Source organism: Colossoma macropomum, unplaced genomic scaffold, assembly GCF_904425465.1.
Source record: "Colossoma macropomum unplaced genomic scaffold, Colossoma_macropomum, whole genome shotgun sequence".
In the NCBI taxonomy this organism is placed as follows: Eukaryota; Metazoa; Chordata; class Actinopteri; order Characiformes; family Serrasalmidae; genus Colossoma; species Colossoma macropomum.
Window position 1 is genome coordinate 8490631 of NW_023494786.1, and position 140591 is coordinate 8631221.

Consider the following 140591-nt stretch of genomic DNA (forward strand, 5'->3'; position numbering starts at 1 on the left):
ACATTGCTACAAAAGCACATCAGCAAAAAGAACAGGTTTTAATTTCCCAGGAGGGGTTAAGGAAATGAAACTGCTTTGCATAATTCATTGTTCAGGCTGGTTTTACTAGCTGCTCTGTTCCTCACTATTCCATCATGTCAGATAGCTTATCAGACTGGTGTTGGCTCTGAAGTCAAAAGGCGACAACAGTCTATAGGCTGACTGAAATTTTGGATTAGTCATCTCACAGGATGTGAATATCTGCTTTGTTTTTCATAAGTTGGTTGACAGTAACTCATCAAACGGTTGAATAACTCCTTTTTTTCAGCATGTTCCAATATGTCTACACAGCTACGTTTGGACAGAACCCAAGAGGTTTCCCAAAATCATAGCAAGCTTTAAGATGATTTTAGCTTCTGAAGAAAAACCAGAATTACCATTCTGCAGATTTTATTTTCTTTTTTAGACAAACTACTAGCCTGCAATATTGGATGAAAATACATATGGGGCCAGTTGCCCAGACCTCGATTAGGTCTAATACTAAACTAAAAAGAATTTTCAGTAGTGAAGCACTATAGGCATTGCAATCTAGTCAAAGTCTAGACATAATCTGCATATAGAAAGCTGAGAGTTTAATTGACTGGAAATGTCAGGTTATTAGCCACCTATTCATAGATTGTATACATGTACTTGTATCATGAGACAACACCACCTCCTGTTAGCATTTTAAAATTGTATGTTGTCAGTATACAAATGAGTAATTGTCTGTGTATATTAGAAATAAAGCTGATTTGCAGTTCTAATTTGTAGAAAACAAGCCATTTCTTGAACACACATTTGTTTGGTTAAATGGAGGTGAACTTGCTTTGTAAACCACCAAATCCAAAAGACTGCATTCTTAGTGATTTAAAGATGAGCAGTACAGAATATGTGAGTATAAGTACTGGTGTATATACACATTTGTACACACTGACCAAACATGTTCCCTTCTGCCTTTTTTTCATTTTAAGGTATTTTTTAAAATGAAAATGTACACATATGTTAGAAAAGAATATTATTTTAATAGTATAAATTACTTCACCAAAATTTCACAATTTACAGTAGAAAACTGATATTCATAGTTCCTAAACTGAAAAAAAATGAGACAATGAGGTAGATTCAAAGGTGTGTGTAGCTTGAAATGATCTGTTCCAACATGCTAAAGCTGTCAAGAAAATCTTCTTCCGAAATTCTGAATTTGGTATACTGATGAACGTAAGCCCTGTGAAGAAAAAAAAAAATACACAGTTAATAACCTGATAGCAAAATAAAAACATTGTACATATTACATATGCACCATTTGGTTGTATTCTTATCCTCACCTAGACACAAACATGTTCCAAGCCTTCCTAACGATATTATCCAGAGGCTTCAACAGGAACTGGCTATTGCTGACTAAAGTGGCAGACTTCTCATAGCCATTAAAAGGCACAGGTGAGGTCCATGAGCTGAAGGTGCCATCTGGTGGGACCCATGGGACATAAAGGGCAGGGTCCTTAAAACCATCTGTTGATCAAAACAATTCTTGTTTATTTAGGGTGCATTTACGTAGCACACATGAACCCTAATTTACACACTGGTCAAAAACTGAAATCTTTAAAACAGAATGAAAGCCAAATACAAGTAAGCCTACTTGCCTGTATCAGCACTGGAGACATCTTTACCCCGCAGTATCAGAAGATTGGATAGTGATCTGTTAAAACCCATCTGTCTATTTCGAGTGCTCTCCCCTCCAGATGACGGCACAGACACTTTCCAATCGATACCTGTAAGAGACAGCATTTAAACGTTCCAACCTAGAAATGCCCAATGATAGACAAATTTCAATGCATGTGTATTCAAGTAAACGTGACATCATTTTTACAGTTATATTTACTACTTACGATAACTGTCGTTACGGTCACGTCATTCCTAATGAGTAAAATTTTAAACACACACCTTCCTCCATCCTGGCACTGGCAATAAGCATTTGTCTTAAATGCTTAAGCAATCCAGGCCAAGTATAGGCACTGTAAGCCAGTGAGGTATGAGACATTTGAGGGATGTTGCACAGGCTTAGCAGTTTGTACTCAGGATGACACACCAGGGAGCTCAATAATTCACCTGGACAGAGGAGAGGCATCATAGTAAATCCTACTGAAACGTCCAAAAGACATTGCACTTCTTTATGGAATTAAAGACACAGCATGTACACTAGAGTACAACTGTACTACCTATAGGGTTTCTGCTGTAGTGGGTGGGTGAGTCTGCAGTGTACGCAGGCTGCAGCATGCTACCCAGCTGGTGAGCGATCACCTTATTAATATCATCGATAGAGATTTGCTTGATGTTCATTAGCTGGCTGCAGATTTTGTGAACAGTGTCATTCTCATGAACCACAATGGCATCGGACAGCTGGTAGAGACGCGACAGCGTGAGCACCGTATTATAGTTCTGCACGATCACCTTCAAAGAGAGCAGAAAGAAAATTTATACATGAGCGCATTGATGTCTCACTGACGTCTACTGCACTCTTATGAGAGAAACAATTACCTCTCCTGTTCCATAGGGCCACGTCAGGTGATTGAGAATAAAAGAATGGGGATACATGTCTCGCAGACACTGTGTGATGAAGGTCCCAACTCCGGAACCTGTACCCCCTGCAACACTCATCATGGCAAAGATTCCTGAAAGGCGATCACAGCGTTCCACCTCCCTCCGGACCAGATCCTCCACAGCTTCCTCATGGCGAGGGCCATGAACACAGTATCTACAGAGAAGCACATATAATAACATATCATACAATGAGTATTTTATCTCTAAGATAAAGATGGCATATTCAGTATCAGCAGAAAATGCTGGATGGGATATTAGAGGGGAGAAAAATAATAAATTTGATTCAATCCTGTGACAAATCTGGTCTGAAATAGCACTCATTCAAATTGTTAGCTGTAAGGTGGTAGTGTTTGAGTATGACAAACTACTTTTAGATGTTCATCTTAGTGCTTTACATAAAATAGCTCTTTTCAAAGCTTAGTAAAAAAAAACAAAAAACAGACCAACTTTTTGCCAATACTGAAAAGTTTCAATATTTGTACTGAAAAAGTAAAAAGTGATTTTGCGTCACCTCTAAGATAACTAGTGTTTTTCTGGTAGCTAACACAAGTTTATGCATTAGTTATAACATTTCATATATATAAAATGTATATATTTAATAAGTACTAAAGACAGCAGCACAGATCCGGTTAGGATGATTTCACTGTACTACATAATTGCTTAATGCCAATTTGTGAAGACACACATTTTATGAGTATTTAATTTGGTCTGGAATACACTGCAGTTTCACTGTTTGAGTTTATTTGTACTGAATTTCAAATAATGTGAAATGCATCCAGAGACAGTGTCTTCCTACCCATTTGCCCAGTTGTTTCCAGAGCCTTGTTTTTGGCAGAAGTGTGCTTTCTCCCAGTATCTCCACTTTCCAGATTTTGAAGCCTTTGTTATGGCTTGAGAAATAACTTTAGGCTCCATATCAACCAGAACAGACCGCGCCACCAGCACTAGAGGTGAATCACAACACTATGAACCACAACATACATACATACACACATATACATGTATATATATATACATATATTACACACACACTTATTTTTATTACTATTATATATTTTATTACTATTAAAGAGCCCCCTAAGGTAACATGGTAAATATTTTAATATTTTTAATAAGATGTGGCCCCAAAATACTATATTAAATTAACTTAAATTACTAAGTTTCTCGTAACTCGTGGCCTCAATATAGTGATGTGTGGCCACGCCTTATTAAATCATAATCGCAATGTCACGTTAGGGGCTCCGTATACTATTATATTGTAAGGTTATATTTATTTGACCTACTTCCTCCTGAATCCTCCCAGAAAAATCTCTCATGGCTGAACTCCTTGTATGTTTTCGGGCTGGCTCCGCTGGAATCATCGTACAGAGTGCTGAAGAGCTGTGGGCCGATCTGATTCCCGCACTGGCCCAGCTGTACTGTCACAACGGACATGTCTGGGTCCAGTTAGCTAGCTAGCAACCAGAAAACCTACATAGAGAGGCAGATTATTATGTTAATGAACAGACTACTGTAACTCTAGACACTCGTGAAAACGTGTTGAGCAAACGTCTCCACTATCAGAGCAGAGCTGGTTATATATCTGATTGGCTAATGTCAGATTCAACAGGTCTCACGGCTGTAGTGAGTGAACTAACGTTAGCTTAGCCTGCTGGTGTCGACGTTCAACGTCTCAAATTAACGCGCTGTTTTGTCGACCGTGTATGTTTCTCACAACTGAATGAAAAGGCTGAAGTGAGCACCGCAGAAAAAAGACTGTTTAAGCTTCTAAAACATCGCAAACAGCCACATTTAAACCCGATTTTCCACAGAATCGCAGCCGCAGTAAGAGCTGACTCTCTCAGTGGGCTTTTCAGTTTCCCTCCTCCGGATACGACGTGTCCTCATTCGCTGGCTGTGCAGTGAAGTCGGTGAGCCTGTGGTGTGATATAAAAGACACAGCATGACATTTTAATAAAATTAGATAGAAAATTGATTAAAAGTGCCTTTAAATCGACACAGCGGACTTCACATGTTGTGCTTATAAATGTGACAAAAAATCTTGGCTACCTTCATTTTTAGAGGTTGTGAATAGTAACTTTAAAAGGGGAAGTCCACCCATTAAAAAAACAATCTACATAATTTAAAATTATGTTAAAATGCGAACGAGGTCATTCAGAGTCGTTTGGTGTATAATGCTCCTTTCTAGAGAAAAGCACTGAATCAGAATTATAAACAGTGGTGGTTATAGGAACCAGACGTCCGAAGAGGTGAATGCCTCTAAAAGCTCCCTCACATAATTATTACACAAAATAGTTATAAATATGCTGTCTGATGTCTGAGACATTGTTTTATGATACTTTTGTGGTAGAGTTTTGACCTAAAATGTCTTGTTAATCCAATTTTAATCCATTCATGGTGGAGCTGTACATGCAGGTGTTGTAAGGCAAAATAGTCTCAAAAGAAAATAGTGGATTTTCCACTATTTTACCATCATCAAAATTACATATAAAACTCAGAGGGCGTGTGTAGGTTCACTGGTGGTTTTGGATAGTAAATAAAAAGGCTATATTTGTGTTGTAGATATTATCGATCAATACCACTGTAAAGAAATCAGTAAGTTTCTCTACAATGAAGCGTTTCACATCAAACCACTCTGAATAACTTTGTTTATATCGCAATGATGGAATTATGCAAAAAATTTGACACATGTCCCCTTTAACACGTCTGTACACCTAAAATAATGTATACTTTAAACCATGTCAATGTGCTAGAAGTAAAGTATACTTTACTTGTAGTCAATTAGTTCTTGAATATTCATTAAAAGAAGTACTAATTTTGAGTTTGATTATACTTTAACACAGTAAAATACACAATGCCACTTTTATTTATAGCATATTTATGAGTAATCTTTTACATGGTTAAATAAACTTTTTAATTTTAACATTTTTGATACTTTTAATCTAGTTCATCTAATCAAGCTCATTAGATGCACTATAAAGAGGAACTAAAACCACAAACACTGAAGTTTTTGCTAGAGCCTGAGTAGACTGATAAATCAATGTGGCAACTCAGTTGTTTATATCAGTGTTATTAAGCTCGTTTGAAGGCTGGTCAAACTAAACAGTCAGATAACAATCAGAAATTCTGATATCAGTATTAAAATAGGATATAAAACACTTCAACACAAGCCATTTCATATATATGTATTTCTTTTTCTTTCTTTCTTTCTTTCGTAAAAGTATTTGATGAACACAATTTACATATATCATGTTTGAGTGCCCTGCTGTATAAAACAGCCCAGACCAGCATGTATTCCATGCTGATCTAAGCTGGTTTGTGCTAGTCTATGCTGGTTTTTCTGGTAGGGTGATAATAGCTACTCTCTCCCTCCGTCTACAATATACTTTACATATATTTATTTTCCACATGGCTAGACATTTGGCAAACACAAAGGCCGTAAGTAAATAACTGCAGCAGTCAAGTTTTCTGTGGAAAACCGTTCACATTTAAAACGCAGAAAGGACTTAATATTACGACAGTTAAACTGCCAACCAGTAACAGTGAGGAACAGTGTGAATGAAGTAAAAACGACACCAGCAGTTTTTAAAATGTGCCTGATCGAGTCTGATTCAGGACGGTGTGTTGAACATTCAGTCACCGCCTCTCAGCTGTGTTCAGCCCTGTCTGCTCCACTCTGTGCATAATTATGTAACATGACAGATTTTTAGTTTTTGCCACTCTCACACATCCCCTCTCTTTTGTTTATCTTTTAATTTCGTATTCTCTCTCTGTTTTATTTTCGCTCTGCTGTATTGTCCACAAAACCCGATAATAATAAAATAATAGTGGTAATGTTCCTCGGGCCGCACTGCGCATGCTCCTGCCGTAGCCGGTCATGGCGACGGTGTGTTCATGTCCATGAGGCGGGAAGCTCAGCCTTCTCTCTCCGTCTCTCCCTTAGCGTGGATTAACGCAGCGAAATAAACGATGGCCGGAGTTTTCGATATCGATCTGGACCAGCCGGAGGAGAATGTCTCCGACGAAGAACTTGAGGAGGTGAGTAACTCTTATCTTTGTTCTTCTTCTCCACGCCCTGCCAGCAGGCCTCGCCGGAGTCCTCGGGCCTGGAGGAGCCAAACACACTGTGCATGTTATGCTAGCGAGCCCTCTGCAGGTCCTCACTCATTTTGCTTTCATTAGAGGCTACGTTTTCCCTTTTCTGTCACACATGTGCAGTTTGAATGTGGATAATTTCGAACAGTTGCCTTCGTCGGCAGTCCCTTTATTATTTTGGGAGAGAAGGTGGTGTTATGTCCATGCTAGCTAGTTGAAGCTATGCCGTGCTGTATCGTGCTGTATCTTGCCAGCTGCCTGTCTGCTCTCCCAGAACCTGATTCTGATCAGCTGCCTGGCTGTTTTATGCATTCTGCGAATTCTTCTGCGTAGTTGTTCTGCAGGAACCTGAAACCTTGTGTACAGTAACTAAGCAGCTCTGGGGCTGCGCTTTCCTGAAGTTGTCACATTTGACAAGCGGCTGAGGAGCCTTCTCCAACATTACCTGCCCTGCAAGACTCCAGTTAGATTACGACATACTATGTCTATATTACAGTTAGTTTTAGAGGCGCTGTAGTTTCGTATAGATTAGACGGATAAATTGCTGCTGCAAGCAAATTTACCTCCTTCATATTTAGCTAGCTGTCATCTTGCAGGGCTGCTATTGAAAGATCAGCTCTCAGGTTTCCCAACCATACTGGGAGAGCAGATCTGTTAATTGGCTGTGGTTGAATAATAAATCTGCTGTTTTATTTCTGTAGACTCAGATCACTGACTTTATGGACCAGTGCAGTGGCTTTGAATTGTGAGTATTCTTTTTTTTTTTTCGTTTATTTGTTTTTATTTTAATATTAAGCCTGTTTCAGTCTGATTAGTTTAGGTATGGCCCATAATGTTCAATTGCTATATGTGCAATTGTATGTACATACAACTAAGTGGATTGAGTTAGAAACAGAAGTAAAAAAAAGAAAAACAAGTGAAACTACAGTATAAAAAGAAGTAGCTTTATTTTGAAATGGAATATATCTAGAGTAAAATTAAAGGTGATGTGATCGCCTAAGATGAACTTCATATTTAATTTAGTTAGAAATTAAATATCTCTACATGTGTACACATCTCTGCTCCCCCAGTAATATGGACGACTGTGAGAAGATTGAGATATCTGAGGACAATGTAAACCAAGGCACAGAGAGCATACGTCCTGAATGCTTTGAGCTGTTGCGGGTTTTGGGCAAAGGCGGCTATGGAAAGGTAACTTATGCATTAACGAGACTTTTAAATAAATGAGGGCTTTTATTTGCTTGTAAATACATATACAAATTCTGCAGTATATACATCGGCAAGGAGCGTTGTTAAAACTTGACAGAACCTCTAATTTTTCCAGGTTTTCCAAGTTCGGAAGGTGACCGGTGCAGCATCGGGAAAAATATTTGCTATGAAAGTTTTGAAAAAGGTTTGAGCAAAAATATTTGATTTAAGTGGTTTTAATATTTGCAAATAAAATATTTTGGAATTTAATGAGTAGTTTTTTTGCTGATGTTTTAAATTATGTGGATTGTCTTAGCCATGTGTTTGTTTGTGTTTACTTATTTATTTATTTATTTATTTATTTGTCTGTCTGTTTATTTATTTTTCTAGGCTATGATTGTCCGCAATGCTAAGGATACAGCTCATACCAAGGCTGAGCGCAACATCTTGGAGGAAGTGAAGCATCCTTTCATTGTGGATCTTATCTATGCCTTTCAGACTGGCGGCAAGCTTTATCTCATCCTTGAATACCTAAGTGGTCAGTGAATCAAGCTCCACTTTTGTTGAAAAAGACAGTTAGTGCCTCATTTTTTGTCACTCTCTAGCCGTTGCCATAGAGTTGCTGGGAGATATATCCTGCCTCGTTAAAATGCTTTGAATTGCTGTGGTTCATGCAACATACAGTAGATTAGACTCCACAATGGTTTTATTGAGTCCACTGCTGTAGAATCCTACACTTGTGATTTACATTTGCCTTTGCTATTGGGGAACTTGTTTGGGTCCAATTTATTTTACCTGCACTGCACCACACTTATTTTGCTCAATAAAAAAAAAAATAAAAAACTTTATAAAACAAAAAGTAAAATGTTGAGGATCTGCTTCTAATTGTGTTTTGTCATTTATAGGAGGTGAACTCTTCATGCAACTGGAAAGGGAGGGCATTTTCATGGAAGATACAGCTTGGTAAGGATAGATATGTTCTTCATTGTCTTAGATATTGCTTTATATTCTTTATGAAGTTTAACCTGGATTTGAAACAGCATTCCAAAATTTTAGTTTTTAGATTGTTGGACTTTTTGTTGTTTTCTTTTTCACCAGTATGATATCAAATAGGAAAATGGCTGTTTTGGTTTTCGTCCAAAAGACAAAGGTGGTAGAAAATTTTGAGCAGGGGGAGAAATGCTCTGAAAGATTAAATAGGTGGATAAACAGTGAAAATGTTGACTGCATGGAACTATTTCACGATTTCTGCAACAAATGTTATTCAAATGTAATCATTGTTCATGCCAAGTATCAGGAGGGGCTATGATGCCCAAGAACTTCTCCTGTACAGATGTGATAGGACTTGCAAAGACAATACAGCAAAACAGAAGCAGAAAAAAAACAAAAATCAAAATCTGTTTTTGAAATGATGCAAAAAATGTACCATCAAACGATGGTGCCAAAATGCAAAGTATGACTAAAAGTAATGTAGTTTGTTGCCTTGGATAACAAACCGTTCTCAAGAGCATTGGATTTCGTGGCACATATTGTAGCCTGTGTACTGTGATAATGTGAATGTGTTTATTTTATGTAAACTTTTTATTTGTCAGCTTTTTTTTTTTTGGTTTTAGCCCAGTGTGTCCCATATTTCAGTTTGGGCCATTACTAATAACGAAAAACCTTTTCATAGAAAATGACCAGTAATGTGCAACGTTATACTAAAGACTTTGGTCATACATAAAAATAGAAAGATTAGAACAGATCAAGATCTTTTGATTGGGTAAAATGGAATAAGATTATCAGAATGATCCTGGAGGCTTTTTACTTGCAGCTTTTACTTGGCAGAAATTTCCATGGCTCTTGGCCACCTGCATCAGAAGGGCATCATCTACAGAGACCTCAAACCTGAAAACATCATGCTCAATAGCCAAGGTAAGGCTGGATTATGCATTAATTAGGACATGAAACACATGTTGGAACACTACCATGTAGACTTAGGATTAACTCTGAGTTTAGTAAAAGAGAGTGTAACAAATGCACCTGCTGTTTGTTTGTTTCAGTGCAGTTGATTAAGATAACGGTGTGTTTTTATGGTTGACTTTTCTTATCTCTTTCATGGACAGGCCATGTGAAGTTGACTGATTTTGGATTATGTAAGGAATCCATTCATGATGGGACTGTCACACACACTTTCTGTGGCACTATTGAGTACATGTAAGATATTTTATTATAAGTTTTTCATTTTTTGTGGCGTTCACATTTCTGAATCTTTTGTTCAGGTTCTTTTATCAGTATAATTGCCACCATTTTCTGTATTATAAATGAATTTTTTTTTTAGGGCTCCAGAGATTTTGATGAGAAGTGGACACAACCGGGCTGTTGATTGGTGGAGTCTTGGAGCCCTGATGTATGACATGCTAACGGGTGCAGTAAGTACAAATTCTTCAGTTTGACTTATTCAGTGAGATGGGTCACAATAGTTTTCATGGTCATTACCTAATGAGAGTATAGTACAAGTAGGAATTTATGGGTTAGCAAGCTAACTTGGGCATAGCGCAAGGTTAAATTGAGCTGAGAAGAGCAAAGATAACTGGTTCACCAACACTGTTTGTTTCTGAATATCTTTTTGAACTATTGCTACATAAGACACATACTGTTTTACCCTTGCAGCCACCTTTTACTGGAGAGAACCGGAAGAAAACCATTGACAAAATTCTTAAATGCAAACTGAACCTCCCACCCTACCTCACACAAGAAGCCAGGGACCTGCTCAAAAAGGTAGTTGATTACTCCTATATTTGTGTAGCAGTACAGCAGACCTCTTGCTAGATTTTCTAACTTTTATATGCATAAAAATATTTCAATTGCATCCAGCTGCTGAAAAGAAGTGCCTCATCTCGGCTTGGAGCTGGACCTGGAGATGCAACAGAGGTGCAGGTCAGTTCACATGAAATTTCTGTATGCGTACCCTACCTTTCAAAAATGTTGAAATCAATGCTTTTCATAATAAAAAGGCAAGTTAATAACAAGAATGCCTCACTTTTGAAAACCAGTGACCAAGTCACAATTATTTATACCATTTCTAATACAAATAGTAGTATTTACAAATAATAATTTGTCAAGAAATGTGTACACTATAAATAGTTACATTTTATTTTGTCATAACTTTATTGATTGTCACGTCTAAATTTCTTGTTCTCTAAATTCTATAAATTTTGAATAAATTATTGGTTTGTATTCTGGTGTCTAGTTACATTTCAGTCTGCATGGAACAAGTAATTTTTTAATAACAGTTATTTTCACCCTTGTTTTTCCTAGGCTCATCCCTTTTTCCGACATATTAACTGGGACGACCTGCTTGCGCGGAAAGTAGAGCCACCGTTCAAGCCTTTCCTTGTGAGTGTCTTCACACTTTTTCTTCTTTTTTTTTTTTTCCACTGCTGACAAACAGGGGATTAAGTAAGAAAGAGTTACACGTGATTTACATGAACTATGCTCTTGTTTCCTTAGCAATCTGCTGAGGATGTGAGCCAGTTTGATTCCAAGTTCACCAGCCAGACTCCTGTCGATAGTCCAGATGACTCTACACTCAGTGAAAGCGCCAATCAGGTCTTCCTGGTAAGTTGGTGTTCTCTTCATACGCATTTAGTCCAAAAGTTTTAATAAACACAATTCTATTTCCTATCCCCTTGATATATTCTTATTTTCAAATGTTTTAGGGCTTTACATATGTAGCTCCATCTGTGTTGGAAAATGTTAAGGAGAAGTTCTCATTTGAGCCAAAAATTCGTTCACCTCGCCGCTTTTTAGGAAGCCCAAGAACGCCTGTGAGGTAATCAGATTTTTACTATGCTGTACTCAATCGACTGTCTCAACCTAGTAATGTTGTCATCCAGAAATGGTTTAATACTCTTGACAAAATCTTATGAATTGCAGAAGTAAAATAAAAACTTGTGTACATGCTTGATTCCCCAAAGGTGTACATTATACACATTGAGATGTAAACAGAGTCATTCAGAGAGGTTTGATGTAAAATGTTTTCCCTTACAGCATTCCACATGTACCTGTCTGCAATGAATAGTGTGTGTTTTAATAGGTTTTAGACCAAAGTCTTGGAGTGTTTCAAATCAAGCCTCTCCAAATCCCATTTAAAGATGTGGACAATATCTTTTTTTCTGCCTCTTGTCTTCTAGTCCAGTAAAATTTGCTGGGGACTGCTGGCCACGAGGTCCGACCATGCCTGGAGCTTCTTCTCTTCAGTCTCCCACAGAACTGGCCATGGAGGTGTCCACCATGGATCAGATGGACATCGCAGCCAGTGCTGAAGTCACCGCTCCGCTGCCCATCAGGCAACCTGCAGGCTCCACGATGGGTCCGTTTAAACAACAGGCATATCCAGTCATGTCCAAAAGGCCAGAGCATCTACGTATGAACCTATGACCATTAGCTTGACCTAGAGATTTACTTTGCTTTCTCCATTTCTTTTATATGAATACTAGGGAAAAACGGAAATTCCCCACCACCACACAACCTCCTACTACTGTAGACTGTCCTTCACTCTCTGATGAGCATGTGTGCTTCACTGAGCTTGAGAAACTACTTCAGTTCCTCACGTCCCAAATCCTCAGACCACATTGTTCTCAGATGCTTCCTGTCATAACATATCAGATGGATGATCAGGATTGGGCCTTCTTTTGGATTAATGACTTTTTTTTTGTTTTTTTTTTTTACATGATTGTACCATAAAAGGAATATGAAACACATGAACAAAACAAATCAAATATGACTTGGCACTGTTTGCTAAATGTGCAGACTAGATGACGTGGTGCTCCCTGCAAGATGATCAAGTGCTGTTGAGGAATTGCGTCCGTTGGATGCTTTTGTGTTTTTACAGTATTGCTGGGGAAGCAGAATGGCTTTCCGTCTCTGAATGAAATCATTGTTAATTGAAAGGAGAGATGAATTTGTGGGGATTTCCACCACGCAGAGGTTAATAAGCTGGCATATGTCTTATTCTCTTTGAACATTAAGTACATCCCACAGTGATATATAGATGATGGGTCAGTACACAAGAGCCTCAATAAAAAAGAAAGACATTGACTTTTAAATCTTTTTTTTTATGTGCTGGAGGATCTAAACTGTTTTCAGGTGTGCTTGATAGTGGATTTTGTGTTTTGTGGGTAAAAGAATTTTGATGATTCAGACTGATTGGGTCTTGAAATGGACAGGGTTTTTGTTTTGTTTTTTAAGCTTACCTCAGTAAATTAGTAAATTGAATCAGTCATAGAGATCCTCTCTGTGTGCCGTTTGAGGAGGTGCTGGACGCTCTCAGTCGCTCTTGCAAAACAGAAATGAATGGAGTTTATGGAAGGATCAAAAGTAGACAAAAAAACAGATGGTCATGTAGTGTTTATCCTTATTGCGCTGCTATCCTTATCAAGTAGAACCTCGTCAGATTCCACTTTGCTGCTGCCCCTGTTATCAGAGAAGACTTGCACAGCTAAGCTCTTGGCTTAGTGGTGTGACATTTATTTGAATGCTATTCAGTACTGCATTGTTACTTTCACTTCAGATGTAAACACTAGGTAGATAAGAATAGAGTACATGCACATTTAAAGAAGTTGCATAGTTGGCCATGCATGTTTCTGCTCGTGTTAAGCTATGCAACTTTCAAACTGCACACAGACTGGAATAGATTATACTGAATTTAAAACGTTTTACCAAATTTTGAAGAATTGCTGCAAGAGTATTGTGAGCATTAGAACTGCAGTCAACTGTCTTTGCCTACATTTCAAAGGAATATTCCTGCAGGTGTTTGTTTTAAAAAAAAACACCATTTAAGTATTTTCTTTTAGTTCAGGTGAATATATGCTGAATCGCTTGGCTTCAATGTACATAGCTTCTTGCCTTTCAAAATGCAGCTTTGTTTAATTGAATCATTGAATCAGTCAGTTGAATCATCGCTGCCATTTGCTTGTATTTATTTCCACTCGTGACTGCTTGTGGTAGACAGGCATGTTGACATTGTTTTGTCCTGCATTGTTGTGGTTTCCATTTTGCCGCGTGGTAGATACATCCATCTCACACACACAAATACGAAGTCAGCTGACTTCTAGGCAAAATAAAACCACCAGCAAGTCGGCTCCCTGTTACATAAAGAGCTTGGAAATTGCCTGCAATTTAAATCACCTTTTTTTTCCCCTCAGTTCATTCATAAAAGGCCACATTCCTGTTTCTTCTCAGAGACATTCAACCTCGCAACAACTGGCTGACTTTGAAGGAGAAAATGTCCATAATGACATTATTAAAATTCTAAAACTAAAATGGTAAATTTGATCAAGTATTCACCCCCCTGAGTGAATACTTATCCTTTTCTACAAATCCCTGTCTGCATGATGATATTAGAATCATACCTTCATCCAAAAATAATAAATTTTATCAGCATTGGGCAGGTGCTTAGTTTTGAGTGATATTTCAAACCAATATTGGATGACACATTTGTTGATTCTGGAAGAGCAGAATGTTCAGGCGATGCTGGGCTGCTGTGCTTAATGTCTGCATTTAATTAATTTTTCTGCATTTGTAACCCTCTACAAATAAATTTTATATTACCCAGTAACGCTAATTGGCAGATTTAATCCCATTTACTACATTTTACTGCAACCCAGAATTCCCATATTGGTGCATCCTTACCTTATTTAGCTGTATTTAGACATGTTCTTTGTGAATTGTAGTTTGCAGTTGTCCTTCTTGGGTGTCTTTGCTGGATGCCAATCTTAAGGCCCAACCCCCCCACCCCCGGGCACACTATATGGACAAAAGTAATGGGACACCTCTTAATCATTGAATTCAGGTGTTTCAATCAGTTCAAATGCCACAGGTGTATAAAATCAAGCTTGTGTCTTTACAAACATTTGTGACAGAACGTGTCATTCTAAAGAGCTCACTGAATCCGAGTGGGATGCCACTGTTGCAACAAGTGTGTTTGTGACATTTTTTCCCTCCTAGATATTTCACGATCAACTGTGAGGGGTATTCTAGAAAAGTTGAAGCATTTGGCAGCCACAAAGTGGCAGACCATGTAAAGTTACAGAGCAGGGTTGTCAAGTGCTGAGGTGCATAGTGCACAAAAGTCTTCAACGCTCTGCTGACTCAATAACTGAAGAGTTCCAAACCTCCTTTGACATTTACATCAGCGTAAAAACTGTGTGCTGGGAGCTTCATGGCATGGATTTTCATGGCTGAGCAGCTGCATGCAAGCCTTAAGTCACCAAGCACAATGCCAGGTGGAATGGTGTAAAGCACGCCGCCACTGGAGCAGTGGAAACATATTCTGTGGAGTAATGAATCACACTTCTCTATCTGGCAGTCTGATGGATGAGTCTGGGTTTGGCGAATGCCAGGAGAACGTTATCTGTCTAACTGCGTTGTGCCAGGTGTAAAGTTTGATGGAGGAGGGATAATGTTATGGGGTTGTTTTTCATTCTAAGCCCCTTAGTTCCAGTGAAGGGAAATCATAATGCTTCAGCATGCCAACAAATTTTGGACAATTGTATGCTTCCAACTTTGTGGGAATAGTTTGGGGAAGGCCCTTTACTGTTCCAGCATGACTGTGCCCCAGTCCATAAAGGGATGGCTGGGTGAGTTTGGTGTGAAAGAACGTGACTGGCCCACACAGAGCCCTGACCTCAACCCCATCAAGCACCTTTGAGATGAACTAGAACAGAGACTGCGAGCCAGGCCCTCTCGTCCACATCAGTATCTGACCTCACAGATGCTCTTCTGGATGAATGGACAAATACTCCCACAGACACACTGCAAAATTTTGTAGAAAAATTCCTAGAAGAATGGAAACTGTTATAGCTGTGAAGGGGACCAACTCCATATTAATTCCATTTTGAATAGAATGGGATGTCATAAAAGCTCCTGTAGGTGTAATGTGTAGGTGTCCCAATACTTTTCTCCATATAGTGTACACTGTGGTGGCTAATGACCACCCAAATGTTTTCCACCCCATTTTAACAATATCCATTTTACATTGCCCATTTTAACAAATTCCAGAGAGAAAATATTTTATATTATGAATAAACAGCGGCTCACATTGTCACTGATACAAAGCGTCACTCTTTTTCCCTGTGGTCATTTCCACATTTCCACACTTTGACGTTAACCATGAGGTGCTTCACATCCAAAAAATCTACTCAGTGTGTTTTTTAAAGAAGTCGAACATTACTCAAGGTTTTCTTGATTAATCCATAGCATTCATCCAAAATAAAACTCCTCTAACTCCTTCAAAGTGGTAGTCTTCATACCTTCTTTCATTTTTTCTTTCTTAGTTATATAATTTGGTGGAAGAATGTTTCACTTTGTTTCACCTTATTTTTAACAGTGGCCCAATGCCTTTAAAACATCTTTGAACCATCTCACATACCTTGAACTGTTTCCAGGAACTGGAACCTGTTAGTAAGGTTGCTTACCACCTGATGATTTGGTCTCTCTCTGAAGGAACTTTGGTTTGCTGCCTGATTGCTGGCGGAAGATGATGATAGGCCCTGAAGGACGATCAAGGAAGAAGTTAAAATATGAACCCGGTATAGTTCTTTGATGGTGTTTGTGATAGTAATGTCCTCAAGGGTGGAAACAAGGGCATGCCATGCAGAGGTTTTTCTGTAAAAATTAATGAACCTCCAGTGAGGAAGCTACTGTTATTCCAAACGGAAGGAAGATGGGCAAGTGACTGTACAACTTACTGGGATGTTGATAGACAATTGCAGTGCTGTTCCTAGGATTCTGTGGACCTCAGTGTGCAAAAAAAAAGAATAGTCTCTCATATGCAAATGACCTTTAATTAATAAAAAGACAAGTTGGTGCTGTAATGTAGGCTGATGTTCGAATATTATTATCTTAGCTTCCTATACATCAACATGCAAAGAGCAAAAGACTCTAGTAGAGAGGTACTGGGGCCCAGTCTCCACAGGCCCCCAAGCACTATAGGCCCCAGAGTGTTTGCCTTGCCTGCATCTGGAAATGGTGAGTTTGCACAACCTTCTGCAGGGGTTCTCTTCACCACTCTTCAAAACCTCCTTTGTAACTGAAGCAAGAATTCCTAACTGGATACCTCATTTAATTAAAGAGGTCTTGTATAAGTGCTGGTGTTTTTGGCTTCACCAATCATATAATAAGTTACTGCCAGAGTTTTAATATCAGAAGATGAAGTGAGCAACCTTAAGGTCTACAGAATTAGGTGTCTAAATTTGACCTTAAAGGGGAATTCCAGCATTTATTTTTTAATTTCTGCATAATTAAGTGCTTAAGATGTAAACAACATCATTCAGAGTAGTTTGATGTGAAATGCTCTGTTCTAGAGAAATTGTCCACGGTGATGATAGGAATCGGACATATTGGCCTAAAATGCATTTGTTTCAGTTTAATTCATGTAATTCCTTCATTTGAAACAAATGCATATAAAGTGGCTTTATTTGTGTTATGAACATTGTGACCCCTGGTTCCTATCACCACCACTGTAAAGAAATCAGAGTCAGTAAGCTTCTCTCTACAAATGGACCATCTCGCATCGGAACAGCATGAATGCATGCATAGTTTACGTCTCAGTGATTGAACTATGCAGAAATGTTGAAAAATTGATGGAATTGCCCTTTATTATTGTACTGTAGAATCAGCTCTATGTGTTGTCATGATCACAGAAGTATAATCCCTGAAACTACAGAAGAAAAATGTAGGTCTCTTCAGTGTTACAGTCACTGTAAATGATCGTAGGGGTTCCCTGTTGTTATTTCGCTGAGACACCTGAAGGTGGCGTTAAGAAAGACAAGCCGCTCTGTCTGAAGGCGCTGAAGAAGAAGCCACATCAAAACACGACAGTAGGCGTTTCCGATGTGATGTTTGGAGAATGAGGAGTTGATTTATCCTCCTCATAACTTTATTACAGCTCCTCTTCATTCGCGCAACCAGGTAAACTCTCTGCGTTTGTTTGGTCAGTATCTTTCTGAACATGTGAGTCAGTTAGTACTGTACCCGGCTGGCTGAGTTAGTCACTCAGTCGTGGTGAGTGTCGATGACAGATGGCCGAAGAGAAAATCGGTGACTAAGTTAGCAGCACCTGACTTTCAGTTCATTTTAGTTTTCCTGCTAATAACCACCGATAATCCCTGAGGAGTGAAGAACGGTAAACGGTAGGAGATGCCAGTGCAGTTCCGTGTACTTCACAGTTTTAAGTTTTCCTAGCCTTTACCAAGAATTGCTGACCAAGTAGAGCCACTTAACCCGCTGCGCCGTGCAGCAAACCAGCCTCAGCTGCATATGAATATTTTCTCACGAGTCTGAAGTCAGATTCGTTTTCGAATCTTTCCGTTCCACCTTAAATGGTGCAGCAGTTACGTTCTACATTTAAGGTGGAACGGGACAATTCGAAAAAGAAGCCGGCGAATAGGAGACTTCAGACTCGTTGTTTTCTTGTCATTTGGTGACTTAAGCTAGCTAATATTAGAGCGATTTGTTTCCGGACGCTCGCGGCCGCGCTGTGATGATGGTTGAGGTGGTCGTGATGCTTTGAGGAGAGCACCGGCCCAGAGCGGCTGAGACCGCGGTGACAGCCAGGCCTCGCTTATTTCCTCATTCTTCATTCGCCTCACCTGTCTTTTTGTAGTTGTCATTTTACGCTATGTAGCGTTGCAGTCCCTGTTATCACAGACTACCGCTGGCCGCTCACGATTTATTTCCGTAAATTTGTGTTGGTGCTGTGTGTTAAAACCTTCAAGGCGTTTCGCTTGTTATTTTCTACCTCACGGATGCTTCACTGCTTCTGAAGCACGGCTAGGGCTGAGTAAAAAAAATCTATACCGGTTCCTCAGTGGTCCTTTTTGTATACCTTCTTTATACAAATATACACCGACCGGCCTTTTCATTAAAACCACCTCCTTGTATCTACATTGTCCATTTTATCAGCTCCGCTTACCATATAGGAGCACTTTGTAGTTCTACAGTTACAGACTGCAGTCCGTCTGTTTCTCTGTATACTTTGTTAGCCCCCTTTAACCCTGTTCTTCAGAGCAGGTACTATTTGGGTGGGGGATCATTCTCAGCACTGCAGTAACACTGACCTGGTCGTGGTGTGTTAGTGTGTGTTGTGCCTGTATGAGAGGATCAGACACAGCAGTGCTTTCATTACTATTGAGAAAAAGTATTAATCAAATGGCAGAAATGACTCATCAGACAGGAAGCCAAAAGTTATATTGATAGTTCACCTCGATTTGGCTTCTTTCCTCTTGCTGGAAGGGTAAAAAGGGTTGTCTCTAGCTTCCATTATTTGCTGAAGAAAGATAGAATAGCTTCTTTACGATTTTGATGAAACATGGATGGATAAAAACATGAAAACAATATGAAATCAATAAAACATTGTTATTCAGTTTGTTATTTAGTAATAGTATTATTACTGAATGTGTTACATGATGGTTAAGCATCCATTTAGTGTAACCTTTCGTATAATTCAACATACAGCTGAAAATTCTGAAAAGAAATGCGTATAGTAGATGCCATATGTAGAGGAAACCTTGGACTAACTACCCAGATGTCTTATTGTAAATTATTGTTATTTTCACTTTACAGACTCTTGCCTCTGCCATGTCTCAGCCGGAGCATCTTAGCACATCCCCCCGGGGCATGGCTGAGTTTATGGTACAAAGGAAACTTCTTGGATTCGGTGCGCTCCTGGCCTGGATGATCCTGTTCCACTTACTGGTGAATGTTTGGCTTCTCTGTGTGTTCACCAGCCTCTTGGTAGTTATAGGTGGTTGGCTTGGGTCTCAGGCTGTCCTCGACTCCGAAAGTGTGGTTCATCTTGAGCGTTTCGTTGCACTGGAGAAGATCCAGTCTAATGCTGAGAGTGAGCTGGAGCTGGACCACGAGATTCAGAATACAGTTAGCAAGATCATACGAGACTTTGTCTCTTCATGGTACAATACAGTGTCCTCAGAGCGTGAATTTGAGGAGGAGGTACACAATGCCATGATTTCTATGGCGATGGAGCTCAAGCGCCGGGCGAAGAAAGTGGACAGGAAAGCTTTAACGCTGAGGACGTTGGATCTTTGTGGATGCCATCTCCAGTGCTACTTAAGAGCCAAAGAAATCATGGCTGGAAAGAAGGACAAAGAAGAAGGCAGAAGAAGCGCTAATGATCGTTTATGGCAAGCGTACAGCACGACTTGCACACCTCATCCAGCTCTTCAGAGTCCTGCCATAGAAGTAAATTATGCAAGAGCGATTGTGGATTTGCTTTTACACGTTCTTGTGCCTCCACCACATCTGGAAACCAGGACAGGGAGATTTGTAGTGTGTGAACTTATAACGTGCAAAGTTCTTCTGCCTTTAATTGCCAAACTGTCCGATCCAGACTGGTTAAACATGTTGATTGTGGACGTGTCTACCAGTAAGCCACAATCCAGACCAGTCCAAGCAGAATCAGTGAGAATTCCTCCACCCCCAGTGGTTTTAAGTCAAGAGACCTCACAACAGGACCTTGAGGTTCCTTCTGCTTTACCTGTGAAAGCCAAGCCTGATACCCCTTCTGTGACTGACATGCCAGAATTGGCTGCTTACGATGTCATTGACTCTGCGGAGCTTTACTGTCCACAGAACCTGGAGGAGGAAGAAGCAAGACCGGTCGAGTCGTTTTCTTCAGTGAATCCAGGTTTTAGTTTGAAGGATTATCAGAGACTTGGGAAATCCAACCCTTTCTTTCAAGAAACCGACTCTGACTTGGAGTCTCCTCTGAATGATTTTAAAAGAAGCTCTTTAGAGTCACTCGTTCTGATAGGCCCGGAGGAAGCAATGTCAGAAAGACCTGCAGAGTGCCAGACACCGATAGATGGTGTGCTGGACCTGGAGGATGAGTTCCGTGTCTATTCTAACGCGGCAGAGACCACCTGCCCTAAGGTGGTGGTCTCAGAGATAAAAGAACAGCCTTCCGATACCGCTGAAGGGGAAGAAGAATTATCGTCCAGCTTTTGTGCTCTCCAGGACCTTGAGAAGAGCAACACCAAAGTGGACCTGGGGCTGACAGGTGTTGAGCAGTCAGGGACGTTGAATCCCAGTGAGCTTCCTCTAACGGAATCTCTGCAAGCCTCCTCACCTTCAGGTGGAGCCATGCCGCTTTCTCCTTTCGCCTTTGAACCCCTCAGTAGTCCCGAGGGCCCAGTTGTTATTCAAAACCTTCGCATCACAGGTACCATCACAGCAAAGGAGCACAGAGGAACCGGATCACACCCGTACACTCTTTACACTGTGAAGGTGAGTTTTCCTCTGCTGAACCTGTCTATCAAAAGCCTACCAAATCTACTTTAGCTTTGCTGTAAGTCATCAGTAATTTTGGGAGAAATCTTTTTGGAATTGAAAAGGCTAGATCAGTGTCTGATTAATGATATAAATCTCAACATGTTTCCACAACAAAGGCCTTTAAAAAGAACATTCATTTTTAATATATATAAAAAAAATTGTTTGGTTTAGTTGAATAAGTCATAAAGTCATTTTTGCAATATTAGTAGTATTAGTAATAAGAAAGTAGTAATAATAAAGTAAGCAATAATAACAGTATGATCTGCTCTCAGAATGTTTCACAGTTTGAAATCAATGAGTATAAAGCAAACAAATACTGCTCGATACCGATTGATTTTATTTAAACACTTACAACAGTGGTATTTAACATGTATGCAGTCGGCTGTAGTGGTACTGCAGTTTTTTTAAATGCAAAAATTGATTACAATACAAACATTTAACCAAATGTAATTTTAAGTATGATAAATCTTGTTGATTATTTGCAAAAATAAAACATTGTATTTATGTCAAGTTTATTGATTGTTCTGATGAAATGTTAGCTAGTTATGTTTATATTTTCAGTGCATGCATAACTAAAACAAAGGAAATACAGCAGTGAATGCGTAGCACTGGGCTTCACTTGTGTGGGAGCTGATAGTAAGTATCTACAGCTCTGTGCGAGAGTCTTTCAGATGAAGCTTTGAAAACCCACAACTTACACTCAGACTAAACACAGTCAATAAATATCTAAACCTCTTGAACTGAGACAGAGCTCTGTTTGCAGTTTTCCTTTCTAACACTGTCTGATGTACATTTATGACATCAGTGAATGTGAACCCTTCACTCAGCCAATGAGCTGATCAGCTCACCAGCCAATCAGCTCTCAGTAGCAATAAAGCTAACCTATCAGCACATAGTAGCAGTAATGCAAACCAGTCAGCTGGGTAGCAGTAATACTAACCAATCAACACTTGGTAGCAGTAATGCTAACCAATCAGCTCTCAGTAGCAATGAAGCTAACCTGTTAGCACTCGGTAGCAGTAATGCCAACCAATCAGCATTCGGTAGGAGTAATGACAACCAATCAGCACTTGGTAGCAGTGTTGCTACCATCTTACTGCCCAACCAAAACCTTTTTTCTGTGGAAAAAAGTAAATCTACAAGTTTTCTTTACTTTTGTGGAATAGAATGTAATACATCCTTCTACTTCCCAAAATTAAAAGAAGGTCCTGGACATGTGGTTAGAAACTATTTTAACTTTTCATTTTTAGCTGTTTAGCTCCCTTCACCCTATTCATTAAGCACTTGCTCGTGGATGCTCTCTGGAGTTTTGCAGTCGTGTTTTGGTATAGTGGGAGAAATAGGAAGTGGCCAGGCACCGATTAAACAGTGTGGAGTCTAATCATACATCCTCGTCCTGATTTTACCTCCTTTGGTTTTTCGGTCAAGATTTTCAGTGTTATTGGATGAATCAGACATATGAGAGGACCCTCAAAAGGCATATGTAGATATGCAGGTGCCTATATTTAAATGAGTGAACTTTATTATATTCAGTATATACTAATGCAACAAGCTAGCACACAACTGGAGTTTTTGCATTTTTTATTATTATTTTTTTTTACACAGTGAGACTCTACCTCCATTTTGCATTGTCTATGCTCTATGCGTTATCACATCTTTGTTTTTTTTTGGTGATGTTTTGCAGTATGAAACTGCTATGGACTCTGAGAACCCAGGCACATTGCAGCCAGTGGCTTATCACACAGTCAGTCGTCGCTACAGTGAATTTCTGAACCTACAGACACGTTTGGAGGAGAAACCTGAATTACGCAAAATCCTAAAACGTGAGTTCTGCTGGATTACAGCGTCACGATAAAGTGCTTACTTTTGTGTTGTACAGTTGTGGGTCTTTACTTATATAGTTGTCATTTTAGATGTCAAAGGACCCAAGAAAATCTTTCCTGACCTCCCTTTTGGAAACATGGACAGTGACAAAGTTGAGGCCAGAAAAAGTTTGTTGGAAACATTCCTTAAGGTAAGCTGTCAGTGACCGATCATACTGTACTTATTGATATACTGTAAAGTGCACACAGTCTGTGTCAACCTGAAATCCAAATTTTCAAAATCCACCAGTGATTCAAATTGTCAGCATAATTCAGTAGTTGAGATGTAAACAAAGTCATGCAGAGTGGTTTAATGTGAAGTGGTTCATAGTAGAGAAACTTACTGACTCAGATTGGTTTACAGTTGTGGTGATAGGAACCAGGACTCACGATGTCTACAACAACAAGATTTTATTTACTATTCAGAATGACTAGTCAACCTACTCTTGTCTTCTGAGGTTTGACATGTTAATTTGATTTAAGGTATAATAGTTGTAAATCTGAAAAAATGTGTCTCTTTGGGGATTATTTTACCTTACAACACCCATCATGTACCTCTTTGCCTTGAACGGATTAAAAAAATAAATGTTTTAGGCCCAAGTAATTTCTCAAAATTATTATAAGATGCATCCTCAGGAATTTTGGAAAGTACTCATAGCCATTTCATGTGCTAGCTTTTTGTGATGGACCTTTCAGAGGCATTAACCGCTTCAGATGCCTGGTTCCTATCATGACCATTGTGAATAATTCTATTCATTGTGAATAAAACAGAGCTTTCCACATCAAACCACTCTGAATTACTTTGTTTTGCTTCTTCATAATTTAATTAAGCAGAAATTTTGAAAAATTGATGGGTCTCCAATTTAAGCATAACTCATCTCAGACCATTTTATTTAAAATACAAAATTCTTCTTTTCCTGTAACCTTTTATTAAAATCTAAGGGCTTTTGCCTGCCTCTAAAACATCTTCTGTTTTTTTTTATTACGTCACTGTTCACCAGTGCGCAGGAAAAAGTAATATTAACCAGTAATATCATGTTTCACCTTCCACTTCCACCACCCTCACCTATCAAGCAAAAACGCTCAGCTAGCTCAGAGACCCTCCATGATGCTGTGTTTAGCTCAAAATTAGGTCAGTACAGTAGGAAAATGTGTTATGATTTCTGATTCACGTTGACTTTAGGTGTGGATTTATGTTTTGATGCTGTGTTTTGCAGCAACTTTGTGCCATTCCTGAAACTGCCAACAGTGAGGAAATGCAAGAGTTTCTCGCCCTGAACACTGATGCAAGAATTGCTTTCGTGAAGAAGCCATGTATTGTTTCACGCATAGACAAGGTACTTTTAATGTTTTTATTTACTGTAGGTTTTGTAAAGTCCCAAGAGAACATAGTATACATTATCCAAAATATTTGTATGATACCAAAATTGAGTGTTATATTAAACATCCAGCAATGTTTGAATGGAAAAAAAGACAGAAATATAATAAAACAGCTTGAAACCACTTATCACACCTTTCTGAGAACTGACTGTGCATGGCCCTAATATCCTAATATCCTTATATAATGCTGGGTGTGCATTTAGGGAAGGCTGGCATGGCTGGTTGACCGACAGAACTGATGAATTGACATTCTTGCTAGCTTAGTTATGCTTGCTAGGCTAGCTTTTGTTTGTCATTAGCTCTCTCTCACAAGGTTTCTCAGACTTAAACAGAGAGAATAAGAACACTGGGGAACACAGTTTTGCTAAACATATGTTGGTGGGACAGCCCACATCAGCCTTGTGATTGGTAACGACACCATGTACATACGTGTGACCCAAGATTAGCTCTGCCCCTTAGATCATGTAGAATCTTGGCAAAATTCGTCGGCCCTTGATTGATCATTGGAAAGGTATTCAAAGCGCATACTTTGTATGTACACTGTACACTGTGTGCCCGCGAGAGCGAGATTCACTAGTTAGAAAGGAGACACAGATTTCAGTTCACATAGATAAATGTAAATGTGTACATTTTTATTAGTAGTTTGATTGTTGGGTTTTTCTATACAAACAAGGATGAGGACAAAGTTTAGATATTTTCTAGTCATTTTCTCCACTACGCATAGAAACAAAAACATGCATATAATATATTGTCCAAAATGGTAACTTTACAGGAGAGGCCAAAAACGCTCTTTACTTTTAATCAAGTTAAAGTAAAGAGGTTCATTCCAAGAAGTTTTAGAGCATTTCTGTTGGTTCATTCATCATGAAAATGAACTAGAAATACTTTTTGTTGTTGTTTTGTTTTGTTTTGTTAGTGGACAGCAATAATATGTAATGGGTCTTACCACTCAGTCCTCCTCTAATCTCTTCTACCAGATCACAACTTCACAGTAATTTTAAAAGGGACCTGTTATGCTTTTCCGATTTTTCCCTTTACAGAACAGAAATGTACAGAATGAGCAAAATAATGTGTTTTTGGAACATTAATGCTTTCCAAAACTGTTCTTGTAGACCCCAAAGATAAAATTCTGAACATTGGACATGAGCATAACAGCATAATATGCCCCCTTCTCAGTCAGGTCTGAACGGGAGTGTGTTCTTTGTGATTTGGCAGATTGTGGTGAATGTTATCGTGGACACCCTGAAAACAGCCTTCCCCCGCTCAGAGCCACAGAGCCCCACTGATGAGGTGGATGCTGAGCCTGATGGGAAAATTACCTTCTGACAAGAAAAATAAGTATGGGAATTTTGTTTTAAGAGCGTAATTATTAGAATGGTTGTGAACTGCATAGTATTCAGTGCAGAGGAGGACAGTATGATATGTTGTGAAAAATGTATCATTATGATCGTGTATATTTTTGCCATATCGCCCGTGCCAAAGTGCTGCCAGTTCTGAGCTGCCTCTGTCTCTGTTTATTTCAGGCCAAGGATGCGCTTCTCCAGTAAAATCGCTCCTGCTATTAACGTGTCTGACATGAGACCCAAAGTGCTTTACTGCTTCAATGAGTGCAACACTGTAAGTACAGTAGTCTTCATCTAGTGGCATCTGTTATTAGCTGTTTTTGCAAGGCCTGAATTATCTTGTAAACTGGCAAAGCAAATGCTGGGCTTGTAGTAGGAAAGCACTACAAATAAGTACATATCAGGTACAGGAAGGTTGCAGCCAATTACTTTCTCACTGTATTTGTTTTTATGTTGTTCTACAAAACTGGTCCTGTGTCTAAAATCCAGGTGCTCTTATTTCAGGTTTTTAATGGCCTCAACTTGCACAATCTAGAGAGCGTCATGTCGGAGCAGGGGAATCTTGAGAATAAGGCACTGATCAAAGATGCAGATGGGGAGCAAGATGTCAACCTTGGTGCCAAGGGGGATTCAGAGCCCTGTGCATGTGCAAAAAGAAAGCAACAGAATGTAGTTGTACAAGACCAAGGTAAGTCATTAGATGTAGTCATATATCATCTTAACATCCTACCTGTGCTACAACAGAATGAAAACCAGTAGGGATCAGCTGGGATGATGCATTTATGATCACCAAATAATTACAGTGTGCTAAATTGTTTTCTTTAGTTTCACAGTTTCAGTATTGAAATACACTATATTTCCAAACTAATTTTTCAAAAGGGTCTTTAAAGAACCTTATACAACAGGTTCTCCATCATAAACAAGACCTATTTAAGCATTCAGATGGTTGTCACGGCTTTATGCATACAATTGCCTTACTAAAGAACCCTTGAGAGACTTCTTTTTTATGGTGTACAGAATTATAGAAGTCTAGTCACAGCTTTGATGCAGATGTATGAAGGAGAGGGGAACTGATGTGTAATAGATTTGTCCTGCCAGTAGAGGGCAGCATATTAAAAAAAATGAGTGCTTGTCAGCCTTACTAATTGGTACAATGTAAATGTAAAGCTGTTTATTCTGTATATACATTTTAGACATATTTTAAAATTAATTTCTTTATATTTTTACAGTTTTGTCATGGCTAAATTCCACTGTAATGCATGTCTCCCCAGTCATATCACAGCATTGCCAAACTGTGAAAGACTAGATGATGCCTCCTCTAGAATATGAAGCTTGCCACCACATCATTTGTTTAAACTAAGGCTGCCAGTGCCCTGAATTGCCTCCTTAGTGACCACCCAGCCAAGTGATGCCACATAATAAGTTTATAGTACAGTACTGAATCTGAATCTCATTCATTTGAATGCATCTGTACTGCTATCTGGTGTTTTTACTGGTGAACAGAGGGCAAACTGTAGTCTTGATCGTATTGTCTGGCCACTTTATGTCTGAGAGAGCTGCTTAGACCAGTGATTGTTAGTCTTTATCATGGAGTACTCCTGTTTGGCTTATTTAGGGGTTTTCCCTGTGCTGACAGGCCCATTTCTACTCAGTAAGGACTTCTACACTCTTTGTCCATTTAATCAGTCCATTTACAATATAGATGTTTTTTGTAGTTCTACAGTTACAGACTGTAGTCCATCTGTTTCTCTGAATACTTTTTTAGCCCCCTTTTACCATGTTCTTCAATGGCCAGGACCACCACAGAGCAGGTATTATTTGAGTGGTGGATCATTCTCAGCACTGACGTGATGATGGTGTGTTAGTGTGTCCTGGGCTGGTACGAGTAGATCAGACACAGCAGTGCTGCTGGAGATTTTAAACACTGTGTCCCCTCACTGCCCACTCTATTAGCCACTCCTTCATTGTTGGTCCACCTTGTAAATGTCAGAGACAGTAGCTCATCTGTTGCTACACAGTTTGTTTGGGTCATCCTCTAGTCCTTCATCAGCAGCCCACAGGACGTTTTTGTTTAGTGGACTATTCTCAGTCCAGCAGTGACACTGAGTTGTTTAAAAACTGACCTGACCATTGAAGCACAGGGTAAAAGGGGGTTAACAAAGTATGCAGAGAAACAGATGGACTACAGTCTGTAATTATAGAACTTCAAAGTGAACCTACATGGTAAGTGGAGCTGATAAAATGGACAATGAGTGTAGAGGAGGACTTAATGAAGTGATCAATAAAATAATATCAAAGATATGCATTTAATTTTGGCACATGGTGTCCTGATTGGTGAAATTCAAATTGACAAACCAATCAAAAAGATATTTTCATGGTGAGAAATGTGAGAATAACTGAGCGCTTTTATGCCTGCAAAATTTCAGACCATAAACAAACACCCACATGTATTCAGTGCACTTTAGCTGTTGCTGTGAGAAACCAACCGAACCAAATGGAAAAAATTAGAATGTCACAAAAACCTGGACTTTAGCAAACAAACTAGGTGTGAAAACAGCCTTACATTTTTGGGTACAATGGCATCATTGCTTATACTTCCAAACAAAGAAATCTTTCAGAACCAAGTAGGCATGGGCGACGTGGCAGTAATATATTGTTTATCATAATAAATAATGTCATGATATGCTTCCACATACATGCACATTAATGTCCAACTCTTTTATTACAGCTTAATAGCCCCTACTTACCTGGATGTACTGCTGTGCAGAATGTAAAATGATACGTATCATGTACACACCGATCAGGCATAACATTATGACATATATGAGCTCCACTTACTACAAAGGTGCACTTTGTAGTTCTACAATTACAGACTGTAGTCCATCTGTTTCTCTGCATACTTTGTTAGCCCCCTTTTACCGTGTCCTTTAGTGGTCAGGACCCCCATGGATCCTGACAGAGCAGGTACTATTTGGATGGTGGATCATTCTCAGCACTGCAGTAACACTGACGTGGTGGTGGTGTGTTAGTGTGTGTTGTGCTGGTGCGAGTGGATCAGACACAGCAGTGCTGCTGGAGTTTTTAAACACCTGCTTCTGGACTGGAAATAGTACATTTGCCAAAATATCCAGTCAACAGTGTCCTGTGGGCAACGTCCTGTGACCACTGATGAAGGACTAGAGGTTGATTAGCTCATACTGTACAGCAAGAGATAAGCTATCGTCCATGGCTCTACACCTACAGGGATGGACCAACAATGCAGGTGCGTCTAATAGAGTGGACAGTGAGTGGACGCAGTGTTTAAAAATTCCAGCAGCACTGCTGTGTCTGATCCACTCATACCAGCACAAAACACACTAACACACCACCATCACGTCAGTGTTACTGCATTGCCGAGAACGATCCACCACCTAAATAGTACCTGCTCTGTGAGGGTCCATGGGGGGTGCTGACCACTGAAGAACAGGGTAAAATGGGGCTAACGAAGTACGCAGAGAAACAGATGGACTACAGTCTGTAATTGTAGAACTACAAAGTGCACCTATATAGTAAGTGGAACTGATAAAATGGACAATGAGCGTAGAAACAAGGAAGTGGTCATAATGTTATACCTGATCGTTGTATTTTTCCCATTTTGAGCGCATATACCTTATGTTCAATAGGGGAGACAGTACTTGCTGACATGGCTCTGAACGTCCTGTGTCTGCTGGTGAAGGAGCAGTGGAGTTGGCTGTGCACTGAGAATATCCAGAAGAGCATCAGACTGCTGTTTGGGACCCTTATAGACCGGTATGAAACCCACCTCCCTGAGTGGAGTTTGTTTAGCATTAGTCATTCTGGCTCTACCTATCCTGTATGCTTAATGTGAGGGCAAAATATGTTGCCTTGCAGACCTGATTAATGGTCAAGTATGGATTTAGTTTATAAGGCAGTGCAACCTTATGTTTAGATGATCACAAGAAACCTGAAATGTCAGCCAATTTTGACACGCTGGAGCTATATACACCCAAATACACCTTATTAGTATAAAACAATAAACCACTGCAATAGTATCATTAAAAAATAATGGCTACATTTCAGAATTATACACTACTCTGATGATTTGCAGTACATGAAGCAGTTTTCATCCAAATTGGGTCAGCAAAATTGTTTTCACCCCAAGTTCACATTAATGTAATCACATATTGGCATCACTTATAAGCTAATTGGCTGCGTTTTGACAAGGCTTCGAGGAGACCGCTTTAAACCCTCGAAGCGCAAATAGATTATTGACTGTAAGCCATGTCCATCATTAGCGATTTTATTTGCAAAATATTTGGAGCTATGTGAAGCCCTTGGGCATGGTGAGAAATATTCTTCATTTAAAATGTTATTTAAGATGTTCTACAGACATTTTTCAAAATGCTTCATTAGCATTTATGATAATCAGACTTGATTTGACACATACAACTTTTGTAAATATCATTCTTTTTGAGCTAGAACGTGCTCCCGCCCAATCAAGAAATAACCACTTGTCAACCTGCTCTATTCCAATCAAGAGTTGAAAAGCCCCGGAGCCTTTTTTTGCAGCACACTGGTCATGGTCTGCATGAAAAATGTTGGCTTGAAACTTGCCCTTGTAAATAGGGTCCAACGTATTGGCCTGACTGTTAAGGCAATAATTGTATAGTGTGGAAAATGGGACAATTGTAGAAGAAAATGTTCCCCCCTAAAACAGATGTGTGGAAAGAGCTGCATTTTCCAGCTACTGTGTGCATACTCAGACAGGATGCAGCAATATGGGAATTCTTGGCTTGTGACATTTATTTGTGCTCGTCTGCCGAGATTAATGCTGGTGATAGGGAATCGACTCCAAATAAATAGATTCTTTGACTCGCATCCGAGAGTCAGGGTTGACTCTTGGCCCACCACTCTGAGAGTCAAAAAGCTTCTTGAGGGGCAACAACAGATTCGGAATTTAATGTAGTCCTGTTGTTCTTCAGAATCTCACCAAATGGATTGCAGGTCAAATATTATCTTGTACAATTTATGTAATGTATCTTTTTTTCTGTTTTTGTATTTGCTGAAGTAGAAATTAGGCTGTGCATGAAATGACATACTTCAGAACTGTATAGTACGGTTAGCTGCAGCGGAAAGCAAGTTGTAACTAGCAACTTGTGCTCAGCAGAATGATATAGTAGTTTTGAAAAGAAAAAAAACTTGCTGTTATCACAAATAGAATGTTTCTCAAACAATCAGATTGTGCCTTTGGACCTAATTGTTGTATATTTAGCCGTTGAATTGACTCTGGTGTTGGAGCAGGTGGAACAATTAGTGACAAGCTAATCAGTTTATGATGGTACCGCTAGTTGTTGAGAGTTTCCATCTATCACAGTTGTCGATCAAGTTGGATGACTTAGATATCTGACATCACACCATCACAGCTTGAATGTGGACAAAAGTGAAACATTGTCTCTTGGTCTGTTTTCTTTTAACAAGTTTTCTTTTAATTAGTACTGTTAGTCCAGATTCTGAATCAGCCCTGGTTTGATCTGGCGTTTGAACATTCAGATATGGCTCCAGAACTCTCAATAACAGTGTGAGGTAGGTCTTTTTTGTCCCCTCAACCGTAATCTTGCTTGTTAAACTGATAAAGCCTTGCAGCAGGCTTGCACGCATGGAATGGGCTTCCCTCTTGCAACATGAACAGGGGCTTAAAAGAAGGCTTGTACGTTGTAATTACATCAGGTATTAATAGCAAACAAGACAACACATAGTTACAATAAGAGTAGACGTAAAGCTACCTCACATGGTTAAGCTCTTATTATATTAACAAGAAGCAATTTATAGGCCGTTTCTTGAACAAGTTGATTCTTCGACTCGCGTCTGGCAGACTGGGTCGCCTCTTGGCGAACAATTGTGAGAGTCGAAATGCTTGGAGTCGACTCTTTGCTTCTATTGACTCCGAGATTAGCTCGAGGGACATTTTGACAGGCGAGTATAATGGAAGAAAGAGTTTGAGTAGCATGAGTTTATTTAATTACCAGGCTTTATGCCATACGCTGCTTACCAGCCTCTGCAAGCACAAACTCTGGTCACAAAAAAGTGGGTATCTGCGCTGGTCTGCACCCAGACATATGCTACAGAAAACCAACCGCTTCATAATTTCTATGATTGGCATTGCAATAAACAAAGATTAGAAATGGTACAAAGAATGAAAACCAAAAATTTCCCCTCGTCAAGTAGCCTGCCCGAACTATGGCGTGCAGTCCCCCTTCAGCAGTGCTTCGTCAAATGAAAATGGCTATCTGATGGGAAGATATGTTAACTATTGAGGATTGATCAGCTGTAATCATTTGTCATGCTACCTGATTATTTTTTGTATGTGATTTTATGCGTATATTTAATGATGCAGGCTAGGATGCAACTGAGGCAAATCTCATATGGAATGAGTTCATGTTAATGCAATTTTTTTTTCATGTCAGGATGATCTGTATCAACTCCAATAAATGCTGCCATATCTCATTGTTGCTAGCTCAGGCACTATCTTGGTTAAAAGTAAGTGGAGTCGAGGAGTGTTTCTGTCAACTCCAGTGGCAGGGGTCGAGACTCTGAGTTGACTCCAGAAAAGCTGGAGTCGTGCATCTCTCATTGATGCTGATGCATGCAAAACGTCAGTGGCTTAGGCAGACATACATTTTCGGGTAGGCCTGTGAAAAATTGGGCAAGCCAGTTTGGTAGATACAATTTCCAAATGTGTTAATGTCCCGCAGTGTCATTACATCGGACCGTAGCCTATTTCTGACAGCTGTGCAGTCACCCTATCTATTTCAATGCTTCTGGCCTATCAGAGAGCTGAGATGTGCGAAGATGAGGACAAACAACACAGCAAACTTAAAAACTTAAACCTAATCATCGGCAGGCATGAAAAAAGTCCATTCATCTCTTACTTTTGATTTATTGAAGTAACATTAATGTTAATGTTTGCTTTGACATTTTAGCAAATCTCATTTTGGCCTTTGTAGTACATCTGACAATGACAGAAAACTGACAGTTTTTCTTTTGACTTTGAATGTGTAGTAAACTACATGCTCTATCGGACGGAATCTCAGTTTTCAGCATCCTCAGTTACATCTTTTAACTGCAACTGGCAGCTTCAAATTGAAACACTGGCACGCTGATGATGAACTGAAGGCTCAAGGCAACGGCGGATAGCAATTGCTGCTGTGAAGTGATTGGAGGGCTGAGAAAATAATGTGGAGCCGGGTGGAGAGTGTAATGATTTGATTGTTCATGATACAGTGACACTGCTTACAGAAAACAAATCAAATAGCATTATTTAAAAAAATTCGGCTTAATCAGTATTCTGTCCCAATTTGGTTGGGTTAGGCCTGTGATCAGTCCGAGTAGGCCTGCCTGTGGCTACACCCCTGGGCTAAATCTGCCTGGATTTGTTTTAAACAGAAATATTCCATTTACTTGTATAAAGTTTCAGTTTTGCAGACTGTGATTAGTCATTAAAATAAAAGCTGTCTGCTGAATGGCATTTGGCTGTTCATACTACTACTAAATACTGCGTACTACTTTTACACACCAGATGGTAAAATGATAGTGATTAAAAATAACTTGTCAGTGTATTTTAGTGTGGGAAAAGTTTTTTTTAATGAACAGAAACTGACTCATTGCAAAAAAATTCGTTGCTGATCACATTAGAAGCCCCACTGTACCAACTGCTATTAATCTATTGATAACAGTATTAAAAAGGGAAAATGCGTGCTATTTATGGAGCTGATTTCTCCAGTTATTTTAGTACCTGTGCCATATGATTGGAGCTACAAATAGGAGTCACTGCACCTGCCCAGTAACTAAATATGCATGATTATACAGTACTTTGACTGCTACTGAAGTCTGTTGTGACTATTAGAAGAATACATTGTCACATGCCTAACTTATGCTGTAGATTATGCTGGAGTGGTGATGTGTAGTCTAGTGCATTTGAGCCTTCTGTAGTCTAAAATTGTTGTCTATCCACTAAGCAACTGAACTGAGCATTCTAAATCAATGCAAGTTAAATGCAAATAAATGTAAATTAAAGGAAGGAGTAAGTGGATTCTTTGAGGCATCATGGGAATTAGCAAAAAGGAAAAGTTCTAACTCCTGACTTTATGCTCTAACGTGTTTAGAGGGCAGTACTGAGGAATGTTTGTTTATTTATTATCTATAGTGTTTTATATTTTCGTTGTCGTAAAGAACACACAGAGTTAAGCAAAGCTAGATGCAAGCCAAAGTAGCTACTTAGTAGCTAACACTGGCTAACAAACACACATAAATGTCTACAGTTACACAGAATTATGTTAAAGCTTGTATGTTAATAGTTGCAAACAGAGAACAAGACAAGTAAAATTCACTCACTCATCATCTGAGCCTCTTATCCTCCTGGGCCATGGATCTCACACACACACACACACACACACACACACACACACACACACACACACACACACACACACACACACACATACACACACCTAGGGGCAGTGTAGTATCTCCAAATGGCCTGACTGCATGTCTTTGGACTGTGAGAGGAACCGAGAGCACCTGGAGGAAACCCACGCAAACATGGGGAGAACATGCAGTCTTAGCACAGAAAGGACCCTGATCGCCCAGCTGGAGAATTAAACCCAGGCCCTTCTTGCTGTGAGGTGAGAAGTAAATTGTAAATTTTCATTATTTATATGACAATTAATTGTCAGCTAAAAATTTCTTGATTGGGACAGGCCTGGATTCAACTTAATCTGCTGTGACACAGGAAGCCAGTGTAATTGAAAAAGGACAGAAGTGATATGAGAAGACTTTGTTAAAATAAAGGAGAATTCTAATAGCTGATACGAAAGTATAATCAGAGTATCATCTGCAGAGCAGTAAAAGTGAAGACCTTAGCAGCGAATGATCTGACCAACAGGGGCAGCATATAGATAATTAAAAGAAGGTTGGCCCAGGACTGAACCCTGGGGGACCCCTTGCATAATGGCATCAGTGTTGGATTGTTCCCAAGGAAAACAAACTGAAATCTAGTAGTAATATAAGAGATTAACCAGGCAAGAGCAGTGTCAGTCATACCAAGAGGAGATTACAAGATAATATGTGATTTATTTCATTTCTTTTTTCCAAACTACACATGTATGTTTTCTTTAAAACCCAAGCTTGTTGAGTAAAAACGCTGTGTGTTCATCGGCCTTCATTTGTGTTTTTCAGACTTGACCCAACATAAATTCGAACAGGAGCAAGTTAAACAATATGAAATGAGTGAAGTGTGCGTGAAAGCAGTGAAATGTTGCTCCGTTGTGTCTGTCATCCCCTTCACCTGCTGCGCAGTGACATTTTAATGTCTGAAGTGGATTATAAATGCATTCGTAAGGGAATGGAGCTGTGGGGACTGATGACAGCTTGATGAAGGAAGCGTGGGCTGTGTGTTTTTAAGCTGTCAACAGGCAGCTTGCCCTTCTCCTCTGTTCTCCTTACCTCTGATTTAACTACTGCCATGGGATCACCCTCTTTGCCAGAGAGGCCGGCTTCAGTTTCCGCCTGCGGCTAAAGCTTTCTCCTTGGCTTTAATTAAAGTTCTCCCTGTCTCTGAACTTAGACTTGAACTAAACTAAACTTTGCATCTTAATGAAAGCTTTAATTTGGCTATAAGAACGTTTTTATTGCAATTGTGAGGCATGACTGGCTGTAATTTAGTTTGACAGTGCCTCACAAACTTAGGTTTTTAAGCAGTACATGTTCAAAGTGGTTTGTGAAGTGGCCTTTACAGAGTTTGTGTTCCACCGTCTTGGAATCATCTGTACAAGTTTTGAAGTGGGCCCGTATTTTTGTGTTCCATTTGTCTCGCTCTTTAGTGCCCAGTGCATTACACAACTGATGCAAATGAACAGTGTGTTCAGTAAAACTTAAATGCTCAAACTTAAATAGAGACTCATTAGCTATATGGTTCTCATTAGCTATATGGTTGAGTAGGGACTCATTAGCTGTATATACTGTCTGGCAGAATCCTAGTTGGCTTGGTTTGTTGAATTTTCCACAGTTCTAAAACTATCACAGTAAGCATGCATGCAATTTTCGACACCTCATTGTAAACCTTTTCTTGCTTAAGCATCAAATGAACTTCACTACTGTAAAAGCTCAGCTCTTAGCTTAGAGTAGCATAACCTGCTGAAAGAAGTCTGTTGTTGCTCTCAATTAAAGGGCAAAACTGCGCATTATGAGTGCACTAAGCATGAATACTTGTTTTGAAAATGATTATTCAATATTTAAATAATGGGCTGGTGTTGAAATGCATATTTATGATTTATTCACAATGCTGTTTCTTGGAGATGCAAAATTAGACAATGTTGTGAACATCCTGGTGTAATGAAAAATATTTGATACATTAAGCTTAAACTCGCTTGCGCAGAAGTTTGTGCATGTGCAGTGCATATACGACTAAACTTATATGAAAGAATAGGGAGTATGTGTGTGTTATTAGCAAAATGGAAAGCCAAAACGCAGAGCAGTTGAGTAGTACAGTGGATAACAGGGCCACTGTTCGAAAGCGGTATTGACAAAAGTTTATATGTATATTATATATACGTCTATACATTGTTTAACTTTGTTATTTACTCTTTTGGACAATAAAATATTTCAGATTACTTTGGTAGTATCTTATTAAAAAGTGAAGGTACATTCCAGAACAATAACCCACAGCTGAACTACAAAGGTATGTTTACTTTTAAACCATTTAAAATGGTTTTATTTGAAAATTTCTGTATAAAGTCATGCAGAGGTGGGCAATATGACAATATTGATATCGCAATAAATACTGGTATTGTGGTGAACCGTATGCCTTTCTAGGCAAATGAATGTGAATATCATCTGTACTTAAGGGATACTGAAAGTACTGTGTTTTCTTTACATAGAGAGCATAATTAGTCTAGTTTAATTGAATTTGGTGCACTGCAGCTTGGAAAAGAAAATGATTATAGCCAGAGTTTTTGATGGCAGTTTTAAAATGTGGTAATAGTGGTGCATTTTGTCTGTAGGGTCTGTAGATTATACTGTCAGATTCCTGGAAATTGCATGACAAGAAACTTGCGCTTGAGTAAAATTAACCTGATGCTGTATTCTTGCTTTTAAAATGTCTTCAAAATGTCTAAGTATTCTGATATGGTATTTCCACCCCTACAGTGATGTATACCAAAACCTCTAGAAATTTTATGCTTACCATGATATAAATTTTTGGCCATACTGCCCACTACTTCCCCTGCCTTATACAGTTCTTTCAGCGCAGGCGATCGATCAAAAAGTCCAAAACAATTCCTTTCTTGAAACAAAGTCCCATAGTGTAGTTCTTCACAATAGTTCTGATGTTCATTTACTGGTCTGAAGAACTATTTCTCTCTCCACTGAACTGAGCAGGTCGTTTTTTACAAGCTGTTTTCGAGAGGCAAATGAGCACAAGGTAATGGATGTGAAGCCTCAGTGCTTCATCAGACTTGTTATTGCTAAATTGCTAATACTTTTCACTGACGGCGCAGTTCATCGTCTCGTCTAAATTATGAGGTCTAGAATAGACGTTGGTCAACCACAGAGAGCTTTTAGCGGGATATTTTCTCAGCATGTCGATATTCTATCCTACTATTCTGCATATGGTTGAGTTATGCAGGGCCATTCCTATGTGGGAGAACGGCATTAGAACAACCCTCAAGAACCTCCTGCAGATGTACAGTCTTTTTGGTTTAAATCACAGCAGTACAGGCTTGCCCTTAGGGTTTACAGAGGGGATACGAAGGAATGGAAAAGAATGTTACGTAACGCTGTCATTGCTCTTGCTTCGGTGTCACATCCTGAACAGAACATGCATTAATCTCTCAAGCAAAGCCATTTGCAGTGTTTGGATTGAGCTGATATCAGAAGTACTGCTGTGTTAAATCTTGTGGAGAGCTGTCTTGGCAGTGGAAGAGCTCCATCTTGCTGTGATCCGTTAGAGGCGGACCCTCAATCAGATGGAAACTGTCCATTAAACAAGTGTCATCACGAATGCCAGCGATGTGACAAACTGGAACCTTCTACTTTTGGATTTCATCTATCACTTCAGAATTTAGGACCTTATTGATCTTTCACTTGGCACTCTCAGCCGCATCTTCATCCTTGCCAGATATGATTAAATTCATCATGTAAGGCCTTTGGACAACATGGTGGTCTCATGGGGTCTGTAGAGTATACTGTCAGATTCCTGGAAATCGCATGGCTAGAAACTTGTGCTTGTGTAAAATTAGCCTGATTCTATAATCTTGCTTCTCAGAAGCAACCACTAACATTGGATCACAAATGAAAACACAAATGTATTTTTTTGTCTACACCTGTGTTGACCAGCTTAAGAGAGATTTAGTGTCACATAAATGTTTAGGCACTTTCTAATTAGAGGCAAAGCTTTATTCTGACATTTGTTTTCCAAAGAGTCGCTGGGTCATTTCAGTGAGGTACTGTGTCCAAAAATAGATGTGCTTTAGGTATGAGCAAGTGGCATCTGTGCATAATTGGTAAGATATTCTGTTCCAGACAAATATTTAATCTGAAGCTGCTTTGATTGCTGCCTTCATTTAAAGAATGTAAAGACTTTAATCCCAATGACCAGATTGTTTGGTTTGCATACTGTGTAACATTACAGATCATTGCAAAATGATGTCGCAGGGTGTATCTGAGCAACCTAGCATCCATACATGGTCATTTTACCTCCTTCACCAAAGTACAGGGTCTAGGATGTCCTGATTTAACAACAGTGCGATTACTAATCATAAATAGTCTGATTGCTGTATTTATTTCACTCTCAGCACAAACTCTTTTGCCCATATCAGCCTTCACATAAACAGCGTTTAGATTTTTTTTTTAGACGTCATACACAGTCATATGCAAATGTTTTATGTGTTATTGTTTTTTCTAAGTGAAAATCAGTTAATATATACTCTACAGCCCATGTGTCAAATTCACACACACATTCTCCTTATTTGGACAATATTCTAGATGAGGTCAGTGGATAGCTAATACGCTAACAGGCTGCTTCAGTAACATTGAGAAACTGCCTTCAACTTCAGACCTTTACACTAGTAGTCATGTTAAAACTGTATACAGAATAAAGTATATGTCACCTGTATGCCTGTTATGAGCTTCACAAGCCCGTGTTGAAGGTAGAATTGGCGTCTAATCTGATTTTACGACATTGTTAGCTTGGAGCTAACAGCGCTGTAAATTTCCATAGGGGCGCTAGTGATGATTAACATTATGTAAGTGGCTAATCAGACAATGAAGGTCTACTTATAAAGCACATGAGAAGGTTTCTGCATTAAACATTGCTGTGTAATGACTTACGTAATACATGTGTAATGACATAGATCTTCATGATTTTGTGACTGTATCTGGTTCTCAGCATAATCTAAATGAAGAAGTTCATAAGATGTTTGGAATATCCTTTATTTACATGGTAGCTTCTGTGCTAACCCATTAGTAGTTTTCTCTTTCACTCAAGTAAAGAACAAACAGGTCAACAGGTGAAATTGTTGATTAATTAAATTCAGTACTGTCAACCAAGGGTAATGTTTTCAAATTATACATTTCTTTCAGGGAATGGATTGGCACCTCAGTTTTGATATTATCTACAGATGTTAAAATTGTTAAACTATCTAGTGAAGTTGATTCTTAATTCATTCATTTTAGAGTTAAGAATTGGACCCCAGTTGGCATTGGGTTAAAACAAAAGTTGGAGTTAGGATTAATTTTGGGTTGGGGTTAAGGTTAGACTTTAGATTCATTACAATTAAGGTGAATTTAATAGATAATTAGTTGAATTTAAGTTAAATGCAAGGTACACATCTACAGTGGCCTATCCAAATAAAATGTTATCATGATTTTTGTAGGGTGTAATAGGGTTGGTGAGCACATTTGAAAGATTTCTACTATGCAGAACCTTTTTTTTTTTAGATTCTTAGGTGTTTGCTTATGTGTTTTCCTCTGCAGTATTGGTCCAAGGTTTTCTTTAGGGTTTAAGGCTGGAGACTCTGATGACCAGGGCAAAATGTTGAATTTGATTTCAGCTATTTCTTTGATGGTTTTAGACGCTTGTTGGAAGTGTAGCTATGGACTACGGTGTCACATCAAAGCCTCAACCAACATGGCTCCCACTCATCGTTTCGGTGACATTTCCCACGTGAATTTTCTGGTTGGTCTCTGAAAGGACTTTCTTAGGGAAACTCTTTCAGACCGCTGAAGCTGAGGTCTTACAGTGAAGTCACTGTATCTTGTATCTGCAGCTGTGCTCTGTTGGTTCATTTTTTAATCTCCTTCACTTTAGTTTGTGTGAAGATGGCATGCAATACTAAACCAAAAAACGAATGAAATTGTTTTACAGATACTTACAGATGTTTACGTATTGTGCTTTCAGAGTCTGGAGTGTGTAACCTCTGTCTTCCTCTTGTCTAAAATCACTCACTTGGCTGTTAATTTCACCTCATTTAATTAAAATCTTTATCTACATCCAACAACAGTGCAATGTTAGTAAGATAGACGTCATGTTTCCATGAAAATGCCTTTGCAATTACATTAACATAAAAAGAAACATCAGTAAGTCATTTAGTTTTGTGTCTGCGCTTTCTAGGGACCACTGAACTGTGGATCATTAGAGTTTCCCAGTCAAATTTATTTTAGCTGTACTTACTCCAGAGATTCCAGTAACATTTATCATTTAAATTGGTACACAAATGACTCAAGTTCCAGTTTGACAAATACTGGAGACATCATACCTGGCATGCTGTCCAAAGTGCATGAGTTGTTTAGTTGTTTGTCGGCTAATTTAAGTGTCTTGCCTTCTTGGAAACCCTTTTCCACTGTATACTATTTTCAGTTGCTCTACCTGCTCACCGGTGTCAGAAGATTTGGATTTCATCCTGGTGGATTTTTGGGCCAGAGTACACAGTGACTGTTTAATGATGATTTCTTCCCCCATTTCAGACCATCGCTCTAGTGAATAAACTCAGATTTGTGCTCAGCACAAAAGAATTTATTTAGAACAAAATGCTCAAATGGCTAATTTTTCAACAGGCTATTCAAGCATGTGGAATGAATGAATGTAATATGATCACAATAGGACAGCGATCCAAATGGAATGGTTATTGGAACTAGGAATGGTTACTGTCTATTTGCATATCAGGTAAAGTGCTCTGTTGAGACGTAACCTTAGAGTTAATTTGGTGACAAATCACAATTTTTCCCTAATGGAACATCCAAATTATCTCACACTTACTATAATCTGTAAAATTAGACAAAAGTATGGACAAAATCCTGTTTTTATCTAAGCTTGTCCATTTTTATATAAACAGTACTACATTATCTACAGTTTCAAAAACCAGATAAGCAGGTCTGTTTGAGGTTACTTAAGGTGTTTTTTAACTAGGCAATACGGCATAGCCAGGATTGGAAGGGGGCTTGCTTTGAAAATATATTCAGTTACTGATTACATGTTAAAAAAATTTATATGTAACTTAATACAAAGGATTACTAAATTAGTTTTACTTTTGGGTTATTATTAATCTTTTAATCATATTAAATAAGGATGAGTTAAGACAAATTTCATGAAGACATCCTTAAGCAAGGCACAGAAAAAGTACACTGATTTATGCAACAAAATGATACAAGTTACAAAACTGTGCCAGTGCTGTATTCAGAACTTTATTTTAGGTGGGGATCTAGGAGCTAGATGGCAGCCAGGATGTCCCGGAGACATCACTACAGTAAGGTTGACAACTGCCATTTAACCTACTTCATCCGTACGCGGCCGAATACTTGCCCATAGCACAATAGAACCGTGAAAGCAGGCAAAGTTCATTTTAGCTTTTGTGGTCACATGATTTCTCAAGTACTTTGTGTTAACAGCTATAAAAATGGAGGAGCTTCAAGCTTTGATTTACCTTTTGTTTGGTCACGTTTGGTTTAATGTCAGAAAGATTCAAGTGATACAGTTCTGTGATGATTGCGTTTTATCAATCAGTGGTTTGTACCATTTCCAGCTTGTCCCATATGTTTCTAATTGGTACCCCAGCAAGAAAGATAACCAAATACAGCACTAGTACTCAGGTATGGGTCACTTAGTAGGGGAAATGATGACAAAATGTATGATTGTGCATTTGTTATTATACTGTACCGCACTGCCCAGTGAAAAAATGCCATTAGTAGCTTTATGTTGTTCGCTGCAAAGGTGTGATGATGTAGGCATGCATTTGGTAATTGTTTTGGTAAAAGCTTTCATATGTTGTTAGCTACATTGGCCTAGTAGCTTTAGAAGCAAACTTCGGACACCAAGCGGTTGCCTGATCTGCTGCATTGAGGTAAAGGGAAAATTCTGTAAAATGTAATTTTCGCTGAACTGTTGCTGTACATCACATCAAGAAGTCAGTTACATCAGTTTTACTGGAAGGAGTATTGATCTTCTGTATGACTAACTGTGCATCCACCCCAATGTCAATGAATCTTATACTGATAAAAAACAAAGTTGTTGGACTTCATGATTGATTCCCCAACAGTGTCCAAACCATCGTTTAATTTATTTTATGTAGTATCATGCCTGTTATTATTATGTCTGGAATTCAAGAAACTGTCATAAGTGTCGGTGAAATAAACCAAAGATCATTCTGCTGTGTGGTGCTGGCTGGAGCAAAATGCCAGAATTTTGGGATGGAATCTGCCTTAGCTGAAACCTCACCCAGCCCTGGGTATGTGCTTTGGTTTGGATCCATTTTAAATGTGACCGGTACCTATTGCAAACCGTCTCAAACATTAGATCACCCCTCGACTAGCCACCGCTAGTCGTGCCACGGCACTCTTAATGAAACCGCTGGACGTGCTGGATGAGACGCCATCGAGATGGCACCGTATGATAGCTTGGAGACAGAAAGTTGAGATGACTGCTACTCACGCCTCAGTGCACACACACACACACACAGCCAACAGAGCCTCACAGGATGACTGATTGAATCCAGTGTCTGTCACTGGTCCAGCAACAACTGGACTAGGGCCTCTGGGTCTGCCCATTTCCCTAGAGAGCAGAAACTAGGAGTTTCAGAATGGAACTTTCAGCACATAAAAACATACATCACAAACTTTGAATAGGACAGAATGTATATGTTTTTACTAATGAAAAGAGGCATAGAAAGGATTTTGTAGTTTATTAAATCATGCTTTATCAACTTTATATGCTTTTGCAGCTTGTCCAGTGTTGAGTATTTTCATTTTAGACTTTTTGATAAAAATAGCTCAGTCCTACATGTTGGTGGTTCTATTTAACATACACTGAGTTACCAGTTTTTTAGGTACATATTTACATTTATGCATTTGCATTCTCATCCTGAGCGAATCTTGCCGTAAAATTCTTATTAGCATAACATGATGTGCCTTGTCTGGGCATGTAATAGAACCCCAATCTGCTGCGTAGAGGGCAGCAATATTACCCACTGCGCTATACCATTTTGTATCATGCAGAACTTATTGTGTTGTTTGGGTGCAGCAAATTGGACAGCTGCATGGTGCAAAGCTCATCCCAAAGACGCTGGTGAGGTTGAGATTTGAGGACTCTGCATGAAAACGTGATGTCATGTTCCTGGACTTGGTAATTATATATGTCTTGTAACCTGGTGGAATCATACTGGTAGTGTCCAACAGAGTGTGGATAAACTGTAGCCATCAAGGGATGAACTTCAGTAACAATGTTCAAATGTACAATGGCTTTCAGTTCTTCAGTGGGTGTAGGGGGCTTAAAGTGTGCCAGGAAAGCCTTCCCCGTACCATCGCACTGGTATTGGCTCCATGGGCTCGTGTTGCTTGTGCCACTGGGGCAAAGTCTGCTAAGTGGTGCATTCCAAAATGACATTCTGCACACCAGTAGTGAACTTGGATGTGATTTGCCTGTTTTTGTCCTGTCTTCTTGCTTGAGTTCTGCCAATCTCTTTAGACCCTCTAATCCACAAGCTTGTTTTCATTCTCAGAATTGCCAGTCACTGGTAGTCTTTTGTTTTTGTTTTTGTTTTGTTTTTTTTTTTGACATTTTCGGTAAACTCTTGAAGAGTTTGTACAGGAATAGCCCAGGCAGATGCTAGAACTGGCACAACTAAAGCCAGCTGTCATGCCATGTTCAGAGTTGCTGTGGTCACTTGTTTTGCCCATTTCAACTGGGACCGTAGCTAGGGTCAAAGTTTTAGTGAGGTCCATTATGCAGAAAAGTGACCAACATCATATAGTGAATAAAGTAACTGGTGAATATGTGTCTATTACACAGTCTGCCAGTTTCTTCTTTAGATTTTTGTTTCATACATTGCTTTTATTGCTCATCCATAATTGTGTACCTTCTCCTTTGATTTGTTCATTTCTCATCCCTCCATTCTTCGCTAAACTGCCATTACTCTTCCTTAAACTGATTTAACTCCGATTACGCTGTTTACTTTTTAGCTGGTTATTTAATTATTTATTTGCCCATTTATTTTCAACTGAAAATGTTGAAACTTATATGTTCTAAATTAGTTGTTAGTTTCATTGTTTTTAATTGAATTACACCTTCCCTTCTGTCTCTCTCTTCACAACTTTGAACAACCCATTATTTTCTCATTTGATTGCTAATATAGCAACTACAGAGCTTGTGGCCTAAACTGAATAGCTCCTGAAATTAGGCTAAAGCATGCTGACTTAGCTAGCCACATTATGAGTGGTCCAAATAAAAATTCATGGGATCTGCAAGTACAATCTTTCAACTCTCCTCAAAAATTCACATTTCTGTTGTGCCTATATTGTATGTTAGCCTAGAGCATGTGTGCTGCATACCTATACACCTCAAGAAGTCAAAGTCAAGGTGGGAAGCATTGCATGCAGAGATGAATTATTGGGTAGTCTTGTTGCTGTTTCTACCCTGATTCCAATACAACCCTTTAGAATTTCCCAAGGTCTGGATGCTAGTTCCAGTCATGATGTCAACACTCAGTTGAACACTGGCTTGGTTCTAGATTGTGACCTACTACACACTGACTATGACTATGCTGTGCAGGAGCATACAGTTTTGTGGAAGGTGTACCTAAAACTGGCTACTCAGTGTATAACCAACATGCAAGTGTACTGATCAGGATCCTGTGCAAGATTTAAATAATGCAGTGCCTAGAGCCCAATCCTCAACCTGCAACCTGCTGCTTAGTTGTTTTCTTATTCTTCTAGAGTTTCTTGTCAAACAGCAATTATTCATGTGCAGTTGTCAGTGCTGCAAACCACATGGTGGCAGCAGATACTGTCAAATGTAGATTAATGCCCGCGAACAAGAAGAGGTCAGACTGGGTCACCACTGTATTTTCACTTAGATATACTTTTCACGTTATCAATTACTTTCACCGTTTACTGATGATTATTACAGTAGGTCTAGCTGTATAGTTAACAGTTGACCTGTAATACACTGCTCAAAAAAATAAAGGGAACACTTAAACAACACAATATAACTCCAAGTAAATCAAACTTCTGTGAAATCAAACTGTCCACTTAGGAAGCAACACTGATTGACAATCAATTTCACATGCTGTTGTGCAAATGGAATAGACAACAGGTGGAAATCATTGGCGATTAGCAAGACACACTCAATAAAGGAGTGGTTCCGCAGGTGGGGACCACAGACCACTTCTCAGTACCTATGCTTTCTGGCTGATGTTTTGGTCACTTTTGAATGTTGGTGGTGCTTTCAATGTTGGTGGTAGCATGAAACGGACTCTACAACCCACACAAGTGGCTCAGGTAGTGCAGCTCATCCAGGATGACACATCAATGAGAGCTGAGGCAAGAAGGTTTGCTGTGTCTGTCAGCGTAGTGTCCAGAGCCTGGAGGCGCTACCAGGAGACAGGCCAGTACACCAGGAGACGTGGAGGAGGCCGTAGGAGGGCAACAACCCAGCAGCAGGACCGCTACCTCCACCTTTGTGCAAGGAGGAACAGGAGGAGCACTGCCAGAGCCCTGCAAAATGACCTCCAGCAGGCCACAAATGTGCATGTGTCTGCACAAACGGTTAGAAACCGACTCCATGAGGATGGTATGAGAGCCCGACGTCCACAGATGGGGGTTGTGCTCACAGCCCAACACCGTGCAGGACGCTTGGCATTTGCCAGAGAACACCAGGATTGGCAAATTCGCCACTGGCGCCCTGTGCTCTTCCCAGATGAAAGCAGGTTCACACTGAGCACATGTGACAGACGTGACAGAGTCTGGAGACGCCGTGGAGAGCGATCTGCTGCCTGCAACATCCTTCAGCATGACCGGTTTGGCAGTGGGTCAGTAATGGTGTGGGGTGGCATTTCTCTGGAGGGCCGCACAGCCCTCCATGTGCTCGCCAGAGTTAGCCTGACTGCCATTAGGTACCGAGATGAGATCCTCAGACCCCTTGTGAGACCATATGCTGGTGCGGTTGGCCCTGGGTTCCTCCTAATGCAGGACAATGCTAGACCTCATGTGGCTGGAGTGTGTCAGCAGTTCCTGCAAGATGAAGGCATTGAAGCTATGGACTGGCCCGCCCGTTCCCCAGACCTGAATCCGATTGAGCACATCTGGGACATCATGTCTCGCTCCATCCACCAACGTCACGTTGCACCACAGACTGTCCAGGAGTTGGCGGATGCTTTAGTCCAGGTCTGGGAGGAGATCCCTCAGGAGACCATCCGCCACCTCATCAGGAGCATGCCCAGGCATTGTACGGAGGTCATACAGGCACGAGGAGGCCACACACAATACTATGCCTCATTTTGACTTGTTTTAAGGACATTACATCAAAGTTGGATCAGCCTGTAGTGTGTTTTTCCACTTTAATTTTGTGTGTGACTCCAAATCCAGGCCTCCATTGGTTAATAAATTTGATTTCCATTGATGATTTTTGTGTGATTTTGTTGTCAGCACATTCAACTTTGTACAGAACAAAGTATTCAATGAGAATATTTCATTCATTCAGATCTAGGATGTGTTTTGAGTGTTCCCTTTATTTTTTTGAGCAGTGTATATTCTCCAGACGCATTTAGGTTTATTGGGTCGCGTGAATGCCTTGACCAATCAAAAAGCAACGCAATGCGCATTTTTAAACTGTCTGAGCTTTCAGATGGTCAGAATGTTTACAACACACAGTAAAAAAAATGTAATTTGTTAGCAGACTTATTTGCATTTTGCGGACTTCTGTTATATTAGTATTGAAGGCAGAAACAGATATAAAAAAAATAATCACAATAAATGCCTATCCTTTTATCATGGTTTCTGATATTATCACGATTTTTTAAAAATATGTTTTTAATGTTATAATTTTTGATATAATTTTCTGAAATTATCAAAAAAATTAAAAACTGTCCATATATTGATGCTCACTGTGTATCATAATCATGCAGGACTGTTAGCAGTCAGGACTGGTGTTGAGAATCCTACCATAGACCACTGAGACATTTATCAAGAGCTGTGAAGTTGCTCCAACATAATATACCACGTGGAACATACTACTATACCTGTATTGTACCAACATAAAAATGGCATATATTGCTGTATCATATAATTGCACCATATAACGCACTAGTCATTATGTAACAGTGCTTAAAGTGGAAACCTTCACTTTATTAGCAGCCTCTGTTTATCACATACTCTCGCAGTGAGGATGCTAATACCTGATAGCACCAAAATGAGATTCTTCATTGTATGGTAGCATCAAAATAATGACAGAGGAAGTTTTTTCTTTTTTTTTCTTTTTTTTAAACAGTGGGTTCAGTACTAACATGGGTTGAGTCTACACATGGACTGCAGACCAAAGAAGCTTGTAACAAACATTCAGACTAACTTTTTTCACCTAGTATGCTGTTCATATACAGTGAATTGTTCGGTAGATATTTTGCCAAACTGCTGGATTTGCCTGTTAGCTCATTAGCAGTCTGCCGAACTGCTTAGGTTATGTTTGAGATGCTTTAGTTATTTATTTGAGAGACTGAGCATTTTTTTCCTTCTCTGAGCTAAATTGAATGCGAGTTTTCACCTTTCTGAAGGATAAAAAGTTGTATCTGCTCCTCCTTCTGCTGTGTTGTGGTTGAGAGATCAATGCCTAGTAGGAATTTATGAAAGCAGACCTGCTTTGTGTTTCTAGGTAATCTCAAGTGAAACTGCACTGTGTTTGACTAAATTGCAGTGATTATTAGTATTTCAAAGTGTCTACAATGTTACTGTGCTTGTTTAATATTAATGGTTTTGTGGTATACCAAATTACCGAACGCTGGCACATATCTACCGTATTGCAAAGGACCATGTTGTGATAGTGATCCATTATTAACGATTAACAGAAGATATATTCTCTGTTGTTTCAATATGGCCAAGTTTTTGAATGGAAGAAGACAGACTCCTCTGACTTGAGTTTACCATGCTGTCTGTTGGTAAACTCAGCTCTAGTCTTAGGGTGGTGTCATTATTAAGGCCGTCCCTGTTTGAAGCTTTTAAAAGGAATTCATAATGCAGCTCCACTAGCTTTATATTGACATTTTGAAGATTTGGCTTCATGCAGAGACTAATTTACCATTCATAATGGACTGACATGCTTCAACTCTGCTGTCATTATTACTCTTTTATTCAAGCACCAGCCTCTGCTGGGTCTTTAATTACCTTAGACCTGAGTAAGGGCTTGGGAAAAGCCCACTGACTGAAAGCCTCCCACAGCCTGATCAGGAACAAAAAGGAGCTGGGCATTTGGACTCCGATCCCTGCTGTCTCTTTCTCCCTCTGATCCACCAGCCTGGAGACATTGGCCGTGGCTTCCAGCACGTCAGACTTCCACCCACACTTCCAGCAGCCTGTGCTATTGTCATGCTCGATCACCCCCGAGTCAAACAACCACAAAGGCACCGTTTATGAAAACACAGACGGTAAATTAGTCTCATCTTCGATAAAGACAACATCTAGAGAGGCTCATGGAGGAGTGCTGGAGGACTCCTCGACGTCTCTTATTGTTTGCAGACCTGCTGCAGAATGTTCTGATCTTTGGGGATGTAAACCGAGAAGGCTTTGATTATGGCATTGAGTTCTCGTGTTGTAGTCTTCACAAATATCTCTGATGAAGCATTTGGCAACGTGGGGCGAGACAAATTGAGGCATAGAGTAAACAGTTCTAGTTTCTTGTGTAATCAGATAGGATGACTGTGAGGATTTGTTGTTCCAAAGTAAAGGTGAGTTTAGATGAAAATTCATCTACTTTGAACCGTTTTTCTTCTTTCACTGTTTATTTGTAGCCAAATCAATGTGTACGAGTAGATCTCTCCTCATCACACATTAAGATTGTGAGACAAGCACGTATTTCGACAGAGCGAATGAGGCTTGACGCTAAGAGCCAGATGTGCGTACATGAGAAGGTGCATCACAAAATATGACTTGGTGTGTATAGCATGTTGTTACACTACATCTATTTTACTAAGGCAGCAGCTAATCAGACAAATTGTTGAAAGGACTACCTACTAATTGTGGCTTGTTTGGAAAGCCCAGGGTTTAAAAATCTTGCCGTAATGGCAGCTGCCATTGTTAAAGGAAGTCTCTCAAAAACATGCTTCTGATAATTTGGTTATAATTGTGGTTATTAAAGACGAAGAAAATCGTCGCTCAAAATTTTGTATATTCAGTGAAACAGGTAATCAGCAGGGTAATCATTCAGTATCTAGTATTCAGTATCTATTCAGTATTCAGTATCTGTTGTTAAGTCTTTGTTGGGGAGTGTCAAGCACACAGCTATTAGGGATGCACCGATCATGAATTTTAATGGCCGATTCCACTTCTTTAGAGCCAAACTGGCCAATGGCTGATTTTTTTATGGCCAGTATTTACCAGCCTTTTATAACCTGAAGCTCGCACTGTGTGGGCTGAATGAACACATGAAACATGCTAGCACATTTCCAAGTCAAGTAGTCTTTGTCATTGCTCAATATAACTTGTATACATTGGAACGAAATGCCATTCTTCCAATACTTTATATTAGCAGAAGCTGCAATATAAATAACGTCATTTGCTCTTCAGGCCAAGCATGGCCTGTTAAATCCTTAATCTAATATTAGTTGCCTATTTCAATAACATGAGTCAAATGAAGTGCTACATCGAAGACAATTATTTATGTATTATGCTTAATTATGCTTCCGTAGTTTGGTATAGATGTAGCATTAACATCAGTGCCAATTACTGCACCAATGCATTTACCTGCCTCACCTTATTTACCTCATAAAATTGCAAGACAAATCAGAGAAAATCTAAATAATAAATTGCCCAATTGCTTATAGTGTATTTGGAGCAAAGATTATGCCGATTCCGTCCTTGGATGATTCCGATTGTGCATGCCTAACAGCTGTGTTTGATATGTAGAAACACAGAGAGCCATTCTGTCTTTCTTTCCACTCGAGTAAAATGTGGACACCTGCATCCTCAAGGACCCCCAGCCATGGACACCAAGATACAGCTGAAACTTCAGCATGAGTTCCAAGTGTATGATGCTTTTCTGCACTGCTAAGCCATGCTCTGTCTTGGGGTGGGTGTTTCATCTATTTTCCTGCTCATGTTCCATTGGCACTTGACCTTCACTTGAATTTAATATTTTTGTGCTTGGCTGTTATATTGTACATTTATGTTTGCCAAATGGAACAGTTTAAAGGTGCCCATTAACTTTTTGTCAAGTGTAATTAAAAAACGCACCTTTCAAGGCACATTAAACATCAGTTGTGTATGGTCCCCCAGTGTGCTGTATTGTTCCATTAAACTAAACCTGGTTTTCGAAAATGACTTCCAGGTGGTGATATCTTCAGTCCTTTGTAGGTCCTTGCTGAGGGCTGGATTTATTGTCTTTCACATTTCCAGCCACTGCTAGCAGGTCCATCTGGAGACACTTCCATGCAGATGTAGCTATCAGACCTATGGTTATTGGTAAACATTGGTAAATATGCCCCTCGTTTGTTTGTCTTCATTTTACACATGTCAGAGAGGATTTGTTATGAAGAAGACCATCCATACCAAGGTGTCCTTGACCAAGCCTGACTCTCAACCTTGAAAGTTAAGATCAAGGGTAAGACCTGTGTTGTTTTACAATGGCAGATTCTCATTTGATGGAGATGGATGCGTCTGAGATCAACCAGTTCAGTGGGACTTGGGAAAGGCACTCTGTTTTACTCCAACGATTCCCCAGGGTTTTAAAACAGTCTGCTAGTAGGTAATGGCTTGTTTAAAGACTGGCTCGTGACCCAGACTCTTTTCAGAGTTTGATTATTCCGTAAGATGAATTGATGCAATACAACCCTTGGCTGGCCAGACAGACCATCATGTTCCATTTGGTAAACCGGTGGAGCCTGAATTAGTCGCCTTATTCCCTGTATTTGGACAAAGTTCTTCAAGTAATTAGTTTGCATAGGCACCTGCTGGAGACACCTGCACCGGGCTGGAGCACAGAATTAATCATCTCCCTCCCACTGAATGACTTTTACACTCTCATACTTCATGCAGCCTTGTTTGGGTTTCAAGGCCCACTATTTCATAAATAAAAGCAAGCTGTACTCTCCAGCATCGAGTGAACTGTGTCACGTAGCTGAATTTGGAAAAATTTGGAAAAATGCTAACAAACATACTTTGTTAGTTTACTGGAAGGCACATTTCTTCTCTTAGCAGCTTGTGAAGTGTTTTGATTTGGGAATTTTATGAACTCTTATAAACACTTCAGTACCATCTGGCTGTATAGATGAATGGATGACACCGCTACAAACATCAGTACAATCAGACAATGCTGAAATGTTTAAAAGAGTTAATGAAATTTCCAAATCAAAACGCTTTTCAGTCTGGTAAGAGAAGAAAAAGCCTTGTAGCAAACTATCAAAGTATGTTTGTAAATGTCTGCCAGGCTAAAGAGTTATTTCTGTTAAGAGATGCTGAATATTAACTACATTTGTACTTTTACTGGAAGAAAAATGACATACCGTAATGGCAAAGGCAGCTAGTGATTCTTCTAAAGATGACGGTTTTGTTTAAAAAGGGAAGATATTTAGTAATACAAAATTAATGTTCAATTAATTAGGAAAAAATAACAAAGTTAATGCATAAAAAACCTAAAAACTTCCAATTAGTTACTATGGTTTCTTTATATTTGGCATAACCAGATTTGTGCTTGCTCTCAGCAAGAGGAAGAACTCTTGCCGAACATATACAATCATATGCAAAAGTTTGGGTGCCCCTGGTCAAATTGCGTGTTGTATTCAAACTTTTGCATACGACTGTATACTTAAGCATGATCATTTGATATACAATATGCTGAGAAGTGAGAGAGGTAGATATTCTTCACAATGTATACCGTAATTATCTATTCATTGTATTTACAGTCACTCATTTAGTAGATCAAGATAAAGTTTCTTCAACTGAAGTGTCTTTTTGTGGATAAATTTGGCTAAATGAACCGTCACAAATTGTGTTATTAACTCAGTTTTTCACCACTTCAAATATCTTACTGCACTTCACTAAATGGCAGATTGTATTGTACTCTCTAGCTGCATAATTAGTCCAAAAAAAAGGGTGCGGTCATATTATAGCTGGCATGATAGAATGATGCAGCTTGCTGTATGTTTTGAAAGTGAAACAGAACGTGCAAGTTCTTTGGTGGGCCTCTTAAATACTGCAGTGCTGTCTCCCGATCTGGGTATGGCGTGACACATTAACGTGAAAATAGCCGCTGACTAACGAGAAACGAATGGGCATAGGGTGGGATTTGCTGTTGCCTCTCAGCGTTCGACTCTGTCTGCAATGTCAGAGACAATGACTTTGCTGTCTGTGCCGCTCTAAATTAAGCCTACATTCCAGTTCCAGTGCCCACCCATCTGACTACTCTAGTGGTATCATTTTTTCCAATAGAAATTCAGATGCCAATTAGGCAAGGCTCCAAATGGAATATACTTATCATGTTTATGTTTTTGGAGTGTCAGAAGAAATCAAGGCCCCCATTAACATTTGAAAAGGGCCGTTTAAGCTTTATTGGCTCGGTTCTGCCCATAGGCAACCTTTTTTTCCACTGCTGTTGGTTTGAGCTATGCATTCCTCACTAATGCCTTGTGTCCCCTTTCAAAGACGGTGCCAGTTAAAATGAGCTGCACTTTATAAACTTCAGTAATACCATTACTGGAATAAAATGTACTACTGTTGATCACAGCTCCTTTCTGTTCCATCACCTTACATCAGAAATGTTGAAATCTTAATTCGGTCAAAAGTTGTGCAAGACTTTGTGAATATTAAGAACAAACTGATCTTGGCTGTTGTAGTAAATACAGGCCTAGCATTAAGCATGATAAGTGAGCCAGATTGGAAGCCAATGTACACATATGACCGCACACATTAACTGAATTCTATTAAGCCTGTGCCGTTAATTTTGTGGAAAACAACTGTGATAAATAGTCAAGCCAGGTTTACCACTATCCCAAACACTGAATCGGACACAGGATTAAGGTTTAAACGGTCACAGGCCTCGGTTCTGTATTAATGTGCCAGTCACTGTGTTGCTTGGGACCGATAGTCTACTGTATATGAATTACATTGCTTGGCTGGAGAATTGTTAATTGTAGGAATGTCAAAGTTAATGTGCTGATAACATGATAATGCAATAATTGACACACTTTTGTATTCTGACCCTGTGAACCTTCTGTAGTAGTTCCAGGCTAAAGCCCAGCTGCTCGCTTTGTTGCTATGATTGGATCCACGTTTGTAGCCCTCTCGCTCGATACCTGTGGCAGACTATGCAAAAGCAGAATAAAACTTTTTATGAAGCTGAAGTCAGCTTCTCATTCACCAGCTTCTTGTTTGAATCTTCCCACTTTTCCTTAAATGGTGCCCGAGTCACCAGAATGCAACTGCTGTACCATTTAAGGTGGAACGGGGAAATGTGAAGAAGAAGCCGGTGAACGAAAAGCTGACTTCAGCTTCGCGACTTTTTAGTGTTTGACAGTTTCTTGTTGCGGATTAAACATATCAGGAAACCAGCTGAGTGCTTATAAATGCAAATAAGTACACTCCTCTCTAAATTATCGATGTTTGCCTTAAGTCTTTCTCTTTGCCGTTTCATTAGCTACTAGCTAGGCAAGATTATTGTCTGCATTGCTATATGACTAGCAGTCTGCATGCCAGCGTTCAGGGTTAAAGGTTGGTGAATTAGCAGTTATCATTAACTCCAGTGTTTAAGACCATTTATTGTTAAACTGTGTTAGAACGGTCAGCAAAGCTTTATTTTACTGCAGTAGAGGGCTCCTGGTCTAGAGCTACGTACACATGGCAGTGTTTGTTCAAATCTAAACTAGAACCAAAAAAAAACTGTCTACAGGGGGCAAGTTTAAGATACCACAGGCATCTACAAACACATTTTATTGCGCATTGCACTGTGTAGGATATCTACCATGGAATGCCGCATCGTGTAATTTTACTTGGCCGCAAATGCTTCTGTGAGCCGAGAAAGCCATGTGTAGCCTGGCCTGCCATGCCATCGGCAACTCGCTGAAGACTAAACATCATCTGAGGCTAAGAAAGCCATCACTCATTGTGCGTGTGTGTGGCTGTGTGCGAGAGTCCACAGGGGTTATTTCCAGACTCGACCCCACTAAACCGAACATGCTCAAGCTTCCACATCCCTCCCCACAGCGCTGCAGGAGAGACATAAAACACTGCGCCCTACATGTCAGGCTAGTATGCTTCTCAGGGGCACCTGAGTATTCTGAGCAGAACTAACACATTGGTTACAGCACTAAACTAAGTGGTAATGTTGTTTATGGGGTTTTGTGCGTATGTGATTCAGCTTGCCATTTTAGTAGTGTATTAGTCTTGTGGGGCCAGATGTGATCTCGTAAGAAGCATACACATCTGGGGACAAGTTGTTAAAGTTTTAGTGCTGGATTGTGGCAAAATCTGTGGCAAATAAAGATACATTCCCTCTAAGGCTGTTCCCACATTTAATGTGCTAAAGTCTGAACAAGAGTTTGGATTTTTGTGACATTTTTCATTTGGTTTGGTTGGTTTTACACTGCAACGCCTAAAGTGCACCAAATTACACATGTAAGTGCTTTTTTTATTGGTGGGAAATTTTGCAGGGCTACAAGCTCTCTGTTACTCTCACATTTGCCACCATTTAAGCCAAAAGAAATTCCTACCTTGCATGAAAACAGATGCTTAATGTCTACAGTCAAAGCAGTAATAGTAATCTTTACCTGATATTTGTTTCTTTATGACCATATGCCAAAATGAAATGAATTATTTCATTGCTTGGCTGTTATTAACAGCAGCTTGTGCTGCAAGAATGATATGAGCGACTGTAAAGAGTCAGAGGTTCAAACAGGCAGACTATACAGGCGCTGTCATGCTGCTAGAAGAAGCAGGAAAGCATGCTCTGAAGCTGATTTCTCTCGTGTGGTGTGGACCATCACAAAAATGCCATCCCACCAGCAGCGAACTGAACCAGGGTTCATTGGGAAGCGAATCGAGATCCGGGATTTTTGGCAGTCCAAGATTTGTTTGGTGCAGGTATTTACACCAGTCAAAATGGTCCAGACTAAGGACAAAGTTCCATAGGTCCACTTCAAATGAAGTAAGAGTGAAACCTCCCTGAACCCCTGTTCCTCTGGTCCATGCTCTTTTAACGGCCAGAGTACAATCAATGCGACAAGCAAAATAAGCAAGCTAGCAAAACATTTTTAGCTAACAGGACTGTTTTTGCCTTGCAAGAGATGATGTTTACTGCATGTAATATTCTCCACATATGTGACCTTCATCTTCATGCTTATTTGGAGTTCTTGAGGGGACTTTTCAGCCATGCTAACTTAATTTACATCCAAAGTCTAATGTATAGACTTGTTGCCCTCTACTTTCAACTTTGCCTTCACAAGGCATTGGATTAGTTTAGAAACAGCGCTCTTGGTCTGTTCTCACCCTAATAAGTCTACATTCCCACCCATACACAGCTCCAAATTTCTCATGGTTGTCCCCAGACATTCTCGTTATGAGATCATGTCTGGCCTTGCAAGACTGGCATCGCATAAGCTTGCCAGTGGGGTGGTGTGCAATGTCAGATGGATGCATATTACTGTGTAAATGTTGGCTGTGTACAGTAAACAGACTATCTAAGCAAGGAACAGCGTCACCTAAACATCTTCTCTTCTGCCGTACAACAAATACATCATCAAATATCAGTCTAAAATATCAGTCAGGTCTAAAAATAATTTTTTAATCAATTCTCTGCAGATACTGATATCAGCATCCCTACATGCTGCCTTTTTTAAACGATATCAGAAGCATCAGTCATTCTGCAGTCCTCCTCTCTCTCCATAGTATTTGATAGTCATCGTGCTCTTAAGCAGTGACCACATAGTAAAATGCACTCTCTTTAGTCTCCTTACAGTCTCTTTTCTTTGTTTTGGTCATTTGTAACAGAAATAGTCATTCAGAACAACTGCAAGAATGCAGTGCCTCATGGTCTTCTACATGTAGGTCTATCTACCACCTAAATGCATGTTTGAACAGTGTAGTGGTACTGAGAATATGCTTTTCATACTTCAGGGAAATTCCACTGGTTTCTGATAGTTTGATAGTCTACAATACAAATATAGCCAAATAAATTTACTATCCAAAACAGCAAGTGAACCTACACTTTTTTATGTTGAGGTTAATAATGGTAAAATAGTGTTAAAAACTGACTCTTTTACTAGATATGTATTTTAAAAGTGTTTTAGGCCAAAAGCATATCATAAAACTATCGTAAAACTATAACTCGGCATCAGGCAACGTATTTGTAACCATTTTGTATAATGTTCTGTAAGGTATCTTTTAGCTTTACAGAACACTTGGAGAATTTCTCATCAGATCACTCTGAATGACTTTATTTACATCTTAAAAATGAAATTATGCAGAAATTTAGAACAATCAATGAATTTCCAATTTAATATGCACTAAATATACCGTTTACTAGCAGTTTTGTCCACTAATTTATATTGTGGTCTTTGTACAATACAGATGGATGAATCTCAATGCTAAATGTAAGACAGAAATGCAATGCCTGAGGACTCCAAGCCATTGCAGCCACCACAGAGAGCATTAAATTTCCACTGCTGACTAGCACACTGTAGTCATGACAGGTCCTGACATCTGGATTTGGTACAATGTAGTCCTGACAAGTCCCAAAACCTGGATTTGGTTCAGTCTCACTGTGGACTGAGTGCTGATGAGGGCAGTTGTGTGCACCATGCACAAAGGAGGAAGGTACTTGTGATTCACCTGGAAATCACTGTAAAAATGACAGCACTTTTTCATGATCCATTTTCATTTGCGCATTGAGAATGCATAGACATTTAAGCATAGTCGTCTACGGTGGAAGAAGTCCATATTTTTATAGTTTAAGGCCGCAAAACATTAGTAACGTTTTTTGGAGACCATAGCTGTGTCTGAATGAATAGAATGAAACTTCAGTTACAGATCTGATAGCTGTGTGAATCCACATGCAAGTCAGCTTTGTCAGTGTATAAAGTATAAGTGATAGGCTTGAGCTGATTGACAAGTGTCAAAAATCACAGATAGATTTAAATAAATTCAATAATTTGAAAACACATTATTTGCAACTTGCTTGATGCACAAAAGGAAACCATTTGTCTCATCTGTTTTCTTTTAACATGAAATTCATGTCCTGTATGAGTCTTGATACTTTTTTCCTCAGATTACTGTGTTCTTGCTTGCTAAAGCTGTGCTGCGGCCTGTCCGCGCACGGAACACTTTTCTTCACAAAACATGAATGGGGGCTTAACTGTTGGACATTGTGGTTCCATCAAAATTATTAAAGAAAATTTTATACATTGCTGCCTAGTAACAATAGTGGGTTACAGTAACTGAACACAGTAAGCTTTAAAGGCAATTAATGCAAGAAAATTCTACCACATCATGCCAAAGTCAAAACGGTTTGCTTTGCAAGTTATCAGGTTTCTTGGAAAGTGGCTCTTGCATGCCCGCCACAAGACCTCCACAATACTGCTGTCAGTTGATGCTGGCTAGGGGTGCAATCGGATAAAGGTATATCGCACATGATCTCAAAAGCCTTTTAACTGAGGTATTGGGGTACAGATCATGCAAAATCAAGGCAAGCAGATAGGAAAGGAGCTCTCTTCAGCTATTTGGGTGTAGCCCATGTCCATATGGTGTTGTATAACTTGTGGTGAAGTAAACCTACTGCTCACTAAAATTATAGTAATGACATACATTCAGTCTGTGTTGGAGAAGCATCATGGAAGATCCAAAGCCAGGAACATGTTTCATGCAGTTTCCTTAGACATTCCCATCCTCCTCCTGGGGTTGATTTGTTTGTCCGTGAATTTCTGCTGTTTTACAATGTGTTGTGCGCTGTCTGTTCCCGTTCGGTAAATCTGTGCAATGCTGTCAAAGTCTGATTCAGCAGCATATGTTGCTGTCACAGGCCAATCCAAAATTCCAAGCCCGAAGTATTTATTGTCTTTGAAAAAGCAAATGTGTTGTCATGTTGACAACCGCTTATGTGTATTTCCACCGTGTGGTTCAGAGATATTTCACCTTAAATGTCTTCTGCAGGAACCGCAAAGATTTGTGAGTCAGTCCTGGACTCTCAGTGACAGTTATGATGCTGTTTGTATGTGGATTCAGCCATTTGTGAAGTCTTGACTTTGTGTTCATTTTGTGTTGTTTGTGCCTGCAGGTGGCTGGATGTCGGTGTGGCTAATTTGACCTGCACACAGTACTGGGTCACCTACCTGCAAGTGCTGCAGGATGCTGTGTGGCCTGGGGGACGCCTGCCCACCCACCCACGGCCTCAGCGCACCCAGCAGCAGAAAGACGAGACCAAGCAGCAGTCGCTGCAGTGCTTGATGAAGCTGGTGCCAGGTATTTCTTAATGCCTAATGAAACAAGGCTTCTTCTTGTGTAATTTACAAAACATTAACAAACACAAACCTAATTTCCGGAAAAGTCGGGACATTTTGTAAAATGCAATAAAAATAAGAATCTGTGATTTGTTAATTCCCTTGAACCTTTATTTAATTGAAAAAGGACAAAGAAAATATTTCCACTGTTTTCACTGAACTATTAATTTTATTTTGTAAATATGAACAAATTTAGAATTTGACTGCAACACACTCAAAAAAATTGTGTTTATTCTTGCTTGATACAAGACTTCAGCTGCTCACCAGTCTGTGGTCATCATTGTCTGATTCTCCTCTTAATGACGCGGCATACCTTTTCAATAGGAGACAGATCTGGACTGCAGGCTGGCCAGTCAAGCACACGCACTCTGTATACGAAGCCATCCTGTTGTAGCACATGCAGAATGAGTCAAATTGAGATTAAACCCCCCCCCAATCTGATGGTTGATTAGAACATTGGAGTGCAGTTAATTATTTGTACATAAAATTTTGTCCACCTGCCAAAGCACTTTTTCTCTCGCCAAATCCAACCAAAATCCGCACAATTTGGCAGGAACTCGCTTAGTCTCGCAACACTGAAGTAAAAATTGGCAGTTATATTTTCCAGAAAAGATGAGCTCCTAGAATTTGGAACTGGATGATGTGCCATTATTGCTGTCAACAGCCACTAAAAAGCACGTTAAAAGGACACCTGTCGTTCGCACTAAACAACAGTAATGCTAAGAGTAGACCAGTTGTCCACACCAAACAACAGCAATGTTAAAAGTACACCAGTTATCCTCACCAAACAGTAATGATAAAATACATAAATGCATGTACTCACCGCAGAACAATGGCATGAACTTTGGTCACAGCTATTCCAACAAGCCGCTGACAGAACAAGTCTGAAATCTGTCTGAAATTGCCTTTCTTGTCCATTTCTGTCCTGTGACCTGCATATGCTGCTGAAATCCCCTTTGCATTTAAAAATGAACTTGCTCCTCTGTTACAGACAGTAATGGACATACACACACCAAGTACTTTATTAGGAACACTATACTAATTCTGGGTTAATTCACTTTCAAAACAGCCTCAATTCTTCATTGCATAGATTCCACAAGATGTTGGAAAAATTCCTTTGAGACTCTGGTGCATGTTGACTTGATTTTTCAGGAGCATTTTCATGCTGCCTACCTCCAGTTCTGCCACATCATAAAGGTGTAGTATTGGATTCAGATTCAGTGACAAGGCCACTGAAGAACTCTGAACTCATTGTCAAGTTCATAAAACCAGTTTGACATGACGTTTGCTTTGTGACATGGTGGATTGTCATGCTGGAAGTAGCCGTTAGAAGATGGGGACACTATGGCCATGAAGGGATGCACATGGTCAGCAATAATACTCATAGGCTATGGCATTCAAGCAGTGATTGATTGGCATTAACAGGCACAAAGTGTGCCAAGAAAACATTCCTCACACCATTACACCACCTCCACCAGCCTAGACTGTTGACACAAGGACAGTTGGGTCCATGGATTCGTGCTGTTGGTGTCAAATTCTGACCCTGCCATCTGTGTGCTTCAGCAGAAATAGAGATTAACCAGATCCAGCTTCTTTTTTCTGAAATTTCAACTGTCCAGTTATGGTGAGGCTGTGCCCAATGCTACCTTAGCTTTCTGTTCTTGGCTGACAGAAGTGGAATCCGACATGGTCTTCTGCTGTTGTAGCCCATCCACCTCGAGGTTTGATGTTATGTGTGTTCTAAGATGCTACTCTGCTCACCACAATTGTTAAGAGTGGTTGTCCTAGTTACCGTAGCCTTTCTGTCAGCTCGAACCAGTCTGGCCATTCTCCATTGACCTCTCACATCAACAAGATGCTTCTGTCCGCAGAACACTGACACACTGGATGTTTTTTCTTTATTGCACCATTCTGAGTAATTTCTACAAACTCTTATGCATGAAAATCCCAGGAGATCAACAGTTATAAAATACTTAAACCAGCCCGTCTGGCATCAACAATCATGCCATGGGCAAAATCACTGGGATTACTATGGGGGATGGTTGATTACCTGTCGTTATCTTTAAACAAAGTACTTAAAATGATTTCATTGAGTAGATTTTGTGCACCAAGCACATCTCTGACAAAATTAAATCAATAGATGTTTCTGAAACATTCATTTTGAAGAATTGACATGAGCTAATGATAGCATTTTGCTTGCTAGACTGCTTTGTGTTATTGATTGTACTCTGGACATTAAAAGAGCACGGACTAGAGGGATATAGGGGTGGGTTTTAGAGGGGGTGTACCCTTGTTGGTGGCGGAACTTGCCATAGTCCAGCACCAAAATTTCAAAAAGTTTTCCCTGGACACGTATTCCTGGTATGGGGTCGTCTGGACCCGTGAGACTACTTAAATGGCAGCTTTTTGTTAGAATTTTCCGGTCCACCTTGAATGGAACAACAGTTACATTCTGGCATCTGTACAAACGCCTGAATGTAATTGCTGCACCGTTTAAGGTAGAACGGGAAATTCAAATAAGGAGCCAAGTTCAGCTTCATTGAATTTCTCAAGTCATTTGTCTCATACGTGCGTCCCGTACACTTGTGCCTCCAAATGCCAGACACTGCTTGAATTTGGAAAATATTACAGTCATTTACACTATCAGTACCAGCTGGTCCATGGCCCCAGAACATTGTCTGGTGCAGCTGATTGAGTCAGATGGCTCCTTTTACCTTTTATGAGAGTAAATAGAAGTGCTCTGATGTTCTTGTTAGGCTGTAGTCAACCCCAAAAGATTGACCATTCTTTTATGTCCACTACCTTGAAACCAAAGTCGACTACTTCAGATGCAACAGACTGTACAGTGGGAGGTGATCAAGGGCCTGCTCCCTTTTCATTTACATTTGAAACATGACAAAAAATGCTGAATGGGCTAATGTTAGTGTGGTTTCCACTGTTTGTACGTCGTGTCATCTGCGCTTACTTGTGGCATACCAGTATAAAAGTTATGACAAAACTCATACCTGAGGAGGAATTTCAACTAGTTGAACTGGTATCCCCCCCAATACTACTATAAGCATGATCTATAAAATGACCTTTGGTCTGAGGTTTGCTTGTTTACCATCATTTGTGGAAGTCCCTCTCAATTAATTGATCAATATCACATTTTAATAAGATTTGAGCAGCTTATAGTTAATGCTTAATTTTAGATTCAGCATACATTTTGCCCATACCTAATTGTGCTTTTGTGACACAGATCTTTTTAGAAATATTGCAATATTTTTGATCAAATAATAGAACTATTATAAAAAAAATTAAGATATTAAAAAGTAGGAACTATATTGTGTGAGAACATGGTACCAATATTTAGTTTTGAAAATGTGTATGTATATAGTCACGTGAAGAAGTAAGGACACACCCTGAAATGTTTAGACCTTTTCAGCATTTCAAATGTGGAAAGTAAGTATCTGGTCTGGTGTGCTGTTTGTTATTGGAGTGTGTGGTATGATCTTAACTAGATCAGAAGAGCTCTCTGAGGCCTTCAGATGTTATAGATGCCTATGAGTCTGGGAAGGGGTTTAAGAAGAAATCCAAAATATTGGAAATCAATTTTTCCACTGTCTGGAATCTCATCTACAAGTAGAGAAGATTTAAAACCACTGCCAACTTGTTCAGGCCAGGCTGCCCCAGCAAATTTAACCCAGGAGCAGAATCTAAGATGCTAAAGAACCCCAAGAAGTCTCTGAGAACCCCAGAATTTCATCACAGGATCTGCAGGTAGCTCTTGCCACTGTTGATGCAAAAGTGCATGCATCTGCCGTTACAGACTAGACTGCCCAAATTTGACCTACATAGGAGGTGTGCTAGGAAGAAGCCTTTGCTGTCTAAAAATAACATCGGGGCAAGACTAAAGTTTGCTAATGAATGTCAAGGGAAGGACCAGGACTTCTGGAACGGACGGACAAATCAAAGATAGAGTTGTTTGGCCGCTGTACTAGAAGCCATGTTTGGTGAAAACTAAAGACAGCATATGAACAGAAGAACTTCATACCCTCTGTAAAGCATGATGGTGGAGATATTATGGTTTGATGCTGCTTTGCTGCCTCTGGGCCTGGCCAACTTGCAGTCATAGAATCGACTATGAATTCTCTTTTATACCAGAGAGTGCTTGAGGAGAATGTGGGACCCTGTGTAAAAAAAAAAATTTAAGCTAAAGAAGTGGATGTTCCAACGGGATGATGATCCCAAACATACAAGGAATGTTGCGAATGGCTTAAAAGGAAGAAATGGGGGGTTGTGGAATGGCCTAGTTAAAGCCTAGATCTGAAATGCTTTGGGGGAATTTGAAATGGGCTGTACATGCAAGAAACAACTCAAACATTGCATAGTTGAAAGAGTTCTGCATGGAGGAATGGGCAAGTACTTCCCAGTAATGATCAGAAACTGGTGGACAGTTATAGGAAATGCCTACATAAACTTACTATTGCCAAAAGGGGCAATACCAGATACTGAGGCCGAGGGTGTACTTACTTTTTCAACACACAAAAATGAGATCTCAATTATTTTTTTTAAATAAATTATTGTAAAAATTTCTATTGTTTTTTTTTTTTGTATTACATAACATTTATCTATACATACTGTTTAACTGAAGATCGAGTACTTAGAATGTCCACGTTTATCACAAAAAGAGAAACATTTCATGGGGTGTTCTTCACAGGACTGTATATGTTTTAGCCAAACCTGTGTATGTACTAAATTAATATCTTATTGTATCAAGACATTTTTAACACTCTCGATGGCAGTGTGCCCCTCCTGCTTGCTAGACAGGGAACAGAAAAAAGTCTAGCCATTCAGTTGTAACAGTTCAAATCAGTATGACAGTCTGAAACTGGTGTGCATCAGTTTAAAACTGTTTGTCTCAGCAGTGTGTTTTTGCTGGTAAAACACTAGATAACATTACAATAACGTCAAAAATAAATACAGAAAAGCGTAATCTTTTAAATGTTTAGTTAATGTCTTGTTTAGAAGAACACAATTTTGGTTAATTTAATGAAGGATTAGCTGAAGCTGGTATTGTATGGTAACTGTAAATGGACTTCCTCGAGCAGAGCTTTGGAAAAGGTTAAGCTAACAAACTTGCACTGGATTGTTTATTTGTATGTATTCTATTGTTTCTGTTTTTTTAAACAAATAAATGCTTAGTGCCCAGATAATTAGCTTTACAGATCATTTTCTTCTGCACACGTCTATATAGGTGTTTTTCCCCATGTATAGCTAGCTATTTTTGCTGAACAGAACAATATAATCCTTTTAGTCACAGATTCGTGAATATGCAATAACATTGTCTCCATCATCGCTGTCACAGTAAAACAGTTTGCCTTCTTCACTCAACACTCCTAAATCTGTTGCACGAGCGTGTGACAGCGCTGTCTGCTGTGTTTACAGATCTGCTCTCAGATATGCTGGGCTCCGAGAAGTACAAGCTCTCCTGGCAGACACTGCTGGACTCCATCCAGGATCCTACCATAAACAGGTCTGTCTCAGAACACACACACACAGATGGAACAATCAATACTGCAATCAGTTTCATTACACAACATGCACAAATGTTTTTCCCCCCGAAATTACAAATCCTGCACGTACAGAGAAATTTGGTCATTAAGGAAAAGGCCTGGTGAGACCAAGCAAAAGCAGTCATTAGAGTTAAATAGCTCTGTACTCAGAGCAGAAAGTAGTGATGATATCAGTTGATTTTATGATTGATATTCACAGCCACTTAAATCTGTATTAAACCTCTAACACAAATTTTTCTTTATATTCACAATCTAGATGATTGTTGTTGACTGCTAGTTAGTGTTCTGCAGAATTAGTGCTGTAGTGTCAAATCTAAGTATATTTTGCCCTGTATGCATTAGGTATCTACCGAGATTCAGCATCAAATTTATGGTCAAAAAAATGAAACAGACTTTAAAGAAACTTGCACAGTCTTAAATAATATACAGTAGTGTTTGGGTGTCCCTGGTCAAATGATGTTTTGTTGATTTTCTAAACGAAAGTAAATTAACACATCCTCTACAGAGAACACACTTTTGCACATTTTAATGCACAATTACTGTTTATCTGCTGAATTTATTTTTTGGTAATAGGTTAAACTCAAAGGAAATAAATAGAAATTGTGCACTAAACTTGTACTAAACAGAAAATGCCATATTTGTGTTCTATAAAACACTTAAAACACTTAAATGTCCTCATAACCTTTAAACAGGCAGATAACAGTGTGGATGTTGTTTTTTTCAAAATAGCATATCCTTACGCTACACTACTGTTTAAAGGTTTGGAAAGAGTATTGCAGTCATTTAAAACCATTTTATTTTCAGATAAATCTGTGAAATTAATTCAGTATTTTAATCTTGAGCAATGCCATAAATTTCAAATATTTGAAATAGAAACTTATAAACTTTAAAAAATACTGAGATGCTAGATATGTTCGGAATGAATAGAGCTGTAGTTACATGATATTTGATGATGTAGTTATAATTACTTGAGTAATAAGTTTAACATCTAGTTTAACATCCAGAAAATCTAAGTATTTGAAAGGTGGTAGGCGGTCAAATTTTAATAGATACAAAAATGATTGTAAATATTTACAATCATATATCCAATTACAATATAGAGTTGATAGTATGTAATAATTCAATCTGTGAAATGTTGAGTAAAACATTAAAAAATGTACTTTGGCATCTACTTAAAACTACATCATATAAGGTATTATTGTATGTAAAATAATGCCAATTATTAACGTAACAATGACTTACAGAACATTCACAAACACATTGTGCTTTTTCCAGCGACCCAAGAGGTCTGTGGAACCTTAATATCAACTGATTGAATCGGCTAAGCCAGTGATTCCCAAAGGCAGTCTTGCACATTTTTGTGTTTTTCCTGCTCTAACAAACCTGACTCAGCACATGAGGAGCTTGTTAATTAGTTACTTTGTTGAATCAGGTGTGCTGGATTAGGGCTGTCAGATGGGATAAGAAATCAAATTTGAGTTTTCCACTTCTTTCTTTGTCAGATATTTAAACAAATATTATGTACATGCATATTATTTTTGCAAAGAAAATGAGCAGGATACATAATTACAGTAAATGTCAGATTCCTAAGTCAGCACTCAGCATGAATTATCAACCAACACCAATAGCTCACGTGTCTAAACAAGTGATTCTCAACCTGGGAGATGCAACTCATGAGATTGTTGTCAAAACGGTACATTGGCCTATTCTGCTTGTCAGGAAAAAGTGTACCACCTGAAGGAGATCATTCAGTTTCCTGATTCCTGATTTTCTTTCTGCCTATTAGCGTTCTTCAGCTTCTAAAGAAAACCTATGGCTTCGCTCAAAACGTCCGAATTGCTAAAAAGCTGCTGATAGACTGCAGATATTCCAAAACAAATTAAAACGAAAATCAAAACCAAAATAAATCACTGCGTTTGGTAGCCGTCATACATGGTAATGTTACCAAGTTGCGTGGAACATACTAGGAAATTCCCAGGGGTTTGGTGGGTGAGGACAAAGTACAGTCCTCATTAAATGGGGCCATTGCCCGGCTTTCTGACCTGTTAGAGCTACAGGCAGAACTAGAGCTACTAGCAAATCTGTTCTAATGAGAGCTAGAAAAGGTTCGAATCTACGTATGATAAGCAAGACTTTTTCCACACACAGTGAATGAGACTGTCTTTGGGAATCTGCGCATAGCAGTAATATGGATTAATGCCCATTTTCTCTGACTTTGAAAATTCACTTCAAATTTAGAAAGCGCTGAAATGAAATCCCTCTTAAAGAGTTTGATGAACATTTTAATGTTGAACTTAATTTTGACTGTCCTATGCTGGTTCAGGAAAAGCACAAATGTGTTTAGTGTGGGGTTCCCAGGACTGGAATTAGGGACCCCTGAGCTAAACAATGTATTGCTTAGGCTGTGATATCTGTGCATACTGTATGTTCTAAGCTAAGGCAAGTAGAGCAAATAGGGGCATGAGGAGTATATATAGATTAGACCAGGGGTCACCAAACTTCCTCCTGGAGATTTACTTTCCAACAGGTTTCACCTCCAACCCACATCTAACACCTCATTCAGCTCATTGAGGACTTCTGAAGGCAATAATGACATGGATCAGGTGGGGTCAATTAGACTTAGAACTAGGCCTGTCATAATCATGAAATTTAATAGTTGTATGCAACTATTAAAGTGCAAGTGGCCAAGTTGGCTGATTAGCTAACTTGCTGCTTAACTGTCAATACTTAGTAGCTCCAAAGTAAAGACTCGAGCTCAAATAAACGAACATTACTCACCGCTGCCCTCTAATGGTGTTATAGCACCCGTCAGAAATTAGAACTTTGGTTGTTTTTGTAAGACCCATGACATGTCTCAATAAATGTGTTCTGCTTTGTTGTATTCTGTTTGTTGTGACGTAAACAAATTATTGTAATAGCTCACTGTGGAAAATAATTGTGATCAGCCCAAATAACTGTGATTATGTAATAATTGTGACAGGCCTAGTTGGAGCTGAAGTCTTCAGGAACGTAGAACTCCAATAGCGGAGTTGGTGACCTCTGGTTTAGACTGTCTTTGTGTATGTGTTTGTGCTGAGCATCTGGCTTCTGACTATGATTCTGCACAGGCATCTGGTGTACTGCGTGTGGGAGCTGCTCATCGAGTTCCTCATCCCTGAGGCGTCCGATGAGGACTTTCAGAAAACCCTGCTCCACAGCCTCTCCAAAAATGCCGAGAAACTACCACCATAGGAGCTCTGGAAGACATCACCGCTGAACACACATGCGTTTGCACAAACATATCAAACCCTCTTGTTAAAAAAAGGTCAGCGGTCAGACACGAAGGTACATTCGAATGAATGAGCGGACACGGGATTGGTGGATGCTTTTGGGTCTGGCTCTGATTTAGCCCTTACATTTCTGGGTCTGAAACGCACTACATGTATCCGGCCTCGCTCTGATTGCAGGCCACCTGTTTTGTGTTTTATCAGACCAAGCCTGATCTCCAAAACACCCCTGTACCGGATCTGAACTAGAGGATTCTCAGACGCCTTAGCGAGCTCTTATCCACCTTCTTCCTGCTGGCGCTTTTGCGCAAACCTTTTACAGATGGCCGATGGCTGATGTCCATCTCTGAAATGCCATATCAAAAACCGAGACAGAATGGAAATTGGCTGTTGATTCTTTCCTCACTGTCCTTCTGTCTTATTCCCTTCTTTGTTGCTGGCCTTTTTCAAGGCAGTGCGAAAGTTTACCAGTCACCTGATTCCCTCTCTTGCCCTTTGCCGTGAGGGCTGCACTGTGAAGCACTTGATTCCTGTCTTTGCTTAGAGCCTTCTTCAGCAATCGCTAGCCTATTCTTGTCTTGTCTCCTTGCCGTGCATTTTGGCAGGAGTATTTTTTCCATGACATTCTGCTTTACTGTGTGATTTGCCGTTAACACGTTAACGTATGTGGCATGTGTTTTTGGTGTCATGCTGAGACCGTACGTGCTTTATGGGCTTTCAGCTATGTTTCACTCTTTACAACTTAATCTTAGTCTGTGCATGGCTTGTGACTTGGCTCTGCAGTACTTTCCTAATGTTGGCCTTTAACAAAGGTTATACATAATATGATTTAGAATAGCTCACAGAAGGGCCCAGTTGTATTAACCCAGATTGTCTTAACGGTTGAGTTTCAACACTGCACTCATCAGTCTTCTTTCCATTCCAAGTAATATTCCAACTAAGATGTTATATACATACCAGTCAAAAGTTTGCACACATCTGACTGTTTTTGCTTTTTTCATGATCATTTGATCTAAACACTTATGTCTCAAGATGACTGAATAAATTTGTTCCTACAACAAATATTAATAGAGGTTGGATACCTATATAGGAAATTATGTCTGAAATTATTTTTTTCAGTTCAAAAATTGAAATAAATACAGTATTGTGCAAAGGTCAGATACCATTTCTTAAAGGACAATCAAAATGGCCCTTTAGGACAAGTTATTCATTTTTCAAGAGGTATTTCTGAGTCAGGAAAAAATAAAGAGTTTCCAAAACTGAAGTTCAAAACAAATCATAAAAGATATAGTGAAATTGAGATGAGGATAAAACTGAACTCCACTCTTACTTCAGATCTGACAAAATCTAGGTGTTTCTGTCCATCCTTCCACTGTGAGAGGACAGCTCAGCACTATAAGGCTGAAAGGATGTGAAGCTGACAAGAAACCCTTACTGAGAAAAGAAAACAGAAAAAGAGAATTTGCTCATCAAACTAAGAAGCTGATGGTGTTCTCAGAACAATGAACTGATCACGTCCAGACCTCAGCATCACTGAATGCTTCGGATTGCTTGGATTGAGAGAAGCAGAAAATGCAACCAGCTTCTAAGAAGTTTGGAAGTATGGAGAAATATCCCAGCAGGTTTCTTTGAAAAACTGAAAATAAGTCTCCTGAGAGATTTTCTGCTAAATGTTTTTGTTCCTGATGCTGAAAAATTAAAAACTTTGTTTTGACTGTAAATTAATAAATGAAATGGTCTGGCTTTGGCACAGTACTGTATGCATTTTTAAATGGCCCCAGCAAGTGATTTTCAGCAACAACAAGGTATCAGTATATGTATTATCTTTGTTTCTGTTGAAAAAAAAAATAGCTCAAGTGTCCTCATGAAGGCTCTGGAGAGAATTCCAAGAATATGTAATGTTGCATTAGGTAAGGTAAAAGGGGATAAATGACTAAAAGAATCTAAAATATGATTAAGATTTGATTTAACACTTTTTTCTCTGCATAATTCCACGTGTGTTATTTTACTTGTTCTAATGTGGAAAATAGTAAAAGTGAGGAAAACCTTTCTATGAGTAGGTCTGTACAAACTGACTGGTACTGTCTGACATTATGCAAGACATACTGAGCTGCTGGTTTATCAGGTACACCTACTTTGTGTCTACACTAGTGGTTGTTCTATCAGGGCACATAGGTGCACTTTGTAGGTTCACATTTATTGTCTGTAGCTCATCTGTTGCTGCACAGTTTATCAGCTCCCCTCTACTCCATCCATCAGTGGATGGGGACACCACAGGACCACCACTGACTAGACATTCCTTGGGTTGTGGATAATTCTCAGCACAGCAGTGATCATGACATCGTTACATATTTTTGTGTGTTGTGCTGGTACAAGTTTTAGCATGTTTTTAGACAATGTGTACACACACTGTCCACTTTATTAGACGCAGTTATCTTGTTTTATCATTTTCTCTGCACAATGTGTTGGTTTTCATCTAATTCTTCATCAGTGGTCAGTATCTGACCACAGGTCCACTGTTGGCTGGATATTTTTGTTTGGCGCGCTGTTCTCAACTCACTGGTGATTCAGAGGTGTGGTACACGCATACCAGCGCTACACTCACAAGGTGTTGCTGATGCATAGCAACAGATGGAGAACAATAGTCGTCAACAACTCTGGTTCTGAAGATCTACCTTCCTGTGGAGTCTAGATCTAGCCACAATCTGCCACACCTGCTCCAGCTAATGAACTTCCTCAGAAGTCTTTAATTGGCTGGATTATTAATGTTAGTTAAGTGGGGGCAACATGTTGTATGCAGGTTGGAACTAAACTCTGCAGGAAAGTAGATCTTCACTAAAGGGTTTGGTGACCATTGGGGTACAAGCAGCAAGTGTAAACCTACTAAATGCACCTATATGGTATGTGTTTCTGATAAAATGGCGAGTGAAGGTAGGAACAAGGTAGGTGCACCTAATAAACTGGCAACTTTGTGTATATGCTTTGCATTAATTTAGTTCACTGTGCATTTTTTAACTTATTTATTTGGATGTAAATACTGAAGTGGATATTTTTTCCCCACTCTGTCTCTAAAAACAATACAAGATGTCTAAACTGCCTTAAAATGTATGTGAATAAGTCTAAACGTTGTCTGTAAAGTAGTAGAAATGGTGGCCATAAAGCTTAAATCAGTCTATGATGTTGAATACAATTAACAGGAATACTTGTCTGAACTGTCTTTTGTTAAATACTGGCACATTTACCTAATTTGGTTGAATGTTCTTCAGTATTGTTGTGTGAATGGTTTCCATGCAGTTATTCCTGTTATGGCCAGCAGTCTATAATGATTTCGGTGTTGATCTGTACATGCTATAATTGCAGCACAACTGTGATGGCAGTCCATTGTTAGAGGTCAGTTTTATGTGTATGTATGCCTTGAATGTTGCACTATTTGTAATTGTGTCAGTGCTGTTGTGGTTGGAGGACTTGTGATGTGTGCGGTGATTTAAATAAAGGTGCAAAGCACTGCAGACTTACTGCCTTGAAATATATTTGACTTACTGCTTAAATGGCATTTGCACATCATGTGGATGTAACATGCTTATTTCTTGAACAAGTATGAAGACTCAGTGTCCAGAACTCTGCAGAAGTGATCACAGGTTCCAGCTGCTTTTCGCGGTTCTATTGAGTTATGTGCTTGTGGAACAAGGTAGTGTACTGCAAACATCTTGTATGCTGAAAATTGTCTAAGCTATGTCTTCGGTTCACAGAGATGTAATGCAAAACACGTCAGAATGAGTCTTGTTTCAAACACCTTTAAGGCCAGTGGTGAGGCAGGAACATATTAAAGAACATTAAAGTACATTATATGTATTAGGGATTCACAACTGATGTCAGAATCATATTGGCATCAGCAGGTAATTAAATGTTGACTATACTTAATGTTTTATCAAGTGGTTTTGTGTTATTGTATTAAGTTTCTGCTAAGTTACAGTACTTGACTAAGTAATATGTACTTAATGAATACAAGTAAATCACACTAAAGTAATTTGAGTAAATTCTAATGAACTAGATTTTTATGTATTACCCAAAAATGAAATGTTGGATTTGCTTAAATATGTCAGATGATCCCATGGAAGTGTTTTAAGTAGCTTGGTTGAGTAATATGTACTTAATTATGTTACAAATTTGAAATAAAAAAATAACAAAGTCAATGGACTTAAGTTAAATCTACACATTTTTGGTAAGTTATTACTGTATTACTGAGCTGATGTAGAGTTGTGATACATGATAACTTGTGCTTACAGCCAGCAACATTTTGATGTGGTAGTTCACCATGGAGTGTTAGAAAGATGCACACACAATGGAAGGTAGGCCGGGGGAAAAGACAACACGAAGACGTGCAAACATGCAGTGTGCAAATAGATGCTAAGAGCCAATGGGAAAGAAGTTGAGTTTTACTCAATATTACATTAACCAAAGACTTACAAGATAAGTCTGACAGATCACTTAATTTCATTGAAACACTATATATAAAGTATATGGCTGTGTATAGAACCATTCTGAAAATGCTTCTGTAGCACCAAAAAAGGGTCCTGCTGTTACAATGTCAAACTTGTAAAAGTAGAAGAAACTTTTTTGGTGCTATATTACTAAAGAACCCTTGAATAACCACATTAAGTGTGTATTTGCAACACTATCATTTACAAATACAAAATGACTACCCCTTTAACCAAGTAAAGAGCTGTTTTCTAGTACATCACACCAGAGACGTTAAAGGGAGGAGACAGGTCACTGGTTGGAAAATGAGTGTGAAAGCTTGTAAAGCTTTATGGCATTGCTTTATGTAGAAATTGCAGCTCTTAAATATAATAAGCCAATCAGCCGCAGGTGGAGATATTGGAGATATCAGAGAACGTGTAGTCAAGAGAATTGCCATTCGGTAATGTCCTCCGGCTTTGTCAGATGCTAGAGTTCAAAATGATGGAGCTGTGGAGCTTTTGTGCATAATCATAGTTTGTAAATGTAAATTGTAAATAAAACATTTTTGTCTATAGAAAAATGCAGTAATTTTCTGACCACAGAACGTTCTAAAATATTTCAACGCTGCTGTTATATTTTTGAGTTTTTGAATTCCAGTTATAGGACTTTCTAACTGCCTCATGTACATTGATGAGATCAGTGAATGTGAAAAACCCTGCCGCAGAAAATCAGAAAGATTCTGGTAAGTCTTCTTTCAGTTTTTTAAATTGAAGGAAAATCCTGCACAAATGGTTAAAAACAAGTTTCATTTGAGCCAGACGCTACAAAGTCCTCTTGATTTTGTCAGATTTACCAGTGATTTCAAATATAGTTTTGAAACGGTAATTTAGCCTTCAGTTTCAGGTTTATAGATCTCTTTCCCCATTCAAAGAGGTAGCAGCCTGGTCTTGTATGACTGGAAATAACTGCCCTGGGCCAGAGTTTCCCATAAGGACTTAACAAATTCAATTCTTTTTACAAATACGAAGATTTAGCAAAGAAATAAAGCATTGTTTTCCATATCACACAAACAAATACAATCAGTTCTACAAATACTAAACTTTAGACAAATATGTTGTGTTCCATTTGTGAATCATGACTTTTGCCATGCTATTTTATTTCCATTCTAAAGATTTTTTCACAAATAGTTTGAGCATTGTTGCCTTCCTCAGCGGTAAGTGGCGCTATGCATCTACTTACAAGACCCTCAACTCCCTTAGACTTTAGAGCGTATTTGAATGTTTCAAACCAGTATTTGCTGATGTGTTTATTGTATTCTGGAACAGCAGAATTTTTTGCCAGAATGTCTGCATTTTATTTATTTTATTAATTTTCCTGTGTTCTTACCCAGCAGAAATGAATTTCTCCGTAATACTAATCCAGATAGATGAAGTCCCAGTTTCTACATTTTATAAATGTTCATTTATTGGCATCAGCAGATCTGCACACAGGTTTTGCACACAAGTTTTGATCCATGTCTGCAGCAAAACTCAAGCCTAACAGGCATCAGCAGATGCTAACTTGTCATTTCCCCATTTCTTGCAGAGTTTGCAGTAGTAAATGAGTCATGTCTGGTTTTGTCACTTCTGCTGTGAGGCACAGTAAGTGTTCTGTTTTGCTTTTTTTCCCAGATTGAAAACTCTAAAAAGTGATGTGTTAAATAACATACGTGTTACCTGTTTTAACACATTTTATATCATATTTTTTCTGTTTTAACACATGCTCTATTAAAAGCAGGGTTTGATATTTTCATTCATTTTTATTTTTATATTATTATTATTTTATTTTTTTTCAGTTTACTTTCTTAGGTTTTACACCTTTTGCTCAATTTTGGCACTAAATTCACTCCATACTCCATGATATTTCCAGCCAATTTTTTAATGACATATTTATTGTATGCTGGAACAGCAGAACGTTTAGCAGAATGTCTTTTTTTTATTTATTTTACTTGTTTATTGCATTTGTTACCCAGTAGAAATGAGTGTGTTACATTTCTCCCCAGTGCTAATCCAGATAGATGTAGTCCCAGTTTCTACATTTTATAAATGTTAGACTCCATCAATCCTGATGCCAATACATAAACATTATATAAATGTTTCTAAATATTTACTATTAACATCAGCAGGTACTTAGAAAGTATCAGCTATCGGCATCTGGCCACAATTCCGAAATCGGCGCATCCCCAATATTTACTTACAGAATGTTTATAACACAACTTTTTCAGCATGTTTTTGTCCATCTAGTTTTAGTTTGTTTTTATTGTCTAAAAAAAGGAGTAGTGTTAGTTGAATTCTTGTTTTAGTTGTAGGTTTTAGCATTATGATGAGCACTGTCATAGTAGATATTTAATAAGAGTAGAATAAAATTAAGATAGTAGACTGAGCTCGGCACAACTCCAGCTTTCCTTAAAGACGACCAAACACAGAAGACTTCCACTTCTAAACTCTTAATCAAACGCTGAAAAAAAGAAAACTAAAGTTCTTTCTCAATAATTCTATTTTGTTTTAGTTAGTTTTGCAGTGAAAGTTATAGTTTTGATTTCATTTTTGTCTTTTTAAAATTTAATATTTTTAAATATTTTTATTACAGTTAACAGTTATTACAGCACATTTTTCACTGCTAGTTTTCATTTTAGTGATAATTTAGTGAACTATAATAACACTGGTTAAATATAACCCAAAATGTATTCTGAGTAACTGGGCACAGAAATATTAGAAGTAGCACAAAATGTGTTGTTCTTCACTGAACATGCTGATGCATCTAGTTACAGACACAATGTGTTGTTTTTAACACTTTTGAGAGTGAAGTGGGAGGCCACTGACAAAAAGCAGTGTTGTATCATAGCCTTAAACATTACAGTAGTTTAACAGAAATGGCATGTTTGATGCATAAAGAAGGCGAATCACCCTCCACCACAGTGATCTTATAAATCTTTTACATGTGTGCTGAGCTTGAATGGTACAATGATCTGAAGAAAAACTGCTGCATACTGTTCAAAAAGGCTTAAATCTTGTTTTTATTTTTCATAGCAGTACAAGTTATGCTCACATGATTTATGTCAGCAGACATTTTAGTGCTTTCTTTATCTAATGACATTCTTCACAAATTAATGAAACAAACATTTTATGGCTTTTAACGGCTTTTCATGAATACTTTATGAATACAGCGGGTCTCTTCAGTACAGTATCTCAAGTTTTTACATCAGTAAAGTTTTGTAATTTTATAATGTATCAATTCTAAAGTTTAAGATAGTTCCACAGCATGATAGATCCCATTTGGCCCAACATAAGCATTTTGGAATGTGTTAAGTTAATTCTAGTATTAAGAAGGTACTTATAGTCTCCAGTGCAAAACTTTCAATGAATAAAAAAGGCAGTGTGACTTGCTTGTTTACTTGCTATACCACTTCACCCACTAACATATAACGTTCACCTAACTGTTTGCGCTTGACTGCTTATTTAAGACTTTAAAATGATAAATAATGAATGTCATTCTGCAGGTTGTGGAGAATCTGTTTGAAAACGCTTAAAAAGGATGAGCTGCATTATGAATAAGAGGGAGATACATAGATGTGGTCTTTTTATAGTAGAGTCATGGGTATTATCATATCAATATGAATGGCCCCAATAAAGAATTTAAGGGGCCCTGTTGCCACGGCGGCAAAACCCCTGGCCCCCTTAACCCATTCATCTGCACTCATAGTAGTTACGCCACTGCGCTGTTCTTTAAATGCTATAAAAGGCTATTTTGATACAATCACCAGTTTTATCTCTTGGACATCAGTAGTACATGAATTAAGTTGATGTTCATACAGCATTATCCCATTATTTTCACTAATCTGTAATCTAGGTGATTCATCATTATTGAGCAGTCCTATAAATTTCAAATCAGCATGAATTGATGTTACAAGCCTTTTCTTCATAGGTGAAGGCGAGCTTATTTTATTTCATGCTGGACTGAGACTGAGGGATTTGTGGCTTTGAATAGGCTGCAGTACAGACATGCAGAGATGTAATCTGTTCAGTGAAATGAAGTAATTAGATTGTCTTGGATGTTTATTAGAGATAACCACTAAATCAGCTCCTCTGTGTTTGCTGGAGGCCTTGTGCTGGAGCTGGCTGCTTCCTGAGCTGGAGGAAAGTTGGTGCTTTTCCACGGCACGTTGCTGCCTGCCTGACCACAGCCTGGCTGGACTAGAGATTAGGGAGCGCTGCACATCCCTGAGACTTTTTCAGCTGCTCATCAAATTCTAATGACAGGATACTTATGGTTGGCAGCTTCGTTAAAGGTCAGTGGTAGTATTCTTTTGGGGGGGTTGATGGAGCATTGCTGAGGCTGTAGGACATTGTGTGACTGTAAACATAGTTGTTAGAGTAGTGATAGTGGAGGTAGGGACACTGCTGTCCAGTCCATTACCTCTCACACAGAATAAGAGCAGACCCGTAGTGCAGCAGATCTGTCTATACATTTGCTGAGTTTGAGAACAGGTTGAGAATATGCAGTTGAATGCTGTTCATTTTTTTTTAACAACACCGATGAAATATTTGATGAGGACAAACTGTTTACCCGTGAACACTTAAACCATATAAGCAGGTTTTTTTTAGAACTTAACATCCAGCATTTCTAAGCAGATGCTGAAAAACATTTCTTAATATCTTTGCCAAGCACTGTTTTTGCCAGAGGAATGGTGGTGTCTGTCCAAAGTCAACAAAAATGGATAAAACAGACCTCCCATTATTAAAATCAGATCAAGTCTCTGGGACCAATTTTTTGGGACTCCTATGACAAACAGAGGTTTGGCTTAAGGTCTGTTTATGTTACTCGACCGTAATCTTATACACACAAAAAGAGGACAGTGAATCGTCCAAATGTTACATGGTACAGCAAGGACTTCAGAAAGGTTAACCTGGCCCAAGAATAGCTGAATGCAGGTTTTTTTAAGAGTTTTATGTAGGGTGCAAAAACGGAATATTTTGACAGTCGATTATTTGTGTGAATTCGTTTACTAATAATTGATTATTGGCTTAAATGTGGCATCTAAATGTGAAGAGTAACAAGCAGTAATAATATATATATTTGGCAATGTTCTGACAAACTGAGGTGCTGGTCACCAAGAGCTAAATAACCAATGACACTTGGTCGTTAACTAACTCTAGATTGGATATCACTTTGGCAATGTAAACCAAAAACTTTTTAATTAACGTTTTTTATTGCCAATATTATCGATAGTGTTGATTAATTGTTTTAACCCTAGTCTTATGCCTAAAAACATTATCATTTGAATCTTTCAATGCTGTGCTTTATCCATGTAATAGCATCTTCTCCAACGATCGGTGATCACTCATTTCAGTCAAACCAGGAGTTTCAGAAGATCAGAGGACATTTCGGAAACATTTACACAGATGAGCCAAAACATTATGGCCTATGATGCTGGTGGTCCTCTGCGTGCTGCCAAAACAGCTCCAACCCACCGAGGAATAGAATCAAGACCCAAGGTGCCCTGTGGTATCTGGCATCAGAACATTAGCAGCAGATCCTTTAAGTCCTGTAATTTGCACCACGGATCGGACTTGTTGCTGTAGAACATCCCACAGATGCTTGATCAGATTGAGATCTGGGGAATTTGGAGGCCAGGACAAGACCTGGAACTCTTCATCATGTTCCTCAAACCATTCCTGAACAATGTGTGCAGTGTGGCGGGGTGCTTTATACTCCTGAAAATAGGCCGCTGCTGTTGGGGAATACTATTGCCATGAAGGGATCTACATCGATCACACCGGTCCATGGAGGTCCTGACCACTGACCATTGGGGTCCTGACCACTGAAGAACAGGGTAAAAGGGGGCTAACAAAGTATGCAGAGAAACAGATGGACTACAGTCTGTAATTGTAGAATTACAAAGTGCACCTATATAGTAAGTGGAGCTGATAAAATGGACAATGAGCGTAGAAACAAGGAGGTGGTCATAATGTTATGCCTGATCGGATGCGTCAAATTAACATACAGTTCCTCCACTGGCTTGTCTTCTTCCCACAGTGCATCCTGATGCCGTCACTTCTCTAATAGAAAACGACACTCATCAGACCAAGCGTCCTCCTTCCATTGCTCCAAGGTGCAGTTCTGATGCTCACGTGCCCAATGTAGGTGCTTTCGATGGTGAACAGGCATTAATATGGACACTCTGACCGGTCTGTGGCTACACAGCCCCATACGCAGTGAGGTGCGATGCACTGTGTTGTGATGCATTCCTCCTGTAACCATCATTAAAAATGTCTGTGACTTGTGCTACCGTAGCCCTTCTGTTGGTTCAGACCAGGCAGGATTGTCTTCATTGCCCTTTGCGCATCGATGAGTCTTAGGCGATTTGGTCCTTGTCAAAGTCACACCTGTCCATTTCTTCCACATCTGACAGATGAACTACAAGAACTGACTGCTTGCTTGTCATCTAGTATTTCCCAGACCTTAACATGCACCATTGTTTTGAGATAATCAACGTTATTCTCTTCTTTTCTGTGGTCATGTTTTGGCTCAGAAAGCACATAAGCAAGTCTCTTTGAGAATACATAACAATGTGGTTTGGGGCAAGCATGTGATGATTTAGGCATACAGTTTGCATGATGCTAATTAGTGCTTTAGCATAAACCTCCTACATTAGCCTAAAGCCTTCTTTAAATAAGGAAACATTCTTTATACTCCAAATATGTTTCAGCTGATCAACTACATTTAAGGAAAGGGTGGCCACACTATTCCATTAAGAATGAATGATTCTAATCTATGCCTGCTCATAAATAGATGAAAAGGATTTAGTGGCTTTTTTTTATGTCTTTCTGGGAAATGCTCGGTGGAGGCACAATGCAGGACTGAAATAAGACTAGACTCTTTAAGTGATGACCTAGCCCACAGTATGATATAAATGCATTCACATTTATAGAGCTAGTGACAGGTGAAGGGGTGGCACATGGCTGTTCGGGGACAGCACATTTACAGACAGTTAGATTACGGTCACTGAGGCAACTAAGGGCGTGGGAGACTGGGTGACTGTAAGTATGAAGCCCACCACAAGTGGGGTCTCAGTCTGCCTCACATATTTGGAGCGTATGTGCTGGTTACTGAGGTGAAAAAGGCCTCCTCCTCTCCACAGGTTGGAAAAGCAGGCCTAATGAAGCACACCCGGGGCCGTGAGACCGAGGGTCTGTTGGAGAGAGAGGCCACTTGTGCTTTTAGGCTGCTTACACTTCAAAGCCTTCCATTGGAGGAGATTAGTGTAGGACTTCATTTGTCAAAAAGAGTGGGTTAATAGGAAAGGAGTGCATTTGAGAAGTCACACTTTGTCATTTAGCATTGAAAAAATCCAATAAACAATAACAAACAATGCAGACAATGTACACAGCAGCAGTGACTATTGATGAATATTCATTATTCATCAGTGCAAACTGTATTTTAAGGACAACTGAGGTCTACTTTTCATTGTTTCTGTTTATTCATGTCCTGTTTTTGGACGTGATGGCCAGTACTGATTGGCCAGTTTTTTTTCTTTTCTTTTTTTTTGTAAGGGACGTTTTTAGCTTTGCGTACGATCATTCTCAAAAGTGGAATTATGAAGTTGTGCAACAGTTGGGGAGTTGGATAGCATTGTGTTTGTCATCAGTTACACCGTGGAGACAAATGATATTCATAATTGGTTCATCATTTCTTGCATCTTGGCCACAGCAAATTTCCACCATATGCATACATGATAATTGATTTCACAAGGTCTGAATTTTCTCCTCTTAGCCTGAAATGATTGAAGATTAGCGTGAACCTTCGTGGCCTCATTTACATGGAAAACACATGTTCTCACTGTTGTTATGCAATCATTTTGCTAAGTGCTCTTTCTCTAAAATGCAAAAGCTTTTGACATGCTTTGGGTTTGGCACCATCGAGAGGCATTTAGTTGTTTTTGCTTTTGTTGTTTTCTTTTCTATCTTATGTAATACGATGCAGGAGGACACGTTCTGAATTAAGACAGATAGGACCATCAGCTTATCCTTCTCCCTCAGGCTTATATAACGGCACTGATCAGCCAGTTTGAGAAGTGTTTCAATCATACCTCATCTGATAACCTTTCCTAACTTTGCACACAGACTGATTAATAATAATCGGTAATCAATAATAAAATGTCTGTGAACATAGACATTTGGTAGTGGTAGGTAAGAAGAGGTCTAGTAATGCTATTTTTTACTTCTCAAAGTTGTTTCTAAGATGGACACAAATAATGAAGTTCATGCCAATGTATGAATTTATTTCCAACACAAAGAATATACAGTACTGTGCAAAAGTCAGAGACCATCTCTCGTTTATTTAATTTCCAGTGAAAATGAACACTATGTTATTCTTAATAACATTAAGCTCAAGATTTGAAAAAAATGCACGTTTGTCCATCTTTCTCCTGTGAGAAGACGACTTAGTACTATGAGTCTGAAAGGATGTGTAGCTGTCAAGAAGAAATTACTGAGAAAAGGACATTGACAAAAAAAAAGAAAATTTAACAGAAGCTGCTGGTGTTCTCAGAACAGTGGACTGACCACCCCAGAGCCTAGACCTCAACATCACTGAATGTGTTTGGATTACTTGGATTGAGAGAAGCAGAAAATGTAACCAACTTCTAAGACTGAAGTTTGGAGCTGTGGAAAAATATCCCTGCAGACTGAAAGCAAGTGTCCCAAAAAGAATGGAAACTATTATAAAGGCAAAGAGTGGACACACTAAATACTGAAAAGAAACTTGATATTTAAATATTGAGGCCTTCTGTTACATGCGTATTTTCTGCTTTATTCTTGATGCTGAAAAAATGAATAATTTATAATACTCATATTTGAGACATATCCCAAGTGGCTCCTCAGAAACCTGCTTTGAAAGAATGCCAAAACTTCAATTGCATCAGGTGCAGTACCTGAATGTGCTCTACACTAGAAAATGTCTGTACTGTGGGTGTCTCTTACTTTGCGCCCCCTGCAGGCCTTCCACCTCATGTTGTGGTCAGCATATACAGTTCTTTTACATTTTACAGTTTTGCTACTGCCTGAATTCTACAAAACATTTTTAAAGATTCTCCAGTTCTTGTTAACAAAAATGCACCACCATGGAGATCACTTAAAGATGAAGTGTAGGCCTAACTGCTGCCTGTGGTGGATTTCTTTTATTGATGGAAATGGTCTCGTTGTTGTTACTGTCACTTACTTTGCCTATTGTTATATTCCTCTCTGAAACACTAAAGTGTGAAGGTCCCATGGACAGACAAAGTCATTTCTCCACTGTAACCTTGCAGAACTGGAGTTTGAGGCTGCAGTATTTGTGTGGCCTGCAGAAGGCGCCTTTGTCCCAGTTTTGCTTTTGGGCTAGATTTGTGCTAATCCTCTGGGTGGCAGTGCATGTACAGGGTGTTCAGATGTCCTCATATTGAACTTTAACGTTCAACTTGCTACAAGGATCTAGTTCTTACATGTGATTTGGGGGTGTAAATGATAATTAAATGGTTTTGTCACAGTTCTTCACATTAATCACAGCAGACTATTATTGAGAGCACTGCATTATATGTCAAATGTGCTCATAAAGCAATTTATCATTTGTGATTAGCCTCAGTTACATATCCTACATAATATGTAGTATTAATTACTATGTAAAATCCCGTTGGTGATGTCTCAAAACAGTGCTTATTCATCCATTTGTTAGGGTGAAGATGGTGAACAGTGCAGTTATCTCTTTCTCTCTAGTAGGAGAGGTCTAGCTGGCCCTCACTCCAGGCCTCAGTCTGATAGTCATGCTATTGCTGAGCAGTCAAGCTGTCAGCTCCATGTTCACACACATACTGAAGCAGTCTGGAAAGGTTGCGACATGCACGGCTCTTGTTCATGTGTCTGCTCTGAGTGGGTGTTCTTCATTAGACTCATTTGTCTCAGGCTGTCAGTAGAGATATGAGGCTTTATCTGGAGGACTTAGCCTGCTGGACTCACATGACCAGAGCAAAGAGCCTTGTTTTAATACTTCTATCACACATTACTGCAACATGGCTCTGTGTGGTCTCAGGAATTAGCGGCACATGTGTGGTGTCATCACGGATTCACATTGTTTACTACTGTTTATAATTTAGTCTCCACTTTAACTGCTAACGGATACATGAGTAACTGCTAATGAATGCTATTACAATAGTACATAAACCCTGGTGTTCTCAAATCCAGATTTCTACGTGTCTTACACTCATGTTGAACTCATGCACAACAATCTAACACAACTGGAAATCCACCAGATCTCTTTCTCGACAGGTAACATTAGTCATTGTATTATCTCATGCCTCTGTTAATCTCTTTTGTGAACTTGTATCATAAAATGTATAAAATTATTATTTTAATTGTTATTTATAGAGCACCTTTCTTACTGGTGGCAGCTTAGTAATTTACAGACAGGTAATACATTTTTAGAAATTTTGAATTTTAATTTAAAATCATATAAGGCAACGACTCGACACAGATCAAATTTAAAAAGATAAATACCAAAGAGACATAAAATTGTAATGAAATGCTAAGTTATCTTTTCAAATGTTTCTTAAAAGTGAGCACTGAGCTTGACTGTATAATCAAAGGTGGAACTGAGTTACACAGTTTAGAAGTGTAATGACTGAAAGAGTTTCTCCATATTTTCTGTATTTTACAGAAGGTAGTCGCAGAAGGCCAGTATCTGCAGATCTAAGATCATGTGCTGGAACATAAACAGACAGACATTCTGTGAGGTAAGCAGGTACTAGGTAATTTATAGCCTTAAAAACTAGTCGCAGAACAAATCTATCCTAAAAGATGTAGGCAGCCAGTGCAGTTCTTTCAAAACAGGAGTGATATGAACTCTTTTTTTTGTTTCTGTTAGGATCCGTGCTGCAAGTTTTTCTGCATCTAGAGATAGAAAAGGCTGGACTTTAGCAATATTTCTCAAATGATAAAAAGCTACTTTAGTGACTGTGTTTGTATGCAGGATAAAACAGAGCTCAGAGTCTAATGTTACACTCAGATTGTGTACTTCAGGTTTGGTATATGAAGCTAAAGAGCCGAGCTTCTCACAAAGCACTTTCCTTTGAATTTTAGTACCAAGGATCAGTATTTAATTTCTTTTTTCTTGATTTCTTGATTTAGTTGTTTTTAGTTTTTTTGTATTTAATCTCTATTTAATGGAATAAAAATTTATTTTTTTGCTAGACTTGTCTGACTTTTCAACAGTGTGCGGGCAATACATCCTCTGAGACACACAGCTGGTGAGCCTGAGTTTTGATCATCAGAAGGAATGGAAATGTATAATTGTGTGTCATCTGCATAGCTAGGAAAACTGATATTATGTTTTCTAATGACATCACCTAGAGGTAACACGTACAAAGAGAAAAGCAAAGACCACAAGAAATGTTATTTTTTAATGAATGATTTCCCAATGAAACCAGGAACTGTCTATTAACTATATATAATTTAAACCATTCTAAACCTGTACCTGAGAGGCCTACTCAGTATTCAAGATAGTGAATTAGAATTGTGATCAATGCTATCAAAAGTTGCACTAAGATCGAATAAGACCAGAATAGAAAGATTTTTTTTTCATCATCGTTGAGCCTGAGGTCATTGACAACATGAACCAGTGCTGTCTCAGTACTGTGATTAGAATGAAAACCTGAAACTTCTCACATAACTTGTTTGATGTAAGATACGCATTTGTTTGTTTGAAAACTTTTTCTAAGACTTTACTTAAAAAAAGGAAGGTTAGAAATTGGTCTAAAATTGATGCTCCTCTATTTATTTTTAGTAGAGGCTTCACCAAGGCAGTTTTAAGAGCATCTGAAAAGCACCTGTTGACAAAGAACAGTTTACAATAGTTTAAACATCACTTTTAACACTGTCAAAACAGGATGAAGTAGGAACAGAATCAAGATCACATGTGGACAATCTTAAGTTATTTATAAAGTTTTAAGCTCCTGATAACTGATAACAGAGAAGGATGTTGTTGTTGGTTATAGGTATTTGACCCACTACTTTTTAATGTACTGGGGTGATGACCCACCACTTTCTGGTTGTCCAGGATGCTTACATAAAAATAAAACAGCATGTCCATGGCTGAATAAACTGATACGAAACGCTGCAACATTTACTAAATTACTGAATTTGCTCGGGGTCTTGTTCAATCTCGGGGTCTTATTTACAAGTGATGGGAAAAGGAATCGTGAGATTGACTGCAGTTTGGGACAGGCGGCGGCAGTAACGCGGTCACTGTACCGGACTGTAGTGGTGAAGAGGGAGCTGAGCTATAAGGCAAAGCTCTCTGTTTACTGGTCAGTTACATCCCGACCCTCACCTATGGTCATGAGCTGTGGGTAATGACCGAAAGAATGAGATCGCGAATACAAGCAGCAGAAATTAGCTTTCCTCTCAGGGTGGTGGGCTACAATCTACTTGATAGGGTGAGGAGCTCAGAGTAGAGTCGCTACTCCTCTGCATTGAGAGGAGCCAGCTGAGGTGGTTAAAGCATCTGATCAGGATGCCCCCTGGACACCTCCCGGTGGGGGTTTACCAGGCACGGCTTACTGGGACGAAACCTCGGGGTTGTCCTAGTGCCCGCTGGAGGGATTATATCCCTGGGATATAAGTTGGTCTGGGAGCAGCTCGGGATCCCCCGGGATGAGCTGGAGGAAGTTGTGGGGGACAGGGTTGTCTGGGATTCTCTGCTCTCCCAACTGCTACCGCGACCTTTTCTGGACTAAGCGGTAAAAGATGATGATGATGGTGATGATGATGGATTTGCTCTAATAAGGTGAAAGGAACAACTGCAACATACTGGTTGGCAGACCACTTGTAACACACTCTAAAACAGAAGCCATGGGCTGCATTTGGCCCTGGGGCCGGACTTTGGACACTGCTGAGGCTGAACCCTGTGATGTTTAGGGTTAAACAAAAATAAACCCAGTTCATGAATAGATAGAGACGTTTTTAGCATGACATTTAAAAGTAGTTTTATTCAGTGGTCTAATTGCATTTTGTCACAGGGTTTTTTGTTTGTTTTGTTTTTTTTGGGAACAATAGGTTTTGCCCCATCCTGGAATACCTCTATATAATATTCATTTTGACCTGGACATCCAGAGCGCTCTGAGCCCACAGCTAAGAAGTCTAAGCTGTTATCTACAAGCCTGAAGCTGGGGACATTTAGGGTCAGCGTGTCCCTAAATGACTGATCCCGTGGCCAACTGGGGCCACAAGTGGTCGGCATTAGCAGCATGGTGCCTGATTTAACAGTCTTTAAAGGGAAGCGAGAGGCCTGTCTTATGGCAGCTGACTGTATGATATTCTTAATTAGTAGATGATCAAAGCTTGCAGCTTTTTTTGACTTGAAATATTCCAACTTTTACAGGCTCTCTTACAAGCAGGAGGGGTCGAGAATTAGCTGTTGTATATAGAAAGGTTTAAATGAGCTGACGGATTCAGGATCTGAAACAGTATGGAGCCGGTGCCTTGAAAAGTCTGTTAGTGTTGCTATGTTGGCTTATATAATAGCCCTGGCTTGTAATCATGTAGAGCATAGACTCTGTCTATGCTTAGTTGTATGATTGTAATATATTAATTGAGGTAGTAGTATGAGACCATATAAATCTATTGACCATATTATGTAGTTGGTTTATGAAGTGCCTGTTCACTATCATGTGTCATATGACCTTCAAACAGCTGTAGTTGAACATGCAGCTATAGCTCCGTCCACAGGTGGAGAATAATTGTGAAATATTCAAATCAGTTCAGATTTTTTTATGCACCACTTTTTCAGCAGACATTGTCACAGGATCAGTTGTGTCAGTGACAGTGGCAGGAAAACCTTGCTAAAGAGCATAGAGAAGCGACCCACCCTCCTCTGCTATCCACAGCAGATAGAGATAGAGTTACACCAAGTTTGTCAAAATTCCTGCATAATTAAATCTTTTGGATGTAACAAATATAATAATGAAATAGTCATAGCATTGTGTTTCTGTTCTTGCCTGGCAGTAACTACAAAACACAACAGAAGCTGGCAGATCTGTTCGCTGATGTCTGATAAAGAAATGAACCCTGTTTCACAGTAGACATAAAAGGCAGTTTCTCTTTAGTGGAGGTCCCTCAGAACCATGCATTTCTTTTCTTCAGTAGCATTAATGGAAGATATTTTGATGCCTGATTTACAGAACCAGATCCAAACTTGATTTTTTGGCCAGCAAGTCAACATTTATAAAAGTGTTTTTATTGCTGAAATTCCGTCTTTATTGTGGCAGTTGTGCACGATTGTTTGATATTGTGATGCCTCCTCTGTCTTTTCCCTTTCCCCTGCAGAGTCACTTGAGTCCATGGACTGTCTCGAGGACTCCAACTCCCATGAGGCAGTGGGAGATCATATGACTTTCCACCCATCACCAGTATTGCCAACCCCCTTTCGTTGCACACTGAGCAGACTTTTGTCTGATAAGCCTTTTCTATGTATGTATGTTTTTTCACTTGCTCCTTCATGCTTTGCCCTTTTGGTTGGATCGCTGTGTCCTCATGGTTTTTGATCCTGGACAGGTTTTTGGTTTTGCTCTCGATGTCCCTCTTGTTTTGGTTATCCTGCTCTCTGGTACTGACCCTAGCCTGTTTCGGCTACTCTCTTTGTAACAATCCTAAACAGTCAAGTAAACCTTGTCTTTTTATCTGCGTGTGTCTGATTTGTGCTGGCTTCGTAACTGATATAAAGAGAGCTGCAGTTGTGCTGTCAGTTTTTCTCAACATGGCTGTCAATGTGGAGAGGTGTGAATGGTTTTATAACCAGGGGATTCTCGTCCCTCATTGCCCACTAGCAGCTCAACACAGAGTCACAACATTTCACACACACAGAGAGAAGACAGTGACTTAGTTCATCTGGTAACATCAGATGGAACAGTGACATGGAAAATATTTTATTTGAGATGAGATATTAAATGGTAAAAATGGATTTTTTTACCTGAATCATTGACATTTCCAGAGGTATGTTTGCCGGTATGTTCTGTCCACACTGTTTTAAAATGTAAAATACAGACATATTAAAGAAACCACAACAAGAAGTTACAGAGCTGATGGGAATTCAGCCTAATTTGTAGTGCTGTAGTGAAGACCAGTAGAGGTGAGTCTGAGTTAAGACCAAGACTTTGTAGTAGTCGAGTACCAATCAAGACTGAGACCAGATGAAGATTTTCAGAATAAAAAAATAAAAAGAGGGAAAAACTGACATTCATTTGTAGTTCATTACACATGCTATGTATTAATAAATATATTAAAAGGCATAATATATTTTGTATAACATTAAATAATATATAGCTTGAAAGTAGTAATAATTATTATTATACTATAATCTTAGTCCAACTTTGCCTTGTAACGTTTTAAGTAAATGATGGTGAGGTTCCTCTCTGTTCCTTCTTCTCTAAAACTCTAATAACCTACTAAAACAGAATCACCACCTAAAGTCACCTGAATATAATCCAATGAAAGCATAGTAATAATAACGTTCCAATCTGCACTCAGAGTATGTTCGAATTTTGGAACTGATGAACATCAACAAACAAACAGTCAGTTAAAGTATCATTGAAAAATCAATTATATCCTCAACTGTCAGTGAGCAGATTTTATTTGAAAATGCAAATAAAGGACTGTTTGACTTTGTTTTGAGGTTTTGTTGATATTAAATAATGATAGAAAAAAGCTCAATTTCAAATCACCAAGACAAGACCGAGCCCAAATAATGTCATGACTGAGACAAGACTGAGACCAAATCCAGACTGTACTACAATACTACGAATTTGCATATTTAATTTATTCATATGAATTATTTTGACAGCTGGATGAAAACCTGGCTTCTGATAGGATTGTTTTACTCACTCTTTTAATGTGACAGTAGTTTGTGATGTTATGATATTAGACACATCCGTTATCACATCCAAGTAGACAATCCTGTGTTTACAAAGCAATAAACAAAGTGTGAATCTTTGAGACAAAAACATGTGAATACATAAATTTTTTTGTTTTGTTTTTTGTAGTTAATATTGCCAACTACTAGTCTCTTGCATTGCTCTTGGGTAATCAGAATTGTCTCGATGTCTGAGCTCTGATGTAGTATTTCCCAAACTCTCCTGTTTTGTTTTTAGCAGTCTTTTGTCTTGTTGCCATCAGTCTCTTCTGAACAAAAAATTGTCTCTCAAATTGTCAGCTACATTGTCGGGCTACTGCAGTGGAAAACGAAGTAGTTGGTTCCGAAAAACTGAGTAGAGTCGAGTCGAGTCGAGGCTTTAGAGGGCAGCAGTGAGCAATGTTTGTTTATTTAAGTTTAAGGTGTTTCTAGGAACTGCATAGCGTAGATAGCTTAACATCCAATTTGGCCACTTTAAGCTTGTTGTATGACTAGTTTTAAACAATGAACAAAAAAGACATTGTTAATTGCATTCATTTAAATGGCAATTCATTGTCAGCTGAAACTTCATGATAGTGACAGCAACAATCATATAATGTGTTTTAGAGGTGTTCAGTCTCTATTGTGTTATTGTGGAAGCTGGCTGATTGGTCCTTATGGGCGTACTGACAGGAGCATCTGCGGGAGTGGACAGTTTCTCAGGAATCTGGTATGTGTTTATTGAATTCCCGATTAATAGCCCACTCTCAGCTGCAGCTGCTGTCTGCTTCAATCATTCTCTCTCTCTCTCTCTCTCTCTCTCTCTCTTTGACTTTCTCTCATTCTCTCTCTCACACACACCCACCCACTCTCAAAACGAGCAATCCCACTGCAATGTGAGATCACACTTTATAAGTGAGTGAGAGAACACTGCAGTACTGTGTTATGGATAGCCGTTTTTCCAGCACTGCCTGGCGCAGGCGCTCCAAAACATTGGCAGCTTACTTACATTTCAGCGTAGGCCTATCTGTCGGAAGTAGGAGTGAAATAGAATCTCTGTAAATCAGGCTGTGTGGAATTCTGTAATACCTCAAATATGTACTGCAGTGTTATACTGTAAATATGTTTTATGATATCATCTATTCTGGGAGCATTCAATGGGATTCGAATCTGGCTAAACACACAGAGTTGTTTCTAGTGTTGTGATTCCTTTAGTGCAGTGTATGCAATGCGTTTTGATGAGGGTTTTAATCAGTCGGACTGATTAGATTTTTCAGGAAAATATATTGCAGCATCTGTCCTCTGTCTCAAAGTATCTTTAGCTGCAGGTGATATTTATATTCTTGTGGCAGCATCATATCATTATGTTCATTTTGCATTAGTTTGCAATCGCAATCAACTCACGTTTTATGACTGGTATGTATGATTAACATAGAACATAGAACAAACACTGGTTCTGTAGCAGCCCATATAGTGTTTCCCAAGAGCATGTTAATTAGCTGATTAGCTGGATAAGATGAGCAGAAAAAAACAATAAAATATTAGGAATGTAACAACGCATTGTTGATGGTCGAGACGAGGCTTTTAATTCCAGATACCAGATATGTTTATTCCAGATAGCATAAACATCCAACAGAGTGAAATAAACTCTTTACATAAATCCTACTCATATCGCATGAGGTGTAATAGAAAAATTCAACATTAAACGGTCAAGCCCACAGTAAATGCAGACCACCCCCTCTGATAAAGTCACATCATCTTTACCTCAACACCAAGTAAAGAATGCCTGTCACAGCAATATGAATGTCTAGTTTGTGGTTAGCATATTAGCTTGTGGCTTGTGTATTAGCTTGTGGTTGACACTAGCTCGTGGTTAATGACTTGTGTACTAGCGTGTTGCTGACTTGACTTGACTTGTATTAGCTTGTGGCTAGTGTTTTAGCTTGTGTACTAGCTTGTGGTTGGCATATTAGCTTGTGGCTAGTATACTAGCTTTTGGTTGGCATAGTTTGTGGCTAGCTTGTGACTTGCGTACTAGCTTGTGGCTGGTGTATTAACTTGTGGCTCGTATATGAGCTTGTGACTTGTGTTTTAGTTTGTGGTTGGCATATAGCTTGTGGCTAGTGTATTAGCTTGTGGTGACATGATGAAGGAGAGGAGGAGCCAAATTCAAAAACCCCAGACAGCAAGCATATATCGGTCCGCTGGTTTGATAAGGTCGACACCCCACTGACTGTTTGCCACTGCTGGTCCATCCTCGGACCGCCAAGATTATTGTCCTGCAAACAGATTTTAAATGCACAGAAACTATTATTTTAGAAAATAAACTTACACAAATTTTACAAACAACAGAGAGAAAACAATAAAGTCCTAGTCCTAATGTAAAATGATTTCATAGAAAATGTTGCTGACATTGTGCTAGATTACAATTATTTACTAATCTAATTTACAAAGTGTAACTAAAGAAATGAATCAGTAAATTGGACTGTGAGTGGAAAATGAGTGATGATAAGTGGACTTTTGTCTAATATTCCACTTAACCTCCAGTGGACCGCCCGAAAAATGCTGAGCAAACCACCAGTGGACTGACCAAAAAACACTGAGCAAACCGCCAGTAGACCGCCAGCTTTGCCGTTAGCGGGCCGACAGTGGACCACTGTCCTCTTGCTATCAGGGCTGGTATGATATTTTGCTCTTTTCTTCATTTTTGCCTGGGTTTAGAGTAAGCATAACAAAGTGAATTAAAAAAAACAGTTTTGAAATTGAATGCTTTGCAGTATTTATGCAGTATTTTACAGAAAAAGCATGTAATTTATTGTTGAAAAACTGATGTTAAAAGGTTTAAACTACATAACATTAACTTAGGGAGAGATGCTTAAAATAAATAAAAGTTATAAGTTGAACCTTTAATCTTTGCGGCCTATCTTAACATTGAATGAAATAAAAAAAATATATTAAAATGTGGCTCTGCCAGCTGCATCTGCAGAATGTGAATTAGCTAACGTGGTGACATTTTCGTACCAGAAGACAGTTGTAATAAAATGAATATATAAAACAACACCTAGGGCAGTGTAATCACAACATATCTGACAGCATACAGTATTTGAACACTCCCAATCCAGTTTTCATTTGAACCCACCATCCCCTCTGAAAATTAATCAGTGGTTGCTGCTGGTGCTGGATAACCATTTTGTGCTGTGCTGTGAGGAGTTTGAGAGCCCAAATTTTGACAAATGAAGAATCATGCTTATTATTTAGGACAAGAAAAAACAAGGGAGGGTGAATCCTCGTCGTCAAAGTGAAAACCTGACAGCCACCGTTGGTTCTACTACACGCTTGGAGAGGGACTTCCTAGCATACAATAGAACCAACCTCACCTGCAACCTCACCTCTAGATGACACTGAATCTTACAAACTGCATCTTAAATACTTGTGGCTTTGTATTAGCTCTTGCCTTTTCTATTATTGTGGCTAGGATATTAGAATGTGACTAGCTTATTAGAGGGGTATGACATGTCCACTTACCTGCACAGACATCACCTTTCTCTGTCTGTGGTTGAAGTAAGCTGAGGTGATATTTTTTTTTCCACATCACATTTGTTTTTTTGATATTGGATCTTAAACATTATAAAGGACATTATAAAACATTCTAAAAGATTTTGGCCTGTGTGTACATACGCTGCTGATAAACCAAGGTGAATGGATCACGCAAAACACTACTAATTCTAGTGGACCACTAATTCACTAATTCTAAAGTCTCAGATGTTGCACTTTTAGAATATTGAATGTTCTAACAGCTTGAAAATGGAAACTGAAATCTAAATAAGCGTTAAATGTACTTAACTGAATCACCACCGTATCATTTCAAACCTAGTGAGTTTGCAAAACTTACACCCCTCCAAAAATGCAGGATAAAATATCCAGAATCATTTTTGAAATTGAACCACTGACATTGAACATGAGGTCACACGCATCACTGCCCACTGTGTTACAGTGTTGAGCAGAGTCTGCGTGCATGTATGGAGAATGTATGAACTCTGTCAGATGTCCTCACTGATTCACAATCCATTCCTCATCCGAGCTGGCACGCGTATAGGGGGAAGTTCAGCCTTCTGATGTCACTCAGCATGTTTTTTCCAACTGGTGTGATGGACGTGCTGCTTCCCAGATGGGCTATTGTGCAGATTGTGTGAGAGAGAAAGAGAGGGAAGATGAGAGAGAAGAACAGAGTGAGTGAAATTGTCCTGTCTTCTCTCCTCTCTCTCAGCTCTTTTCTGCAGAGTTATGGCCAGCTCTGGCTCAGACACAGAGGAGATTTCCAGGCAGCTGTTCCTCCTGCTTTCCACAACACACACACACTGCTGCAGGTCACCTTGTTGGGGACTGGAGCAACAAGAACAGAGGTTTCAAACTTTTTATTTTGGGGATGTGCACATGTTGATTGGTTGTTTTTCCTGATTTATTTTTTTTTAATTAACCATTATATAGTTCAATGATTTCAGATCACATCCCAATTTAAGGCGAAAACAATAGAGGCAGAAATTATGATTTTGGTCATATCGGTAATTGTTCAGATTTTTGGATAAATTGCTTCTTATAAAATGGTGAGCAAAAAGTGCACAACGGGCAACAAGCTGTCTAGTGGTCATTTTAGAGATCTAATTGCATTTTGCGGCAAATGTTCAAGAGTTTTCATTTTGTAACTGGCAGATCATGAACATACTGTGTTCGATATCTGAACGCCTAGCGCTAACATTATATCCATAACCTATAGCTAGCTAGCTAACTGCTCACGCTAGCCCCTGTTATAAGCTGGCATGGTCACATTGCAGACATGGTGGAAACATTTTTTGTGTGCCTTATTGTGTGTCACACCTCTAAAGTACAATTGCAGGAAAACACTGTGAGCCTTGATGTTGGGGGGCTGCTGACGTATTCCTACAGTTAAGGTGGACTGCTAACCATCGAACTGTTGTAAATGAAGTTAATTTTGAAAAGCTTAAATGACTTGCTGTGAGTTTTGGCTGGGACTCAGTGGGACAGCAGTCACTTTATGTGAGGGAGAGGAATGTGAGTAAATGGAGTATAAAAACTGCTAACTGTGGTACTTTGACAGATCTGACAAACTCGCAAAATTTAATCCCACCCAACTCAAATCGAACTGAAGAAAATGGCAGAAAAAGTCTTTTGAAAAACTCTTAACAGCACAGACCAACAGGATTCTTTCTCTGCCATTTTATAATAAAAAGACCACCAAAACTATAGATAATAGTTAGAAGAAAATCATGTAGCCAGTCATTATAATGATCCACCTCAACAGAAATATATTTATTTTAGTGTGTTTAGTCAGTTCACTTCCAATTTAGCAACTTTATTAAAGTCATAGCTCCGCCCCACTTGGCACGACCACATCCTCATATATATATACACACACACACACACATATATATATATATATATATATATATATATATATATATATATATATATCTTTATATATATATATATATATATACATACAACACACACATACATACATTTTGCTGTTGTCGGAAGAAAACCTCATTTCTCCAAAATGGTAACTTCACAGGAGAAGGAGAAAACTTCACTTTTAATGGAATTTCCAATCATTTTGGGTCATTTATTTTAGTCCATTCATCATTAAATTTACATACAATGTAAAGGGTAACAGGTATTTTCAAATTATTTCAAAAACTCAAAAATGTCAAAAATGGAGATACAAGGTTTTCCAAAACCAAACGCTTGTCTTGTTTTCTGTAGAATCTGTAGTGCATGTTTTATGAGCTCTCTTGGTAATACAGAGACCTATTCTTAAGATCTTTTTTTAATAAAAAGTCATCTTTTCTCTACACTTAAAGCCACAAATCTCAGTTTCTAGAAAACCTACACTCATGACTTAACTTTTTTCACTCTTAAGTATATTCTGAAGGATATTTTGGAAAGATTTCATAATATATTGCCCATAACTCATTTTACAAAATGATCACAAAAATGTTTTATAACATCTTGAGCATCTTCACAATGAAACATTTTAATTCTAACATCACCTGAATGCATATTAAAGAATATAATGTCTCATTTGCATATCTTAACAAAACTTCCAATACAAAAAGTACTTTTGTAGGAATACCAGTAATCAACTGACAAAGATTCATTGTGATGTCTATTGTCTTTATACATGACCCAACCGTTTGGGCACTCCTGGACAATATATGTATATTTTGTTGTGTTCTACAGTTAAAGAAAGTAAACTCAACATCTCCAGCAGCCTGTTTAAAAAATCTGCAATGGTGATTGCCACTTTACATTTGATTAACTTAAAATAAAAAAAATAGTTATTGTAGCACATGCCACTTCAAAAATCAACAAAATATTTTTAAAAACTTTTGCTGACATTTATAAATCAAAATGCACACAGGATTATGTACTTAACATAAAAAACACAGGAAAAATAGTAAAAATGCAGAAGTAATAGTTATCCTAACAGTTTAGTGACAGATTAGAGGACAATGAAAGAAACCAGAAAGAACAATGAAACTTGATGCCAATAGTAATCATGGCTTCTGAATTCTGTCACCAGACTGCAATAAAACTATAGACCTCTGATATAGAATGTGGCCTTTAAACAGAAAATAATTTAGCAATCTTTAACTGAAATTGTGTAATCCTTTTGTTCCTGTATCTGGTTACTAGTAAGTAGGTAAACTATAATGTAATTTTATAAGCAAACTTAACACTGATAGAGTTCTATACATGGTGCTGCTTCGTCTTCTATGGTGACCAGCGAATTCCCTAGTTAAGCTTAATGGACCCAGTAATAGAGAAAGAACGTAAATATTTAGTAAACGTGCTCTGCTCAGATTGCATCCAAATCAAACAGCAATTTGTAAAGTTTTAACGTTTTGACTGTTTTGTTGCAACAGTTTCTTGCAACATGCTGCTTTAGCTTAAGATCAGCTTTGAGCATTTGTTTAACAAATGTGTCCTTTTTTGGCCAGAACTGAAAAGACTTTTTTTTTCTTTGATGTGAATATGATGAAGAGCTCAGAATCGACTTTTGTGAACTTTGGATGTCATCATTATATCATTATATATTATAGTATTATATATTATGTACAAAGTGAGTACTGCTATGGGGAGTGTATTGTGCGCAGTTGGCATGGCAACTCTTTTAGAGCTGGATCTGCGGCACATTTAGGCTGCTACTTGCCAAGCTGTTGTCCCCCATGTGTTGCTCTAATCATGTAGTCATCATCTCGTGCCGCCATGTCCTCCACCCACACTGACAGTTTTTTTCCGCTGGTCTTCTGGGCGCTTAGCAGTGGTGACTGCATAGGCATGGCCACTTTGGATCATCTGGCATTCTGACCCGATGAGGCACTCAGGAACATTTTGCTCCAACCTGCTTCACCAGCTATCCTGGCCCAGGATAGAGGCCAGGTTACTAAATATACATGTAAACTGTCATGCACTGACAGTCCAAAGTCATTATTGTTGTAATTGTTCTTGTTGGTTGTGGGTGAAGGATTACATCCCAGAAGTGACCGATTAAAACAGTTTAACGGAAGCTGAAATGTTCACTACAGGCCATGTAAGGGAGCAAACAGTAATATTTTAAACCTGCACTGTGTATTTTTTTTCTGTTAAAACAGGAAGAAGTCGCATTTCTGAGTCAGGAGAAAAAAATGTTAAAATATGTTGTGCATGCGCTGCTTTGAGACACCCTGTAAATAATCATTTAAAAGTCATAGGTATCCAGTAGGATTTCACGACAGTTTTTTGGACCAAGTCTTATGTCTTTATGTATTGACATAACTAACACACACAGGCTTAAAAAGAAGGTCTGGCTCAATGTTCAGGTCTCAAATGCAAAATCAACATTATACTGATGAAGATAGCAATAGTAGATCATTCATTTATATCCTTGAAGGACATGTTTGTCAACAATTTTGATAGAATTCTTTTGAATACCCTTCAATACGCTCACAATCATCAGATTCATCCGCTCGGGGAAGGGGTCAGAAGCGCAACTGACATTACAAAATGTTCTTCTGCATGCTGTGTGCAATTACACATTTCCACCAGAGAGGTCTCCAAATCCACAAATCTTACCTAGTGTAGCTTTACATTTTCAAAAATAATTTTTCAATTAAGTCAATTTGCAAGCAGTCAGTACAGAATGTTTACTGCAGCAATATAACATTGCAGGATAATCATGAGGATTGATTTCTTATCCTACACCCATCTTTAACCTTTCTGATTCTGTACAGTAGAAAGCTGAGATAGAAGAAGTGTCTCTTCTCTAGGGAGGCAGTTTGTTTTCTTGCAGTCCTCACACACGGTCAGTTCCTCAGAGCTTTCTGCCTCCAGAGGGCTTATTAACCATCCAAACAGCGGGCTGGGCCCGTGTCCCAGAGTCTCTACTGACGTCATAGTCATAAAAACACACCATGTGAGCTGGTGTGTTTTCTTACAAATGTTAGATGAACTGCTATTGCTGGGTATTTGCAGAATTTAGGTGAATGAGCTTATTTAAAAAAAGATTATTGCCTAGTGTAAATGCAACACCTAGATCTAATAAAGGTAAAAGTAAGAACTTAGACCAGTATCTCCAAAAAATAAAAAATCATATGAGCATTATGAGGCTCTTAAGGAGCTGCTCTCTCAGTGACCTTTGTGTCACTGCGCAGTTGGGAAACTCACCCCAGGGACATAACTGAAAGATACAATCTTGTTTTACTATTTTCACTACAATTCCTTGAAAATACTGCCATTTGAAAATTGAGTGCCAGTGGCTTTATGTTAATGGCAAAGTTGACACTGGCCAACAAAATGGCTAAAACTTTTCTCCTTCATAATGTATTTGAGGCTAAAGTTCATAACGTACTTTTAACTACTGTAAATATAATGCTTACAGCTGTTAAGAGAATATGGCACAGATATAAACTGATTAGGATATGCAGGATTGATTTTAAACCACTGTGAAATATTTAGAATCTGTAACTGGGAACCTACTGTCATACCCACATCCTCAGCAGCACAGTGGCTGCCCAGTTAGAAGTGGGCAGACCACAGAGGCAACTCTAGCAACTGTCTGACCTGGGAGCCCCCAAGCCAGTTTCCTCTGGGGAAGCAAGCCAAACTGTCCCTGTTGTGCCTGGAAAATCTGCAGTGGCAAAAACAGAATTACTTCTCAGCAAAGCCACCGTTTGTAAACATTTCCTATTCCAATGTTCATTATATATTCAACAGGTGTATTCGGTACAGGAGCCAGAGACCAAGTCCTGCAAACCATCATGTTCAAAGCTATGTTTGATCACCCAGTGCTGAGCAGGAAGTACTGCGAATGTCATCAGTTTCATTAGATCTGCCAAGTCACCTGCTTCTGCAAGTTTCTTGTTTGTTGAAAAAAAAATGATGATGGTCTCAGGCACTGTTCTGGCTATGAAGAAAAAAAAATTCACTGTCAAAAGTAGATAGCTCCTGCCACTGGTGTCCGCTGAACTAGAGCAACTGCACTAGAGCCTAAATTAGCACCAAGCTGGACCTGTGCAACAATTACAAACTGACCTGTAGTTAGAAAGGAAATGAATGAAAGGTGACCTTGTCAACTGCTACCAGTACTAGATGATGCCACATGGTCTCTTTAACGCTATTTATATGTTTAACCCTTTAATCAGTGACATCATTCATGACATGCTCAACTGGAACAGGAAGGGCTTGCTAATTAGCTGATCAATTGGATCAGGTGTGTAGGTGCAGGTGAAAGAATAAACTGCAGTGCAGGAGGTACTCCAGGACCAGGGCTGGGAACCACTGGCCCGCATTGATGATGTCTTTGGAGGGCACATCAGCCATGCAAGGTCACTACTAATAAGGTTGTCAGAACACAGACTTTGTAAAACCTGAAAAGTGCCAGTTTTAGCCATCTTCTGGCTCTTTCCTATATAATATGCTCAATCTAGAAAATGGAGAAGTCCAGGCAGTGCTACGATGACTGGTCCTTAAGACCATTCAGAAGTTAAAAAGGTTCTTGGGCTTCACCATCATCTGTTAGTATTTGATACAGAACTCTTGCTGCTGTTCTCACTCTCTACACAACCTCTCCTGTTCTCCTGTAGCTGAGGAGGCATTCCTCAAGTTCGAAGATAGGTTCAGTGCAGTTCCTGTTCTTTGTCTTTTTAAATGACAGAAGCCCTTTATGGTCAAGTTGGATGTCTCTGAGGAGGGAGTAGAGGGTGGACTATTACAGGGTCACCTTCCAAAGTGGATTTTATTGATGGTTTCTCAAAAAAAAAGGTGAATTTCTGCTAAAAGTAACAACAACATAGGCAAACAGCAGTTACTGGTTGAGTGAGCGGTGGCTCCAGGCTCTCTCCTTCATTTCATGTCTCTCTCCTCAGACCAGATGTCCTGGCGCCCCTGCAGGAAGCTGAACCACTGGATACGCCACCTCCTTCTCACATGGTGGGCTGTTCACCTCCTTATTCTGTGAGAACTTATCTGAACTGTCGACAAAGAATCTGATTGCAGAATTCCACTGCCAGATAGGCCAGCTCCTCACCCTTGGGTTTAGCCCCTGGGGTTTCCTTCCAGCACCTCAAGAACTGTGCCTCGGGGTGGCAGGGGGGCTTCCGTCATGCCTGTGTCCTCCCCAGCACTCAACGCTCTGCCTCCATGGAATTAAGAACATCTGTCATAATTTCCAGCCTTTAGCTCATGTTTTTAAGTTGGCCTAGTTCACATGCTCCTCTCATGGTTTTGGTGTTTCATGCTTTTCCATGTCCGTCTACCCTTCGGCTCTTGTTTTCAGACCGGGTGTTCCATGGTGCCGACCAGCCCAACCCAAATTCTAACTGTATTTCTCCTGCTACCACACACACACACACACACACACACTCTTCATGCAAAATGACTACTATTATTTATATGCTACACTGAGATAACCAAGGTGGTGAGATAACCAAACTGGTGAAAGCTTTCATCTTAAATGTGACATAATCATGAGCGTCAGTAACTAATGCTAGCTAAATAAGTTAAGCTCAGCCTTTCTTGCCGCCCACCTGCTCAGATATGTCCTCATCCTCTTTAAGTAGTTTTTCATTCTTGTCTTCTTTGTTCCTCTTCACATGAATAACACATGAAAAATGCTTCATTGGTAATGCAAAAAAAGTAATGAACTCTGTAGAACTGTCTCTTGTGTCAGCCAGTACCAGATTCACACCTTTGCTCTGAATTTTGTACACCACTCTCTCAAGGCTGAAGTTCTTACCTGAATTCCCTTCTTATTTGAGTTTCTGTTACACCTTAAATGGTGCAGCAGTTCTATTTAGACACCTGTACAGGTGCTGGCATCATTAAAGGTGGAATGAGAAATGAGAGCTTCTAACTTTAGCTTCATTTTAACTGTCTCCATTGTACGAGACAACAAGATAATAATCTAAGAGCAAACCATGGCTGTACCACTTGAAGTGGAGGGCCGCTGGCTTCACCCCTGAATTACTAAACTTACTATATAATTGGATGTAACGATTATAGTTTGTCTGAGCGATCTTCTGCATATATATGTACTTTATACATTAGCTTACAGTAACTGGCCTGGTAATTCTCCCACACTTACAGACATATACAAATGTGTGCAAAGTTTGAATACTCTTAGGTCAAATTACATGTTGATTTTCTTAGTGAAAGTATATTAAACACCCTGTACAGCAGGGGTGACCATTCCAGGACCTGGATATGTTTAGTTACACCCCTAATCTGACACACTTGATCCAGGTAATGAAGGCCTTCAGGAGTGTCTGAATTAGGTTCAGGTGAGTTGGATCTGAACTCTTTTGGGTGGTAGATCAGCAGGACCAGGACTGAGCACCCCTGCCTTACAGGAAACAAATATAAATATGGCATTTTTCTTCTAATTTCAGTACATAAAACATGAAATGTGCCATATTAAATACATGCCATTTAACCAGGGGCACCCAAACTTTTGCATACAACATTAACAAATTAATACATTAATGAAATGTATTAGAAAAAGAAAAGGGTTTAAGCCAACATATTCAACAAAAAGCACTGTCATTTAAAAATAAGTAAGAAACAGTGCACAATATATGCAATCTACTGAGTTTGACTACTCTCTCAAATGTGAAGACCTTCTTAACAGTTTGTTAATTTGCAATTCAACCTATAGATAACAGTCTTCACTTTAGGGGGAGGCAAATTGCTGCCTGATGTATGACATATTTCTTCTTGTAATCTGTGCTATGAAGACGCAAGACTGTAATCAAAGACCGCTGAGGAGGATGACAAACAGAGATCACCTGCTAGATAAAGTAGATGTAATACAGAGTACAAGCCACTTATTTAAAACATTTTACTCATCATAAGTCATTTGCATTCAGGTAAACATCTGGCTGGTGCCTTCAAGTCATTAGATAAATACCAATAGAATAAAACACAGTCCTATTGGGAACAAGCCACATTTTTCTTCCAGTACAGTTCTGAAGTGACATAGTTTTGCTAATCAACTGCACCTGCTGAGACTTTTCAGCTCTTCTGTGGGAAAATGCTTTTATATTTTGTCAGGGCCTCTGGGGAGTATGAGAGTCATTAGCGACTGTAATACCCAAGCTTTTGGATCATTTAGATTGCCACTTAACCATCATTGGCTCATGAGAGCCACTTAAGCAGAGGAAGACCATGCTTGGGTTGGAGACTGCATTCTTTCCAAATGTGCTCGGGGTGGTGAAAGTAAGGGAAAGAAACCTACTGAAGGAGAGCAAATTCAGATCTGTTTATTATTTGTCATGACAGATTCAACATAATTCTTACTTTTGAGAACAGTCCAGCTCAGAATGGACCCCATAAAAAAAGTGTGCTTTGAGTCAGTCATATCTGTTGTACTGCTTGAACAGATCAATTTAGTTTTCCGTGATTCTATGCTATTTGCTAAAGTCATCGTAATTCCTCAGTTCCAGAAACAACATCGATCTTCCAGATTGATCGACATAGGAGAGCTGTCTGTTGTAACGTTGCATGCTCGACTAATGCAGTAATGCTATCTTGCACAATATAACCATGCCCTCTGACCTTTTGTATATTTGGAGAGATGGTTGGGCGTTGTGATGACTCGTTTTAAGTTTCAGGCCCACTGATTGGATTATGCAGCGCTCTGTCATAAGTCCCCGGCGAGAGCTCTGACCCTGACATCAGCTATGCATGATCTGCCACGGGAGAGGGGCCTGAAAATGTGTGAACGTCTTACGCTGCCAGCATAATGATAAGTTAGCACAGCCCTGGGCCAAGAAGCCTCTTCACATCTCCCACTCATTCAGCAGGAAACAGTGCAAGATATAATTATTACACATGAGAAATGATTGCGTTACGATGACTCATCTCTGCTGGCAGTTTGTGTACGTTATGGCCACGTCAGTGAGGTGGTCCCAGAACCTTGGACCATATGTCAGACTGTCTTCTCACAAACAGAAAAACAAACAGTACTGTACATCATATTGTAAAGATTTTCATGAGAATAGGCCTATAACTCAGTGGGGGAACCATCAGGGTCTTCTAGGCCTTCAGAAAAGACCTAAAGATTTCTATAAAATAAAAGAAACATCTGTAATTTTTAGTCCATTTTTATTTAATAGAAATATAATAGTTGTTGTATTGAACTCTGCAAGTATTGAAGTAATACTGTACTGTTAAGTTTTGGTGAGAAATAAAATGGTTAAATTCATGAAACACCCAACGGAAAACTGTCCAATCACAATTTTTACCCATATTATCTATGTAGATATAGTCAAGGTATTGTAATTAGCTTAGTGCTAATGTACTAATAGAATTCCATAGGAGCACTAGCAGAGATTAGCATTACTGTAGAGGTGTTTTTTCCCCCCCTTTTTTTTTTGAAAGTTTTGATGTTTATAGACTGAAGCCTTAGCACTACTAGTTCATATGTAACTGCCAAAAGTACATGTGAGTTTTACTGCACAAAGTCTATAGCCAGCTGGGAAACTGTTTAAAACTATTTATTTGAGCAATAAGTGTGCATTTTTTGCTTGTAAAATATACTTTGAATAAACACAAATATAAAAACGGTATAAAGTAACAAATAAATATAAAAAAAGATTTGGTTACAGAGGGTTTGAAGAACACAGGTTTGGTTCTTTTCTCCTCCTCAAGGCTCCTCAGCCCTCCCTCTCCCCTTCCCCTCCATACGTATGTATTCCCTCACATGTGGTGGGGCTTTTTGCGGCTGACATGTACTGCCCCCCACATGACATCAGGTCAGTGAGAGTAAAGCAGGCAGAGTTGTTGCTTTTGGCTGTGTGCTGAAGGGGCCTACAATCCAGCTGCTACTCCCGCTGCCGCCACCAGCCTGCCGCACCTGCACTCTGACAGACAGGACGGGCTGCCGGACTCCGGCTCGCACTGGACACACACTGACAGCGCTGACCTCACCCTCATGACATCATGGGAGAGGCTGGAGCTGCCGAGGCTGTGCAGACGGGGGCCTGGTTTGCACAGCTGCTGAACCACACAGGAGCTGCAGCACACAGAGCAGGAGTCTGTCAAAAAGAGATTTTTTTTTTTATTAAGCTCATGGTGTACAGCAATAGTTCCCAGCCCTGGTTCTGGAATTCCCCCTGTTTTCCTTGCTTTGACACACCTGATTAATACGCTAATTAAAATGATTTCTTTATTAGCGATGGGTGCGGTTATTTGAATCAAATCTGTTTACTTTGAGGTTTACTTTAGTCATGTTGGAATAAAATCAATTAACTTTGTTATAGTGTCATCTTTAAATATGTTTATGGGTGCACAGTGTAGACCCACAGAAAATGTCAGGACAAAAGCATCTGATATTGTGTCAGGCACTAAGCAAAATGGCAACATCTAAGTGGATCTATGTATGGAAACTAGGCCTGTCAAATGAATTATCATAATCTATCATGCATATATTTATGTTTCACCATTTAAAAGTGCAATTTTCTTATAGTTGCAGTCTTTTGCAAAAGCTTTAACACTGTTTTGTTGATTCATATATGCTTTTCTGCACATTTTGGCTACGTTTTGTTAAATTCAGCAAATAAACAGTAATTGTGCATTAAAATGTGCTTTGTAGAGGATGTTAACTCATTTTGAAAATCGACAGAATGTCATTTGACCCAAACCTTTGCATATGACTGAATATGAGAGGACAAAATAACCTTTTTATATATTTTACAAGCAAAAAATGCACACTTATTTTAATTCAATAACATCATAATATCCATAATTCAATAACATCATTTTTATAATGTAAAAGCAAGGTTCACATGAACTTGAACATGAAAATCAGATGATTTCTGTACAGTGAACACAGTTTCCAATTTTCATCCCTTGTGGATTCTTGTTACAGTGGAGGCTCTTGATGGGAACTGTAGCTTCAACCTGGCTGTTGCTTTTGTTAGTTTGCTACTTGTTGATTTATCCTCTGTCCTGTGTAGTCTGCTGAATTACTGATACTGCCAGTCTCAGCGGTGTGTTTTGATACTTTGGACTCAACGTACTTCGGTGGTAAACAAATTCACCATTGCAGTAGCTGGGAATGGCCTTTGTTAAAAAAGACTAATTGAACTTCGCTTCTCACAAGTTGTATTTGAATGAGAAGCCTACAATTGCATGTTCTAGTAGCGAGCAGCTGGGCTTCAGCCTTCACTACTATGGATGATTGGAAGGGTCAAACTAGAAAAAATTGTTAACAGCATTAAAAAATATAGTGCCTTCAACAGTTTAACATGTTATAGCACTAATGGAAATGTTTTGAACATTTCATGAAGATGACAAATTTGTACACTGTAAGTTACATTTAAGACACAAAGATAAATCCCTAACTCAACAAGATCACCTCTTATGCATCTGCAAAAAAAAAAAAAAAACTATTTCTGCTTTTATGTTTTTGTTGGGATTTTTTTGTAAAAATGCAGATACGCAGATAGCAAAATTCCTTGAAATTCCCACCCCCTGTTAGAGCAGGGAAAACACCAAAATATGCAGGGCAGGGTAGCACCAGGATTGGGAATCATTGTTTTACGGTCAACATTCAATGATCTTCATTAAGTCATAGATTTGGTTGGAATGTGCAAACAATTTTCACAATAAATATTTTCTACGTCTGTTCAGAGAGTCAAATGTTGTAGAGGGTCACTGACTATCAGCCTAGTACAGTGCTGGACTGTTTCTCGTCCCCATCTCTGTGACGGCATTTTGAAAGTATGCGTGTGCATGGGTCCCTGATTAGGTTTCATAACAGTGTGGTGGAGTCCGAGAGAGGGTGGATTGCACATTCTCACATTTCTTCGCCCTTCACCACACCTTGTCCCATAGCGCTGATAGTGCTCATTCTGATTCGTGACCAGCCCTGTAATCAGCAGATACAGTCTGTCAGGCTTTCTGCTGTTACTGTATGAATGTGGGGTTGTTTTGTGATACATTCACTTATTAAGGACTGCCAGAAGTCCAGCACTTCTTGACACAGATGGCTTTAGGTTAGGATTTGCTTTAAGAAGAGCGGGGAGATGTTCAAAGCACAGGTTATAGAAACAGTTGCTTCTTTCACGATATGGTTGAACAGTAGCCCCAAAAGCAGAAGTAATTAGCAAAATCCGAAACAAAGTTTGCATATCTTTCATCGGCATGAGCTTCATATACACAGACTAATCAAAGTTTAATTCATACACATGCATATTATTAATTGTATCTATGGTCAACAAGCAAAACTTTGGTGAAAATGTACAGACCTTTATTATTTTTAAAGGGCCTATACCATAGTGTTGTAGTCAGGGCAGAGATCTGGACACAGATGGACACATCTTGGTCAAGACACGTCAAGGCTGAGAGCAGATTACGATTTTTTTCAGAATATAAGAATAAAAAGAAGAAGGGGAAAACTGAAATTCATTTTTAGTTCATTGTACATATCATTATGCATTATACATAGAATATATATATATATATATATATATATATATATATATATATAGTAGTCTATTTCGAACACAGCCGTTTTGAATTGACTGTTTCTGTGATGCCACAAACATATTTGCACAAATCTGCCCATTCAGTTCAGATCAGTTTAGTCCCATCCATTAACGTCAAAATTATAGCGAGTGTTTCAGCCTGGATTGCTTTCTGAATGAGACATAATACATGGCAGTAAATCAGAACTCCAGACATTTACATATATCAGTTTTAAAGGCATAGTGACACAAACAGCCTATTTAATGCTATGGGATGAAGAGAGTTTGGAAAATGTAAAAATGTCAAAATAAATTAGGACTAGTGCATAGAACCTAAACGTAATACGCTGACTTGGGAAAAAAACATTGCAAGTAATGAGACCCGCCCCATTTTTCTCAACACTGAGCCAACAAACAGCGTCCAGAGACTTGCTTATGTGGTTATTGACACTGTATGACTTACCGTTAACCATAAAAAAATATGTAGAATAGCTAAAACAGTAGTAGCAGCCATCTTGAAGCCTATATTTTGTGAGTACCTTTGTTCACTTGTTGTAAGAAACGTGTGTAAATTTGATTAGGTATTTAGCTATAGCTTTAAGAAATTCATACATCATTCACACAATCTTTGTGAAACATTCGTCTTGGCTACAGGATATTTTTGATACAAGCCAGGGCTGCGAGGTCTCAGTGTTCTCGAATGCTGAGAGCCTTCTACAGCTATGACAGCTCCGTTCTGTAAGCACATAAATAGAACAGAAACAAGACATGTGTATGGTCATAATGCCCCAAAAAAAACCAAGATGTCCACTGTTACAGAACCATATTGATTAACTCTTCAATGATGCACAGTACTTGGGTCCTCCAGCAGTGTCATGAGGGAGTTTTCTCCTTCTTCTGTCTGCTTTTTAAAATTGGTAAGATGTTAACAGAGTCATTCAGAGTGGTTTCATATGAAATGTTCCATTCTAGAGAAACTGTTCACATTTGAGGTGAAAGGAACCAGACTATGTCTAAAGACTACCTTAGCTATTCCTCAAAATACTCACAAACTGCATCTTAGTGTGGTATGGAAACTGCTCAGCATCTGACCGCAAAGCGCTCCAGCGGGTGGTGAAAACTGGCCAATGCATCACAGGTACCCAGTTACCCACCATTGAGAGCTTTTACCTTAAGCGCTGCCTGGGCAGGGCAAGGAACATCATCAAGGACATTTCTCATCCTAATCATGGACGTTTTATCCTCCTCCCATCTGGCAGGCGCCACAGGAGCCTCTGTTCTCGCACCAGCAGGTTCAGGAAGAGCTTCTTGCCTGAGGCTGTGTCCCTGCTGAACTCCACACTGCTACTGTAACTGCATCTTTACATTCACTGCACTGCCACTGTACTTTATGTCCTAGTATTACTGCACTATTAATATTTGTACAGCCTATTAGTATTATTGCACTATTCATATTTGTACAACCTATTACAGCACTATTCATATTTGTACAGACAGTTACTGTACATGTTCTCCACTTACTCTGTACATGTGTATATATATTTATACTTGCAGTATCTATATTTTTTACCACTTTTTTACCACCTTAATTGTATATATTGTAACCACAGCATTGCTTACAATGGTTACTTCCCTGCACTTTATATGTAAATAATACTGTATCTTGCACTTCTGGTTAGATGCTAACTGCACTTAATTGGCTCGGTGTTTGTACTCTGCACAATGACATTAAAATTAAATCTAATCTAATCTAAAAAAACTTTTTTCAGCATGTAGAATAAACAGACATTCATGTTCAGGTTAATAACAGGCCTACTTATGGTCACCTTCATCTCTTCAACTCACTGTTGTTTTAAAGGCATATTTAAGTCCCTCTCATGGCTGCTTTTTCCACATTCTATCTGCTCCTGGCAATATACCCAATAGGGATGTGCACAGGTCCTCGAATACTTGGTTATTCGTTCAAGACGCCAGTATTGAAATACTGAAATCGCTATTCAGGTATTCCTTATGTTTCATCACAGGAAGACAGTTCAGCAATTCAGTGAAAGGGCTTGTACATTTTAAATGGACAGAATGTAAGGGTTTTTTCATATTAGTGAGTAGGTACATATATTATATGGTGCCACCCTGAAACACAAGTGAATGTGAGCGCATTGTCAAGGATGTGTTGTCAAGGATATGAGTGAAAAGGCAGATGTAGCACGCCTTTATTTCTAGCTAGGTTAACTACTCTAGCTGATGTTATGTAGGTCCAGAAACAGTGAAAATATGTTTCTCTGACAAACTAACATGTTGGCACATCGTCCACTGAGGAGAAAATACCTTATGTAAGATGAGCATCAGTATCAGTGTTGTACCAGTTAGCTTAGCTGTAGCTGTAGCTCACAGCTAAAGATGGCAGCCTGTGTTACTCATCCAACACAAAAACTAAGACTCCTCTTGGCCTTTTTTGAATCATTACTGAGGAAAACAGCATACCTTACTGTTCTAAGCTGGTTTATGCTGGTCTGGTGCTGGTTTAGCTGATCACCCAACTTGGTCATGCTTGTTTACCAGCATACCAGCATCCAGAACATGAAATGTTTTGGTTTTGCTAGTGACCAGGCATGTTGGGCTATAGTGGTTTTTCTAGCAGGGTAAGTAAACATGTTTTCAAAGGTATTCTTCTGCTTGCTGCTAACTTTTTGTGCTAATGCAGAGGCTTTATTAGCCTCCCAACAGCAGTGCTACCACCTAAAAGAGTAACCCTCCAGCTCCAGTTCTGCCGTCCAAAAGCACCTTTTATTTTGTCCACTTTTCTCATATTTTCATTCCCTATATCTTGTGAATATCAAAATTAATCAGAATGTACATCTCTATTACCCAACAGAGTGAATGTAAAAGTAGCGGCAGAACCAAAACTTTGTGGGACAGCAAATATGAAGCTGAGAGATTCCCTACAGATCTCATTAGGTGGGCCTCCATTTTATACAATGAAAAAAAAAGTAAATGAATTGATTAGTCATAATGTTTATGTCTGTTTTTTTTTTTTTGGTAATAACCATAGAAAATGTGCAATATTATGTATCAGCCAAGTGTTTGTTGATAATTAGTAACATTCACAGTGACATAGTCAGGACTTTAACCAGTGGAGGACTAAACAGCAACTGATGTAATGAATAATGTGTCAGGATTTGGGCCGCTGCCTGCTGAATGCCATGAGTTAAAAGACAGGTGTGCAGCAGCTGACCTCCTACATGCATTCTCTTGCTCTCTCTGTCTCTCCCCCCTTCCCCTCCCTCCGTCTCCCCTCATTCGGAGTTGTGAAACAGTAGGTTGCCATGACATTCACTCACCGTACAAGGGAAACAGTCTGGCCCTGTTCGGGCGTGGGTCCCTCCCTTTAGTGCACAGATTACTGGCCCCATTCTCTCTGCATTCCTCTAACAGTTGCTCTTGGTTTGCACCTCTTAGGAGGAGTGAGTTTTTGCCTTATGATGGAGAAGAAATGATGGGTGTGGGCAGTCAGGTCCAACAGGGAATTTATAAAAGCTTTTGAATGGAGACATTTGGTCTTAGTCTTTTTCCTCTATGAGAAGCATGGCAATAAAAAAATAATTGTGACTTATTGGTGCACCGCTAACAAATTGTAATAAAGTTCTGAATTTACTGCTAACATCTTGTCTTACTTTGGATTTTCTCACCGTTACTTTTCAAAGTAAAAAGATTTTTCGTTAAAATAACAGCCATTTGCTCATTCATTCCTCAGTATGAAGACTAGCTGTTGTTCAGTACTGTTCTTAACATGCCCTTACTGTTCTTGCCTCATGACGCAGAAGTGCATAGCACTTGCCTTACACATGTGGCTACTCACAGGACAAAGCTAATCATTTAGCTAACTAAGCAAACTTTGTTTTGCAAAATGTTTTTTTGTTTAGTCTGAACACAATATATATAAACTTTGTGAATAAATGCTTTGTCTGAGTTTTAGATGTAAAATAACAAGCATGGTGCACTACCCTTTTTACTTTTGTTGCTAGCTGTGTGGCATTTAACTCACTAACACACCTCTGAAGTTGTGTTGTCATTCCGTAGTAGGCATCATGTAACTCTGGTTCTAAGCTGGTTTTCTCTGTGACAAAGATGGATGCTGTTATGGAAAATTGCTGCTGTCGTGCCCTGCAGTAAACAATAATGTTCCAAAGCCAATATTTTTTTTGCCACACATACACAATTATGAGGTCATTATAGAGCTGAAATACATCTATTGCTACATGGAAGCTAACACTGCTGCACACTAAACTGACATCATAACACTGATAGCTTCACTAAAACACTAAAAAACCTACCTTTGTGTTGTTGGTGTTGCTGTGTTTTGAAGTTTAATGATTTCACAGGGCATCATTGCAGTGGGCTGAAGTGTTTGCATTGCATTTTCAAACCACTGTATGTAGCATTTTGACTGCTGAATGCTAATTTTGTTTAACACATTTTTGTTTACCTCTTGACATTTTCAAAAACCCCACAAATTTTTCTCATAGCGAAAATTCAAGCTTTTAGTACAGACATGATGCCAACAACAGAATGATAAACAACTACCCTGATAGCAAGAGGACAGTGGAGCGCTGTTGGCCCTCTAATGGCAAAGCTGGCAGTCCACTAGCATTTTGCTCAGCATTTTCTGTGCGGCCCACCAGTGCTTAAGAAGAGTATTTGACAAAATTCCTCTTATCATCGCTCATTTTCCACTCACAGTACAATTTACTTATTTTTCCTTCCTTCCTTTCTTTAGTAATACTATAACTAAACTATAGTTTATTTTCTAAAATAAAAGTCTCTGTGCATTTAAAACCTGTTTAAAGAGATTAAAAACTAGTTAGAACTTAGTATGCAGGACAGTAATCTGGGTGGTCACAGGATGGACCAGCAATGGCAAACAGTCAGTGGGTTGCTGACCTTATCAAGCCAGCAGACCGATGTGCTTGCAGTCTGGGTAGAGGTCTCCTAGCAAGCTACAAGTGTAGAAGTTGCATCAGCAGTCATGTAGAACAGATGGTGAAATTTGCTAGATATGTTGTAGTTTGAATGTAGCAAACTGAGTGTTTTTTAGTTTTGAAATCTGGCTTATAAACAGCTGTGTCCACCATTTTATTCAGGTTTGGAAAGAACATTGTGTCAGATCGCTTTTCGCTTATCTAACAAAGTTCACTTAAGCTGTCATGGTAATGGAGCATCCCTTAGGATGATGCCTAGGATTACCCCAAGGGAAATGGTGAAGACAAGTTAAAAATGTTTATGGATTTATGGTTTGCCCATAAAATGATTGATGATGATTTAAATAATCCCATCTTATTGCTTATTGCTGAAACTGTGTGGTTACAAAAATGGTCACAGCACTTCGATTGTGTTGGGGGCTATACTCATATGCTCTGGCAAAGCCCTTACATTACATCCTTTATCATTTTATTAGGGGATAACTCGATTATAACTCTCTTGCAGCAAAAAGGGTGCTAATGGCAACCTTAACAGCATCTAAGAAATCTATTTTTAAAGGTTGATTTGAGCCAGATACTCAATTGTCCTTACTGTGGCCTTTCTGTGAACAGTCTCTAACTGATAAAATGCTATGTCTTTTCTTAAACACGTTGTTGGGTGAGACAATGAATTCTGTCTACTTTCAGTCTCATACATGCAACTATATGTATGTGTGTGTGTGTATATGTGGCTGCCATCCATCTAGAGGTTTTATCACAGAGATATTGTGTATGTATGTGTGTGTTTTGGGGTGCTTATTATTGTGGAAAGTCAATACATAGTTATTAACAAAAAATAATATAATATATATACAAAAAAAATAAAATAACGGCATGTTGAAAAGCGAAACTTTTGATGGGCATGGGTAAAAGAAAGAGAGGCCTTTCTCTGTGTGGGTGAACACATTGGCGGCATCCAATTCCAGATCATTAGCCAAGTTCATTTCCACAGTCATTACGCTGGCCTGTGGTGTTGCGGCCCCAACAAAGCGGCGTGTCTGCTGTGAGCTTTGCAGACCAATTGGGTGTCAGTAATTGGCCATCTGACCTCTCATTCTTGAATGCCTGCGCCAATTGGAATAAATAGACCACCTGCTGCTCTTAAATCGGCCTTATCAGCTGACTTGAACCAAAACACAAGTAGGGTCTTCCGAGCTGGAATCTGTTTTGGTCCAAGTATGTGAGGAGGAAAAACCCTGTTTTGCCAAATGCGACCAGAAAGTATGCAAGCCTTTTTGTGCCAAAACAAATAATTGAAACGTCTTCATGCTTTTTATTTCTTGGAGAAGATTAGCTGTCACTTCAGCTTAAGTATGATCAAAAGGCCAAGTGCACTTTGATCATGTGAAGAATGTCTGATTTAATCTCAGTTGGGCAGCCAGACCTTTTTTAATTGATAATTAGGTATCTTGACCTCTATAATTTGAGGTCAACAACATCATAACATTCCTATAAGAGACTTTTGGTCCAAATATTTGAACTGCACATGCCTTTCCAGCTCTCCAGGTCATGTTTGTCATGCTGACTATGGTATTAAGAACAAATGACACTATTACCATCTTCTCCTTCATGTTTTATCTTTAATTATATGGAAAAAAAAACATTAAATGTTATTGATGTGGCTCTCTGTAAGCCTTCTGGTGCTTTAGTTAGATTTTCTTCTTCAAAGCACATGAGATTTTCACTCAGTAAAAACAGGGTAGCATTTAGCTTTTATATTCTGTTTTGGGATTTTGATATTTCTATTCAATACAAAGCTTATCATCCATAAAACATGCTGCCTTTCAAAGAACCAGCCTGTAACATGCTTTTCTCTTTAGTCTGTGGGATAGTACTGAACGCAGTTCTGACATCTGACTATATTTCACTGGTTTGAAAGTGATATTTATTCTGTACAACCTGTGCAATCTGCTTTCAATTCACAAAACCAACATGTTCATAAAGGGACTCCTCTAATGGGCAGAATTTATACTGTTCCCCTCAACACACTCTGTCATGCCCAAGTGGAGGCATTACATACTATGTGCATGATGTAATGCACTCAACATCTTTGCTCTGTGAGGAATTTTGCTCGTGTAATATGAATAACATTTAACGATAAGTGGACAATGGAGTACTGTATATTCCTCATTGGTAACCATGAGTTGCAAGGAATGTATGGTAAGAGTCAAATAAAGAGTGAAAGAGGTTGGGTCAGTTGTCAGCACCTGTAAAGCTGTTGTTCTTATTCCGCAAGTTAAAAGCTTTGTGTAATTAGTGACCTCGGACTAGGCTTAGCTGCCTGTGTTAGCCAGTTTGTTTGGACAGCTTTAAAAACATCTGTGATTATAGAGTTTTAAGGTGTTTGCCATGTGTCGAAGTTGAGCCTCAGTGAGGAGACTTCTGTTTGCCTAGGCCGGCGCTGCACTCCATACAGATGTCGGAATTATTGAGTAGTTTGTCAGACAATACACGTGAAAATGACTGTTTATGACCTGCTACCTTTGAAGTTTTAGGTTCTAACAGCAAGCAACCTGACCATTAATTATTACGTCTACTTGGCCTACATCTAGAGACACTGCAGCTTCAGCACAACTAAGCAGTTCCATGGTCCAGTAGTGTCGGAAAATGTTTCATCAAGGACACTTGACTTTCAGGGGTAATGTTGACTTTATGAGTGCATTTCTTTCTAAGCTTATGTGTTGCTTTTTAGGCCTATCCTTCTCTGATCTCTGCTTGGTATTTTCATAAAAACGTCCTCTGTATTTCTTTTTTTAATTATTATTTCACTTGCTAGCTCGGTCTCCCCATTGCACACAATGCTACTAAGCTGTGAGGGTGAAGGCTAGCATGTGCTTCTTCCAAGACATCTAAAGTCAGACATCTTTTTGAACTACCACTAATGCAACTCACTAGACAGCTCAACACGCTTAGAGGGGAATGCTAACTGCCAGTTCTGTTATGGCCTAACTAACAACACTAACTGCCAGTTTGGTTAGGGCCAGTGCTTGGACTATTACCCTACTCAGGAGCTCCCAAAAAAGGTCCATGTTTCAGACACATTTAAGTGTTGCTGAAAGATCCAGTGAAAAATACCACGTGGACGAATCAATTAGCCAAAGGGAACTATGGTGTCCACAAAGGGAAATTTTATTTCACCTACCATCTCTGTACAGATACAAACTAAAATGGAACATATAAAATGTATTTAATAAAGTAAACTCATCTTTGTTTTCATATTTTTCACATTTCAGGAGCATTTTTGCCTTGAGGCCTTATTGCTGTCATGATCTCAAATAGGCAATATAGTAGGAATTAATGTCATGCAGATCTAAGCAATTAAAAGACGTAAGTCTTCAATTCAAACAGTATATGTATATCTACAGATCCAGTAAATCTATATGGTGAACACACTGAGAGCAGGGTAAAGCAGCCTTACAATGCTTTATTATGTGCAGCCTGAAAGGCCTTTCTGAGCTGTGAATAAAAGAAAAAAAACTGCTCAGAACACGGTTTAGGGATCAGGCAGAATCACTCCCCTGAGAACCCAATTAGGAGATGATGGATGGTAGACCTAAATGAAAACAGCAACCCTCTTGTTTTCTAAAGCACACAGGCTGAAATGTCACTGGTCAACACAGATATGCTGGCTGCAGTGTTGGTCTGCTCTTGATTAATGATTCGCTTCTGTCATGTTGGAGTGAAAGCATTAAAATTCCCCGTCAGTGCTGCCTGACAAACATCTAGACCCTCAGAGTTCAGGCAAGAAACTCCTTCCAATGAGTCCATCTGCAGCCGATTAGATAAAAAGCACAGAAATTTGTTATCTGGCTCAATTTGAAGAATCCTGTTTTTTAACAGGTGGTTTCATGTTCCTTCTTTCTGGGCAGAACACTACAAACATGGTTAAGCTCAAAGTGTGACTAGCCTACTTGATTGTATGTACTAAGAAAATTCAGGGAAGTACTTTTTTGTATAAATGTCTAGGTTTACCAAGAAATACCTTTAAAATGTTAGCATTGCTAATAGTGTAGGTTAGCCAGATATCATTAGATAAGCTAATTATAATGCTACCTGGCCCTATTACTTTTCATTTTTTCATTGTTAGCCATATCTGAATTGTTGGTTGAACTGTTCCTGTAGCTATGTTTAGACAGATTTGCTGAAAAAGCTTGGAAGATTTAAAAGATTCTTATTTTTCGTACAAACCTGTAGGTTTACCAAGAAACATTTTTCATTTAAAGTCATACATCACCCTAAAATGTTAGCATTGCTAATACTGTACATTAACCAGTTAGCATTAGAAAAACAAATGAGATCATGCTAACTGGCACCATTAGCTTTCATTCTTTTATTGCTAACCACATAAACATTTCTACATTTAATATTTAGTGTTAAGAATAAAAAGTTGTCTTTATAACACTCAGACTTACACCAATCAGGCATAACATTATGACCACCTCCTTGTTTCTATGCTCATTGTCTATTTTATCAGCTCCACTTACTATATAGGTGCACGTTGTAGTTCTACAATTACAGACTGTAGTCCATCTGTTTCTCTGCATACTTTAGCCCCCATTTACCCCGTTCTTCAGTGGTTAGGACCCTCATGGACCCTCACAGAGCAGGTATTATTTGGGTGGTGGATCATTCTCAGCACTGCAGTAACACCGGTGGTGTGTTAGTGTGTGTTGTGCTGGTCTGAGTGGATCAGACACAGCAGTGCTGCTGGAGTTTTTAAACACCTCAGTGTCACTCCTGGACTGAGAATAGTCCACCAACCAAAATATCCAGCCAACAGCGTCCTGTGGGCAGCATCCTGTGACCACTGATGAGGGACTAGAGGATGACCAACACAAACTGCGCAGCAGCAGATGAGCTATCGTCTCTGACTTTACATCTACAAGGTGGACTGACAAAGGTAGGAGTGTCTAATAGAGTGGACAGTGAGTGGAGACAGTGTTTAAAACTCCAGCAGCACTGCTGTGTCTGATCCACCCAGGCCAGCACAACACACACTAACTCACCACCACCACGTCAGTGTTACTGCAGTGCTGAGAATGATCCAGCACCCTGCTCTGTGGTGGTGCTGTGAGGGTCCTGACCATTGAAGAACGGGGTAAAAGGGGGCTAACAAAGTATGCAGAGAAACAGATGGACTACAGTCTGCAATTGTAGAACTACAAAGTGCACCTATATAGTAAGTGGAGCTGATAAAATGGACAATGAGAGTAGAAACAAGGTGGTGGTCATGATGTTATACCTGATTGGTGAATATTTAAATTCAAATGCAATTCAATTTCAGCTGTTGTGCAAGCAAAGCATGACAAACATTTAGCATAGCACTGCAGTTAAATTACAAAAGGAAAGCGTTTGATTTTTTTGAGAGAATTACAATTACAACTGCAGCTGTCTAAGCGTCAGCCCTATGGTTTGGAGATCATGATTTCAAGTTTCACTTTCTCTGGGTCGGACAGAGGGCCCCATTGTATAATGGGAGAAACCTAGCTACTGAAAACTGGAGAAAGTGGGGAAAATGGGAAAAAAAGCATGTCCATCAATTTGAGATGAACCACAGCGCTTAGCTCAGTTAGACTAATCATATGGAATATTGCTAACATCTTGGAAGCAATAATTTCAACGTGTCACGTTTCTTCGTAATTGAGCACACGTGCCTGTAGAGGTCAAAGGATAGAGCCTTTATATGCACGCAGAACGGTGATAACGGCAAGATCGTAATTCGATTTTCACATGGCATCATATGTGATTCACTTTCATGGCTGTGTTATGTAATGGATGTTCCATTGACTCACTGGATTGGCAGAAGAGTCTATTGGTGATTTCTGCAGTGGAAATCTTCACTTTCACTCAGATGAAAATAATGTGTGTGTGTTGTTTTCTTCACTGGTCCGTGTTGAGGAATGCAATAATGACAGACACAATTTGTATAAGTAATTTCTGTAATCCAGACACTCTATGTCCAAAAGTTTATAGACACCTGCTCATCCAACATTTCTTCCGTAATCTAGGATATTAATAGAGTTTGTTTCTCCTTTGTTGCAGTATCAACCTCTACTCATCTGAGAAGGTTACAGTAGATGGAACATTGCTGTGAGAATTTGATTGCATGATGGATTTCCAATGCTACTCCAGTCCCTAAGGTATCGGCTGGTGCTTCTTCACTCCAGAGAACACAGCTTTACTTTATACTTCTTGGCATTGGACATAATGACCGTCCCATGCTATTGGACTAACTTTTCTGTTTTGATTATACAAACTATGTGTGAGCGACTGAACACCCATGTCAGCAGTGGATGCACCTTAATGTAGCTTTACTTACTAATTAGAGAATGTATTTTTTGTAAAATGTAGTCAATTTTATGTCTGTAAACGTTTAAATTAGCATTCATACATGAAGGAATGCTCTGGCCAAAATGAAAAATACAACCTTTGCTATTGTTGTATCTCATGCTGTACGAATACCACAATAGTCTCTAGAGAGAGATTTTCATTTTAAGACTAGGAAAACCTCCTTCTGATGAGGTGTTGTGAAGACGGGAGGAACATGTGAAAAAGAGCAGCTGCTTTGGGGTGGATTTTTCGGGGCAGACTGTTTTCGTTAGCTAGTCAATGCAGCAGCTAACGTTACTGCTAGGAAGCTAAGTATTGCTTTGCAGTTGTAACTGGAGTAATTGTCTTTAAATCATCATCACAATGGAAAGAGTGAATTATGCAAACAGAAATGACTCATCAGATGAGGAAGACAATAAGCTAGAAGCTAAAGTTAGCAAAGTAGCTACCTGGTTATCTAAACAGCTCACCTTAGTTTGGCCTCTTTTCTCTGGCTGAAAGGGTAAAAACTTCAATGACTATAGTACACTAATGCTAGCTTGGCTGTATTTATTAGCCTATAGATCAGTGGCTAAGCTAGCTGTCAGGATTGGTTGACACCACAGAGATTCCCAATGTTTCTATGATTTGGATAATGCATGCTGGGTATGTAGTGAGAGAACTGATGAATAAAAATGATATGAAATCTGTGAGATTCAGGGACACAATTCTGCACTACAGAATACTGCATTAAACTCTAGTTTTCCCAAGTAGCATCAGTGCAGTTAGCACAGTGTTTGCACTATAAGTCTGTAGACTGTGGCATCACACTGGTGCTGATTTGATTTAAAAGCTTCCTGTGTGGAATACCGCATCATTTCAAGACACAGCTGAGGACTTCAGGCTTGTCAGTGTGTGTCACATTGCTTTGCATGGATGCTAAAGCGATGCTGTGTTAGCCAGCAGAGAGGAAGTGGAAAAGAACAGGCATAGAAAATGGCAATAAGAACCATGAGGTGCCAGAGACTCAAATGTGTGCCAATGGCTGTTGGACTGTGAGATCACAGAGGAGCTTCAGATTATGACTTTGACTGCCAGAGAACAAGGTGATTCTTCAGAAAGAAAGTGTTTCATGCATCACAAAGACAGGATGTGGAATATCAGTTTTGGATATGAAGAGATCCAGATGTTGAAACAACAGAGAGAAGCGTAGGCATCATTTCAGTCTGTCTGTCTGCTTCAAAAAACATGCCTTACCTCTTTCCCATCTCTTCTTCTGGAGTTTTGCTTCACCACTCCAGTGCTGCTTTTCATAATAGATATGAAACCATTGGCATAAGTTACTGCCGTCCCCATCTGCTCTGTGCACACATATTGTTCAGAACAGTTCTCAAATGCTGCGCAGTTTGTTTGAGTGGTTGTCAAAAAGGTTGATCTTCAGCGGGGACTTTTAAAAAATTTCCTAACAAGAACCAAAGACACTAATGTTGGTTAGGGCTTGGTGACACTGACACTGGGGTAAAGCAGTAGGGCTGAAGAGGGTTAAAACCATCAAAACTGCATGTGTCCTCGACCAAAGTCATTGCTAATTTTCCGCCTTTTTTGGACCAGATTGTCTAAGCAAAGTCAACTGCTGAACTGAAAATGACTTCAGGATAAATAATCACATTTTACACTGTTTACCTATAATCACATTTAAAAATTGCTGCTTAATCAAAACAGATACAGATCCTTCCTTAATTGATGATTTTCCTTTCTTCTCATTTACTGTTCTTCCATTTTTCTATCATTGGTTTGTTTCCCTGCTGAAAAAATAGACACTATTGAAAGTTTTTGTTGATTTCTAGTGGTGTCCAGTAGTTTATCGATTTCCTGATGGGTTGATTTCACAGTGTAAATGATCCTAATAGTGTAGTAGGTGTTCTGTGACTGATTCCAGATCCATTTGATCTTCAGTGCTAGTTGTTCTAATGGTCTTTTTTTTCAGCATGGTTGACAAGTTATAGGTAGTGTAGGAATTTAAATTGTGTTATCATTTCTCTGAAGAACTAAACAGCTGTTACAGGGTCTCTGGTGGCTCTCTGCTCTGTGCTGTGCACAAATTGACGGGCAAGTAGATACTCCTTATCTTGACTGGTTCTGATTGCTGACCCCAACATTAAGGCCACAAAATGCTTTTATATAATCTTTTTTTTCTTAATCCTGCTCCCTAAAAATCTTAAAAAAACCTCATGCTGAATTCCATGCTGGTTAATTCCATGTTGGTTAATGCAGGTCTAGTGTAGATCTGGAGCTGGTTTAACTGGGCACCCAGCATGGTCATGATAGATGACCAGCATACCAGCATCCAAAGCAGTTAATACACTATATTGCCAAAAGTATTCACTCACCCATACAAACCATTGAATTCAGGTGTTCCAATCACTTCCATGGCCACAGGTGTATAAAACCAAGCACCTAGGCATGCAGACTGCTTCTATAAACATTTGTGAAAGAATGGGTCGCTCTGAGGGACTCAGTGAATGCCAGCGTGGTACTGTGATAGGACGCCACCTGTGCAACAAGTCCAGTCGTGAAATTTCCTCACTACTAAATATTCCACAGTCAACTGTCAGTGGTATTATAACAAAGTGGAAGTGATTGGGAACGACAGCAACTCAGCCATGAAGTGGTCAGCCACGTAAAATGACAGAGCGGGGTCAGCGGATGCTGAGGCGCATAGTGCGCAGAGGTCGCCAACTTTCTTTCCTTCAGATTAGCTCAAGAACAGCATAGAGAGCTTGATGGAATGGGTTTCCATGGCCGAGCAGCTGCATCCAAGCCTTACATCACCAAGCGCAATGCAAAGCGTTGAATGCAGTGGTGTAAAGCGCCACCACTGGACCCTAAAGCAGTGGAGATGTGTTCTCTGGAGTGACGAATCACACTTCTCCGTCTGGCAATCTGATGGACGAGTCTGGGTTTGGCGGTTGCCAGGAGAACGGTACTTGTCTGACTGCATTGTGCCAAGTGTAAAGTTTGGTGGAGGGGGGATTATGGTGTGGGGTTGTTTTTCAGGAGTTGGGCTCGGCCCCTTAGTTCCAGTGAAAGGAACTCTTAATGCTTCAGCAGACCAAGAGATTTTGGACAATTTCATGCTCCCAACTTTGTGGGAACAGTTTGGGGATGGCCCCTTCCTGTTCCAACATGACTGTGCACCAGTGCACAAAGCAAGGTCCATAAAGACATGGATGAGCGAGTTTGGTGTGGAAGAACTTGACTGGCCTCAAACTGATAGAACACCTTTGGGATGAATTAGAGCGGAGACTACGAGCCAGGCCTTCTCGTCCAACATCAGTGTCTGACCTCACAAATGCGCTTCTGGAAGAATGGTCAAACATTCCCATGAACACACTCCTAAACCATGTGGAAAGCCTTCCCAGAAGAATTGAAGCTGTTATAACTGCAAAAGGTGGGCCGACATCTTATTAAACCCCATGGATTAAGCATGGGATGTTGCTCAAGCTCATATACGTGTGAAGGCAGACAAGCGAATACTTGTGGCAATATAGTGTATCATCGCCTATATCCAAAATGGTAACTTAGGTGAAGGACAAAATATTCATACCTCATAATGAATGTTAATGCAACAAGATTTTTGAGAAAGTCATTTTGGTGCATTTCTATTCATCAACTCATCATCAAATTTTAACATAAGGTAAATAATTATCTGGACTTTTCAAATGATGACTATAAAAATCATATTTTTTTTCTTTTATAAAAAAAAGAACATCAAAAACATCAAAAATAGAGATACAAGATTTTTGTGTGACAGTAATGATATGCTGGTTTTGCTGGGTTTTCTGACAGGGTGCTTTATTCTGAAACTGTTGCCTTGTTATTTGTTAAAACTGCACATGACTCAAATGCAAATAAATCTCATATTTAAAATTCTGTTCTTGGGACTTGTGACAGTCTTTATTAGTTCTGACTAACGATTCCATGTGTTCTCTTCTGCTTTCCATAGAAACCAACCCAAATGCATTGCATACCCCTGAAACATGCACCGAGGGAGTACTTCAGCAAATATTGTTTGAGATTTTGGGGATTATGAACCTGACAGATATTTCGAGGATGTGTCAGTTGTGGAAACAGTCCTTCTCTCAGTCCCCAAAGGACGAATCTGTACTCCCAGGTGTATTCGGTCCATTTAGATGTGCTTCTCTTGTATGTTCGCTCTTTTCTTTTCTCTCTGACTGTTTGAAATCAAAGCCTGGTTTTCTCCCCCCTCCCAACCTGCTGGGTCTCGTTTCTCTGCAGTTCAGGGACCTTTCTGTTTACCAAGTGCAGAGGAATGTTCAAGGTTGCCGTTGGATGCAATCTCTCATCCTGGGTGTCAGCTCCTTTTGACTTGTAAGGATTACCTGTGCCTCAGGGAATGCTCTCCTTCCTCTTACCCACCTATCCCGCAACAGTAGAAACCTTCTCACTGTGATAAATGACTTCAGTAAAAACTCTAATCAATGCCTCCAGCTTTAGCACAAAGCTTGTGAGATTGATTTTTGGTGTAAGCCTCAGCTGTTAGCAATAAAACCTGATAGTTGTATTCTCCCATGCTGCTCATGATCTTAATAGTACTTCCCCCGGACTTGGTGGTGAGGCAGCCATGTTTGCCTTTACTTTTTAACTGACATTTTGCGTAAAGTGTCTTTACATTAACCAGGTGTAGGGACAGTCCCCCTGGAGCAACCTGGGGTTAAGTGCCTTGCTCTAGAGCACACTGGAGTTAGTCATTAGTTGTGATCAAACCCTTGAGCCACAGCCAACTTCTACCACCACCCATGGTTCCTCCTGAGCTCTGCAATGATATCCGTTATTGTTATGGGTGAACATTTTAACTTGTATTGGACAGGAAGCATAGTCATATATTCAGTGGGATTCAGTAACCTTAGAACACTCTTAACAATAAGTGTTCCTCAATAGTTCTTGGATAGGCTTGGGTTCTTGGGAAAAAAGAGTGGGAAATTCCACCACTTTTCCTTTTTTCTACATAATTCAATTGTTAATCCATCCATCATCTAAACCGCTTATCCTTCTGGGTCGCGGTGGGGTGCTGGAGCCTATCCCAGCTGTCATTGGGCGGAAGGCAGGATGCACCCTGGACAGGTCGCCAGTCCATCGCAGGGCAGACAGACAGACATACACATTCACACACTCACTCACACCTAGGGGCAATTCAGCATGTCCAATCAGCCTAACTGCATGTCTTTGGACTGTGGGAGGAAACCGGAGTACCCGGAGGAAACCCACGCAGACACGGGGAGAACAGGCAAACTCCACACAGAAATGACCCTAGTCACCCAGCCGGGAATCGAACCCAGGTCATTCTTGCTGTGAGGCGACAGCGCTACCCACTGCGCCACCGTGCCGCCCCTTCAATTGTTAATATGTAAACAAAATCTTTTACAGTTGTTCGGAGTGAAATGCTCCATCCTAGAGAAACTTGGCGAGACTGAATTGTTCCCAACGTTGGTGCAACCAGATATCTAAAGCATTTAATGTCTGTAAAAGCCACCTTACAGAAGGTTAATACATGAGATGGTTAAGAATATGCTGACTGATGCCTGAGACTTTTTTTGACGTTTTATGATGAGATTTTGCCCTAAAACATTTTTTTAAATCAGTCATGGTGGAGAAATGCAGTGCAGTATAAGGCAAAGAAACCTTTTGCTACTATTTTACCATCATCAACATTACATATAAAAACTTAGACACGTGTAGGTTTACAGGTTATTTTGAATAGTAAATAAAACTGAGTTTACAAGTTTCTCTACAATGAACCATTTCATATCTCACTCTTAATGACTTTTTACTGCTTTCAATGATTGAATTATGGAAAACAAAATGTGGAATTTCCCTCCAATTGGTTTAGAACCTTTACATTATGTGGAGGTTCTTTAAACTTTTAAAAAGGTTCTTCACACTTACATGTGTCATTTACAATGTTTTTTTCTAAAATCATTAACTGAAAAGTTCTTTAGGGAACCTGAAGAGTGAATTCCATGTTGGCCTAGTGCTGGTTTAGCTGGACACCCAGCATGGACATGCTGGTTGACCAGCGTGCCAGAATCCAAAACACAACATATTGTCCTCCAGTATGGTAAATTTACAGGTAAAGGAAAAAACTTGTAAAGTTAATGTACAAAAAAAAATCCACGTAATTTTGGAGCATTTCTAATTATCTGTTCTTCATGAAATTTCAACACAAGGTAAAAAAAATTGACTTTTTAAATTATACAGAAAAGATGGCATTGCTTTAAAGAACCCTTTTGGCACCTTTAGTTTTAAGAATTTTACCCTTATTTTTCCAGGTTGGTTGCTGTGGTTGAGTAGGGTTGGACAGGCCTCTGCTCATTGAGATGAGAAGGTTGACTGGGCTCAGCTGGAAGTGATCAGCCAGGTTTTATTAACCTGTCAGGTTAGGTTCTCACTGCTGGGCTGAGAATAGTCCACCAACCTAAAATATCCAGTTAACAGTATCCTGTGACCACTGATGAACAACTAAAGGATTACCAGAGGCAGTAGAGGAGCTACTGTCTCTGACTTTACATGTACATGGTGGAACAACAAGGTTGGTATATCTAATTGAGTGGACAGTGAGTGGACACAGTGTTTAAATACTCCAGCAGCACTGCTGTGTCTGATCCACTTGTACTGGCGCAACGCAAGTGTCACTGCAGTGCTGAGAATGATCCACCACCCAAATAATACCTGCTCTGTGGTGGTCCTGTGGGGGTCCTAACCATTGAAGAACAGGATAAAAGGGGGTTAACAAAGTATGCAGAATAACAGATGAACTACAGTCTGTAATTGTAGAACTACAAAGTGCTCCTATATAGTATGTGGAGCTGATAAAATGGACAGTAAGTGTAGAAACAAGGTAAGTGTATCTAATAAAGTGCTTAATGAGTGTACACATATAATTTTTTGTTAATAAATCTTATGCCAAGATTGACGTTACAGAAAAAAACAACAGAAAAGTCTTTTCGAGTTACTCATACATAAAGTGGTTTTTAAAACTGAAATAAAAAAAAACATCTGGTATTTGTAATTTTCTACATACAATGTGACTAAAGTGACAAACTGTTTTAGAGAAGCACAGAGTTTAATGGTGTAAACTTTACTTATGTTCAACATAACAGAGTATGCTTTACATTTGAATTACATAACATTTGCGCCTTGTTTGGCATTGCAATGGTAGAATGATCATATATATACATACACTTCATATGAAAATAAGCAATTTGACTGGGTTTATTCAACTAAATTACATATTCTGCAAAATTAATAGGTTAGATTTATATAAAAATTTTTTTTACATCAATTCAATCCCCAAAAACACTTATTCTCTGTGTAAGTGTTATTTCTCGAGCTTTGTGTTGCAGGTGGCATCCCGTGTTTCTGCGTACCTTTCCACAGTCAAGTTAAAAAGCAAATACTTTGTTGATCCAGTTTCTGAACAAGGATAGAGTTCACTGAGGGGGTGTTGGAACAGATTGTAAGATGTAGTGATTGTGGTCTTTGTGGTCTTTTCCTGTTCATGGAGAACGTTACTTTCACCAAATGATAATTTAGGTAAATAGATGGCTATCGGGATGGAAATCTGACCAGTTCAAATGATAACTTGAGTGAACTTCTCACATTTCTTTAATTGTTAACCCTCATGCTTTGTTGAAATGTTTCATTTACTTCATCGTTTTGGTCCAAGAGATTCCAATGCTGTGTGAGTCATAATAATAATATAATTGTCCAAATGAACCTATTTTTCAGCTATTTAATACTTAGTAGACAGAAAATAATTTCCTTAAACCTTCCTTTTTGCCCCAAAGAAGCTGTGTGCATATCAGAAATGTGATGAAATCAGTCATGAAGTCATGTTTATAAGCAGTTTTCATGAAAATTAGGAAAAGTCATTACATGTCAAACTGAAAAGTTTGTGTTTTGGTTTGTGAAAGACCGTCCAGTGTCTCAGAACTCCAAACCGAACACAACCGTTGAGATATACTTTCAGAATTTTTTTACACTGTTTTCTGTTTTAACATAAGTACATATGCAAAAGACATGTTTTGATACTACTGCAGTGTTTCTCAATTTACCCCTTCATGCAGAAACTGCTGCTGATCAGAGTAAAAACTCCCCCTCACACAATGGAGATCACCTCTTGCAGGCTGAGGCAGAACGTCAGGATGGAGAGGAGGTGAAGATGAGTGTTTGTGTGTGTGTGGGAGACAGAGCTCCATGGTTACAGATAAACTAACAAAGAGCCGTTATGATGTCCAGGTGTGTTTCCTTTAACCATCAGTATAAATGATGCCTCCAAAAGTCTTATTACAGGGCAGATGCACTAAAAGCTTCAACATCAAGCCTGTTGAACAGTGTCATTGCTACCTGAAAATACTGGGTTGTAAAGTAGCTCGAGATGGAGGTATGGCTGATGTTACACAATCTTACTAAACACTGGGAGGCTGCATTTCCAAAGAGAACACATTGTTGCTGTCCCAAAAAGAGGCATCACCACTTGTTCTCTTTTATACATCACCTGAACATGGCATTTGTCCTGTACGTTGTATGAAAAATGGACCAAAAGAACTGCTTCAAAATTACCAGCTCTTTTCCCCTCTTGGACAGGAATGATATGCTAACATCGTGTTTGTTTACTGTGTGTCGTTTAGCATGGAAAAACATCTCGCATGAAAAACATTCTCCTGAGAATACAGCTACTGATTCCCTGACCAAAGAGATGCTTGCTGAGGGGAGAGATTTTATCTGGTGTTTTGTGAGCAGGTAAGCCATCACTAATTTCAATCAACTTTGGCCCATTCCCATTTCTTACTTTTACCCCTACCCCTTCTTTTCAAGTGTCACTTGCCCCTTGGAACTGAGTTAAAAGGGGTAGTTGTTAATCTTGCCCTACAAAATGAGACAACCCTCAAATAAAAAATAACATCATTGCTTCATTAACAGGCTACTAGCGGTGCTCTGTAGGCGACCCTGCCAGTCTGCAGAGTTAGCAGAGGAGGGTAAAGTTCAGCAACCTCACTGCTGGGCTTTAGTTAGATTTAGGGCATCATATGCCTTCAAAGAGGTGGGATGTGACCATTATTGCCCACCTATAATTCTTTGGTGATATGAAGCTGAGGTTAGCTATTTGCCAGCTTCTTGTTCAAATTTTCCCGTTCCACCTTAAATGGTGCAGCAGTTCTGACACTTGAGGTGCCAGAATGTAATTTTCACACCGTTTAAGGTGAAACAGGAAGTTTAGCTGAGGCATCAGCATTCTACTAGTGATTTTTTTATGCTTGTTATTAAGAAAAGGACCATAATACATTGAAACGAAATTAAACTAAGATAATACAATAGTTATCAAAATTTGTAATGGAGAAAAAACTTCAGTTTGTGGGTTTCTTTGGTCATTCGCGCAGCCATCTTGTTGGTTTTTCTTTTTTTCTTGTAACACTCTGTTTGGAGTGTGCCTCTGAAAAACCTCAGTTTGGAGGGCTATGTAGCCCTAACACTTCGCCCTTCCCTTCTATCTCAACAAAAATTGGGACAACCTACCCCTAGACATGAAAACACAACAGAGGGGTAAGGGCTAAGTGGTAGGGGCGAGGGGTGAAATGGGATTGGGCCTTTTTATGCAAATTGCAAGAAATAAAATGGATGTGTACAAAAAAAAGTTGTGATTTTTACTGTCCAGCAGTTTGTTTCCATTAAATGAACTTTGTGTAATGATGTCACTTCCTGCCAAAAACAGTTGTTTATCAATGAAGTTTCCATCTGTAATTTCACGTCCCTGACTTCATAAGTTACTGATAAAAACATTTAGGTTGTTGTTGTTGGTGGTGGTGGTGGTGGTGGTATCAGTAGTGTCAGTGAAGAAGACAACATGGGAAACATTGCGTTTTAAAGGCGAGTCTTTTATTGAACAGGCATCGAGGGAGAACCGCCACTCAGCACTAAGCAAGCGGCCGGAAAGCAGAGGGGTCACTTCTAGCCATACAATCTCTGTTCATGGCAGACGCTTAACCCACCTGACCAAAACCACAACCCAGCACGGAACAGCACAAAACACATGGCCACGTATTAAGCTAACAGCAACTATTATATTTCCTTACAGGCAGCCTACCACACAAATGGAGGGTGGCAGCATTGAACGTTTACAAAAAATAATACACAGAGACGCTAAACTTCAGTTATTGCTCAGAACTTTATCAGACCTGGCAAATCCCAGTAACTGCCCAAGCATTAACCATTGCTCCTGGACAAATCCTACATGTATAATAATCAAACCCAGAGATACACGAATATTGCTGCTGTTGGATGAAAACCTTGTATCTCATTTTTTTCAGTTTTTGGCATAATTCGAAAATGCCTGTTGCCCTTTACATTGTCTCTCTGTAAATCTCATGATGAATGGACCAAAAGAAATGCCTCAAAATGGCTTAGAAAAAAGTCTGGTTACATTGACTTACATTAAAAGTAAAGTTTTTTCCTTTTCCTGTAAAGTTGTCATTTTGGAGATATGAGGTTTTCCTCTGACAACAGTGATATACTACAGCAACAGCTTAGACAACAAGTCTTTTAAAGTCTCTCCTACCACGGGCGTGGCACCTCCCGAGAGCCCCTACGCGTGGCCATGCAATTTAGCTACAGTAATGTTCTTTTTTTCAGGGCTAGTCCCACCGATCAGTCACTGCATCCCACACATCAAACAAAGAAAACTGTATACTTTTCATTTTTGCTCAAGTGTATTTTTGGCTCCATATTTCCACTAACTGAGTTCTCATACTTTCACTGAAAGCTGCACTATGTAAGATTTTTCTGTTAAAATGAAGTAGCATTACTGGTTCAGGAGATACAACAGGCTAAAATATGTTGTGTGTGCTGCTGGGAGTCATCCCGTAAGGCCCAGTGTAATAAAAAGTCAGAGGTGTCTGATCGGGTTTTGTGGGAATTTTTTGGACCACGTCATACATGTTTATGCACTAACATCACATGCACCAAGAGTCAATCCATCTTGATGTTTAGGTCTCAATTGCAAAAGCAACAATATACTGATGAAAATATAATGACAATAATGGATAATTCTCTTCTTTTGTGAAAGAGATTTTCCTTGAATTTGTCTGATTCTGTCTGAATTTGCATCTGGACCATAATATGTGAACATTAGTGTCTGGTCCTTTATCTCCACATAGACATTTACTGCATTGTAAGTAGAGCCCCGTCTGCTGAGACACCATTACAGCAGACCGGCTCAGAGTTCAGATCCAGACACGGGTTATGTCCAGTTTAAAGGAATTTCTATGTCAGTTTATATCAGAAGCCATACAGATGTCCACCCTTGGTTGTGTAATGGGAGCAGATTTGGACTCTCTGGAGATGCTGCGTCATAAATGTTCTACTGGTGCTCCAGTTTGAACATCTGCAGACTGGGTGGTGTGCAACACTCTTATCATTGTCTTAGGAAGGGAGCTGCACTGCAGATTCCTACTGAGAAATGTTTCTCACTCCTGACTGTTGAGTCTTTCAAACCAAGGCTTCTTTTTCCTAAAATTTGGCTAAAATAAAAAAAGTCTTGCTCACAAATACACAACATAGAAAGTCTTCCTTTTTCTTTGTTGTGTTTGTAAGGACGAATATGCCTTAAAGCCATATGGTACATTTTCAGCAGGCCTGTTTTCTTCACTTCAGTGATGGAATATAATGACTTTTGAGAAGCTCTTTTGTTTAATGGCTCATGTCACGCAAGAGTTGCTAACACAATGAAACAACTGGAACAAGTGTTTGTTTTCAGCTTCATTTTAAATGGCCCTCAAGTAATTGTTTTTCGGCTGTTGGTGAGCTGTTCTACGCTGTCGATACCATTTCCAGAGACTACATCTGGGCTTCCAAGAAGGAATATCAAGAGAACACGGTGAAGGAAGTTTGATAGTCATATTGCTCATCCCTTGGCTTTGAGGTGCTTTTTTATTAGTATTGTTAGAGTTGATGGATATACGCTATATGGCCAAATATCTGTGGACACATGACCATCAGTTATGAGCTTGTTGGGTTATCCCATTCCAAAACTATGGGCATTAATATGGCGTTGGGCCCTCTTTGCAGCTATAACAGCCTTCAATCTTCACAAGATTTTGTTGTCTGTGCCCGTTCAGTCAAAAGAGCATTTGTGAGGTCAGGCACTTGCTGGACGAGCAGGCCTGGCTTAAAACTGGGATGATGTTTCAGTTCATTCCAAAGGTGTTCAGTGGGGTTGAACTCCACACTAGACTTGTCAAACGATGTCTTTCTGGACAGCCCAGACCCTTATCCCTCCTCCCAACAAAGTTTACTATTGGCACTATAACTACAGTTACTACTTACTTTTACACTCACTGTTACTGTTAGAGGCCTATCAGAGTAACAAATGAAAGCAAGTCTATGAAAATCAGTGAGTACTGTTAGAAGCCTGTTGATATGTTAGCATGAATATATTCACTATTAAATAGACTTTTACCCACCCAGTGCTAAGCTAAAGGTTGTTTGCTTTCACTTTTACTTTTTTACTTGCTTTTAATTATGCATATGCACCTGCCAGATGTCTGCCTCATGCATACTGCGTTCATTTGAAGCATTGGTAGTGCACATACTCCAGAATTAACATGACGCAATGCCAGCATAAACAGTTGCAATGCCAGCATAAACAGTAGGTGCAGTATAACGTAAAATGATCAGTGATGTCAGCAGCACACTGAAAAAAACGTAAACAATGGCGGTCATGGTGGACTTTTGAAGAGAGGCTGACAGAGCTTGTCTGCAACTACCCACATTTATGACATTTCTATGCCACTCCATCAGCAATAAATATGCTTGCCAGAACAGATGGGGTGAAATTGCTGACACTTTACAAGTAAATGTTGAAACTTGCAAACATGGAAGCAAGTTGCAGTAGTGATTGGGGATTTATCAGCCCATAACCTGCACCCGTAGGGGGGAGTGCTTAGAATAGAATCTTCTATCCTCTGATAGAAAATCGCTACTTGAGTGAGTATGTGAAAAGTGCTGCTCACGTAACTGAAGTGTGTGCATGTATGCATAGTTAAAAGCAAGTAAACTGCAGCCCTAAGTTTAGTTTGAACATGGATATTTGAAGCTTGTAAGACATTCAAACAATATATCGCTGTTGTTGGAAGAAAACCTTGTATCTCCAAAATAGTAAGTTTACAGGAGAAAGAAAAAACCTACTTTACTTTTAATGTAAGTCAGTGGAACCAGAGTTTTTTCCAAGTCATTTTGGGTCCATTCATCATGAAATCTACATACAATGTAAAGGGCAACTCAAATACTCAAAAGCAGTGTAATGTCTGAAATACAAATGGTGGGTCAGAAGAAAAGAAGCACTTGTTTTCCCATGATGTTGGACATACTCTAGCCTAGTTGGATCATACTCAAGAAGACTGGAGCCACAGGCCTGTAAAATCCTCCAGGCGTAATGTTAAGGCTATCAAGTTTGCTTATAAAGGGCTCAATAGCGGTTTCAAAGGCACAGCTGATCTCACTCATTTAATCTTACCTTTACATCCATAAAAAAGCAGCAGTGGAGTTAAAAATAGTCTGTGAGAAATGTTTTAACTTATGAGTCATGTGGATATTATTGATAAGCTTGAAGTGCACTGGCACCTTCACATCTACTTGCAAGAAAAGACTCCTTTCCTTTGTTTCTCTGCCAACACAAACATGGATGGAATATTACAGTCTGAACAGCTGTGAACCTGAGTCGACAAGACTGCCGTCTCTAACTGTGCAGTGATGGTCACGTTACCTCCTAACACTAATACTACACTGCATGATCAAACACTCAGAAACCCATTGCAACATGAAGACAGAATATGGTGAATGGGAACTTTCTTGTGGTTCGTAATTCTGTAATATAATTCAACAAACTACACAGGAATATGTTTCCTTGTGGGATGTTTACAGAGGAAAAAATCACTGCTGTGAGAATCTTGTGACTTTATACCTCACAAATCCAAACAATCTCTGTAACACCTTTTAAATGCATCACAGTGTTTAGAAATTGAGGAAAGCTTAACTGCAGCATAAAACACATCAGTGAAAACTTATTTTCAGAAATAATGTAATGTTTAGGTTTATGTTGAAGCCAAACAGCTCAACTAAACACAGTTTTTAATGGTTCACATAACAAATTTTCCCAGTTTTTTTTTAATAATACAGTGATGTAGAATGTAAACAATGTAAAAGTATTAAAGCATATTGTTCACTCCCCAGTTCATACCGTCCGTATATAGTAACTAAACTGAACATTTAGAGTTTACTCTTTTTGTGACGTCAAACACATTTTCATATATCTGCTTATTCAGCCTACAGATATTTAGCTCCATTGACACAGGGGGTGTTTCAGCCCCGAGTGCGTTTTGAATGAGAGACAATAGTAGCCGGTCAGAACAGAGCTCATTTACATACATCAGTCTTAAATGCACAGTAATAAAAGCAGCTTGTTTAATTGTAAGGGATAGTGAGAGATTGAAGAGTAGTCATGTAAAAGGAATGAAGACTGATTGTAGTATTTGAACCACACAGATGTCGTAAGTGGACCTCAGGGAAAGAAATAAAATACTAGAAAAATATAGGATATGGGCCCTTTAAAACCTTAACATTGGGATTTACAATATAAGAATTCATTCATCAAATGTTTATGTGAACAACAGCAGACATTTTTCAAATGGTATAAAAAAATGTCTAAAATGAAATGTGTGTAATATTTTATTCACAGTGCCTCTCTAACACAGATAATGCTGGTGCTTCAGCATGTTGCACTCATTACTCACGACAGCTGAGCTGTGTATCTTCCTTGTCACTGATTTGCTCTGCAGTGTTTGTATTATAAAGCAGGCGATTTCCGGCAATAAAGTGACTGGAAGATAAGAATCTATCATTCAGACACAAAATAATCCAGCGGACTTCAGAAGGATAAAGAGAGCTTGTTACTGTCTGGTGATGCTGACAGCCACTTCAGGCAACAGCTGAACAACTGAATAAAGCAAAACAAACCATGTTTTTCATACTTAGTGTAAAGGGAGCTGATAAATGCATCTATGTATGGTCTGTCTTGCCGTCTAATAGCACATATGCGTCAGCTCAGCAAAGTGCAGTACATATAGTACAACTTTGTGCTGAAAAAATTGGGGAACTGAATGCACTTCATTCAAATGTGCATCTAATTTCCACATAAATTTTTACATTCACATAGGCAGAGGGGAACACTCTGGGACATCTAGCCCTTGAGAAAATGCACGTTTGTATTTAAACTCAAGAATTACAGTACTGGTCTTGTTTTATTGTTAGGTTTAGGATGGAAACAAAAGAGTTAAAATCCTGAAATGCTGATCGGAAAATCGCCCAATCAGGAATTGTTTTTTCTCTGTGGTATCTAGGTAGGTATAGCTAAGTGAGCTTAAGACTTAAAGATCTGAAGAGAAGACGTTTCTTTAACTATCAGCAGAATAACGAAGTGACAGAGGAATCAACCAATCATGTTTTTATTTCCAGTAGGTGGGACAAATTTCATGAGGGGAACATCACTCTAGGCCTTCTGGAGGTCGTAGATATGACACTGACTGAATTCGAGAGGCAGTCAAATCAGTGGGCTGTTAGAAAAGGAAAACAGCGGTGTCAGCTTTATACCAGCCACTCTACTGAAAGAGTCAATGTGAAACTGCTACAAGCTAAACTACATGCTATTTTGTCTGTCACAAGCTTCAAGTAAAACATGTTATGTCTTTTAGAAGCTTCAGATATTTGTGTTTAATTTAGAACTGCCTTTTTCAAATTGTCCCCCACCTTAAATGGTGCCATAGTTACTTTCTTGTGCTGAAGAATTTTCTTCATATTTGAATTTTCCGTTCCACCTTAAACAGTGCAGCAGTTACATTCTGGTGGATTTAGGTACCAGAATGTAACAGCTGCAGCCTTTAAGGTGGAATGGAAAATTCAAATGTGAAGCTAACTTCAGTCTTGTCAGAAAATGTTGATGCTCATTGCTGTAGCGTTAGTGCTAACAAACTACTAGAATCCTGCAGGGACACTAGCAGATATGAGCATTATCATTGAGGTGCATTTTTGAACTTGAGTTTTGATACTTATGGCTTCAGTCTGTTACAATTTAAGCTACAGATTGGATAAGTTGTAACATTTGTACTCATGCCGCAATTGGCTGAAATGAATCATTTAGACTAGGTGCTATAAGTTTTTGTTTGTAGCAGAGATATGTAGCTTGCTTTTAATGGAAAAAAAGACATCTAAACTTGCTCAAATATTTTTAAAATGATTAAAGCTCCACAAGGTGAGATTTGTGGATTTGAACTGTGTAACTGCATGCAACACACTGAAGAACATTCAATAATATGGGTTGTGCTTTGGACCCCTTCCCAGAGCAGATGAATCTAATGACTGCGAGCGCATTGTAAGAGTATACTCAGTCAAAACTTGGTGAAGGATATGTCTTCTGAGAATTTGAGTGAATGATCTACTATTGTCATCATATCTTCATCAGCATAATGTTGATTTTGCATTTGAGACCTAAACATCAAGCCGGACCTTCTTTCTGAGCCTGTGCGCACAACGTTGATACGTAAAAAAGGATAATGTGGTCCAGAAAAGCCCCATGAAATCTGTCCTGACACCTCTGCAGGGCGACTCGCAACAGCGTATACACACCATATTTTAGCGTGTTTTTTTCCCCTGACTCAGTAATGCTACTACATTCAGTTTTACCAAAAAAAAATCTTTTATTCAAAAATCTAAATGTGTTATGCCTTGCTCTCTCACACTTTTTCAGCACGCACAGCATAAAACTTACTCATTTTAATAGTAGTTTATTATATAGTACGGGACATCAAGTTTGCAAAACTGTGCAGCTGGGCTGCTCTACATTAGCTGAGACTAATGAGCTCAGCGTTAGAACAATAAATTCTAACTAAACTGTGCCGTCTAACCACCTCTGGTGTGTGTCTGAAATCCAGCTCTAAATAGGATTTGAATGAGCTCAGTGATGCACAGCTAAATACATTGGTGTGATTGAGCTCTCCACGGCACTGCACACCTTCTCGAATACATGCCACACAGGTTCCTTTTGTATGGACTCTGCAAGCCTCTCAGCTTTATAGCTCTCCTGGGACTGAATAATACTCCTTGTAGCCCTCCTATAGGACCTGCTGTAGCACAACTGCATAAAACACTGCAGAGCTAATGTTGCTCCATATCAGTTGAGCTGTTGTGTTTGAGATGAGAGGAAGTGAGCACATAAGTCCTCTGGGCCCTTAGGAGCCATTACCTCATACTCTTTTGACAGAGCGATGACAAGATTCATAAAGCGAACACAGGGGAGTCTGTACTTACAGGAGACACCTGACACAGATTGTAATCTTTTGCGATGATGTTTTCCCTCGCAGACATCAAGCTGTAAGCCGATAATTCCACCTTGGAGTCTCTTCCCTTCTTTACTTCTTACCTACTGAATTATGACGAGTGTCTGACACTTGTTGTCTGGTTTAAAAAGCTAAAACCATTCAACAGACGTAGATTCTTCTACTGACATATAAAGCTTTGAATGGCCTTGCTCCTCAGTACCTCAGTGACCTTATTTGCTATTATCAACCGACACGCCCACTTAGATCACAAGGTGCAGGCTCATTATTAGTACCCAGAATTAATAAAGTTATGTCAGGGGGAAGAGCCTTTTCATACAAAGCCCCCCATCTTTGGAATAGCCTACCAGTCTGTGTTCGGGACTCAGACACAACCTCCATCTTTAAGTCTAGGCTAAAAACTTACCTGTTTAGTCGAGCCTTTGGTTAATTTGTTTTCCTAACTATGTCCCTCTTATCCCCCCCTCCCCCTTATCCCCCACCCCAACACACCCCCCTCTTTCCCCCTCCCCCTCTCTTTCCCTGAGCTGAGTGGCTGCCTGTCCTAAGAGGGTCTGACGTGACTGATGCGGCCGGCGCATTGCACAGTGGTGTAAAACTGTATCCACTTATACTGTTTTGTGTCTGTGCTGTTATGCGGTGTCGACCAGAGAAGGATGGGTTCCCCTTTTGAGTCTGGTTCCTCTCAAGGTTTCTTCCTCCTGTTGAGGGAGTTTTTCCTTGCCACTGTCGCCAAGGCTTGCTCACTGGGGGCTTGGACCCGGATTCTTTGTAAAGCTGCTTTGTGACAACATCTGTTGTAAAAGGCGCTATATAAATAAATTTGACTTGACATTCAAGCCATTTGTGTACAAAGAATGGGTTTGATTAGTTCAGTTTACTTGCATCGTGGGGAAAATTGTTTGGGAAAGTGCACTGCTAGTGACATGTTTAGACACTAGACAGCACATCAATGCAATTACTAGTGCCAAAAATAATTGTTTGGAGTGATGCCTTAGAAGAACTTTTTTTGTTTCTGAATGTTTTTCAATGGAAGATTCTTTAAAGCAGTGATTTTCAAACCAGTCCCCAGGGCCCCTCAGACAGTCCACATTTCTTCTCTATTGCTGTGTTGGGTTAGAACAAAAATTAGAAAAACTCACTGCTTTAGAGAATTATTTTGTAAATAGGTTTGAGTGTGATGAACTTTTTAAAGCTGCAGTATAATGTAAAGGTTATGTACCAGCTAAGGGTTTTTGTTGAACCATACGTCCAAGCCAAGAAGCATTTAGGAGCTTCTATTTTTGCACAAGAGGGAAAGTATAATGAATGCTCAAACATCTGCTGACTGCAGTTTTTTGCTGATCAGGTAAAATCATCTGTAAAACATGGTGTGTCTGTGTTTTTGAACAATACAATTTGACAGGATTTTGGGTTTTGCATAATAATTTTATATCATATCAGGCATAGGCATAATATTATCTTCACCAAATCATGCTTCATCATCAAATACTTTGAGTGCTCTTCAGTGTAGGTTACTCCTCAAGAAATTCTTCAGTTTACACCTACACAGAGAAGGCCTACACAGAGTTCTTTAATCTGTCACACTTGTACATTTTATTTACAAAATGGTTCTTTAAAGATCTAGCCATTTGAGAAGATGTTTGGTTGAAAAATGTTTGGTTTACTTAAAGAAGTGTGAAAGATTTGTGATTGTGAAGAATATTTTAAAGGTTTAAAGAACCTTCACATAATGTAAAGGTTCTACACCAGGTAAAGGTTTCCTTCTCACACATTTACACTATGTGGAGGTTGTTTAAGATTTAAAAAGGTTCTTCACACTCATGCATCTCTTTTCTAAACATAGTTTGCAAAATACTCTCCATTTAAGGTTTGTTTAGGGGACCAAATGTGGTTCCTCTATGGCATCATGGAAAGAACCCCTTTGGCACCCTGTTTAAAAGAACATATTGTTATCCATGATTGTATTTAACTAATTGTCCAATTTCAGAAGCTCTATAGAGTTCAGTCGAATGCATGACTGACACATACCTCAAAGAGGTCATGGGGAAAGTGTTGCTAAGTCCAGTTCGGTGCACATTCCCCAGACATTTTAATTGGGCTCTTCTGGACAGCATTGTTGAAATCACTGAAAGGGTGAAAACCACTGAAGTTTTCATTACTTTCTTCCAGTCATGGTAGAGTAAGTGTTCAGCAAATTGCTTAGGCTCTGCTAACACTCATCTTTATAAAGAATCACCCCGAGCCCTGCTCCATTCTCAGAGGCCGGGGACTGCATGGCAAGTGGTGGGAGAAGGGCAATCACTCTAGTGTGAGCCTGCCGTGCAGACAGATTCACAGCAAATTAAGATTAAACCCATGCTGTCTCTCCTCACACACCCCACTTCAGAGTAACAAAGAAAGCAGCAGCCCTGACAATAGCTGTGATCCAGCTGTGGAACAGCTATAACTATGAGCTGTCACTTGTTACAGATCTGTTGCTGAGATTGCACTTCAGTGCACTGCAATCCATTTTATTATGTATTCATTTTATACTGTGTGTAATCAAATTCAGATTGCATGTCACATAATCAGAATCAAGAACTTTTGCCTTCTAGTATCGAAAGGCCAAGCGTCAGTGAAGAGTGTCTAAGGGATCAAAGCATTGGCATTGCCTGCGGATTCCTGCCATCCATTCTTTCTATCATACAAGATAACAAGAGGCAGGATTGTTGTGCAAAGGCACGCAAGCATTGAAACCTCGTGTAGGCTGCAAAAGCGGTTATTGTTCTTGCTGATCTTTAGCTTGGAGACCAGGCCACTTGTTCCTCCAACTAACTGACCATAATAACTCCTTTCTACCAAAGAATTTAGGTCACTAGTCCATTTAGGCCTTCTAATTATGTAATATATTCCTAATGAAATCAGCTCAATTCATTCCTTTGCAAGAGTTCGTTGATGATACGCTCAGATTTAGTTGCAGTATAGTCAAAAATTTAGCTGTGGTACAGTTTGTAATCTGGTGTGGGTAACACTGCTGCCCTCCACGTGGCAGACTGGGGTTTGACCCGGACTCTTACTGATAAGAGTCCTAAGGTGAGATTCCAAACAAAACAAATAATGGTTTGTTTCTCATCGAAATGACAAAACCAGTACATGGATAGCTTTGACTCCCAGCCACGGATGCTGGAGATTAAACTCTCAGTCTTCCATGATAGGGCCAATTTGAGTGTGTGTGTGTGTGAGAGAGAGAGAAATGTTTGTATGTGTGTGTATGTATTGTCCATTCTATCAGCTCCACTTACATATAGGTGCACTTTGTAGTTCTATAATTACAGACTGTAGTCCATCTGTTTCTCTGCATACTTTGTTCCTCCTTTCACCCTGTTCTTCAGTGGTTGGGACCCCCACAGGACCACCATAGTGCAGATATTATTTGGGTGGTGGATCATTTTCAGCACTGCAGTGACGCTGCTTGGTCCTCTGGAATCCTAACTATTGAAGAACAGGGTAAAATGGGGGCTGACAAAGTATGCAGACTACAGTCTAATTGTAGAACTACTAGTGCACCTATAGGGTAAGTGGAAGTGATGAAATGGACAAAGAGTGTAGAGTGAATATATATATATATATATATATATATATATATATATATATATATATATATATATATATATATATATAATTTGAAAATACCTGTTGCCCTTTACAATGTTTGTAAATTTCATGATGAATGGACCATCAGAAATGGCCCAAAAATTGCTTGGAAAAAATTCTGGTTCCTTTGACTTACATTAAAAGTAAAGTATGTTTTTTCATTCTCCTGTACAGTATCGACAACAGCTATATATATATATATATATATATATATATATATATATATATATACACATATATACACACACACACACACACAAACCTTATAAAAGACAGAGAATAACTGACAAGTTGCTGGCTAAAAATCCAGGTCAGTTTAATGACCAAGAATACGAGAACATGAAAAATGAATTTGTTTGTGGAGGCATTAAATTTCACTTTGTGCCGAGTTGAACTTTAACCCTATAAATTTGTGAACCTCATTCATCAGCCAGCAGAAAACAAAAGGGCAAGCTGGGTTTCTTCTTTCGGAAAATTACTAAATGGATAAATGGCATGATATATTTTAAGCCTATAAAAAGGGGTCCACTCTGAAAAAGGTTAAGAATCCCTGGCTTAGAAGGTTGCGCCACTTGGGCACCCCATAGAGTTTTCATATCCTTTCTTTTTTTGACAACTGTTTTTCTTGATGACTAGTCAACTAGAAAATTTAACATTTACTTTGGGATTTTTCTCCCTGCCAGACTTGACCATCACTGTTCATCTGTGATCTGTACATTTCATCCCATTTGTAGTGCTCATACTTTTGATCTATGATCTAAATATAAAATGCTTGTGGTCCAGTTATTATCCTAAATAGTACTACATTATACTGAAAGAGACTGCCCCAACGTTGAAATGCAAATGGCATCAAACAAAACTGGAAATATTCCAAACATGAAAGGAAAGCATTATAGCTTTTATTGCAGCTCTGCTGACAGACTGTAGAAGCAATGAAGAAGCATGCATTTTTTTTCAAACAATAAAACTAAAAATCTTCAGAAAATTCAGAGTATGCATTAAATGTCAACTAATTTGACACCTGACACAGTCCATACAGATGGAGACCAGTATAACCAGTGGAATCCTTTACAAGTGACAATGATGGAATCATGGCCTGGAGGGCATGCAGCTGTGGACGCCTGCATGGTTTCTCTGGTGCTTTCCCTGAAGGAGTCCCATTACTCTGACCTGTGCTGCCCTAGCAAGGAGTGCAGATACAAAGACTGCACACTAGAATGATCTATAACACTGCGGCTAGCTTGAGTTGCACCAAGAAGTCTTTTTCTCATTTGCTGGTTGCATTGAGCTCTTCTCTGTGGACTGTACTTGGTCAGCTGTTGAGTGCCATGTGTAAGGGGGTACTGGGACAAGTCCCACTGCCAGAATGGTCTCAAAATCCATTAATTTGGAGCTCTCCACAACACTAGTTTTCACTCCATTTGAGATTTTCACATGCTCAGTTCATTCACTGCATGTTGTTTCACGCTATGCAAGTGAGGTTCTTGCCCATGTTCATATATCTAAAGGGTGCTTGTTCTTGTATAACAATTACCTTCTATCTTGGTAGTTCTTTAGATTTGTTTGCTAAAGTGGGGTCTGTTCACTAAAGGTTCTACCATTTGGTGTATTGCAAACCTTGAGGATATTCATCGGGTGTATGCAGGCTATGCCATTCCCAATGAGATGCAATGGGTTGGGAATTCTTCCTCATCTAGAGAACTGGACTATGTGTGCACTAAGGTCTAAACTCTAAACACAGCATCTCTCATCCCCAGGCCTATTGTAATTCGTTGGTTCCAGATGTGGCTACCTAGCTTATATCTGAGCTGTAAACATAAAGATGTTGCACCTCTGGTGTTGATTCCCTCATGCAGGGAGGTGGTCATGGCCAGTGTTTTCCTGTCAGGTTGGGCAGTTTGGAACCAGCAAGAGAGTACATGGAAAGCAGCCTAGACTGGTGGCCTCAAAACATCAATCAGCTGGAGTTCCACACTGCTCATCTGGCACTGTGACACTTTAAGTCAGTTCTCTAGAACTTGAGTGGATTTCAGTGAAGCCAGTCTTCTGCTGGTGACTGGCTCAATTAAACGTGTGAGTGAGCTACACACTCTTGATAAAGGCCTTTGTACTTGCGACCATCAGAAGCTTAGCAGAACTACTAGAGGCTACGTCAGCTTCGCTAGAATCATAATCACATATGCAACTAGTGATTTTGTATCCAGACACAAACTATATATTGGAAATAATTTAAAACAGGAGAAACAGATTACAAATAAGTATGCAATCATTTTGATACCCTATCCTGATAAGAGCTTGTTCCTTCATCACAGATATCTGTACGTAAGATGAGGAAGGCTAAGAAAATCCTGCGTTTGAGTTCACCTCATAACGCATAATTCGATTTTTCACTTGACTTCTCGACCATCAGCGTACTGATGTTATGTCTAGGAAAATTCTTTGAATGACCATAAACAATAACCTATTCCATGTGTTTTTTTTTTAGAATACACAACATGCCTATGTGAATTTCCTAAGGCTCAATGATTTAAGGGATTACAAATGCAGCACAAGGAAAGCATGACTCAGAGTGACCTTTCTCATGTGACTGGAACTAGTGACTAGCTATTTGTACCGAAGATTTTACTGAGTCTCTTTGAGGTCGCCTTAGTGGCTTAAATGCAGACCGTTATTCCCAGCTGCATTGTGAACCGAATTACGCACTTCTAAAACCTCACAAGTGGACCTTCATGTTTCAGCTCATATTCTACACTGTCAGCATTGGCCATTTGACAGACATGTAGTACAGAATTATAAAATATACTTGGACTTTTACAAAGGATATTTTTCCATGTTCTGACAAGTGACTTTTTTCAAGGTTTACCGTTTCAGTTCTTCAGTTTTTCCAAATGCAAATTTGCCAATTAAGCTAAATCCATGGTAATGAACGCTCTTTTAAATTATGTAAATTGTCTTTTCATATTATAATCTCACAGGGCTAGATGTGATCTCATGATGACAATATACGTCCACAAACAAGGGTGTGTCTGCTATAAAACCCACCCTCCCAAATTCAATTCCAGAGGTTCCCAACCTTTTCTAACTC

At 39.2% G+C, this 140591-nt stretch overlaps 3 protein-coding genes across 4 annotated transcripts; 2 read left to right on the top strand and 1 right to left on the bottom strand.

Annotated features, from left to right (window-relative positions):
* Positions 1-1018: 1018 nt before the first annotated feature.
* Positions 1019-4525, bottom strand: tubd1 (tubulin, delta 1). 2 transcript variants are annotated; one of them, XM_036559859.1, is made up of 9 exons: positions 4251-4500; positions 3897-4083; positions 3410-3557; positions 2551-2767; positions 2232-2463; positions 1957-2121; positions 1656-1784; positions 1341-1524; positions 1019-1240 (listed from the first exon to the last, which is right to left on the bottom strand). In XM_036559859.1, the coding sequence occupies exons 2-9, from the start codon at positions 4045-4047 to the stop codon at positions 1138-1140; spliced, it is 1329 nt and encodes a 442-aa protein (XP_036415752.1). In that variant the 5' UTR covers positions 4048-4083; positions 4251-4500; the 3' UTR covers positions 1019-1137. The 2 variants fall into 2 exon arrangements, with proteins under 2 accessions (XP_036415752.1, XP_036415744.1); XM_036559851.1 differs by having other exon boundaries at positions 3897-4525.
* Positions 4526-6471: 1946 nt separating this feature from the next.
* rps6kb1b (ribosomal protein S6 kinase b, polypeptide 1b) lies at positions 6472-12978 on the top strand. Its single transcript, XM_036559897.1, has 15 exons — positions 6472-6651; positions 7410-7453; positions 7779-7899; positions 8033-8101; positions 8287-8434; positions 8802-8859; positions 9710-9810; positions 10002-10092; positions 10217-10307; positions 10549-10656; positions 10753-10815; positions 11197-11274; positions 11389-11496; positions 11598-11710; positions 12072-12978. The coding sequence occupies exons 1-15, from the start codon at positions 6583-6585 to the stop codon at positions 12316-12318; spliced, it is 1509 nt and encodes a 502-aa protein (XP_036415790.1). The 5' UTR covers positions 6472-6582; the 3' UTR covers positions 12319-12978.
* A 4759-nt stretch (positions 12979-17737) lies between these two features.
* snx19b (sorting nexin 19b) lies at positions 17738-71158 on the top strand. Its single transcript, XM_036559903.1, is given in 13 exon segments — positions 17738-17850; positions 19504-21183; positions 22913-23051; positions 23142-23242; positions 24308-24427; positions 25686-25783; positions 25785-25808; positions 25994-26087; positions 26318-26501; positions 29476-29602; positions 58599-58783; positions 64249-64336; positions 67484-71158. Coding segments are annotated over 12 exon segments (2949 nt in total). The 5' UTR covers positions 17738-17850; positions 19504-19518; the 3' UTR covers positions 67608-71158.
* Positions 71159-140591: the final 69433 nt, after the last annotated feature.

What these genes read in the sequence shown, in the direction of transcription:
- rps6kb1b (XM_036559897.1), top strand. Translation starts at nt 6,583, where the DNA reads ATGGCCGGAGTTTTCGATATCGATCTGGACCAGCCGGAGGAGAATGTC. An exon ending in CCGACGAAGAACTTGAGGAG is followed by an intron (nt 6,652 to 7,409) that starts GTGAGTAACTCT and finishes TTATTTCTGTAG; the next exon opens with ACTCAGATCACTGACTTTAT. An exon ending in TTCATGGAAGATACAGCTTG is followed by an intron (nt 8,860 to 9,709) that starts GTAAGGATAGAT and finishes TTTTACTTGCAG; the next exon opens with CTTTTACTTGGCAGAAATTT.
- tubd1 (XM_036559851.1), bottom strand. Translation starts at nt 4,047, where the DNA reads ATGTCCGTTGTGACAGTACAGCTGGGCCAGTGCGGGAATCAGATCGGC. An exon ending in GGAAACAACTGGGCAAATGG is followed by an intron (nt 2,768 to 3,409) that starts GTAGGAAGACAC and finishes GCTTCTCTGTAG; the next exon opens with ATACTGTGTTCATGGCCCTC. An exon ending in TGTCTCCAGTGCTGATACAG is followed by an intron (nt 1,525 to 1,655) that starts GCAAGTAGGCTT and finishes TTTGATCAACAG; the next exon opens with ATGGTTTTAAGGACCCTGCC.